The 122,947-nt window shown below is 40.8% G+C and overlaps 3 protein-coding genes across 5 annotated transcripts; 1 reads left to right on the forward strand and 2 right to left on the reverse strand.

Annotated features, from left to right (window-relative positions):
- Positions 1-3,842: 3,842 nt before the first annotated feature.
- cnksr2a (connector enhancer of kinase suppressor of Ras 2a) lies at positions 3,843-111,485 on the forward strand (the record flags this gene model as incomplete). Of its 3 annotated transcripts, none has more annotated exons than XM_079576564.1 (24): positions 3,843-4,391; positions 26,163-26,326; positions 28,004-28,206; positions 38,512-38,599; positions 42,124-42,165; positions 44,474-44,593; positions 45,137-45,196; positions 48,371-48,439; positions 51,912-52,058; positions 54,590-54,702; positions 55,658-55,800; positions 58,171-58,260; positions 61,568-61,782; positions 63,823-63,883; positions 74,514-74,689; positions 76,477-76,550; positions 76,734-76,805; positions 78,105-78,172; positions 78,405-78,502; positions 80,254-80,463; positions 81,595-81,736; positions 82,114-82,344; positions 85,228-85,415; positions 87,852-88,055. In XM_079576564.1, exons 1-24 carry the CDS (start codon positions 4,328-4,330, stop codon positions 88,053-88,055), a joined length of 3,042 nt encoding a protein of 1,013 aa, XP_079432690.1. In that variant the 5' UTR covers positions 3,843-4,327. The 3 variants fall into 3 exon arrangements, with proteins under 3 accessions (XP_079432690.1, XP_079432692.1, XP_079432691.1); XM_079576565.1 differs by lacking the exon at positions 87,852-88,055 and adding an exon at positions 110,603-111,485 and having other exon boundaries at positions 3,845-4,391; XM_079576566.1 differs by lacking the exons at positions 85,228-85,415; positions 87,852-88,055 and adding an exon at positions 110,603-111,485 and having other exon boundaries at positions 3,844-4,391.
- On the reverse strand, positions 94,251-96,461 carry klhl34 (kelch-like family member 34). The gene has a single exon (XM_079576005.1). The coding sequence runs from the start codon at positions 96,356-96,358 to the stop codon at positions 94,562-94,564; it is 1,797 nt and encodes a 598-aa protein (XP_079432131.1). The 5' UTR covers positions 96,359-96,461; the 3' UTR covers positions 94,251-94,561.
- On the reverse strand, positions 102,206-119,752 carry smpx (small muscle protein X-linked). The gene is made up of 5 exons (XM_079576596.1): positions 119,743-119,752; positions 114,700-114,758; positions 110,562-110,651; positions 109,086-109,247; positions 102,206-102,774 (listed from the first exon to the last, which is right to left on the reverse strand). Exons 2-4 carry the CDS (start codon positions 114,733-114,735, stop codon positions 109,089-109,091), a joined length of 285 nt encoding a protein of 94 aa, XP_079432722.1. The 5' UTR covers positions 114,736-114,758; positions 119,743-119,752; the 3' UTR covers positions 102,206-102,774; positions 109,086-109,088.
- Positions 119,753-122,947: the final 3,195 nt, after the last annotated feature.

Below are 122,947 nucleotides of genomic sequence, written 5' to 3' on the forward strand. Positions count from 1 at the left end.
TAAATACAGAAACCAACCAGACCTTCCACTTTCTATTTCGGACAAAGTGTCAGTTGAAGTCAATGAACCTTTAAATAGTGGTGACCGGAACAGTATCAAAAATACAGCAGTGGGGTTTCCAAGCTAATTACTTTAAAATAACCATCATGCCCCGATGCATATTTCGAATAAAGTTGCTGAAAGTTCCAACAAACCAGATTGTTAATGTAGTTCTCACTTTGGTGCAGCTGGCTTTGTGCGTACACATGGGGCTTTGGGGCATAAAATCTTTCTTTGTTGTTGTTTCCTCTGCTTCGGTTTACTTTATCAACACAAAACATGCGCAGTAATGGCAAAAATGAAGTAAACCTCAACCTTTAACAGCTATAAAGGTTAATGGGCTGCAAAAAAGGCAATGAAGCTGCAAGTCTGTGTAGAATCATGGATGGCACAGACCTATGCTTGCCAGATGTTTTTTGCTCACACTGTACTCTGTTCAATATATAATGCTTTTTCATCAGTAATGCATTTTTCTTTTATATTTTGACTATCAGGATTTATAGACCCACAAAATGTGACTGCACATGTATGAATATGAGAGTTAAAGAAAACACAAAAACCTGAAATTAGCAAGGTCGCAGCATTAGCACTTTGCCTCGTACTAAATGAATACTTACTGTGTGTCTCTTGTGTGGTCTTCATCCAAAAGGTGCCTGTGCCCAAAAAGTGAAGTGCCTGTAGTTGTGCTGCATAGTCACTTATGTTGACTGCTATGAGGAAGTGAAAACACCGGGTATTTTACTGTCTGTGCAAACAGTGTGGCCTTTCCCTTGGGAGATATTTAGGTGGACCGGTTTGTTGTGGTCTTGTGGCATGTGGTGACTAATGCAACTCAAACAAAAGTACATGTTATGCCACGGTGTGAAATAGAGAAATCAATTGGTTATACAAATAGGAGGATCGTGAAAACAGAGGCATTTTGTTATTAATATCACTTTTCCTTTTTTATTTATCAATCAGTACAAAAACACAACAAAATCACCATCATTTTGGGATGCACGACGGTAGAAGCAGGTGCAGTAGGGTTAAGGTGTACTTTATTGTGCATTTCACTCAACATTTCAAATTATTAAGTCCTGACAGTTCCTCTGAAATAACTGCTCAGTTGACACTGCTAAATCCCTTCCGCTTCCCTCTATTGGAATAAGTGGGTAATAAAGGGTTATAATCAGTCATGAACTTCTTCATTGATAATTATTGTGGATGTAACATTGTGCACAGTTTTTTTTTTATTGCATGTGTGATTTGGACTAAGAGGCCAACATCGGTCACCATTATGGGATCTTTTGTGTACTTTGGTGATTTTTGGTAAATGGGCTAAAGTGAAGGGATGACAAACAAAGAGATCATATAAAAATGAATGAATTTGAAACCTTAAAGGCACTGTACATAATTTCTTACCTTTTTAGTTGGAATGCGATGTTTAAATGTGTTTTTACCATCACAACCGTCCTTCGGGGTCAAAATGTGATGAAAAAGGTAAAACCCCCTTGGTCACATTGAATATGTGGTTGACCATAGACAAGATCAACAAATCATAATACAGAATACAAACTTCACGCATCAGGCTTTTTTGCCCACAGGAAGAATTGTTGTAGTTACTCTACAAAAAGAAAGAAGTCAGCAATAGGTTTAATAGTTAAAAAAAGCTACTAAAACTGTAAAACCTTTGCATGAACGGCAGCTTGTGACCACTAGAGGGCTCTGTCACTGCCCATTAACATCAGCCCCATCTCTGTTGAAAAATACAGTGTCATATGGTGACAGTCTGACACTGTGCTGAATTTGATCATGAATACTCAAACCAAATGTTTGCATAGGTAATAGGGATTTTAAAATAGGCCGTGATTATATTTCGATTCACAGCACAATTATTACTGACTGCATTACTATCAGAAGCTTACCAACATTGTAAAGTGCATCACTCTGTTTGTGTATATTACTTTTGTAGGTGATAAAGGTGATGGGATAATTCTGTATATTTTAAGCTAAAGTTCCACTATATCTAATCACTTGGCAGTCTATTTCCAAAAAGTTGTGAGAGAACAAAGCTTTTGTTTGGGTTTTTCCTTCTATTTGTGCTCACTGTTTATTCCCTCCCAAGTGCACAAACCCTATAGGCCAATATGCAGTTTCTATTTCCAAGATAATGGCTCGTCCAGACTGAAGCAGCTCGGGGCCACTTGTCCGTGAAGCTCCAATCCTGCTCCCATCGGGGGAAGTCATTTTCTCCACATCGGCTGCACATGATTCAAGCTGTTTTCTCGCTCATCAAACCATCACTGAACCCTATAGAGCAGTGTGAACAAGGCACTCCAACGTCTCAGGACCGTTTGTCACCTTTACTATGTTTCTGACTGGGAAGATGGCATATTCATTTCAACTTGAAAAATGCCCAAGGAATCCAAATTGTTTTGCATTTTGAAAGCGATGGGGGATGTTATCAAAGCAAGCTTTTAAGATTTAAATGGTCAGCTTTTGACTGAACATTGCATTCATTATGTACAGTATATGTTTGTTTAGTCGGGACAATGCCTGTTAATGAACACATGGGATGTTCACTGCACATGGTTTCTCAGAGGAAACCTGTGCAGACAGACCTTCTAAGCACGAGCGCTATATATACATTAAGCTACCGTGCCGCTCGTGATATAAATGTTGTAGTGTATATTATTAAGCCACCTTAACACTGTGCCTTCCATTACACTTTAAATAAAAGTCTTAAAGAAACAGGCCACTGGTTTTTCATACTGAGATATGCTCTTATCTGAGTTTAGACGAGTTGATGCGCACCTGTCGGGTCTTTACACGTGTGCTCAGTCACGCAAAATGAGCCATGGATCGTGTAACTATACTCACAGAACCATATTTAAATAGGGAAAACGTGGAAGAGCTTTGTCGCTTCTAGTTTCATCCCCATTTGGCCCCATAGAGGCGAGGAGGAGAGGCTAAATACTAACAACATCTTTGGTCTTTTTGCATGACTGAGCACACGCGTAAAGACCATGGTATGTATCAACTCGTCTAGGCTCACGTAAGAACATATCTCAGTATGGAAAGACGGTGGCCTGTTCCTTTAAGCATTTTTTTTTTCTAAATCGAACAGTGTAGTCACAAGACTTAAAGCCACAATGTGCAACATTTCACCCAAGGCAGGCAAACATGAGATTTCAATAAGGTCCTTGCCCAAATCTATCTTTGATTGCCCAAAGAATGGACTGAGGTCTTCCATCGTTGGTCAGATGGAAGACCTCAGTGATTACATCATGCAGTTTCTTTTATGTAAGGTTGTCATCCGAATGGCACACATTGATTAACATCTGCATTTAATTAAAGATACATAGAGCAGTTTCAGTATCATTGATGCTAATACGCCAGCATGACTGGATGGATGCCATAAGCAGTTCATTGGGAGGCGGTTGCTATGGCAAGAAAAAAAAAAAAAATGGAAGAAATTGCAAATTGCACCAAACTCGTTTTTCTGGGTTAATTGTGTCAGTTTTGATGGAGAGGGTGTGCGTCAACTTTGCACCCAACCAATTTAGAAACATCAGGAGCAAATGAAATTGCTTAGAAAAACGATCACTATTGAACTCATTTCGCTTCCAACTCAAGCGCAAAGTGAAAAGGGACCTTTGCGTCTCTCTGTACGTCCCCCGAGGGCTTCACGTATACCGGCCCCTATAATACAAAAAAATAAAAATAAAACACTGCACTCTCATCCCAACAATTAATCATTCAGTGGCGCACACACAGACACACACACTGAGCAGTAGCTGCCTCGGTATCTCCCAGATGCTATCACTCCGAAAGGGACAGCTATTATGCACGCGGGAAGCCACCCACCCAGCGAGCATCGATGATTTAATCACGTTGGGGGAGAGAGAGAGGGAGAGAGAGAGGGAGAGAGAGAGGGAGAGACTCTGCCGGTCCTGCTGCTAAAGCCATACACCTACACACGTACAGTCACACACACGGAGGACTGGCAAGCGAAGCGAAAGATACTGAAAACTCTGAAGAAAAAAAAATGGAATGCACGGAGTCAATCCTACAACAGCAGGAGAAGACGAGGCACACCGGCCGTTTTACGCTGCGTTAAAGCCTCCACGAATAGCTTTAGAAGAGCGAAGTCACCTGGGCGCATTAAGGCATAAGGAGCACCCAGCAGAGCCAAAGGAAAAGAGAGGCACGGGAGGGAGGGGGTGGGGGGGCTAAAGTGAAGAAGTCCCCCGGCGAGGAGGCGTATCTCTTATCGGGGACCAGGGACACTGCGTAAAGTTTTTCCTCGATGGCGTTGGTGATGGAGCCGGTGAGCAAATGGAGTACGAGCCAAGTGGTGGAGTGGATGAAAGGTGAGTGGGACCCGCGCGGTGTAGCAGGGCAGCTTTTCCATGGGCGAACTCTCTGTGGTTGACGGATGGATGTGGAGGGATACGAGACTGGAGATGCGTCGCGGATTGTGTTGCTTAGATACGACTGGAGTGGACACGACACGCTGACTCTATGTTGCGCTATCCGTAATATACTTGTTCTGTACGTAAGTTTCGAAGACTTTTAGAGAATAATGATAATACAAAAGCTTATATTCAACATCTGATATTTGGCATGGGCTTTGTAACTTTTGTCAGTGATATTTTGAAAACTAAAGAACCATACATCGATCTGGATTTTTAGTTACGCATTCTGGTTAGTGTTTTTTTTTCTGGTTTGCATCCAGTTCAGTGATATTTCAGTCCAATTTAGTTTATTTTTTTAGACCCAATTTACTCCTGATTAGTTCTGTTTTATTCCTTGATCCCTCTTCTTGTGGACCTTGAAAGATCTGATAAAGTCCTGGTTTAGCCCCGGCTTGAACCTGCCTTGTCCTCGTCTAATCTGAAAGAGAGAGTTCATTCTTTACAGCAACACACTCAAATTGTTTACGTCTAAGAATATCTTTCGGACCCCCTGTCATAGGCTTTCAAACAAGTATTTTCATATTTAAGAATAATGACTGTCATTACAAGTTGTTGTCATTGTTTGATGATGAAATAGCGCATTCCAGAACACCTGTCTGTTTACTGAAAAGTATAGAGTGTCAGGCCCAATGACACACAGCAGCGGTGTCCACATGCCTGACACAGATATTGAACTGACAACTTTTTAGTCACTGGACACACACATCTTGATTTTACACTACAAGAATGAGGCTTTATCAATTTCATGTCAAACTATTGCTTTTTTGGAGATGTGCCTACATGTAATTGATAGGGGAATAAGTTCAGATCCCTGTAAAAACTTTGAGTCTACAAGAAAGTGCGGTTTCTCCTGGGCTTGCAGAAGGCATTATGTCATTGTCCCAACTTGTACAGAGAGGCTGGACTGTGTGTGTGGCTATGCATCATCCCAGCTCCCGATGATGACCAATGTCCAAGTGACACCGCAATGTGTGAGAGAGGGAACAGCCAAAATCACTCACACAGAGGCTTTGAGACAGGACAAGGAAATTGGGCTCAAATTAAAATAATCTCTTGCGCTGTGTGTGTTTGTGCCGAGACAACACTGGCAGTCCTTTGTTGAATTGCTTTATGTCAAATAATGTTGGTGTAAAAATGTCATATTTTTAATCTCAAGAAGACTTTTAAGCACTCAGTTACTTCTGTCTGTAAATTAAGGAAATAGGAGCAATGGAAATGTCTTGTTTTGCTTTTAGATTATGAGGAAGTAACCTTAGCAAGTAAGCATCTCTGTCTTCTCCAAAACTGCAGCTCCAGTGAAGTGTCCCAATGCAGGCAGCTGGTCAGTAGTAGCCTGTCTATCAGAAGCGCTTTAGTCAAAATCTGCCGTGGTCAGGAACAATCCAAAGGTGGCCCAAGGGGAACAGTTGTGAACTGGCGACGGGTGATGCATATGAGGAAGGAAGGGATGTCCTCTGCGTGGCCCAACATATGAATCAATTCAACTGGACATTTTTACACAAAGCTGCCCGACGTTCCAAAATTCATCCAACTCTCTTCTTCTAAGGGCCCACGGTGCAGTGCAACAGGTGTACAGAAAATGTATCTCTTTTTTGCAATCTACAGTACGTAACACCTAGTGGACTGTTTGTATCTACCCTGATGATTGAGATTATTTTTATACTAAACTCGATCAGACGAGCTTCTGTTGCTCAAATTAGAAAATAGACATATAGAGTTGCATATTAGGCTGACAGTCATAAGTCATATTGTACTTAAAGGGACTATACAGAGTATAAACATGTACAAAATATGTATTTTCCTCCTCCTACATGTTCCAGCCATGTCCTAATGTGTAGAATGAACCCAGACCTGTTCACCACAACAGCCTCTAAAATCCTGCACTGTCACTCAAAAAGGTGTTAATTCGGGTCTGAATTGCCGTCATGCACGAGCTTTATATAGAAGCTGCAGTTACACATAAGACCTGAGGTGCCAGTAGTGAGTATAAAATGGCTAACTTGCATCTTGCCCCTTTAAGTTGCCACCAACACAGCTGAGCAGTTCCTCATGCACCTTGAAACCACAGAGTCCCGCGTTATATGTTCCTTTTTGTGTAGTATTTTAAGAGTTTAAAGGCGCAATGGTCGCTAATCACATACTGTAACTACTGACAGTAGCAGATTATTATTGATGAAAGCAACCATCAAATACTTGAAACTAGAGCTCCATGGTATAACTTTTCAGTTGATGAAGTTTCAAATAATCCTGTTAACATTATGGTCAAAGTAAGGCTTTGAGCTGACAAAGCATTTTGTAGGAAAGCTCAAACTTTTCCATTCAAAAAAGTGTTCAATAAGTTAATAGGGAAATGATTGTAGTGGGTTTTGATGTGCGTGAGCTCAAACTGAGCTCACGGACAAAGGGCAGATAGTTGTGTAATGCCTTATGTTTGCCAGCAATATTTACTGTCATTTAGTTTATTATTTAGCAGATCCCTTTGGCCAAAACAAACCAGTCACATGTGATTTGACTCTGATCAATCACGGAGACTGCAGTGAACAGTGAGGGTACGTGCTTTACCCAGGGACACGTCGGCGATACATGGCGCAGTCTGATCTTCCCGTCCCCGTTGCACTGTCTGCAAATATAATTGTGACTGTGTTTATGATTGTCTTGTTTGCGTGTCTCTCAGTCATAATTCATCGGTATCCGGTGCACCCCGAGTTTTGAGCGAACATTGGCCAAAGTTATTTACACTTCAAAGGGAATTGCCTTTGGCTGATAAAAGTGAGTTTTTTTGGCACCCGCTCTCCGTTATTTTTCTTGATAATGGCCCCGCGTGGACAATGTGACGCAGTATATAATTCTTCCTCTTGAATGTATTGCCGGTTGCTATAAAATGAAAAATTATGTGAAGCACTATTCTCCCAAGCAATATTAATCACATGTTTACAACTATAGTTTCAAGGAGGATAAACTGCTGCTTGCATCTAATTAGGTAAACTGGAAACATCTTTCGACATGTCAGTGGGAGATTCTGCCTTATGAAAGTTTACAAACCCAAAATTATTCTTCGGACCAGCACCAAACCTCGGTAAATTGATATGTTTGGAAGGGCATTAGGCACAAACACATTGCAAAGACATTTTTTTCAGTCATACCAAAAGCATGAGGAGAGTCTTGTCATTCCTTTCAGCAATGGCACAATCTTTTAATATACCACAGTAAAAATGAAATATATTACAGAGAAGATGTTGACCTTTGCACCAGTTTTAATTTTGTGTGTGTAGGCCCAAAACAATGTCAAAATATTTGCAGTAAAAAGTCAAATTCCGCAGTATTTTGGCTAGTCATCCACGTCAGTATTAGGGCTGCTGTATGAATTAGCATGAATGAATGAATGAATTAATTAATTAAACTTTATTGTCCCACTTGGGGAAATTTGTCCAGGGAACATAGTGCAGATGCAGGTGACAAAGAACACAAACACAGAGACAGATACAAACAACAATTAGTGCAAAATTGATTAAAATTGTAGTAAGTGCAGACTTGTAATAAATATTGCGATTACAGAGGAGCAAATGAAAGAGCATGTATTATGTCCGAACAGCCAAGAAAGCCACATGAAAATTATCCATTACAACCATCCTATCAGGGGCGGACTGGCCATATGTCCATTCTGGAAGAGCACAGAAGGGCCACTGGCTCTATAGGGCCACCAGTCCCGCCTCAACTGAGCTTTACCCAAATCTAAAAGCTAAAAAGAAAAGCATCAAAATAGCGAGAAAAAGAGGATGAAAAAACAAAAATGTGCTGGAAAAGCAACAAAAAAGTGGCAAAAAATGTGATGAAAAGGCAACAAAAACATGAGAAAAACACGGACAAAAAAACCTACAAAAACGTGATAAAAACACAACAAAAAATGATAGAAAAAAATAATGAAAAAAACAACAACAAAAATATGACAAAAATGACGTGACAAAAAGTTACCATCACTTTTGTAGGTCTTAGCTTTCAAATGAGGCGTTACATTGTTGCTTTCCGGTCGAGAAGCTTTTAGATTTGGGTAAAGCCCAGTATAAAAAAATATAAATCTAAAAGGAATTCCGTGGAGTATGGTGTACCACAAGGTTCAATTTTGGGACCATTATTATTTATTATTTATATGAATGATTTTGCTTCTGTTTCTATGACCACCTTTCCAGTTCTTTTTGCTGATGATACCAATAAAAATAAAATAAATATTAAAATATGTATTTGTGGAAGTGCACAATTACGCTAATTTGGGCCAGGCTGCTCAGAGTCCAGGGCTGTTTTTCAGTCCCAGTCCGCCCCTGCATCCTATTGTAATTGTTCAAATGTAACAAACACATTTGATTGCATAAGTAAAACCAAAAAAAAAAATCATGCATATCAGTTGCCTTACATGGTTAATATATTTAAATGTGTATGCAGACGTTACATGGTTTCCCCAAATACATTATGAAGACTAGTTCATTTTTCACTTCATAAATGAAGCCTGGAGCATCGGCCAAGTCTCCCTCCGCTGCCAAACACTATAAGTATGAGAGCCATTACTGAGCGTCATACATCATTTTAACTCGGAGTGTGAAGGGCATTCGGAGCAGTCCAAATGATCATGTTTTTCAATGCGTTCCTGGCCTATCTTTATAGATTTCAGATTGAGCACTGCCATCATATGCTTTTAGGGTAAATAGCTGTTTTCCATTTTTGAAGTTTGAGTTTTCAAAATTGAGTCATGGGAATATTTTCTGGCACGATGACAGCGGCAAACACCTGGCACCTTAAATGCTATGTGACTATATGGATCTATCCTGAAGTGAACTCCAATTAGCTTTTCGTCGCCGCACGGTGCTTCAGGCGTATCTCAATAGTGGCGTTTGTCGAATTGGTTTTGAAGCAGGACCATAGTCATAAGCTTAATAGAAGGCGGTCGTAAAAGTGTAGTGGAGTTCAACATTTTGTTTTAATGAATAATCCGCATATTGTATTCCAAATGCAGTGGCTGTATTGGTTTTGCAATATCAACATGCATAATTTACATTCACATGCATAGAGCAGCTCGACATGCAAAAGTTATACTAGCCTTCTATTATTCATAGTCCTATTATTTGTATTAAATGAACTGATTCTTTATTCCTCTCACCATAATTACAGAAATTTAAACCTGATAATCTGAAAGAATGAGTTATATTTTAGTTTTTGCCTTTTGCCTTCTCAGTAAAAACCCCCCATCAACCAAAAACATGCACAATTGTTCAATCCTCCAGAGGGTGATTCTCACCGTTGACCATTAGTCTGGCCCTACATCTGGAGTTGGGTCCCCGGGCGCGGTAGTGCCATCGCCCCACTGCTCCTTACGGGTTGCCCTAGCGACATCGAAGGATGGGTAAAATGCAGAGGACAAATTTCCCTACGGGGACAATATATCTTAACCTTAACCTTAAGGTGTGTTAAAGGAATAGGCCACTGTTTTTCAATACTGAGATTATGTTCTTACCTTAGCGACTTTGCTGTACAGACGTTGAAGTGCTCCTAAGGTGTTTATTTAATATACCTTGCAATATAGTTCCCCTTTTTATCTGCTCAGAAAATCGATATATAATTTTGTGTAACTATACTTGGATCTTGTCACGTAACTGTAGTTAATTAGGGAAACTGTGGAAGAGCTTAATCACTGGTCTTATTGAGGAGAAGAGGAGAAGCTAAATGCTAACAACAGCTTTGGTCTTTTTGCGTGACTGAGCGCACCCGTAAAGACCAGACAGGTACGCATCAACTCGTCTAAAGTAAGAACATACTGTATCTCCGTATTGAAAAACGGTGGCCTATTCTTTTAAGTCTGCACTGGCTGGAGCTGGGTTTGAACCATTGACTGTCCAGTTAGAAAACAACATTTCTATCAATTAAGACACTTGCTCGTATTAATTGGGACAAATTGTTAGACGTAGGCATGTTTTTGGCATCGTTGTATCTTTGTTTATTTCAAGGGATCCTTTTCCAGCTTTAGATTGCAAACAGAACTTATTACATTGCCTCTTGTTGAATAATGCTCCCCTCAGCCTCCCTCTTCGTATCACTCCACTGTTGTGCCAATATAATTAGGAGAGCTGAGAAAAGCCCCGGGGCCTTCTGCAGCAACGAGACGACAGAGGAAAAAAATAAGTAAAAAACATTGTGGTATTTGCTCATGGCGAAAATAATCTGTGTATTTGAGTATGAAAACAAACAGGAAGAAGGAAATTGTCTGTTGCGAGCGTGAGGTGGTTTAGTGCCGTAAAAACTGTCCCCGAAGGGTCTATTAGGAGCTGTGTGCAAACAGTGTGTAGAAGTGCAGAGGCCAGTGGAGGGAGAATAATGCTCCCAAGTTATATCAGGTCAGAGCTGAGAAGTAGCTTTGAACTGAGAACACAATCAAAGCTAGTCGGTCATGAGGTATATTTACTTAAGTGCTATACTTAGGTAGAGCTTTTGAGGATCTGTACTTTACTAAATACAATAATAATGTCTCGTCTGCTACATTTCTTTATAGGCTCCAAAGTAAAAAAGTAAATATGCGTTTTAAAAGAATGCACACTCCAGAACAATAGGTGGCGCTGTGAAGTGTCAGTGCCATATTCTTACGACCAGGAAGAAGGTTTGTCTCCATTGTTTTGCTGTACGGTTTGTGAATGGTGTTTTTGAAACACTTCTTTTAATGGATTTGTACTTTCTTCTTTGAATACTTTGGTATTTTCTACCGCAAGTATACTCCAGTTTTGTTTTATTGGAGTAATACAGTGTAAGATCAGTAATATTATGTACTTTTACACAAGTAATTAACCAGCATACAGCTAAAACAATGTGCAATTTACAATTAAAGGGACTGGTTGCAAGTTGGTAATTTTTATACTCACTACTGCCACCTCAGGTCTTACACATAACTGCAGGTTCTATATTAAGGCACGCCGGACCCGAAGTAACACCTTTTTGAGTGACAGTGCAGGATTTTAGAGGCAGTTGTGGTGAACAGGTCTGAGCTCATTCCACACATTAGGACATGGCTGGAACATGTAGGGGGATGAAAATACTTAGTTTTAAACTCTGCATAGTCCCTTTAAGGCTTCATTCATGAAAGTTCTAGTTTAGAAAAGACACTAAAGTAGATATCTTTGCCTAATGAGTCTCTCGATAAGTATCTTTTGACAAGCCGACTAGTCATAGGGTTACATTGTCTTCGTAAGCAGTAAAATAATAGTTTATGGAATGGATGGTGTTTCGACTCTGGCAGGTAGATAAAGGGATAGTGTGGAGATTTGAAGAGGTCAAGCTCACGTTAAATTGTATAGAGCAATCTTTATTTATTTTCTTTAGATGTTGACCCAATAAAGCAGTTGCACGGTATTCATTATTGGGTGATGCTTGATTGCAAATGAGGGGAGTGTGTGCCTTTCTGTGTGGAGGTTGCCTTTTCTCCCCGTGTGTGTGTGATTGGGTTTCCTCTAGGTACTCCAATATTAAACACAAATCAAACATGAGATGTCAGCCCTCACCTTTTCAATGTGGACCGAGCCCAAACCTCCCCCTTTCATCATTCCGGCTGTGACTGTCCCGTTTGGCAGGTCTCTGTTATGGCAGAGCGTTTTTGTCAAATGTGCTGCCTGCGAATTTTACTGCTCATTTTCGAGTCTGGCGATCAAGTCCATGCAAATGATGAAGCGGGGGTATCGGCCGGTTTGGGAACAGATGAAGCAGAGGTGATAAAAGGAGAAGTGATGAAATACTAAGGTCAAACATGCTGAGATGCGTAAGACCTTATTAGCTTAGGTTAGCCCCTGCTTTGTCCTACATTTTGTTCTTGTTTTTTTTACAGTTTTTTTCCTGGTTTAGTCTTTACTTGGGGGATCACTGAGCCCTCTCTGCTGCTCCTGGTCATGAACAGGAGGTAGACGCAGGAGCAGCGACACAGCATTTGGTGGCTCTCATGTTACTGCCCACCACCCAAAGCCGCGCTGTCGCCAAATCAACAATGGGACAGACCCTTTGGCCCCGAATGTCACGTAATATCCATCTGTCCGTTCAACACATGTGAAGGAGAACAGAGATGGCCTTGGACAGAAGTCTAAGAACAAATTTGGAAACCAGTGCTAAGCAGATAAGCAATGTACTTCTTCACCATACAACCTCACAAATCTATGATGATAATATTTATTCATCTTACACGTGTGCTTGTGAGTGGGGCTGGGTAATATGCTAGTACAAATCAAATCATGATGTAATTCCTGTGACGATACCCCAGTTTACTTAAGAGTGGTTGCGATATCGTGATTCAGGTCATTTCTGTTTAATATCACAGATACTTTTCCCCAGTCTTATCATGCTTTGAGTGAGTGACACTGAATTAGCCAATGAGAGTGTAGTATGAACTTTTGAAGGGACACAAAGTGCAGCATCAACCATGATAAGCATAGACTGTAAAAAGTAATAGACAACTCCTCCTCACTCCTCTCCGTTTGCCACAATGACCACGTTCGAGGGGGAAATCATGGCGGATTTAAGGACTCCTCCCCAGCTCTGACGATGCATGTTCCTAAAAAGGGCATAAGGGCGGGATCTTCACTGTAGTCTCGGCCCTTGCGTGACGTGTAGTTCGGTCATAGCAGCTCCAGTGCTAACCGTTCGGCCCTCATTATTATATGAGATTTCTAAAATAAATGTTGCTAACAAAACCCGCCTGGTTCCTTTAATTGTGCCTATCCCAGCGTTATCACAGGAACAACATCAAGGCACCAGGCTTTACAGTTGTTTAGAACGTGTCTAAAGTCCAATGCAATGCAATGTAAAACTAGCTTGTTCCGCCGCCGCTATATGGAGGTACTACAGCAATGTCGGCCCCGAGCGTCATCGTCGCGAATCTCTGCTACAAGCGGCCACTGCATTTAAGTGATGATTAGGACTGGGTACCATTATACCCTTTAAACAATATTAGTATGGCATCTGGATAAAAGTTTTAGTACTACTGGTGTCAAAACAATAAAAGTATCGAAAGCAGGTACTGATGTATCTTTGTGTTGATGCCTGTTGATCCAGGAACAACATTAAAGGAAGTTACTTTATCTTTAATGGATCAAATTTACATTGTTGTTCTGTTTTCTTGTTCTAAATGATATATATTATAATAATTTTGATATAGTTATCGAAAAAGTATTGTTCAGGTATGGTAAAGTTTAAATCAGTATTTTTATATAGATGTAACCGTACCCATCCCTAATCCTGATTGAGACTCACATACGTTTTTCATATTGCTCATCATGCTGATATTGCTGCTCAGCCCTATACCATGAAGTTATTAAACAAATTGCTTTGATGATGATTCCTGGTTCTCATTTTGAAATGCTATTTTATTTTGAGAGGTGCTTGAATACATCCATCCATCCATTTTCTTCCGCTTTATCTGGGGCCGGGTCGCGTTGGCTTCAATACATAGCATCTAGAGACTGTTATAATGTAACAATTACAAGATGGGATTTATAAGTTTAAGCAGCTGTCTTAGCAGCTGGTGCATCTAGCTTGACAAATTACTTTTTATCACTCTCAATTGTAGTAAAATTTGCCATTGTAATAATCATTGGCTGTCTGCAAAAACAGAAAAGAAATCGCTAAACCGATAAACAAGATTAACACGCATTTCAAAACTTTGTGACCATTATAATAGTGACTAATCCTACTGCACTGTAGAGCTTCCCTGTTTTTGCAGTAACACACGGACACACCCAGTGGAACACCAGACTCGTGAATACCAGAGCGCGAGGCACGCCACGTGTGTTTTTGTTGCCTGAATTCGGGCTATGGTTCGGGTGGAGCATCAGCTGTTTGCTCCAGAAGGCAGGAGACTCAACGCACACCCACTCCGCTTCACTTATAAACACCGCCATATGCACGGGACCAGGCGGGCAACAGCCAAAAACACGCCGCATGTAAATACAAGTCTGTCACGAATCCAGCTGGCATTTCATAGCAAACGTGACTCAGTGCGTTGCAATATGACCCCCCTCCCGCAACAACAAGAGCTATTAATATTGGACAAATGTTAGTCATTTCAATACCATTTGATGGAGAGTGGAGCTGTGGGTGTTTGAGTGCTGTGATGTTGATGTGGCTTTGGTGTCAACCGTGCAGTAATAAAAGAGGGAAACATTTCTGTGCTGAACTGACGCTACAAGTTAAAATACAGATGATACGGTAATATTGATGGTGCAGTATTTGGGATAATGTCCAAATCAATCAATAGTTATGACTCAACTCAACGTAAATAATCATGGAAACATTTCTGCTAATAGTCAAGGAAAAGTATTTTAAGTATTCAGAAATGAAAAATGTTATTTAACTAGTAAGAAGACAGGACAGAAAAGTCGCACCAAGCCCATGATTGAGGGGACCTTCTTGCTGTAAGGCAAAAGTACTCCCTGCGCCACTGAAAATTTGAGTTTTAAAGAAGAACTTAGTAATAAATCCTTTTCGAAGTCCCTCAGGGTAATACAAGTGTTAATGGCATGGGTCTTTAATCTCCCCCTGTCCAGAAAACCAAATTTGCAACTTCGCTGCCTCCGGGTCGAGTCACCAATAAACACTAATGGAATCATGAAGAAGAAGCTAACAGGCTAACGGGCAAAGCTAACTGCAGGCTATTGTCACTTAAACAGTATTTACAGCCAAGTTTCAGTGAACAAAAATTATCTCCGTTGTGTAATTGGATGTACAATCCCCCCTCTCCCTTTGTCTTCTCTGTCAGCGTAGTATTTACTATCACGGACAATAATGAGTAAAAAAACGCAACATGCTACGAAATCTGCAGTGGCGCTTATGGCCTCTAGGGGCATGAGTTACTTAGTACTGCTTTAAAGGAGCTATATCATGCTATTTTAGCCATTCCAAAGTTAAGTATAGGCATTTATATGATATATTGTACCTCTACCATTATGGAGCACTCATTTTTGTGATAAATATAAGTGTTTTCTGGAGGTATTTTTCAAACCCGGAAGACACAACGCTTCGATTCAGTTAACTCCGCCCCCTCTCTCCGCGCATACAACTTTACCGTAATATAAATAAACAACAATAAGTGAAGTTACTTCACGATGCAGTTATATGGAGTTGACATCTGCAACACAGCTTCATAAATGGCTAACACACATGCTAATATGCTAACACACAAGCTAACCCGCGTTTGGATTGACTCACCGCTCTGCTCCATCGCTGTTTACATTATGGGACTCGCGTTGGTTATAAAAGTTAATCCACTTTGGTTCTGGCGAAGGTTCCCCAAACATCCATCAGAGACAGTCACAGAAAAACAATATTTTGGTGATAGTCGCTGAATCCCGGAGAAAAAAACAGCTGAGTGGCCTCTTCCTGAAAAGGGTTGAATATAAACTCCTTGTCCCCGTAGCCAAACGCGCTTCTTTTTCTCCGTCCGTGACATTATCGTTAGTTAAGAATAAAAAACAGGTGTCCAGAGTAGGTAACGAGCTCCATCTTCACAGCTGCAGCGCAAACATGACTGATCTGTTCAGACGCGATGTGTTTGTTTTGGCCACAGCTGACCTGGAAGCACTTCGGGCACATCCTTTTTTTTTTCTTTTTTTTTCTTTTTTTTTTTCTTTTTTTACTCTTTGTTTCTCTCTTACGACAGAAATAATGAAAAAGCTGTTTTACAAATTAAAATCCGGCCGTAAGCAAAGAATTAAGACATTACATTACAGACGTCGAGCACTTCCGTTCCGTTGTTACGACACAACTGAACACTCAGCCGTTCACCAGGAGAGGGAGGAGCAGCTGTTCAGAGAGCAGGATTCAGGAGGATTACTGAGAGCTGCGTGAATGAAGCCACAAACCACTCTGGGGGTGTTTTTGATAAGGAAATAGCATAACAACATGGCTAAAAGCTCCAAAAAGTCGATTTTGCATGATATAGGACCTTTAAGATAGTTTATAGTAAACAACAAGAGGGATGGTCGAAGTGCGAGTTTCCAGTTTTCAGACAGTAAAATGAACAGACCTGAACATTTCCTGAATGAGAGGTGAAATGTCTTCAGTTGTTCAATTCTAAATCAACCATTAACATCCGAATAAATTTAAAATGTCTGTTTTTTGTTACTATTTTATGTAACAACCCATTGCCCGCCGCCCGGTCATAATTGTTACTATATCAAGTTATTATTCAATACATAACAATATATTTTTGGGCTCATTACTATGATGTTAATAACAGATTATCGCAACTTCCTTTTTTTGTTCATTTCCGTGGTGTAAATCGGTCTTTATGGCGACATATTCTTGCCTTAATATATGGAACTTAGCATGTTATCGTGAAACACCTACCTACACATAATCCTATAATTACCACTTAACTATTGCACCAACCCTTCACTCACAGCTGCACAGGAACAGATGACACATACCCACCCGCTGGGGAGGATCCAAATGTTTTATAGGTCTCGTCCTGGGACTCATCTCCAAACCTGCTTTTCTCTGTCTCATTCTCTCTCTGAAGAGGATAGCGAGGTGTTGGTGGAGGTTTACTGAGGAGATTGGCTCAGTGGGCGTCTATGGGTGACTCAGATTTGAATCGTGAACTAACACGAAACCCAAAGCACTGATTTACTGCACAGACAGGGGTAAGTATAGTATATGGTATAGTATAGGGGCAGTCCAGTGGAGCCACGGGGGAAAAAAATAATGTCACTGCAGCACATTCATTTGCTCTGGTGTTGGACTGTTTACAGATACAGTATGAATGGCTGAAAAGCAAGTGAGATGAGAAAGTACAGTACATCTCCGTTGGAAACATTTACTGATTGTTCCATCTTTCTAATCCCTGTAGATATTTCTTGTCATACTCAAAGGGACTATACAGAGTTAAAACATGTTTAAACTATGTATTTTCCTCCCCCTACATGTTCCAACAATGTCCTATGGTGTAGAATGAGCCACAACTGCCTCTAAAATCCTGCACTGTCACTCAAAAAGGTGTTACTTCGGGTCCGAATTGCCGTCATGCACGAGCTTAATATAGAAGATGCAGTACATACATATGCATACATATGAGCTGAGGTGGCAGTAGTGAGTATAAAATGGCAAACTTGCATCTAGCCCCTTTAATTCAAACCTTTAACTTAGTTGGATTCAATGCACAGAACAAGGGATAATTAAGTATTTAACCTATTTCCAAAGACCTTAGAGACTTTTTGTTGTTGAAAAGTAAATTTGTGTTTTACCACAAGCTGAACATGGACTTGAAGCATTTACAATTTGCATGAACATTTCATGCAGGACAGACTGTGTGAGCTAGAAATGAGTTTTGGCCAAACATAAAACGTCACATCAAGTACCCCAGCTTTAAATTTGTGAATTGTAGAAAATTGAGGCTTTGTGGAGTTTCCATGTTGCCCCGAAGCAGGGTTGCCAGGTCCACAGTTAAACCTCGGAATTGGGCGGCTTATGCAGTTTTCAATAACAAAAAGTATAAATATAGAGAGAGGGAGAAAGGGACGGTTTCTCCTCATCTCAGGAGCACATGGCTCTGTAAACTTGTACATAAACAGCTGTGCCGTATGTCAGCGGCTTTTGAACATGTACAATAGGGACACTCTCCTGGGCCAGCATGTGTGTGTTTGAGCGTGTGATTGCAGTATAGGGTTAGGTATATGGCTACAACTGGCATGGTGTATTTATCTGCATTCCAAATAAATGTATTAATAAAAACAAAAGCAAAACCTAAAATTTTGCATTTACTCAAAGTTTTATGAGGCTTAAATAAAAATTTGACTTACGACCAAGCAAGAGACATTCGTTTGCTCAACAGTAGCGTGCAATAAACAGCAGTATAAAAGACAAGTAAAAAGCAAACAATTTAAAAAAATATATTCACTATTTGGAAAATAGAACCCCTTCTGTAACGTGGTGAAGGGGTTTGAGTGTCCAAATGATCCTGGGGTCTCTGTGGTCGGGAGCTTCGTGCCTCTGGTAGGGTCTCCCATGGCAAACAGGTCCTGGGTGACGGGTCAGACAAAGAGCGGTTCAGAAGCCCCTTATGAGAGACCAACAGGCCCGGTTTGAATCGTGAGGCCGTCCTTCTGTGGACCCACCACCTGCAGGAGGAGCCATAAGGGGCTGGTGCAATGTGATTTGGGCAACTCCAACAGCTGCCCCCACGACCCGGCAACGGATGAAGTGGAAGAAGATGGATGGATGGATGGATGGATGGATGGTAAATAGAAACAATAAAAATGGAGGATGAGGAGAAGACTATCTAGCACTAACCTTTAAAAAATTACCAAGTTCATGCAGCACATGAACTACTCTGTCCATGGACTCATGGGTTTGACAATTTGCTGGATGTCTCTCCCTGCCCCTTTCAAAAATAAATGTCAAACGTGCAAAAAAAAACAATAAATCAATAAAGTTCTTGCTTGTCACTCGTCTCTTTCCGCCACTCTGTCCTTTGCTTTTGCCCGTCGTTGCTTGGAAACCGTCTGTACAAGTACACAGCGTTACATAATCCCAGGTGTGAGAGATTATTATGCACCTTTTCAAACACTGTCCATGGATCCCCCCCCTCCCTGTTCAGCCTCCGCCGCGGCCAGCGTAAAAGCGCTTGTTGTCTCGTCCCCGCGCTCCGTGGGCGTCTGCGCTCTCACGTATGTCACATTTGGACTCAGTCGTAACGGAGGCCTTCACGCTATTGCACGGCGTTTGTGATAAATGACGCTGATTATCTGTGAACTCTTGCCACGCAGTTCAGCGCTCCCTTCTGCTCTCCCCGGCTCCGCTCGCTTTCCACGCTCTCTGTGATAGTAACACTTTGCCTGTGTGAGCCGGCTTTGTTTTTAATCAGCTATTAGCAACCCCCCGCTATTAGGGCTCGTTAAAACTCCGATCTGGCTGCTAATGAAGGGAGAAGTGGAGTAAAAATAGGAACAACTCAAATAAAAATGCAATGCTTGGCAAAGTCTAGTGTCTTTGCAAGTCAATGAAGCATAAGATTTGCCGAAGCGACTGTGAGGGGATTTTTCGGACTGCACAAGTATTTAAAAATATGCTGCACTTGATCTTCTGAATGTTCCTTTGCAGAATTATACATTTGCTCTGGTTCCTTTATGGAAACCGTGTAAAATGATCTCTGCTTTTGCGTCCGTGTCTCCTGATGACGCATTGACAGTCGTGGATCACCTGTGGGCAGAGGTGAAGTCATCAGTTACATGAAGGTTTACATCAGCAGCTTTCTGGGCCCGTGGTTCTCAAAGTGTGGTGCGGGTCTCTCTGGGGGTAGGCAGTAGGAAGTGGGCAGACACAGAGGTGTATTTTGCACAAAAACAGTTTCTGAGATACTGCTAGAATGTTCTGTTTTGTAAATGTGGGGAGCACAGCAGTGAACCGGTAAGAGCTGCCTCACAGCAAGATGATAATCACTTCCGATCATTTCTTCCTCCCTGTGTTGCTGCGGATTCTCTGCGGTTGATCTGGCTTTCTTCTATCTAAATGACGCATGTTTCTACTATTAATGACTTACATCCAAAGAAGCTGTCATATTTGCTTACAGATGAAGGAAACTTTATTTTAATTTGATACATCACCTTTTAAATTTAGTGCTTGGTAACAGTGTGTAATAACTTGTACCTATGGGTTGTAATGGAATAATATGTATTAGTAGTTTGGAACTCATAACATAAGTAAGGGATAATGTATAGAACGCTGGTCATTATAGGGAAAATAAGTGCCGACAGGGCGAACCGGTCCTGTTTCGCCCTGAAGACGGGGACAGAGATAGTGCCCGCTACTACGTACGTGCAGAGTGATATGAAAGCACGAACTCCGTTGCCATTGGCAGCGGTCATTATTTTTTTCAGAGGTCCTCTTTCAGAAAATAATGACCGGTAGAACGTTGGAAAATCCCATTCAAATCAATGAAGCGTTCTGCTTACGTTGTGAAGAGCCGTATAATAACAAGTCATAAGACCCCACCTCTAGCCCTAACCTAAGGCCCTATCCCATTATTACGTTATGTACCTCCAGAGAACTAATACACATTGTGTATGTACTAAGTACAAGTTATTACACTTCGTTATGAAGTGGATTTAGGATTACAATGTACTAAATTCAGTTAGGTACAATGTATCATCCATCTATCCATCCATCCATCCATCCATCCACTTGTCCGTTGCCGGGTCGTGGGGGCAGCTGTTGGAGCTGCCCAAATCATATTGCCCTTTATGGCTCCTCCTGCAGGTGGTGGGTCCATGGGAGGACGGCCTCACAATTAAACGGGCCTGTTGGTCTCTCATAACTGGCTTCTGAACCGCTCTTTGTCTGACCCGTCACTTAGACCCTACCAGGGGCATGAACCCCCGACTACAGAGCTCCTAGGATCATTCAGATGCTCAAACCCCTCCACCACGTTAAGGTGGTGGTTCCAGGAGGGGGCAATATATCAAAGTAATCTAAAAGTGTAACCAATCTTACCCTTTGAATCTCAATATGAAATAACAATAGGTTTGTTTTTTTTGCAATGTACAAAATCCACTGCAATAGTGCTTTGCCCAACAGGACAAAATCCTATTAAAGTAGTTGGCACTAGTTCCTTATAGTGGCAGGGCACTCCCTCTGCACAGTAACCCCAGAGGAGCTCTGCGCTGAGCCGCTGCTCCTCCATGATGAGAGTCATCTGATGTGGCTCTGACTTGGGGGTACCCCAGGAACCCCCCAGGAAGAGTAGGACAAAGTCTGCATGGGGAGGAAAGTCTGGGATTCTCGTTTTGAGATGCTGCCTCTGTGACCCAGTCTGGGATTAAGTTCAAGAAAATGGCTGGAAATCTTGTCCCAAATTGGAACGAAAATCTTCACTTCAATCACAGAATAAGACATTTAACAACACAGTGCTAAGATTCACTCATGCAGCGTTTCCATGCGGCTCACGATCCCCTCTGTGCAAAGGGGAATACCACATCACAACCGCAGACATTACCTGAGCTCACCCCCTGCAAATGTCACCACATAAATCTGGCAATAATATCAGCCTTCTCTATTGAATCAAAATGTTTGCAGTCCAGAGGAGAATCCATTTGTGTGTTTGAACTGCAATGGGAGATACTGGCAAAAGACGCACAATATTTATAGAAAGAGATCTGACATTTTTGTTGTTTCTCAAAGTCGTTCTCGCTTCAAAAACTGAGCAGAATTAAGATAAAAAATCTATTGCCCACCCCTGACATTGCGATGTAGCTGTTCCATAACAAAACAGCTGATTTGTTTTAGGAAATTCTCGGAAATCAGAAATGTGTTCATAACCTCGGATGCTACAGAGGTCTTGCTAAATCTCCGGGTTCTTTGAAGAGGAGATTTGGATGATTCTCGAAATGCCGACCGTGTAAGTACAGAAATGTCCAGCTGTGTCGACTTTGTTGGGTTGGACTTGAGAGCGAGAAGCGGGGAAGGAAAGCGCGGTGAAGCGAAACGTACATCATCACGTCAATGTTGAAAGATGAATTGTTGCGGGGTACAGATGTCTTATGTGCAATTTACCAGCTGGCGTGTGGGGACCTTTCCTCCCGCCTCCTCCCTCCTCCTCGTTTCTGCATCTTTGTTAGCTCCGTTATGATAGATGAGTGCGTTATGAGACCGGGACTTGAAGCTTGGTTTAAAATCGATGCTTGCTGCTGGGAGGTGTGTGTGTGCACTATGGAGATTGTGCGGGGGGCCCCGTGTTTGCCAGTTGGCTGTTTGTTAAAGGGTTACGGCGCGTTCTTGGACTCGTTCATTGTTTTGGGATCCGGGGGAAAGGCAGCTCGGGCCCCTTCTCGGTTTTTTTTGACGGGATTTTTTTCCGAAGACTCAGCAAACTCCGGTGACAAAACCACACAGACCGCAAATTAGGGAAGAGGCTGACCGCTGCAGCCTGAGCACAGATGTTTGATCCGTGTACAATGGAGAGTTGGGTAAAAGCCTAATTGGACATCTTGCTAATATTCTGGCTCCAGGGACGTGGGTTAACGCTTACCCATAAAAAACTGCTAAACATGGCCATCTTTCTTCAAGTCGATTTGCAGGAATATTAGCCATTCATTTAATTACTGAATAGATGTGGAGAGACATCTAATACATCAACATCTGGCTTTATAGAGAGATTAACAAGAACACATACATTCAGCTTACTGTAGTGGTTTTGTTAACCTTAATAAAAAAGAAAATACAAGTTGTGTCTAGGGCTGGGTTCTGTTAATATTTTTTCGATACCAGCACTTTAACGATACTTGGTTTCCGATACCGATACCTAAACAACATTTCTTTTTTGATACCTATACTAAAATATTAGTTACATAGAACCATAAAACAGATGAATAATGATTTTTTTTCCATTTCATTTCTTTTGCATGTGTATCATTTGTTTGAGGTGAAACAACCAAGAAACTTCCTTTAACTACAAAAGGACAGAAAAAAACACTTTCCAAGTTTTTCTTCATTTCTTAATTTTGCATTTTTTTTCTTCTATTTTTCTCCCTAAATTTCCCCCAATTTTCTCCCAATTTTTCCTGTGTTTTTTTTTCACAATTTACCTAAAAAATAAAATTTCCCCCAAATATTTTACATTTTTTTCCTCATTTTTTTTCCTTATCTCACCCATTTTTTTTTCAAAATGTTTCGTCAATTTTTTCCAAATTTGCCCCAATTTTTTGATTATTTTTTTTTCACCCTGTGTTTCACTTTTTTTTCTTTTACATTTTGATAACCAACAGCATCAACACTTGAATATAAACATTTCTTATCGGTTCCTGCTTTTAGTTGTGTTACTAGAAGTCACATTTTGAATAATACACTACATGCACAAGCACATTTTAGAGAGTATGGTTGCATTTTTTAGTTTTGTTTATCTATTTGCAGACTTGATTGCTCCCATAGGACATTCATCTTCTGTATTTGACCCATCCTTCTTCAGCCAGTGCCTCAGGGCAAACTGTCAGGAGTGGTAGGTGACCTCAGCGCAGTGCACAGGGACTCATAAAGACAGGATCAGGAGGAGCACATAGCCAGAGGTTACAGTGCATCTTTGGAGGTTTGTTTCATAAAGCAATCAAATAGGATGAATACTTGACTATACTTGTGTTGCACGTCATCAGCCTAATACCATCACTGCCAAAGTCAATCTTTTTTTCATTCTTCTATTCAAATAATGCAGCATCTTAGACACCGCTCGCTCACTGGACGGCGTTTTACAGCCCCAAAAAGCTTTTCTGTCGCCTTTATGATTGTTGAGGCCTTAGTCATGCTTTTACATCCCAACTGCAGTATGTCATTTCACCAGTAGGAGTGCTGTGGTACCATAACACAACACAAAATCTACCTGTAAAATGTGATCCCACCTGCTCCACACCTTGTTTGTTCGCAGCTTAAATCGAAGTCATTTCATAATTTGTTCTTGCTTGTTATATTGCTGTTGATATATATATATATATATATATATATATATATATATATATATATATATTTGTCTTAAAGCCTTTCAATCACGCATTTTCATTTTGAACATGACTAGCCTGCTTTGTTGTTAGCTTAGTTCACTTTCACCCCCACAATTTCTTCAGGTAACATCCTCACGTATAGAAAAGTCTGTTATGTAATGTCTTATGCTGCTTCATTAATGTACAGTCTATAGGTTGAGCTATTCTTGGAGCGTGTTATGATCCCACACAGTGAACGGCTACATGGAGAAAATGTATGGAAATCGTTCAAAATGTATAAAGTCAGAGATTGTGCATATTAATAATTCACATGGGTCTCTAAGGTGCATTGCGGTAGTGCCTTAACGGCCCTTAACCCTGACGCAGCGGAAAGTTAACATATCTGTGCAAAAGTGGAAGCCAGTGCAGTATAGAAACTTCAATTGTTTCCTAAAGAAAGAAAAAGGAGCCGTCCCGGTAGACACTGACAGAGGAGTGAGGAGAGCGTGGCGTGGAAAGCTGATAAGTGCTTCTCTGGACTAAGGGCCAAAAGCTGCGGTTTTAACAAGGGATATTCTGTCATTGATCCTGGATTTAAAGTGTCCGGGCTTGAGAGGGGCAGAAAGACACGCCGGGCTGGCCCTGCATTAAACTCTCCTCTACAGGGGCCAGTAAAAAGGATGCAGGGCTTAGACTTTGTCGTCCACCGTTATGAAAAAAACAGAGGAATTGCAAGTTTCAAAGTAGACTTGGGCACTTAGACGTCTCATGTTAAAGTGTTGAGCCTTTAAACATGTTAAAACATTGTCCCCAGAAGAATCTGTAACGTCAGAGCTTCAAATGAAAATAGTAGTTTGTTCAATGACAAAAACACAAGAAAAATCTAATCTCTAAGCCACCACACTCAATTCCCTCACTGTTTTAAGGTTTACCATTACAAATCCACTTGCATTGCACTTTGGTTTTAGGCTCGATACATTTCAAACTGTTTATTAAATCTGCACATTTTTGATGAGACCAACACGAGACTGTAAGAGATGTTTTAATGAGGCCATAGTTTTGGGGGCAGGAAGGCTATTAGAGACAAGAATAGGAACGCCAAATCATCTTCCTACAATTTCACTGTCAACAGTCGTTCTCCTGTGCCTCTGCACCGCTGCAGATGAACAAAATCAATTTCCTTTTATTGCGGTCATGATCTTATTTCTCTGCCAATTTGCCTCTGCTTCACATCAGCAACATCGGTGACCCATGCGCTGTGTGTTTTTGTGCTTTGCAGATTTGGGCGAGCGTCATCTGGGGCAACCGCATGATTACGATAATATAGTGGTGTGGCAAAAGTTGAAATTTGTTATGAGTTGAACTAGAGGTCGGCAATATATCGTCTACAGGATAATGCGGAATTGCTGTTCGGAACTTATGAAACTTCACAATATCGAATTTATCTCCAAAGTCAAGATATGTGGGAAAAAATATAGTAAAAAAAAGAAAAAGAAACAGGGGAAAATCTGGAAAAATTGGGAAAAAATGTAGAAAAAATAGGAGAAATAGAGTGTTTTTTCTGCCCTTGTGTCTGATTAGGACAATTATCTTTTTGAGCGACATAGCAATGTTGATTTATATGTTTATTTCTGATGCAGAAATATTGCTTCATCATCATTATTGAGTTAGTCCCAAAGGATGTTGAAATATAATATTTTGTCATTATCGCTCAAGCCCTAAGTTGAACATTTATATACAATACATGCTTTGAATGTATTGAATTTGAAGCAAGAAAGAAGCTAACACTTACATTGTGATTGGCTTTATTGTGCTGTGTCAATAGAAATAAGAGATGATGCTTTTATGGGTGTTCAACTTAATAATGCACCTACAAACCTAAGAGTTTTGTATTGAATAGAAGACAAATGTTTAAACAGAAATGAGTACTTAAATGGTATCTTTGTGTTTTCAAACTGAGTCACTACTGGGTGCACGGTGGTACAGTAGCTTGCTGGATGTCAACTTGGTGGGAGTCTCAGTTGGGCTTTCCAGGTGCAATAAAAGTCATGAGGATGCACAAGAAATGTAAATCTGCGCAGCAATACCAAGGTTTAATGAATGTTCGGCTCACTGATATTCCCAGCACAAATGAATTATACTGAAACAGTCGTCCTGATCATTATTATCCTGTTATGGTGTGTGTTTCCAGGTCTGGACGACTGTCTGCAGCAGTACGTGGGGGTGTTTGAGAGGGGAGGGGTGAGCGGAGACAGGCTGCTGCGGATCAGCCACGCCGAGCTGGAGGAACTGGGGGTGTCCCGGATCGGACACCAAGAACTCATCCTGGAGGCCGTGGACCTGCTGTGTGCTCTGGTGAGGAGGAGTCTGTTTAACATTGTAGAGCACACGTTTGCAAAGAGTTCTCGGCTCAATTTGGGCATTTTATTCATGTCTACTCAAACATAAACCATCCTCTGCCTTTGTCTTTATTCAGTTAATGCAAGGTTAGAGTTTTAAAGTGGTAGTAGTTTGGAACAGATTATGCTTACATCTTCCACCTAATGATGGGTGTCTTTTGGCTCTGATGTCTTCAAACTTTGTTGCATTGGGTGCTCAAAAGAAAAAGTAATAAAAGAGTGAAGTTAAAGCAGAACTAAGTAACTCAACATGCTACGCCACTGCAGGTGTCGTGGCATGTTGCATATTTTCTTACTCATTAATTGTCCGTTGAGTAAATACTACACTGACAGAAAAGACAAAGGTAGAGAAGGATGTTGTACATTGTGCCAGAAGTCAATGACACAATGGAGATAATTTTTTTAAAATTCAAACTTGGCTGTAAATACTGCTAAACTGGCGCTAACCCGCAGTTAGCTTTGCCTGTTAGCCTGTTAGCCTCTTCTTCGCAATTCTATCAGTGTGTATTGCGCCTCCGACCCGGAGGCAGGGAAGTTGCAAGGGTGGTTTTCTGGCCAGAGACACCAGGGGGAGATGAAAGACCCCCCAATCATCCCATTAACACTTGTATTACCCCCAGAGGGACTACGGAAAGGAGTTATTAAGTTAAACAAGTTACTTAGTTCTGCTTTAATTTAACTGAAGCACAATACAGTTTTTATAATGTGTTTTTGTAGTATAAGCTTTATTCATGTCTCACTGAACAATTGTTTTGATTTTTCGACTATAAGTCACCTGTAATCTCTTATATTCTGCTGAATTTTGGGCCGTAAATATTCTGCAGGCTTATAGGACAGTCTTCTGCACATAAGTTGGTCTACTTTTACTAAAATCCATGTGACTGTCCCATTCCCATTTGCCTTTAATTGACACTTCAAGTTTTAAAGCAGATAAATCATCTGGTGTAGCATCATGAGGTTATTCTACGGGCTGTGGACTCTGTTCATTGTTACATTGTGGACATTCATTAACCTTGTTTACAGCAATAGGGATGAATTATGCAGCTCAGAACCAAAGACGACAAACATAAATTGCTGCCGTCACTCTCCCTATGCCAACACGACTAATTTATAGAGATAAAAGCTGCTATAAATCCTCGTACACACTCCTGAATGATTAAATATGTGGTGTCTATAGTCATAATTAATGAATCTCTGACTCTTTAAGAAATTACAGCACACACAAGTGGGCTTCTGATTACCAGATTTGTGGCCATGTTGCCTTTGCTCTGCCCAATCCCGTCAGACCTTGGAAGCCAAGCAGGGAAGGGCCTGGCAGGACTTGGATGGGAGAGGGCAGCTGTGGCTACAATAGTAGCTTACCACCACCAAGTATGGAGTGTACGAATAGTGCAATGCAAAGCGTCTTTGAGTGTCCAGAAAAGCACTATATAAAACCAATGCACTATTATTATTATGATTACCAGGATAAATATTTAGCTTTTTGGAAGAATAGGCTTGTTGTCAAAAGCTGTCAAACATATGGAAATACGTGACTGGTTTATAAATGGAAACCGCCAACCGACTTTACACAACCGAGTAATGTAAATGACGAATAAGTTATTAAAGTATAAATTTTGTTATTTTTATGCAGAACTCAGGGTTGGAGACCGAAAGCGTGAGGACTCTGGCTCACAAACTCGGAGCTTCAGCCAAAAACCTGCAGAACTTCATTTCGGGACGGCGCCGCAGCAGCCAATCAGAGAGCAGGACGTCCCGGAGGCTGCCCAATGACCTGCTCACATCTGTGGTGGACCTCATCACCGCCGCCAAGAGTCTCCTCGCCTGGCTCGACCGGTAAGGCTCTCTCACCGCTTAACAAGAAGCTCCTGGACAAAGGCGAGCTTCATTATTGTTTTCAACTCATTGTAACTCTCACGTGGGGCAGTTAAACAGATAAATGCAAGGTGGAGATTATCCTAGGTTTGCATTTCTCTTGGGCATGTGCGGGTTTCCTCTGGGCCTGACGACTTCAACCCAAAACATGGACACTGTGGGTCATTCTCTCGCTAGTTAATCCTGACCATGAGGTGTTTCTGTTGGAGTGGACTCTTTCTATGCAGCAGACAAAACTATTCATTTGCATGGACTTTAAGCAAACCCAAATAACTGATTGCTAGCATAACGCATATAACATTTCTTGAACTATATGTATTTTGTCAAATGGACACCTTTAACTTTTCAACAGTTGGGGCTAGAATTCATGTGCTGCTTCCCACTTGAAGTCCCAAATACTGCGAGAATTCAGCTTGCAGGCAAGGTTATTCCACTTGGCTAGAATCATGAATACATCTGAAATTGTCCCTTTTGTCTTTGATAACAGAAACTACTGTAAAGCCCTTAATAAATCCTCTTTAAGAGGCGCAGCAGCATTTGCATTTTAAACATCCTTTGTGCCTCCTCTGTGTGGTTTCCAATCTTCTTTCCACAAACCTCCCAATCCTCTCATGGTGGAGTCAGTCCCCCCTCTCCCCCCCAGACCAAAAACAACATGCATTTATTTTGGATAAAATAAATTGGTGTGTTTTCTGCACCTGTGCTCCTTTTCCAATCTGTTTGGATGTTTTACTTTTTAATTTGCCCAAGCCTTGTTGTTTATGGCCTGACTCTCTGACCAGACAAAGCTCCTGGGGGGCCCATGCAATCGTATGGTCGTGTCTGGTCATGTCTCATAGCGACTGGACTAACGTTGGAATCGTGTAATCTGGACGGCATAAAGACACGACGAAACCTCAGTCTCACTTTTTTGGGTTCATTTTGTCAGACACTAGGGTTAGAGATGTTGAAAATCTTTTACCTTTATATGTTTCAGCCACCACCTGCAGGCCGTCATCAGAAGTATCACCGGCGTGTGATGACTTGTCACTTATCAGCTGTTTTTTTACTTCCGAGGCGTGACCAGTCTGACGGTCCCAACAGGTCCGACAGACTGGTCACGCCCCCTGCCAGCCGGTGGATTCAGGGCGACAGGGGGCGTAATCACTGGAGGAGGGTGTCCCAGGTGTGGGACAGGAGAAACGCTCCTTCGTCACGATTGATGGTGTCGGTGCTCCGTTTCCTAATTTCTATGGCTTCTTTTATCCAGCGCTTGAATTTGTTGGTTTCAGATCCAATGACCCGAGCCTCGTCCCAGTCCATGATGTGAATGTTTCTTTTGCAGTGGTCCGAAATAGCCGATTTTAAATTCTCCTGTTCTGTCTTTTATTTTTTGTTCGTGTGAGTCGTCCCCTTGTTTCTTTTTCACATTCGGTTTGATGTTCCTTTTTTTCTTATGTGGAAAGGCCGTCCTGTTTCGCCTATGTATGATTTATTGCATGATTTGCATGGAATCTCGTAAAGTGCGTTGCATTTTTCCCCCTGTGGCATTGTAACATGTAAAGGTACAAGATTTTCAACATCTCTAACCCTAGTGTCTGACAAAATGAACCCAAAAAGTGATACTTTAACACAACTACACACAATGAACGAAGTTTAAACCTCAGTCGCCCGATTTTGGACGCACAGGAGAAGCGGAAGTGATTCTCGCGTCCCAAAAGTGGACAGAAGGCAGCGGTCCATGACAAAGCGGAATACACTCAGAAAAACACTGTAGCTCCTCCCTTTTAATCTCTCTGTCATAACAACTCATTTAATGGCCACAGCTATCACACTAGCGAAGAAAGTTGTGTTGTGCCAGTACAATCACCAAAATCCCACATCTGCAAAGGCGGGAGATTGATGCTCCCCTCCCAGCTATCTCTTATATTCAGCGTTGTCATGTTTTGAAGAATGTCTATTCTGAAGCAATAATGTCAGACTTCTTATCTCGCTGTGTTTCATTGTCTTCAACCGCTCTCTCTCGCTCTTCCTCTCCCCTCTCCCTCGCCGTTACCTCACCCCCCTTATTTCTTTCCGACAGTGTCTCTCCATTTATTCGCGACACAATCTTAGCGCACACAACGCCAAGGCCTCTGACATCAGTTCTCGAAATGTCACACACCCACGTCCGCTCCGAGGGCCGCGTAGACGAGGATAAATGCATCGCGACGTGTCAACAAAGCGAGCACAGGACGCGCCATAGGAACTCCCACGCACCGAGGCAGCAGCCGCTCATAGGCACGCATACACACCTGGCCCGACACGGTCTGCACAACTGCACACGATTATGGGCACACAAAGTCGCCCACGCGCTCCGGAGCAACTGTAAATGGCAAAATGACAAAAAGAAAGCCGGAGACGCAGCACAGCACATTTGCTAATACAGAGACACATGTTCAGGCTGCTTGCATTAATGTTTAAATTAAGCATAAGGATGAAATGTATACAGCCAAACAGAATGTACAGTAGTTATTCCGTCACATAATCCAGTTTGTTATTATGTTGTGCAGTTTTTTCTCTTAACTGCACAGAAATATCTTGTCACTACGAAAAAGCTCAGTAATTGTGAGGGACCATGCATTGTACATTGTCTGGATGTTTTTTTTTACTGTTACTGAGAAACAAACAAAGTTTTCTAGCAATTGACAGTCTGCATATAGGATCTTGGACCATGACATAACTTTGGGGTGTCCTAGTTCTATTAAAGTTACCATGCTATTTCTATCCCAATATCATGCTGATAATGGGAAGTGCTGCTATGAGTATTTTGTGGACAGTGCACATATTAAGAACAGGAATGTACACCTCAACGTTTGAAGGATTGGTTGGACAAAGGATGGGCATTAGTTTAACTTTCCTTGAGTAAGACACCCTTCCCACCTTACTCATTTGTGTGAATGTGTTTGTGGTCTGGATGGATACATAGGCACAGAATGACAGCCACAGATGAATTAGGCTCCCTTCAGGGCGACCACAGCTACAGAGGTTGCTCATAACAGCAATGAACGTGTATAACAAGGGCCCAAAGTGCGGCCCTTGGAGCAACTTTTGGTGGCCCACAGACTTCTTGTTGAATTGGCACACATTGCCAGAGATGGTACTTTTTACAACAAGTTTCATAATTCTGTAAATTTGAAACCTCAAAAACTAACATTTTATTGTGGGAAAGAGCTGGCTTTAAGGATCCAAGTCGGGGCGGCACGGTAGCGCAGCAGTTAGCGCTCGTGCTTCACGGCCTTTCTGTGTGGAGTTTGCATGTTCTCCCCGTGTCTGTGTAGGCTTCCTCCAGGTACTCTGTTTTCCCCTACCACTACAAATATGTACAATAGGCCAGGATGAATAAGTGTGTATAAGGGTATGCATGGGGAACAACAGATGGAAAATAACCCAAAGCTTTAATCAATCCAGTGTGGCTTGTTCATTAATAACAGGCACTGTCCCGACCAAATAAACAAACAAACTAAACTAAACTAATGGTGTGGAGAACCAGGTGAAATTTAGACACTCTTGGTCTAAATCATGCTGTACATAGTAATCTTATATTGTCTTCTGTGAGAAGGAGGCTGAAATGTGTAAACACATTCTATTTCGCTTTTCCACCTACATTAGGCACTCAAAGCGTGTTACATCAAGGAACCAGTCACCCATTCACTTTCTCTCATGCATACACCAATTTCAGTCACTGGAGGCAAGGTGGGTGAAGTGTCTTGCCCAAGGACACAACGGCAGTGTGCACGGGATTCGAACCGCCGAACTTCCAGTCACAAGACGACCCGCTCCATCTGCCAAATTTGTGAACAAAAATTGCCTTTGTAGAAAAGTCACCACCTGTAATGGCTTGTTGGGGTATTAAGGCCCAGAATAGCACCTGAGGAACCTTCACGTCTTCAACTCAGAAACCCCAGGACTGATGATTACTTGAGTATCTTTTATACAAGAATTTCTATTGTATAAGATATAGATAGAAGCTTTTACTGTCTTAAGCCCGCCTGTAGTAGCTGGGACATCGTAGGAAGATGAATTAGAGCAGTCAAAAAACTGAGAGTGTTTCGAATTGTTTCCGTCACGATTTCGAACGTCCACAACTGACGACAAGACAGACTGAAATTCAATATATTTTCTCCATCACTCTGGCAGCCTCATCCTTTTATCTCACGTCTCATTAGGATCAAAACGAGACAGTTGCACATTTTATCCCATGATCAAAAACACAATACTGGAGAGAGAAAAGATTCCACAGATGGCGCTAAGGCCTTCACAACGCAATCTTCTTAAAGGATTTGAAACAGCGAAACATTAGCGCAAATCATCTTCCAAAATGAGCTTCCATTTTTCTTTCCTTTTTTGCACTTTTCCCTTTGGATCTTTTGAGGTAGATTAAATGAAATAGTAGCTTGACCTCGTCTGCGTATAATTTTCCACCCAAATGGCATGAGACATTTGTAGCCTTTTCAAGTCGAAAGTAAGAGCAAGGGAGATTAAAGGCCAAGCGCTGACTCCCCCCCCCTGTATTTTAAATATGCATATGCTGCTCTTGTGCAATGATGGAAATGCCCCGGCTCCATTTGTAATTCATTGGACATTTTGCTTCCTCATTATTTGCACATTATAAAGCCACTTTCCCTTGAATTAATACCAACATGAAGAGCGCCGTTTATCTGTCATGTGTTTGGCCAAGAGCTGCTTGGAAACCCGAGGCTATAACTTTGTTTAAACACTTTAGCTGGAGATGGTGCCTTAAAATGCATTTCAAAAAATCCACGGGACTTTGAATTATTCACAAGCCTTGAAGCTGTACGGAGCTGCTTAAAGATCTAAAGTTCATAATGACTAAGCGCTTTGCATAAGAACATGATACGTTTCCAGAACAGCTTTGTAAACACATTCATTAGTCTCCAGTGGAATTCATCGTCCATCACACATTTATTCTTTTCATCCATTTTCTTGTGCTTATTGTCAAAAACACTTGTAGCTGAGGCTTTTATGGCGTCGATTTATCTATGGGATATCTATCAATCTATGTATCTAGAAGAGCAGACACATTGGGCTTTCTTTCCTGTTAATTTGCTTGTGACAGAAATGGCCAGAGAATCCAATCTAGAACCTTCTTGCGATGAAGTGAACGCACAAACCGCTGCTGGATTTATGCCCAAGTCCACCCACTTTTAAATATTATGACTTATTGCTAATCTATCAGCTAGTATTGATCTCATGCTACGCTCATTACCTCTGCCAAAAGTCTGATCAAGGACTGAAATATGTCTCTGTTGCGGGATTTTCAAATGGTTGGTCAAAAATCATGTTCATTAATAGAGATCGAACACAGATTCAGGGGCGGATCTAGAGGGGTGGCACAGCAGCGGCCACCCCTAGTAAAGGTCTTGCCACCCCAGCTGCCACCCCATTGATGTCAGGCAGGTTTTGTCCTTGTCTGGAACTGTCTAAATCCTAGTGTAGTCATCAACCTGGCACTTTATAAATGCCTTGTTTCAAGGACTAGTTGCAATCCAGATCTTCAAAGCCTGATTCATTTAATAGTTTTTTTTGGTCTGTATTAAAGGGACTATACGGAGTTTGAAAATGTTAAAATTAAGTATTTTCCTCCCCCTACATGTTTCAACAATGTCCTAATGTGTAGAATGAGCTGTTCACCACAACTGCCTCTAAAATCCTGCACTGTCACTCAAAAAGGTGTTAATTTGGGTCCGAAGTGCCATCATGCACGAGCTTAATATAGAAGGTGCAGTTACACGTATGACCTGAGGTGGCAGTAGTGAGTATAAAATGGCTAACTTGCATCTAGCCCCTTTAATGTGATGTGATTTTAAAAATGTCTTGCGATCAAGCAAAACTCGCGTACCCCCTTATAAACATTCGACATTGTAAAATGTGTTGCCACCCCAGACATGATCCCTGACCCTGCTTGCCACCCCTTGATGTTTTTTCTAGATCCGCCCCTGCACAGATTTGCAGTTTATTGATGTTGGATCTTGGTTAGCAGTACCTAGCCGAAGCATTAGCCTATTGCCGATATTCCTACGGGTCAAAACATATTGTTGAAAGCCTTTTGAACAATCCGCCAATCACCCAATTTCTGTGCATGATACCCACATCTATAAAACCTTTGTCACGGTGACCTTTTTCCCCACAGCGTTCTCGTCTCCGCGGGTTCAGTGTCAGTGAAGTCAGAGGAAACTAAAGCCTGACTGTGGCAGAGACAGAGATGAGAGAATTCACAATAAAAAGCTGCTCTGAGCTCAGGGTTATGGAGGTGGCGCCGCTCAATGAAAGTAGATTTTCTTCCAGTGGAGAAAGATCACACGTTTTTTGCAGACTCACTCCTTCAATGTATTCAGCCTATAGCCCCATACTGTACACGACAACAATAACATTATGGCATAAAACTCTAGAGGCACAATACATGCACATCCAGTTTATCTCAATGTGTCAGTAGAATTGGAAAATGGATGTTGACGGTTTGATTCCCCGGATGGCGCCTTTCTGTGCTGTTTGTCTGTGTAGGTTTTCCTTCAGGTGCTCTAGTTTACACGATCACCGCAAATAGATACAGACCCTTCTGGGAGTTGAGCACCTGTGACAGATTGTTTGAACAAAGTGCATTTGTTAACTGACCTCAGAGCTCTGTTCCTTTTCCACCTAAAATTTTACTTTGGGTTAGTATTCTCTCTTTAAAACTTACACCTAGAAGCAAAAAAAGTCAATCTTGACATGGTCTTTTATTATTGTACTGATAAAATGATTCCCCATGAATTTGTCTGCAAAATTGTAACTTCCACTTGTTATACAATGAATATGGAGCAGGAGGAAGATGAAAAATGTTTCCCAATCTATAAAGCAAAATTATCATCTGGTCAATGATCTTTTCATCTTTTCACATTTTCGACATGTACAGAAGGCGTGGATTGCTCGCTGTTGAACCTTTCTCTCTGAGTTGTCTGTGGACAGGAAGGATCTGAATGATCGGCTCTCAGACTGTGTTGCTGCAGGTTGTATTAAATATAGCGCACAGCCTCGATACTCCGACCCAAATCACACAGAAATATCCCACACCGGAGGCTGGGCCCGATTCAGATCTGGGTCTGTGGTACAGGAGAGAGGAGTGACGTCTGCTCATGAGTCAATGTAATTCAATGGGGAACTTTGCAAGGTAAAAACTTTGGTTTGATGCAAGGATTCTTAAATCGACCTTTTTCAGCTTATACTGTAATGTTGTTCCCTTGTCAGAAACATACCCGGAGTAGTATATGGTTCAAAACTATTAACTTTTAACCTCTTAACCCCCGCCTTAACCAAGCACATTTCCTCCAGTTTGCCATTACCCAAATCTAAAAGCTTCTTGAAAAAAGTGTCAAAATAGCGATGAAAACGAGACATGAATGAGGATGAAAATGCAACAAAAAATTATGAAAATGTGACAAAAATGTGTGATGAAAACGCAACAAAAGAGTGTCAAAAATGAGATGAAAAAGTGACAAAAAAGCCACAAAAAAGCAAAAAAAGTAAAAAAGCAATGAAAATGTGGCAAAAATATGATGAAAAAGGCAATGGAATTTTTTTTTTAAATGACCGCAGCATGAGAAAAAGATCAATTTAGCTCAGTTTTGTAGGTCTTAGCTTTCAAATGAGGCATTACACTATAGCTCGGTTAAGCTGGGAGATAGGAGGTTAAAGCCCAAAAACTCGTTCTCAGAGTGTATTCATCATGACGCCATTGATTTACCAGCACGCCGTTAGCCGAGAGAGAAGGCTTGTTTCATGTAATTCTCAAAACTGACTGCAGAGGGAGCTCCGGCCAATTTGAAAACCTGTGTTGCCATTTTGATGACTTTTGACTATCCCGGAGATACACTTCCTTTACTTTATTCATTGCTATGGAAACGGTTCTCGTCTCACATCAGCTCAACCATGCTTGTAATGCGTAAATAAGGTCTTATAGATACAAACACTTTCACATTTAGTCTTCCTCTATGCAATCATTAGCGCCACATTAGCTGCGGCATGTTCCTTATCAGCAGCACCTTGTTCACTGCTGAATAGTCTATTATCCCACGCGACGCCAGGGCTCTCATTTATAAACATTACTCCTCTGAAACAGGCTTACAGAGAGCGCTCGCGCTGGGAGAATGGGTTTTTAAGGGCTCATTGACAGCTGAATGTCCTCACTGTCTGCAGCAGAATCCATCGCGCTTAAAGATCGCAGATCGGTGGTGATTCGGTGGTGGCAAATTGAATGTTAAAAAATGTAAAAGACAAGCCAATATGTCTTTCTAAACAACATGGTGAGATTTCCTACTGAGGTGTTGGGATTTTTAAATAAGTGTTAGATCAGTGCAGTCCAAAAATGGTCTCCTGTATAGGTGCTTGCTTCACCAGTATGTGTCTTCCTAAGAAAATCACACATATTCATCCACAATTGTACATGCCTAATTTAAAGTTTGCTTGCTTATCAAAAATCCAACACAAGCCCCCTCTCGCTGCCTGCTCCCAAACCCAGGCTGTCCCACTTCCCTGGTCCAGTTTGCAGCTCCTCCTCCTCCTTCGGGACAGTGATCCAGCTCTACAAAGCCTCACTTAAATAAAACAGACGTCAAACTCTGCCCCAGTGGCCCGTTAACTGCCCTCAACCTTCAAGTGTGCGGAAATGTGCTCAATATGTCATTTTATTAGAGACAAATCTCCAACATTGAATGAAGGAGGATCATCAAGTGCAGTTTGTCTCTAATGTGGATTTGGTTGGAAATGAAAGTGGTCTATATAATATGCAATCAATATCAAGATTTAGAGCCTGTTTTACTTGATTGTGACTTACTGATTTGTGCCATTGTGATTTAATGGCTGTCTATAGCTCCACTGCAATCTAAGTGGTGATATTTTAAGTTCATAGCTAGAGTCCAATTTAATGCTATTGAGCAGTCACTCTGGACAAATGCATAATACAGCTATGCTACATTACCATGTATTATAGCATGAAGTTAGGACTTGTTCTGGGTTAGACCTGGTTTGGACTGGGTTCAGCCCTATGTTCCCTAGTTGAGACTGATGAGTTACCTACAGTATATTCCTCTGTTCATATACATCGGAGAAACTATAGGGGTAGGCAAGTTTGTGTCACGGAGGGCCGATTTTCATCATTGCCAAAACACCAAGGGCCAAACCTCACCATTGTAGCTTCAAGTTAAGAACCCTTTTCTGCAAATGCCAATGTTTTGCATCAGTCGTTCTAAAGTGGTCCGGCTCCGAGACCCGCCATTACCTTAATGACAAGCTGCGACCCAAATAAAACTGTAATTTGTCAGATAGCGTATAAAATATTGTATTTTCCACTCATGTTTTTAATGAACAAGCCGTAGATTTGCTTTTAAGACTGAAATTATGATCAAAACCCATATTAATTTTAACAAACTCCAGTGTGTTTCCGTGTAGTTTCAGATGGAAAATATTGGAAAAAAAGTTCCCTACTGGCACACGACCCACGTTTGAGTCCCGACCCACCAGTTGAGAATCACTGTTTTACATTATATATGACCAAGTGGGATGTTCTGCTAGGACATTTAAAAAATACACGAGAAGAAGACACTATTTCTCGCATTTGATCCCTTATTTACATAATAATATTTCTCAAAATCATACTGGGGGGCCTGAGGGACCAAAAGTGGGGTCCAAAAGTCTGAAACCCATGGACATACACAGTCATTTCCAACGTATTTTGATCTTTCTCTCCCTGTTGGGTCAAATGTAGAGGACTGATGTTGTTGCACAGTTGTATAATGACAATAAAGTCATATAATCACAGCTCTAAAGTTCTTGGATTTGTCATACAAAGTCGACATTTCTGTGAATAATTGGGCTATAATTAATATGATTTACATGGAAAACTGCTCTGACAGCTTGCGTCACTCTTGGGAACCCTCAATAAGCCATTCAATTTCACTGGAATACCACAGACCTGGCAACCCGATCCAAGTGTCACATAGAAAACACCGAAAAAGCGGGCTTTGTGTGAAACCAAGACAAAAGTACCCTATATAGAGTTTATCTAACGTTCATAGCTTAATGTGCATGGACTGAAACTAAACCAAAATCATGCTGCCGTGCTCTTGATCCCGCCGAGTCTATCTCATGTCTGTTTTTCCAGCTTGTGCCCTGTCCATCTCCTCTTGAGGTTTATCTAATAGCGCAGTATAACAGTCTCACTCGCTCCCTTGTGTTATCTGTCCTCTGCAGGTCTCCGTTCGCCGCTGTGGCCGACTACTCCGTAACTCGAAATAATGTCATTCAGCTCTGCCTCGAGCTCACCACCATTGTACAGCAGGTGAGTGCCGCCTCCTCACTGGGCAAAGGATATTGGATACTTATCTTTTATAGCAATGGCTGCATCAAAAACACAGCTCGTATTAAGATTAGGGGACTTCGTGTGGTCGACATAAACATTTCTACTCACGATAAGTGCTCATAAAATCATGGGAAAATAAACTTAAACGGCATTCACTAACTCCTGGTGGTTTGTGGCTCCAACAAGTGCTTAAGGATTTGGATATTTAGATTTAGACATTGCTTAGCCAAGAGGTGCTTCCATTTGATCTATATATTTAATACAAATTCAACCTTTAATGTAGCCCTTCTTATAGTTTTAAAGCCAGTTAGCTTTTATGTCCTGATGTATGGTCCTATTATGCAGTATATGTACATTCACACTAACTGTTACTATGTAAGGGGACTGGGGTCACAACTAGGGCTGGGTATCGTAAACATTTTTTCGATATTGGTGCTTTAATGACATTTGGTTTTCGATACCGATACCTGAACGATACAGGTGAAACAACAAAGAAACTCCCTATAACTACAAAAGGTCAGAAAAACACTTTCCAAGCTTTTCTTATTCCCCCCCTTTTAACCAGTTTTTCAATTTCACCCCAGTCTTTCTACATGTTTTTCCCCCAATTTTTCAATATTTTTTCCCCTTTTTTAGTTTTTCCTTTTGTTTTCATATTTTTTTCCCAAATTTTTCCCCAAATTTTTCCAATTTTTCCCCAAATGTTTCCAGTTTTCCCCCCCAATTTTACTCCTATTTTCCAACTTTTCCCCCCAATTTTTCAACATGTTTTCCCCCCAATTTTCCTGACATCTATCTTTTTCCTCATGATTTTTTCCCATATAAGTTTTCCCAATTTTTCCCCAAATTTTCAAATATTTACCCCCCAATTTTCCTCCTATTTTCCCACTTTCCCCCCCAATTTTTCCAACGCGTTTTTTTCTCCCAATTTTCCTCCAACACTTTTTTTAAACTTTTCTTTTACATTTTGATGACCAACAGCAACACAACTTGAATTTAAAGATTTTATATTTCTTTTCGGTACCCGCTTCTGATATTTGATACCAGTAGTACCGAAACCTTTTTTTTTTCTTATACCAAACTGGTATAATTTAACCACTGGTATCCAGCCCTATAGTCACAACTGCTTGCAATGTTAACAACGTCTTATATTATGAATGGAAAGTCACAATAATCGGCAAAAACAAGAATCAAGCAAGCAAATAGAAAGAGAGAAAGAATGAAACCAATTAATTTAAAGACCCTGGTTTCTTTTGTTTACAAACTTTGAAAGAGGAGGGGCATAAAGTTTACAGCGTTTCTCCCACTGTGAGTTAAACACTGTCCAGTTCCCAAATATATCGATGGTCAGGCTCTAATGGCAAATGGACTCAACTTATATAGCACTTTTCTAACTTTATCAGGCCCAAAGCGCTTTACAGTGAGGAACCAGTCACCCATTCACTCTCTCATTCATACACCAATATAGGCAGACACTGTATGCCAGTATAATGCCAGTATTAAAGAGTGTGGGGCAAAAAAGTGATCAAAACACCAGCATGTTAATTGTGGTCATCCAAACTCATTCCTACCTTTCCTAACACGAGTTTATAAGCCTGTTTCACAACTTACCAGGAGCAACACAGTCACGGTAATGTAAACAACGACACATAGCTGCTGGTCCTTGATCGATAAAAAGGCTTTGTAATTAGAAGAACATTGAACAAAGGTTTTTTTTTGTTTTTTTGTCTGCTTTAACACTATACTCAAGGACAAAACGGAACTGAAAGTGGCTAAATCAATCAGTTGGTCAAGACACTGTTTACAACATGTCAAATAAAAATGGAGCTTAATTAATAACTAATAATGAATAAAGAGTTTTGACAGAGCACAGCCCTGTTGATGCTCGTGAGCCTTGAAGCACTGCAGTGGTTTATAGTATCCCCAGAAGAGCAGCGTGTGTGGGCGAACTGCAGCAGCCGGAGTAGATCCTTCAGCGAGATCCTTGCGCTATTTGCGTGCTTACTGTCTCCTTTATGTGACTGGCATGTGTATAAATAAAACATAAATAAAACATTTATAAAGTGTCTGCTTGAGTGGGCGGTAAAGGAAATAGCTGAAGGTATAGAGCAGCCAGTGCATTTCGATGGTGTGTGATCGCAGTGAATGATATAGTAGGAAGAATTACAAATCTCATTACAATATTTAAAGATGGAAATCCGCATTTATTAAGGTAAACAAGTTACTTAAGGTGAGACGTTGCAGGTGAAAACTGCTTTATAAATAATAAACACTATCAACAAAATAAAACCATCAATTTAAACATGGCTTTAGATTATGTCACAGGGAATTCTGCACTTTTGGCCGTTTTTATGCATAAAGTGCTTTTTTTAATTTTATTTTTAAACATAAAATGACATTAAGCTTCAATGCATAGAGTGTGCCTCTAGAATATCTGAAATTCTGAAATGCGTGGAGCTTTTTCGGACTGTCTCTCACATGTTAACACATTGAGGCCGCGCCGTTTTTGGGATGTAGCTGTTGAGTGCCAACAATCCAGACCGTTTTTCATGATATTTGTAGCACCACAGCATATTCTATGTTATAGCTCTGGACACATGCTATGGCTCGTTTGAAAGCTGAGACTCTAAGCTAGGTGAGTAGGTGAACAGTTTAATTCTACGTGCTGATTTATCGGTTCCTGAGAAATCCTAAGCTAAACAGAGGTTAGTTTTGATCAAAATCACTTATTATTTTCTATATTCGAAGATAACGGGGGTTTTATGCAACACTCTCCTTTCTGATTAACTCCTCTCTCCTCCTCTCTCCTCCTCTCTCCTCCTCTCTCCTCCTCTCTCCTCCTCTCTCCTCCTCTCTCCTCCTCTCTCCTCTCTGGACTGACATTCACGTAATGGGAAGAGGCAAATGCCTAAATATATTCATTTCAAGTCAATTTTCAACGACAACATGTCGACACACTTTGAAACACTGCGTGTAGATAGACTCGATAGGCTTAACCCGGATGTTTCTCAGCCGTCCTTGGACCGATTTTGACCCTTTAAAAACTCAGAGAAACGTTAAAATCTCAACTGTTTCGATCTGCACATGGGAAGCCGCCCTACTTTGTCAAAGGCACTCCAGAGAGCGAGAGAGAAGTGTCGGCTTTACAGCTGTTCGCTACGCAACACCACGCCCCCTAATATATAAAATGTCCAGATCGTGACTTTTCACAAGTTTTTAATCATCATTTATTTCACTTCTGTTCATCACAGAGCTACCAAAATCACACATAAAGTGTATTAGAGTGTATTGTTCCGTAATTAATTTATCTGTTTTTGGCACTCAATGTGTTAATTGTCCTAGATGTGTTTTAAATGCACACTGACAATTTAATCTGGATTTTTAAGACCAGGAATCTACAATGTTATGCAAATCATATGAGTCAAATTAGTTTTGTTATGTGCGAAGACACATGAGGATGCTCTGACGGTGCTTCATTATTTAAATGTTTGCTTCTCCCACAGGACTGTACAGTGTTCGAGACCGAAAACAAGATCCTTCATGTGGTGAGTGCAGCTTCCTCTGCCAGCTGTTGATACTCATGCAGGATACTTATTTCTATGAACAAGGCTGACAAGTTTATTATAGTTAAGACAACCTCGGAACATCAAGGGCTTTCATGCAACAAGGTGGCGGTAATGAGCCTAACTTCCTCTTGGACTTAGTCAAAACGGCCAAAGGAAGGTATTTAAAAGTGGCCATATTAAGTGTACAACTAATGACTATAATAAGACTTGTAGAGTTGGTGTCGACATGGTCCCCAAACCAATCAGGTTACAAGGTGCTTTGATGAACCCGACCGAGCGGCGACAGATGGGACTAATGCGTTTATCAAAGGCCTGTGTGAAAATGACTGTATCCGTAGTAACACCAAGGCGTGACGTATGACTGATGTGACATGATGAACCATTATGTGTGAACGATACGGGGATAGAGACATACTGTATGAACAACAGCGAGGCGTTGCATTGGAATACATTAGATCCACATCACTGAAGGGAGGTATGAGGCGGTAAATGCAGGAAAATTAGGTTTTGACAATAGCTTTTATTGCTGTAATAACTGTTAAGATTTGAAAGGTGCTCCAGGACAGTGACAGTGGTTCCCAAAGTGGGGGTCAGGGTCACGGGACACTGAAGTGGGGCTCGCAAGATGATTTTGAGACAGTATTTCTTTCCTTTTTTTTTAACATGGAGTTTGATGTATTTTTGATTGAAAACAGCATATTTTAGTGATCTTAAAGGGGCTAGATGCAAGTTGGCCATTTTATACTCACTACTGCCACCTCAGGTCATACGTGTAACTGCAGTCTCTATATTAAGCTCGTGCATGACGGCACTTCTGACCCGAATGAACACCTTTTTGAGAGACAGTGCAGGATTATAAAGGCAGTTGTGGTGAACTGATCTGAGCTTATTCTACACATTAGGACATTTTTAAACTCCGTATCATCCCTTTAAGTGAAATTAAGCCAAATATGAAAATACAGTTTCCAAAATAACGTTAAAGGGACTAGATTCATGACTTGTGGGAAGATGGTGCCAGTGTGTTTGGTTCGCCGTCTGTCACATCGCACTCTGTTTTTGTTTGTGGCAATCCTGTCATTTGCTGCTGTAAAAGTCAATTCTCTGCTGGTCTGTGATCGCCATACGCTACGGGACCCGTATGTTCTCTTTGGCATTTAGCTAGTTTGGAAGTTGACTTTTACTGTTCAAATTGTCCTCTTATGCCATGATTGTCTTTTTTGAACGGCACCATGGTCAACTTTATACTCTTACGCGGAACTCCAGTTTCTATATTAAGTTCATGCATGAAGGAACTTTGGTCCCGAAGTAACACCTTTTGAGTGACAGTGCAGGATTTGAGAGGCAGTTGTGGTAAATAGGTCTTGGCTCATTCTACACATTAGGGTGTAGAAAATACATTATCCTCCGTCTAGTCCAGGTGTGTCAAACTCATTTTGGATCGCAGGCCGCAAATAATAGAGAACATTTTTCCAATAAATTAATAATAATAAGCTGTGAATTGGTCAAAGGCCCCACTTGACTGTAGCTTCAATAATAACAATGGCTTACACTTGTATTGCACTTTACAAGCCTGTGTCACAAGTTCCATAAAGTACTACATAGTAGTCATTAGTCATTGACTCTCGATGGTGGTAACCTGTTATTGAAGCCACAGCCGCCCTGGAGCAGACTGTCCATTTACCACGTGGCTATATAATGTGTTGTTCATATCCTGAGCTCTTATTATGTCAGTGCCCTCTGCTGCTAGAATGAGCATTCTGGTTATTCTTTAAAAAAATCATAACTCCGCACAGGAATGGCCGAAAGACTTATTTTTTTGGACATGCTCTAGAATTTATACTCTAGATGGCAGGGGCCGGATTAAATCATCTCGGGATGTATGCTTGACACCCCCTGGTCTAGTCCCATTAGAGCAGATTTTAAATGTTCTGTAACTTAAATAATTATAAATGCTCATTACATTTTACAGAGGCGGGGTCCCGAGTTGTAGGTTGAGTGATTTTGGGGGCCGTGGCCTGAAAAGTTTGGGAACCCCTGCTCTAGGCGACTGTAACATTCAGGTTCATATGAAAATAACAATGGTAATGATTAAAATGGACGTCATTTTCAGATTCTGCGTTACAAAAATGTTAGACTCCTTACAAAAAGTATATCTTTGTAACCCAGTGTTACAAAATATTGCCTTGCATTAGAATTCAGATTATATAGCTAGAGCTTTTAAGTACTTTATATAGTATATCTATTGTGTAGAGTTTACTTTGGACTAACGTTCTCTTTCTTTCTCCAGTGCAAAACCCTGTCGGAGGTGTGCGAGCATATCGTGTGCGTGTCTTCAGACCCTGTGGTTTCTCAGTCGGCCCACCTGGAGCTGGTCCACCTCACCAGCATCAAACCCTCGGAAGGCCTGGTAACTGTTCTTATATCTCTGAACCAATAAGTTGTCCTGGATTCTCTGTATGTCCTACTGGGACCGGTCATAAAGTGCAGATTGTTGCAAGTTGAAATGACTTCAAGATAAAAATCGCAACTTTGTGGCTCCAAAAGATTCAACATGAGCTACCCTTTGCTTTGAATGTGCCCCTGCCCTCCATCTGAAATTATGACATCAATTTGTAGAGTGTTGTGGACCAGCCTATTCTTCCTCCCTCTGTGATGATTATCTACTTTCTTTCAGCGCACACGTCTTTGTCTTTTATCAAAGCATCATTTCCATAGAAATTTCTCAAAGCAAATTGCATTCTGGCCACATAGTCAGCCCTCAAATACTGTGCTCTCCCGTCCAGAAATTAATTCAATGGACTCAATCGCTGCGCTGTTTTTTCCCCCCCGTGCATTTATATAGGCCATTAAAATGGACAGGGACAAAACGAAGGGTAAACAAGAGCTTTGAAATTTGCATGAGAAAAGATGTAATGGCCCTGAACTTTCGCTTTGTGCTTTTCGGTTTCAGGGAATGTACATCAAGTCGACATACGATGGTTTGCATGTGATCACCGGGACCACAGAAGGGGTAAGGAGCCTTTACAGTCCTATTATGCATTATTTAGGAATTTATGATGCATTTGTACCCCAGCAGCAGTAATTTTTATGTTTCACAACTTAAAGCCATACTGCAGAACGTTCATCAGAGGACGCTGGAGGAATTGACCAAAACAGAGGGAAAACATCAACGACAGAAACAAATATGGCAGCATCTACAATTTCTGAAAAGTACCGTATTTTCCGGACTATAAGTCGCACTTTTGTTCATAGTTTGGCTTGGGGTGCGACTTGTTGTCAGGTGCGACTTAAATATCAAAATACACAATGTTTGTTTGGTATCACTTTATACTACCTTGATTCATTGAACCTAACTAAATTTAGTATAATGTACTGTGCTCTGTAACAATCTGTAATAGCTTGTACCTGTAGTACGTACATAATGGAATAACTTGTATTAGAACTTTGTAAGTGCATAATGTAAGAGGTTAGAGCTAGAATTATGTCTGCAAATACATATTATCCCATTGTGTATCTAACCCATAGGTACAAGTTATTACACATTGTTACAGAGCCCATTACACTGTACTAAATTTAGTTAGGTACAGTGTAGGGCTGCATGATATTGAAGTGACTTGCGATATGCGATACTGCTGTGCAATATCGGGATAACGGTATTATTGCGATATTTCACTAAACACGATATGTTCCATTTTTCCAGCAAATTGTGTCAAAAGAAGACTTAAAAAACACCCCATCAGGACCAAAACAAGGGTAGAATTTAACAAGGCTAGTAAATGTTACACTAAAACTGAACTTTTACACATGACTTGCAAAAAAAATGGGTCAATCTCAGTCAGATGAAGGCTATGGTGATGTTGCGATATATTGTGGCTTCTGGCGATACGGATATTGCATCAGCTAATATCGCGATACGATTTTTTTCGCGATATATTGTGCAGCCCTAGTACAGTGTTTCAAGGGTAAAATAAAGTGTTGCCCTGAAGATTCTTTTAACCCCTGCCTGAACCAAGCAGGTCGGCGTTACCCAAATCTAAAAGCTCCCAGAAGAAAAAACGCGTCAAAATAGCAACGAAAACAAGGATTAAATCGCAATGAAAAAGTGACCAAAAAAAGTGATGCAAATGTGACACAAACAAAACAAAAACGCTAAAAAAATGTGATGAAAACACGGTGACTAAGCGACAAAAAGGTTGTGTAGGCCTTAGCTTTCAAATGAGGTGTTTACACTGTTGCTCTCCAGTCGAGAAGCTTTTAGATGTGGGTTAAACTGGAGAAAATGCACTCAGTGAAAGTGGGGGGTAAGAAAACGGTACTCGAGCTGCAGAAAGAAAGTTTGGAGTGAGCGAGAAACTTGCAATGAGGAAAACAAAAAAAGCTAAAGGCTAAAAGCTAAGATGGGCACAGCAAGAGGAACGAGTTCGCAAATGAGTGCTTGAAAAACCTGCTGCCGGGAGAGGCTTGTCAACGGTGCAGTTACGCCTCCATGAACAGGTAGTTGCCACGGCGACATATAGTCCGGAAAATACGGTAGTCAGAAAAGAAAAGTGAGAGCAGTGATGGTGTGTCTGCTGCTTGCTCTTACCACTTTTTACAAGTTTGGCCATTTGCAAATTTAATCCTATGTAGGTTTCATGTTAAGCAAGAAAAGTAACACGCTCACATTTTGCTAGTCCTTTCAAAGATCCAGAAGTAAACAAAAACACCCTCTATCACAGTTGGACAGAGATCCACATAAACCCGCTTAATCCTTTATCACAATCCTCACAAAAGTGTGGATGACTCATCAGATGCAGCATATAAGGCCTTTAAGACCGCTGCTTATGACCAAATGGAATGGGTGCCAACATTACTTTACTTTGTTTTTTTTTAGAGCAATGGTGTTATATTTCAATAACATGAATAAACATAACATTAATATTCATGTAGCACAGTTTAGTTATATTCTGTTTAATTTATTCGTTTACTGTGGAAGTGCTCTGATATACAGTATATTCTCTGGATTTTATTGCATCATAGATAGATAGATTCCTAGAAAGAAAGAAAGATAGAAAGAAGGAAAGAAGGAAAGTCCCGAGCCAATAATAATACTGTATAATATAGCCTAAACTAACTGAGAAAGTCCCAAAAGCAATTAACCTCTTTGCGACTGGAGCTTGCAGCCAATAGACCAGAGTAATGCCTTATTTGAAAGCTAAAGCCTACAAAACTGTCACATCTTTGTTGATTATTCATCAATTTTCATTCATCAGCGTTTTTGTCCCTTTTTTTGGTCAAGTTATTGTTGTTTATTTTTATGCGTTTTTATGCTTTTTTGTTGTGTTTTTGTTGCATATTCACCACTTTTTAGTGATTTTTTCATTGCTTTTTCGTCCCTTTTTCTCGTGTTTTGGTCGTATGTTTTTTTAATTTTTTTTTACCTGTTTTCATTTGTCATGTTTTTGTTTCCAGCCTCATTTGAAAGCTAAGACCTTATAGTTTCTGAAATGATGTGCATGATCTGTGTGATTAAAACATGTCACAAGCCGGGTGTTAAAGGAACAGGCCACTGTGTTTCCATACTGAGATATGTTCTTACCTGAGCTTAGACGAGTTGATGCGTACCTGTCTGGTCTTTGTGCGTGCCCTCAGTCACGGAAATAGACCAAAGATGTTGTTAGCATTTGGCCTCTCTCAATGTATTCCTATGGCCCCAAACGGGGTGAAGATAGAAGTGACCAAGCTCTTCCACGGGCACAAAGACCAGACAGGTTTGTATCAATTCATCTAAGCTCAGGTAAGAACATATCTCAGTTTGGAAAAACGGTGGCCTGTGCCTTTAAGAGTTTAATAGGATAGTACATGTTGCCAAAAGTATCTAAACTGCTGTCCATTTTACAAGCGGGAACCTTCCAGCTATGCATAAATGTTTAACACTACTGACAGCAGGTATTTCCCCCCAACCTTCTGTTCAAGTGTATTTGCCGAGATGTGACGCAGTTTCGATTTATTTGGTCAATACTCGCCGCACCAGCTACAGCCTATGTGTCCATAAAAGCATATTAAATTCCATAGGGGGAGGCTACCACTGCTGCTGAGGCCGTGTTGTTAAACTTCCACACTGCTGCGCGTTTGGATCGATAAATTCAGATTGATTTCCCTGTGTCTGACTTCTGTGCCTGTCTCTGCTGTTTTGTGTCTCCAGTCGCCGGCGGATCGCTGTAAGAAGATCCACGCGGGAGATGAAGTCATTCAGGTCAATCACCAAACTGTGGTGGGTGTTTTCATATGACGCTTGTACTTCGAGTATAGATGGCTACTCTCCTGCTCTAATGTGTCAAAAAAGCTCACGGTACTTAAGTGTTTTACATGTGAACAATCGAGGAGCGTCTGTGTTCACTTAGGAGGATGTTAGAGTGACATTTAATCAGCATTTTTAGATAAAGTTCATTCATTAAAAGAAGGACTGTTACATGGATGTGATTATTGACTGCTGCACATATGGGTGGCCAATGTCACACATGTCCTGTTGCATGCATATAACCAAAGAACATTCATAATACATAACCATTTATTCAATGCTTACATAATACTCGATGATTACCATTTGCCTTTGTAAATAATTGAAGAGATGTATACTTGTCGAATGCTAATAACACAATTAATTGGCTGACGATTGAAAAGCATGCTGCGTTTTACACTCATCCAATATTTATTTAAATAAGGATTTCAGTGATAAACCAAAGCATAACAGTAAAATGTGAACACTGGCTTGCTGCTATAATCAATGCATCACATATGAAAACACAGCAGGAGCGGCCACATGCAGCTGATCTGCATTCTGGACCGACGATCTGAAACGTGGCTGTGCCAGGCAAAGGGAAAATGGCTTTGAAGTAAGGCCCTGTCCACACGAAGTCAAGCTGAGGACCAAACGCAAATATCTTTTATCAATCCAGTGTATCGTCCATACGAGCCCGGTGTTTTGGGGGTCTGTAAACGAACATTTTGTAAACTAGGTCCCAGAGTGGAAAGATCTCAAAACGACGTTTACGTGGCGCCGTTGTCACAACGTCTCCACAACCTTTACTAAAACGATGACATCACAGCTCCAGAGTGGTGTCTGTGATCCATAATCTACGTACTGACCTTATAATGAGTTTTACTCATGGATCTATGATGGTTTTACTCCACTCCCCTTTGCTCCACTGCAGTCCACAAGCCACAGGTGACAATAGCACAACTCAGTCTGTGTTTTTGGACTGACAGTAAAAGTCACTGACAGGTTTTTCTGCTTTAGTCCCGTTACGTCTGAAGAATAAACTCACCTCCTCGTCTCTTCTGTAGATCATAAATCCTTGAATCAGTTTCATTTTCACTGTTTACATTCCACAAAAGTTTACTGCACATGCGCCCTCTACATCTTGTTCTATTATCTGTGTTAGCGTCACAGCGCCTCACAGGCCTGGAAGATGAATTGTTTCACAGACCTGAGTCGACCCAAGTGGACGCACACATTTACTAAGCTGGCTTTGTGCTTACAAAGTTTCTGAAAATATAAGCGTTTTGTCTTTGTGTGGATATAGCCTAAATCTAAATAATCTTTTGGTCCACCAATCACATTTGAGATACTTTTGATTTTGTAGAAAATATGCTTTCCAGGTAGCACCACATCCAAGACAGGTCAAAACTTGAGCTGAACTAGGTCTAAAACACATCACAAATTAAACTATGCCCAAGCTACTTCTAAAACAAGTATAACCCTAAAAATTAGGACTCTGCAATCAGTCAAATATCAAAATTACAATCTCAACTTTGGGTTGGGTTTATTCTGTCCCTTTTATGTTTTTATGTTGTATAAATAAAATGTATGCAGCCTACAATGTGATTCCCTAGATTGTGAGAGCAAAATACACATGTTTTATTCAGCAGCTATCTGCCGCCATGCTAACTCTCCTTTTGTTTTCACCCAGAGGTGGCAGAGACTAGACTAGACCTATTGCAGAAAAAAATGGGAGGCTGGAGTGCTACTTGGATGTAAAAAAGTTGTATAAACTTGGTCTTTTGGGTGCTCTTCAGTGCAGGGATCCGTTTCAGCAAAAAATCAAACAAACTGAGTCACTCCAAAAGTAGAGATAATATAAAGCCTTTATTTAAACATGGCCAGATAAGATAACATTGCCATAGACTAGACCTATGTTTTGTTTTGTTTTGTTTTTATACGGTAGCCAATTCAGTAACAAAAGGACAATTATTATGTTTGTTAATTTTAAAAGTTGTTTCTTGTCTATGTTCAGGAGCCAATATTAGCCATTAAATAGCTTTTACGAATATAACTATAGCTTTTACTCGTTTTCTTTTTTCATTTGCAATATCGATGAAGAAAAAGAACTTAAGATTCTGCGTACACTTGTGTATGCATGTGTGAATCGATGATTACTTATAAGAATATACTATTAGTGCACTATAGAGCTGTACTGCTGTTTGCACTCACCTCTGTTTACAACAATGTGAAAGTCCATGCGCCACATCTCACAAAGTTGTAGAAAAGTTCAACAGAAATACCTTTCAATCCTTGACACATTTTCCCTTTGTTTGTTTACAGTTTAGTTTAGCTTGGCCTCATTGTTCTGCGTCTAAATATACGAGATGGAGATGAGATGCGCTTGTTTTTAAACTGGGGGAAGGTTACATCACATTAAAGGCTATAGATAGTCTTTCCACCACCTCCGCTCCCACTCGCGCTGCACAGAAGGCTCAAACCAGCTCAGTCCAATCACGACGTGGACCGACTTCAAAAGGCCGCCTGCAAACAACTCCCTCCTCTTTAACTACTTTACCACTGCAGCGATGATGGAGCGAGATAATGGTGTTTTCAAGCACACAATGTCAAATCTGTTATGCCTGTGGGGACCATTATCCAGCCTTCTGCTTCTCTGCGTATGCATTTTAGTCGCTGATATGTCTCATCTTAAAAGTTTGTTGTTTAAGACAGTGGAGCCTGGGCACCCACCTTTAAAGTATCGTGACAAACCGCAACCCGAAAAGAAACATAGTGTGTTATCAGGAAACCATTGTATACATCCTTTATATCAGGGGTAGGCAACGTCAGGCCCAGGGGCCAAATCCAGCCCTCCAGCACAGAACCTCTGGCCCCCAGTACGATCTTTTAGAGATATTATTATGCAAATAAGAGATCAAATACCCATTACCATTGTAAAAATGCGAGAAATAGTGTCTTTTTATAGTGTATTTTTTAAATGTCCTTGCAGAACATCCCACTTGGTCATATATAGTGATTCTCAACTGGTGGGTCGGGACTCAAAAGTGGGTTGCGTGCCTATAGGGAACTTTTTTTTTTCAATATTTGACTGAAAACTACACAGAAACACACTGGAGTTTGTTAAAATAAATATTATTGGGTTGTTTTGATCATAATTTCAGTCTTTAAAGCTAATGTATGGCTTGTTCAATAAAAACATGAGTGGTAAATACAATATTTTATACGATATGACAAATTACAGTTTTATTTGGGTCGCAGCTTGTCATTAAGGTAATGGCGGGTCTCGGAGCGGGACCACTTTAGAGCCATTGATGTAAAAACATAGTACAATGGCTACAATGGTGAGATTCGGCCCTTGATGTTTTAGCAATGATGAAAATCGTCCCTCCGTGATGCAAACTTGCCTACCCCTGCTTTATGTTCTCGACATTTAAGAATCCATCCATCCCTCTTCTCTTGGCAGGTGGGCTGGCAGCTGCGTAACCTGGTGGGATCGCTCAGAGCGGACAAAGGCGTGGTGTCCCTGACCCTGAAGAAGCGCCCACAGAGCACGCTCAGCTCCGCCCCTGCGCTCCTCAAGAACATGCGCTGGAAACCCCTCGCGCTCCAGGTACGGTTAATGAGTGTCACATGACCTCACAGCGCTCTATTGTCCTTTTGTGTTGATTTGCAGATTCTGAAGTGAATCTTAAGTTACCCCCCCAATCCAACCACAAAAAGTATACACATATATAGCACTGTGGACCACCCAAATGGTGATGGCAGACGGCATACCCTACCCCATTTTCCCCAGGCTTCCTACTGTCCACCGTGCGTTTGGAATGAGGCACAGAAAGCATTGTGTGTGGACAACCTTATTACCATTGAACAGTTTAAGACTATCCTGCCTTGTGAATGCTCTGGCTTTTAAGTATTTAAAGTTTTAAGTGTAGTATTAATGCTGTTGTAATTGTTTTGAATTTTTGTGCTGTTCCCGTTTAGGGCCAGGACTACCCTGGGAATTAGATTCTTGATCTCAGTGGGACTTTCCTAGTTAAAGGGGCTAGATGCAAGTTAGCCATTTTATACTCACTACTGCCACCTCAGGTCATACGTGTAACTGCACCTTCTATATTAAGCTCGTGCATGACGGCGCTTCGGACCCAAAATAACAACTTTCAGAGTGACAGTGCAGGATTTTAGAGGCAGTTGTGGTGAACAGGTCTGAGCTCGTCCTACACATTAGGACATTGTTGGAACATGTAGGGGGAGGAAATTAGAAAATGTTACAATTTTTGAACTGTGTATAGTCCCTTTAAATAAAGGATGAAATAGCATAAGTTAAGTTATACTTAAAGGGACTATGGAAGTTGTCATTTTTTTACACACTACTGCCACCTCAGGTCTTATGCATAACTGCAGTCTCTATGTTAAGGACGATGGAAATAGTTGGTATTTCGGCCCAAAACAAACTTCTTGAGTGACAGTGCAGGCTTTTAGCAGCAGTTGTGGTGAATAGGTTTGGGCTCATTCTTCACATTAGGACACTGTAGGAGTATGTAGGGGGTGGAAAATAAATAATATTAACATTTTTAAATTCCATCTAGTCCCTTTAAGTTGTACTTGTGGATTTTAGTAATCCCTTTTCAGGCGACAGAATTGTCATTTTGTCATATGTTTTTACCCCATGGCACTGCGGAGGGAAATTAGCTCTGAACTAAATTGGGCATATTTATAGTAGGGCCGGGACTTTTTCCGATTAATTATGATCAATTAATTACATAAGACAGACACTTGGGGACGAGCACCGTGTAAAGCCTAAAACAATTTTACTGTCAAACTTGTTCACACGGTAAAGCCGACATAAACTTATTTAAAAAGATCATTCTCCAAAATAAATCAAATGCTCTTGTCTTTGAAGCCTCACATGTCCACTTAAAAAAATATATCAATTGTAGGAAAATACTAAGAAGCATCTAACATATACCTCTACAAATACAACCCCTTAAAAATGATATGAACTTTAATCGAGTCCCACCACTAATTTATAGAGTTATTTGTTCATTGAAATGCATTGTTCCATGCAAATAAATGAATAGATGAAAATGAAATTGTATTATTATTCCTCATCATGTTCTCTACCTGTGCACTACTCAATCCCTTTTACTGTAGAAATCCTGAGAAACTATGGCCGAATGTGCCGTCAATCTGCCTGCATAGAAAATCCACAGTGCCATATTTGATCCCTTTGTAAAGTAGCGTATGGCTATGTATTATTATGGGTTACCATAACACCGCTTCTAATCAAGATATTACTAAGTGCAGGCTATGCTACCAAGAAACCTTGAGACATACCAAGGAGTAGGCAGTTGGTTTGACAGAGGAAGATGCACCACAGATGGATGAAGCAATGACAAGACAGAAAACAAAACTAGTTCCCACTTTTTCCTATTTTTGAGATCATTTCTGTGACCCAATTGGGGGATGACACATGGATATATGACTAACACTTCATGCAGTGATACAGAATGAGCACGAAAAAACCCTCACGCCTTTTCCATTATTATTGTCAGCGTTTTGGTAACAATTTTACTTTCAATTTCTCACCGAGGCGCCACACTAGTTTGTTTTCCTAAACTGTAATGTGTAATTTGTTTGGCTATTCCACTTCATTAGTCATTGCCCAAGCATTGTTTCAGATTGAATTGCCGTCTAAATAGTTTTCCCTCATTTCATTCAGTGCAATGATGCAGGCCTAAATCACATTTGGCATAAAATACAAAGGCATTTCATGTAGAAAATTGTGCGTTCTGTTGTTTTTGTGTTGTTTTGTTTACTGGTGTGTGCAAGAAGAAACCCGAATGAACAATGGACTATTAAGTAAACTTTCGACTTTTGAAATCCTCTTCTTCTAAGTCAAGCAATTCCTTTCTTATAATAATGGCCTTATAAAAAAGTTATTATGCTTTAACCCCCTTGGCCAAGACACACACATTGCCTCCTTTAGTGATGCAGTTTGGCTGCGAGCATCTGGCACGAAAAGCTGCAAAAATCACATGGTTCAGTGGCAACCCACGAAGCAAAAAAAAAAAAAAAAGGAGCAAGCTGGAGTAAACATTGCTCATCTTAAGTGAATTTGCTCGTGTACTTTCTTGTTCACAGCCCACCAGGAGTCCAGGCAGCAGTTCAGGGACGCCCTCTGGGACGCCCACCAAGAGCTCTGCCCTCCAGGACCTGTTCATCCCCCCACCCCCCAACGAACCATACCAGCCCAGGTACAAAGTCTATACTGTTCTGTGCAGTGTTTCACTGATTTAGGGGTACTCCGGGGGGGGGTACTTTGGCACATAGCAGGGGGTACTTGGAATTATTTCAGATTAAAAAGAGTATTTCAGCTATATTTTGAACACAACACTCTACTGAATACTGAATAATCTTTGTTTAGTTGGACACTAGTTGGCAGGATCCTCTGTATGGGGTACTTGGAGTATAAAGAAACAAGTAAAGGGGTACGCGGGACTAAAAGTCTTGGGAACCACTGCTGTTGAGTGTAAAATGATGTATATCAGTCCCTCAATTTCCTGTTGAAACAGTGATAGCACCAATGAACCGTATTTAGAACCTATTATTCTAATTAGTATGTCAAAATATATGAATTACCTCAAAATAATCAGTGAAAGTAGGGTATGTTAGATTGTTTTGCAAATATATAATAAACATGACGTAATGTTGATTTATTTACAGTTACAAAAAGTGGTTCTCTATGAGCAGAATGAGACCCACACTTGCTGTTGCCTGATATGGCTTAAACCAGTTTGGAAATGAACATAAAGGGACTCAATCTTACTTCCACAAGCCCAGCACAGTCTCAAATTCAGTTCTTATTAGTGCTGGTACAGACCTCCAGTAGTTAAAACTCTGGAGGTTCTTGGCTTTCAAATGAGGATTTGCATCTCCAACACAGTGAAACGTGTGCTTGCTTACATGCAGGGTAAAGCAAACCAAGTCCAGCTGTAGTGCCTTTTTTTAGTGCCGCTAAGAGTGCTTCTTGCAAACATTACCTTTACCAAATATTAATGTTCAGCCAAGAATGATCAAAACACAGTCTGTTCTATTCACCAGTGTCTTGTCGACTAGTTTTTAGACTTAACTCTCGCCTGTAAATGGGAACCGCGGATGAAAGTGATTTCCAGATGGTGTGTCTTTGATGTGCATCTGCTGTTGCCATAGAGATGAGTCCGGAGACGAGTCCTCCCGTAACCATGGCACCCTCAGTGTTGCTAAGCGCTCGGACTCTCCGAACTCCTTCCTGGACCAGGAGTCTCGGCGGCGAGAGGACGACGAGCCGGTCTACTGCACCACGCCCACTTATGGTAGGACCAGAGCTGCAAACTCACATTGTCATCCAGTTTGGTGAAGAGGTCCGGACTATAAACAAAACGCAAATGAATGTTTTTGAGACTGTACCTAATGTTATAATGCTACATCCTCATTAAAAAACGTACCTGGAGTTTTTTCTGTGTTTTGTTTCATTCGGGCATGTTTCTGTAATCCAACATGTTTAGTCCATCTCCCTCATTGAATGTATTACGCTCTTACACTCTTGTATTGTGCTATACAAGTCTGAGTGACAAGTTACTGTTGTAGCCACATTGACCCCTCTGACCACCACCAACTACTCGCTCATACACTACATTAAGAAACAGGCAGGGCTGAAGTGTCTTGCCCAAGGACACAATAGTCTGCACCTGGATTCAAACTGCAACCTCTCGGTTATTGGTCTTCCTGCTTTGCCATTAGAGTCATTGCTGCACACTTTTTTGCAGTAAAAGAATCCAGCTGTCACTTCGATAAACGTCATCTGGCACCAGGGGCGGATCTAGAGGGGTGGCAGCTGCCCCCCCCCGGCAGGTGCCAACTCCTGTGGCTCCAAAGATGATGATTTATTGATGATGATTCATTTTAGTTTTTATAACAAAAGTTCCAATTTTACTGAACAATGCTACTATTTGTGTTTAATTTGGAGGAGGCTCAGCCTGCATCTAAACGGACAAATTGCCTTGCGATCAAGCAAAAGTAGCATTCGTCATTGTAAAATGTGTTGCCTCCCCAGAAATTATCCCTGACCCTGCTTGCCACCCCGTTATTTTTTTTCTAGATCCGCCCCTGTCTGGCACAATCCACGAAGCTTCTTGTAATTTTGTAGCTAAGACGCCTTCACCAGGGTGTGGTTTGAATGTATTAAACAAGTGTTTCCTTCTCAATTCACTGCTAAATGTAGCGCCGTTGTAATGTGCGAGCTAAGAGAAGACGGCTGTTTCAGCAGGTCATTAGTGAGACGGCTGAAGTTGCAGCTCTGAGGCATTTGGAGTTTCTCTGCCTCTGCTCAGCTGTTGTCAATGTCCTCAAAGTTTACAGCTGCCCATCACAGACCTGAGACATGTCTGTCTTCTCTGCAGAAATGCACGGAGCTGTGTTTCCACAGATGCTCTTGTGCTCTCCCACTGACAATGACAATCTCTGTATCACATTGATTCCAAAGAAAATAGAGACGCCTGGAATTGGACCAGACAAAAGTGGGGCAAAGCAATGTTTTGGTCCACCAGGAATGTTTAAAATCGGGACTGCCTTGGGTAAATTGGGACATCTGTTCACCCTGGGGGATATTGTGATTTAGCAATGTTCTCAAACATGCGTGAAACAAACCACAACTCCAGGCCTGCTTGTTCTGGGGGAAGAACATTATAACATGACTAAAAACTGACAGACGTTGGTGTTAACGATGGTTATAAAGACTCATTAAGATCTAAATAATTACAATTTTTGATGGCACATGAGAATTGCAGATTATGCCATAAATAAAGGGTACTAATGTTTGTAAACATGACTTTATAAGAGTATCAAATCATCCTGGTAAATCAACATAAATAGCTTGCTGTTCTTTTGTTTCGGGCATTTACTGAAATAATTGTTGAGACACTGTGTCTCAAAACAGTAACTGATGAATATTAATGAATAAACCAAAGATAATCAGATCTCTAAATGTCATCTTGCTTTTTCCTGATCAACACGTCAGCTGTGTAGGAGGCTCCAGTTCACGCCAGGACATACTGCCACCACTGAGGCTGCCACGCTGCCAACTGGACCAGGCCAAGTGCAGTGATAGCACAGAAAACATGATCAAATTGCAAGATTTAACTAGTATATTTATCACTCCAGGTCTCAGCATTTGGACCAGGAATCAGGCAAAATACATTACCATCCTTTTTTAAAAACATTTTATTGGACCATATGCTTCTGCAGGCTGTTAGATATTAGGGCTGGGCAAGAAGTATACATAAATAAATAATATTTTCCCCTCCAAACTCCAAACCAGGTCCTGTTATTTCGGACCTGCAGATTTAAAAAGCTCCAATGCAATAATTGATATTGACCATTTGATCGCAATTCTATTAACATTTAAAACATGGCACGGCCCCATCAGCTCAAATAAAACATGCCGTCTTAAGAAGCCTATTATCCCCGTATAGAAAGATGGGTTGACCGAGTTCAGCGCAATTTCGCTCACTTCAAAAGCTATTACTCACTCGACGGTACAAACCAGGCCGTCACCGTTTGAATTGGACCACGCGGAAACACAATGCTTTGGAGATGATTGAATAACCCCACACACTGCAGCCTTACATTTGACTCCTTCTCTTCTCTTTTGTGACTACGGCGTTGCGTGCTCTGTGCTTTTACAGGCAGGCTGCGGCCCATCTCCATGCCCGTGGAGTGTAACTGGGTGGGCGACTACGAGGACCCGACCAAACTCAACAGGGACGGCCGAAGAGGTGAGCGCCGTACCCTTCAATAAGACGGGACTTTATTGATGAAATTTACTTAGCTATAGAGTTCGGGAATGTGATGTCATATCGCTAAGTGTCATGGGATTAGCAGCAATTGTAAACTAATGGAGATTTTAAAAGTTAAAATACTGGAGTTATTGTTCACATTAAAACGCTTGGACACCACAGTGTGATAGATGTATTTACCAGCAGTAACTCAGCAGTTGTTCCACGGCTATTTTCTCCACCTTTTATACTGTTTTTAGCTAATGTTAGTCAATGGAAATGTATGCTAACAGCTGCAAAGATGGGGGATCTCCATGGTGACTGTGGAATTTCCCGAACTCTATTGGGAACACTCAGGGGGCGTAAACAGTATAAAAAATGTGAAATCAAAACAAGAACTGGATGTGCAAATAAGTAGGGATCCGATGCTGGTATGGGATATCGGAGGCGATTCTGGAAAAAATGCGATATCGGGTATCGGCTACAAATATCCGATACTGAACCAATACAAGTTTTGGCTCTCACCGCCTGAAAAACAACTTTTATCACCTAAATCTAAGTCAATATGGGCACCTGGAGAATTCAATCGTTGATTTAGTTGTCACACCCGCAAATGTATTTTGATCGCCGCGCTAGCAATAGCATGCTAAAGCTAGCGGGTGTGTGCTAATGCTAACGAAAACGAATCAAGGTTGGGTCAGAAACTATGATAGAAATACCTAAAGAAGCTTAATACAATAAAATAACCACTGCTGAAGCCAAGTGTTTGTTTTTTATTTTAAGAAATAACTGATTTAACATATTTGTAATGATCAGTTGTTTCTTAATGTAATGTACCCAAGGATAATTAGTGTAGAAAAGTCCAGTGATCCTTGTTTAATTCATTAGTTTATCAATAGATGACATGACAAATATGACTTTATTGATCTTAAAATGGAAAAAAGCTGGATCGGTGCATCTCTACAAATAAGTAATAGTAAATAGAAGTATCTCATGAACAAGGAGTAAAAAAAAAATATGAAAAAGGACGAAATAAGTTCAATTTTAAAGGCTATGAATTATATTATGGTTGGTAGAATAAGTGTTTGAGGGTTATTTATATTCTTTATGCCTTAAACTTGGCTTCTATATCGTCTGGTGCTGCTACATACAGATAGGATTTCCAGGATTTCAGAACTAGACATTGTAACAAGCATCAGATAAACCAAAACGTTCGAAATGGTGGACGCATTGGATCGTTTACTATCACTGCGCTGCTCTATAGTGTTTCTTCAAATATGAGACACTTTGTTGCCGTGGCTACTTGTAATTTGGAAATATTCTACTGATATCTTCTTTTTGTATATATTTCAAGATTTATTTTATTCGTCCCGAAGGAAAGTTGTCTTGGACACACAGGCTGCAACATAAAAAGACAAATAAGAGATAAGCCTTTATTGATCCCACAGTGGAGAAATTCACTTGTTCCAGCAGCTCTCAATACAATGACAAGGACTTACCGTTCAATACAGAACATTACAAAACATTCCAACACAATCACCGCTCTGCACTTAACCATTAATGCAGCGATGAAAAGCCAATCTGTGAAGTGACAGTAAAAGGATGACAATTAAGCAAGAAAATGAAAAAATAAATAAAATAAAAACAACATTCATCCCTCCTGACCTGCACCTGAATCACTCACGCAGTTGCCATGACGATGCTCTCCTCCACCGCTACGTAGCAACCTCCTAGCAACCAGGGGACCGCCGTTGACGACAAGATGGCCGCCACAGTCAGGCGCTGAGGGTTGTTGAGTTGAGTCCTTTCGAGCAGAGAGAGAAAGAGCAAAAGTTTAAAAGTGTGCAGCTTAAGTACAGGAAGTATGTTTATTAAAATACCAGTCATACAGAAATTCAATGTGTTATGCACACAGATATTGGCTTAATAACTTTTGGCCATCATAAGGAAAGATCGATGGAGGTTTTGCAGAAAGTCCACACTGCAATTAATCCTCGGTCTTTTAGTAAATAGCTTAACGGCAGCTTTTTGGCAGCTCAGTGTCACAACAGAATATGCTACAGGCTCCAAGTTTTCATCAAGGGCAACATCCTGAACAATATGTCACCATCGCACAAGATTAAGTTCACTCTGGCAGCTGCCTTTGCTTTATAGGTACATTTTTGCTTTCAATATTTCAGTAATTGTCTGCAACACATCCAAATGTTTGTTACTGGGGTTATATTCTTCTTATCAAACTGTGAGCTTGGTTAATTTAGCAAGAAGCCAACTCCAATTTATCACCTCCACCGTACAGGCATAGTTTGGTACTTGAGAATTACAACATGGTAATACCACAATGGGGAATTAAGACAATTAATTATGAATGAATCCCAGTGATCTTTGTTCATGTTTTTCTCGCAGCTGCTTGTGATCCAAAAAGCATACTTTACTATTTACTAGAGGGGCTAGTCCAGCTCGTACCTCACTAGGATCCTGGCTCAAGATCCGATAAAGACTGTCCAGACGCTTCTCAGCAGCCGCCTTTTTCTCCTGCCTGCAATGGAAGAATGTGTCAAATGCAGAAAATTAATTTCCTCATGACAGCACCAAGTGTACCTCACGTCATGGACTGTCTCAATTATTGTTAAGGCGAGACTCTGCGAGAGATCATTTTAAAAACTTTTTCTTTAGATTACATACAATTTGAGTTGAAGGTTGTCCCTAGAAATGGCTGCTTGAAGTTATAATTCCCATATAAATCTATGGAAAATGATCAATTCCAGTATTTCTTTGTTTGTTTCCAGGTGAAAGCACAGTTTGATGCCAGTCTAGCCCAAAATCTGAAAAAGAAGAGTTTGAATTGACCTCCATTAGCGCTCTTTAAAATCGTAGTGTCTTCAACGGAAGCCGGTTAATAAAGCCAGTGGATAATCCCAGTTCCAATAATACCACCCATTAGCTCATCAGTGGATTTTCCTAACACCTCTCTCAGTTGATTTGTCCTGGCTGTGATTAGTTAAAGGTCGATATCGGCTCGTCTAAACTGCACTTGTCCGATGGAGTCACGCATCTGAGCGCGCCGACCTTTCGCGTTTTACTAATGTGGCTTTAATTAACCTGCACAAGATCAAGAGCAGCTCGGAAATTAACTTGTCCCGGTTTTGGGGATGTCACGATGTTAAGATGGAGTGTGACGATAAATCAAAGAAGAATATGATTTGTAAACTGACGAATGTGATAAGTGTTTATACTATTTTCCATTAAATCTGAGGTTCACCAACTTAGGGAACAATAAATAATCTTTATTCCAACTTTGTCCGAACAGAGGCGTCGTTGATGCGCTACGGAGGCCTTTCTGGGGTGGACGACCGGACCGGCTCAGACGATTACTCCTCTCACACGGCGCGACCGGGGAAACGAGCCAATGACACGGCCAAACGGGCCAAGAGGCGGAGCCACCACAGCCAAAGCCCCTCCCACTACGTCCTACAGTCAACTCAGAGGGATTCCCCACCGCGAGACCCGGCCTCTCTCTATCATGTACGTGCTTTTACGCTGTGATTTTACACCAGACCAAGAGCACATGAGTACGATCCATGTTTTTATTACCACGTTTTTTGGTGTTTGCTTATTTTTCTTTCTTTTGCCTCCACAAGAGAGTGATTTAAAAGCTGCAATTGTATTCCCCACAGTGTGCGGACTCTCTTTCATAAAAGTCTGTCTTGTTTGGTAATCATTAAGAGTGAAAAATAACAAATACAGAAGTTTAACCAGAAAAAGGACAGAAAAATAGAAAACTGGGTGTCTGCAGAGCTGCTAAGTCTGTATTACTTTTAGTTTCCATTCTTTTCTCAGTGGTCTCTTTTTGATGTGCAGTTGGTGAACTGCATTTGTGGCTTCTGTGTTCCACATTGTTTTCCGGGATACTTCTGTACATCTTTGCTGTGAATTTCAGTGTTTTTTTTGTTTTTTTTTAACTGCTGGGAGTCCATACTAGCCATGAAGGACCCTGTTTTTTAAGTGATCAAACAGCTCTGAGCTCAAGATATTTGAGACCTACAGATTTCTTCTTCTGAAACACTGAAGGGGCACCAAGAGCCCCCCACACCTGCAGCACAGTGGAGGCGTTAAAAAAGCCACTACAGGAAACAAAAAAGGGACAAACAAGGAGGTATCCAGGCAAGATCCACAGCTAAGCCACACAAATCCTCCATCCCGCCTATTGTTCTGGCTAATATACGTTCACTGGAGAATAAGTCAGATTACATTCCTCATTGTGGTGAAAGACTGTTGTGGAAGTAGGAAGCGGAGGGAGTTGCGTAGGAGAAAGAGGAGGGAGGAGGTGGAAGAGCGGACCAGTGCAGGACACCACGCTTTGAAACAGGAGGTGCTGCACCGTTTCAGAGGAGACCTGAAGATAGCCAGCCTGGTTTCCTCCAGGTGGTCAGGTCCACAAAGGCATCTCACTCGGTCACAGAGGCTCAGGACTAACCCAACATTTACTTCTGTGCTCATGTACTTTTACCTAATTACTGAATATACTGTCAGTACTTCTTCCACCACTGCATTAAATCAGTCATTTGATTTTACGTTACAAATCTAGTGGTGGCAAGCTTTCTTCGAGTAAATTCCATGTCGTCTTTGCCTGCGTGAGATGCCCATCATGTCACAGGGCGCTAGTGTCCTCGCCTCTGATCGTGTTGCCCCTTGTCTCTCTTAAACCCTGAGCTTTTGAGGGTTTGTGCAGCGCTTGCGTGCTGAGGGGGCAGATGGCCGTCAGTGTGAGTTTCCAGGACCACGTTGAGCTCTGGGCCTGTGATGGCACGGCTCCAGATCTGTCATATGTGAGACACTGTGACTCAGGAACTGCTGACCGACCCGTACGACCCGCTCAGAGAGGTCAGGCTTTCAGTCTGGGGCCGAAATGCAACTCTGTAAATGCACAGCTTACTTCCCCTGGTCTGCCTGGGTTTTGACCTTTTTGTATCTAATAAGGTGTATCTCCAACTAACCTAATTCAAAACTGCTGCCACGTCTTGACATTGTTTCATTAAGCTTCTGAAATGTCAAAAGATCAAGAGTTTCATTCATTTTTCACCAAGGTCTTGCATTGATGATGGGAGAGTGTGACCACAGCGCAAAGCCTCCAGCACATCCCAAAGGTTCTCAGTGGGTTTAAGATCTGGCCAATCAAACTAGTTCATGACCTTAATGATTTATTTTTCCTTTATATTGCTGAAGTTTTACTGAAATCCCCTGAGCTCTTCTATCTGTTGTATCACCTACATGTCCTATTGCCCCGCCCTCTCCCCATAGTCCATGTTCTGAGGTGTAACAGCAGCTAAACCCCTGTGAGCCGGTCGCTTTCCCCCTCTGTCTGTCTGCTAACTGTGTGCGGGAACGAGGTAATGAGAATCGCTGTGCTTTCCTTTGTGCCCGTGCGTCTCCTCCCTGTCTCCTCGCTGCAGGGCTCCCTAAGATCTGTCATCTTTTATATCCCGTGATCCTTTGCAGCGAACGAAGGGCACTGATTCACACTGACAGCACACTTTCTTCTTCTACTCTCTCTTTTTCTTTTAGACGTATCAACAGTCCTCTTCCTCATCCTCCTCGCTGTCAAAAAGCAGGAAGAAAAATAAAGGTAAGCGAAAGCCACCAGTTCAGAGTCACCAAAAAACGCTATTCCTGCATTACGTAAAATGGCTGTAGTTCAGAATATGTAACTTGTTTGAAAGGTTTTGATTTAGTTTAAGGTCTAGATCCTGGTTTAGACCTTGTTTACAAAGTTTGTCACACTTTAGGGTTCAGGCGTTTGCAACTTTAAGAAGAAACACCTGATTAAATAAAACAATGTGTATCCTGTTGACCCCCGTTTTAAAGGAACAGGCCACCATTTTTACATACTGAGATATGTTCTTACCTGAGCTTAGACAAGTTGATGCGTAACTGTCTGGTCTTTATGCGTGCTCTCAGTCACGCAAAAAGACTGAAGATGTTTTTAGCATTTAGCCTCTCCTCCTCTCCTCTATGGGGCCAAACGGTGTGAAGTTAGAAGCGACCAACCTCCTTAGGTGTTATTACGCCTTACAATATATTTATCCAGTGAGAAAATCGACTTGTTTAATTTTGTGTAACTATACTTGGATCGTGTAACTCATTACGTAAGCGTATTTAAATAGGGAAAATGTGGAAGAGCTTGGTCGCTTCTATCTTCACCCCGTTTGGCCCCATAAAGGAGAAGAGGAGAGGCTATATGCTAACAAATCTTTAGTGTTAAGCATTTATGTATAGCTGGAAGGTTCCCGTTTGCAAAATGGACAGCAGTTAGCAGTTTAGATACGAAAGGCCACTTTTTTGTTATGCCAAATGGGAGAAAATGTTCTTGGTTCATGCGGGTGTTAAAAGGTTTTCTCTCTATCATTTGGTTGCTTGGAAGTAGAACAAAAAAGTATATATCAGCAAATTAAAACATGTACAAACTAGCCATAGCAATATGTAGATCAAGCTTGCAAAGTTAAAACTCATTGCAAGACAAAACACTCATCATTTATCACCATTTTAACTGTGAAATCATCTTTACTTTACAGAGCGGTCACTCACTCTTTCACTCCTTCAATCTTTCTCTGCAAAAGCACATTGGGCAAATGAGCAGCGTGTGAAAATGTTTGTGTCAACAGCTGCTGCATTAGCGGAGACACTTTTTCTGCTCAGCTCATTAACAACTTAATTTTCCTGATATCTTTTTTTCGAGATGGGAAGTAATAATACGCTCGATGGGATGTGTCATTGGATTATTGGACAAACGATGCCCCCAAAATATCCTTCACACAATAAAGGTTTGCAACTGCCATATTACTGCTTGACTTGCACCCTGAATGTGTCAAAACAAATAATAGTAGCCTGATGTAGCTGCACTTGACACTCTATAGGCTCCTGCTGCCGTGCGTTTGCTATGCTGCGACATCACTTGCATTCCCCTCTGAGTCGGTATGGAGGGACTGAATACGTTGGGGACACACCGGCGATGCTCCTCTTTGTGTCATAGGTGCTATTTTAAGCCTAAAACTTTCCTGGAGATGCAGCACACCTGAATCCCCACAGAGGTTTATGCTGGTACTTACTTTGATGGACACGTCGCTTGTTCCCATGGCAACGGGGCTCTGGCTTCGCCTCAAGGCAGTAACTGGAAAAAGAGGAAAGATTTACTCTGGAATTAGATAATAAATCCTAATGTGAGCGCTTAAGTCCCATTTGATATCTGTTTTAACCCTGGTGGTGCTTTTGGTGTGAAGGCTTTGAGAATTAGTCATGAGTGAGCTCTGCAATGTTAAACAAACTTTTTGTGCAGAGGTGGCCGGTAGCAGAGTAAATGTACTACAGTGCTGTACTTACTGTCGCGTTCATGTGGTTCTCGGTAAGTGGGGAAACGCTTCTCACTGTTGGAAAATACACACATGCTATTACTGGGGAAACAACTGGGGGTCAAAACCAGCTTCCCGACTTCCGCACCTGACTGCACAAATAAGCTGATTTGTTAATTTTTCGTGCCCAAAGTGTGGCCCGCAAATTTGGTTATTACCAACACTTCCCCATTCATTCTCAATGGTAAATGTGGTTGCAGTGCACTTTTTGACCACCAGCATCAAATTGGGGGCTCCTTTCGCAAAGTTAAGGAAACACATGAGGCCCGATCTTTTGTCTCAGACACAGATGATAGTGTGACATTTTGTGCTTAGTAGGAGCACACTTTGTGATCTTGCCACTCCAGACTTGGCACATTTAAGTGGGTGGAGATACACATTTTCCTCCGCCACTTGGAAAATAGCCTGCACCCATTCGTGCCCACCACAAGATCTGGCCCATGAAGTGTCTTGGTATTTATCAATCACAGAGCGTTGTAGCATCAACTTTCCAATTTTTCCAACTTTTATTGCAATGGTTGATGACAAAGGTACATGTTAGAAATTGACTGATAAAAGAATGTACACTTTCAAAATTATCTAATGTGCCATTTTCTTGGTTAAGAAATGAATGAGGTAAAGTCACTGTAGGGACTCTACAGGTGTTGTTGTTGTTTACATTTAGCACTATATTGCTGCAATAGTTGATTTTGTTTTACTAAAACTAGACTTTTGCCTTAGTTAACATTTGTTGTAGCATGTTATGTGCGTAGATAAAAATGTATACCAAAAAATAAAATAAACTATTATTATTTGCAGTTATGTGTTTCACGCTTGATATTGCCGTGTTTGGCCCACAAGCACCTTTTCATTTTGGCCCTCGGAGACAAAAAGTTTCTTGACTGAAGTGTGAGCTGCTGTTGTCCTCAGAGTAACATAATTGCGAGAGTTACGCCCGACATTAATGCTAGCAAAAAAACAAACAAACAAACGTTAATGATATTTTGTAAAGTTAATTAACCAAAGAGGAAAACAACATATTGAAATAGTCTGCTCAGTTAAACACTAATCAGTGGTAAAAGGCAGTTCGTATTTGGTGTAATCAAAATACTCTACATAAAAAGCACATGAACACAAACCAACTGGGGACAATGATGTCACATCTCGGGAAAACAAGCCCCCCAGTTCACTTCGCTTTACTTGAGTAGTGTTTACATTGGCAATTTTCTCCTTATACCCCACTACATTTAAAAGATCAATACTAGGTAGGTGGCGCTGTGTAGATGTACTGTCAAATGCCTCTGACTCACAATGAGGGAGAGGTTTTGTCCCTGCCGTGTTGCCGTACAGGAGATATTTTTTTGTGTTTTAAAAGCTTATTGAACTCTTATTTAAACTGATTTGTACTGTCTGGTGTGGAAAAGTAGTCTCAACAGCAAATATTTCAGTACTTCAGCAAGAATTTGGCAGCGCAACATTTACTTTCATTGGAGGAATATGTGGGTATGCTGCTAAGGAATAAAAATGCCATGTTTTCTGGTCAACATAATTCCACTGTACCTTATTATTACTATTCACAGTATTCACAGTATTTACTACCTGATATTTCTCACAAGTTGCCACCATATATTTGTCTTTTGCCACTAAAAGCACCATTTCTTATTTTATCCTTTTAATGTTGACGACAGCTGTTTCTCATGACACTGCCTGTTTCTATGGTAACGACAGTCGGGGCAAAGGGACATTTTCTCTGCTCATTTGTGTCTCAAACATATTTTCTCTCCGTGAATTGTTGGTTCAATCTTTCAAGCTTTCCTTCCACAGTTAATTCACAGTTTTTGATTTATGTGTTTCATTTCAAATCATTCTTATGGTTATGGTATTGAACGTTACCATGTAGCGTAGCACCTTATGCTGATTTGTAGCCACTTGTTGAGATGGTGATACAGGCGGTGCAGATATTCGCTAAATTCTCAAATTCTCTTACTTGAAAGAAAAAGAAAAAAGAAAAGGAGCACTTAAGAATACAGCCCGGTAAGTTCATGGTGCCTACAGTGGTAATTACTAGTAATTATGTGGTACAGCTTAAGTAATATTAGTGGTATTTTTAGGTACATACAGTGGTAACTAATAGATAAAAAGGCCAGTAAGTCTGTAGTACTTACAGTGATAATTACCAGTAATTATGTGGTACATCTTAAGTAATTACAGTGGTACTACATCTAGGTAAATACGGTGGTAACTACTAGATAAAAAGGCCTGTAAATCCATGGTACTTACAGTGGTAATTACTAGTAATTATGTGGTACATCTATGGTACTTATTGTGGTAATTCAAGGATACTACAGCAGCAATTACTAGGTAGTAAATGTGGTACTTCTGATACATTCAGAGGTAATTTCCAGAAATGTATGGTTTAGTTTAACAAATTTCAAGCACAAGGAAAACACTGTAATCAAAATAAAGAAACTCATGAGTTATAAAAAACGTTTTTTTTAATGTATTTATTAATTCATCATAATCATAAGCAACAATCATATCGGTGCCAGCTACAATAACCCACTTTTATGCCATTTCTTACTGTATATCACTGAGTGTCTAGGACTTAATTTTAGTAGTAATTCCTAGACACTCAGTGATATACAGTAAGAAATGGCATAAAAGTGGGTTATTGTAGCTGGTACCCATTACTTACCAGTAGTACTTACATTGTTATTGCATAGAAACTACCACATAAAGTATTTAGGAATTACTACTGAAGTTCACTATGAAGTACCACTGAAATTACCTAAACATACCACTGTAAGTATCTGGTAATTACCTCTGTAAGTACCAGGGATGTCCCACAGTAACAACCTAGGAGCTACAGTATTATTAAGTGTTACCGAATCGTTGTAACTTCAGAATACTAATTTGGTGGTAAACTTCTAGAATCTATAAATCCTCCTTGTCCCTTAACGGCTTCATTTGTTTTGTGTGACATTCTGACTAATCAAATTCACTATAACGTGGCTAATTAGTGTCATCTATCCATCACGGTCTGACAGAGAGACGGCTGACTCATTTTCTGTCACGCCGCCGTAGCACACATTTTTCATTATGGCCAAAGTACGGCAGGTGCTCGTCCAGTTGTTACACACGACTTTATGATTTAGAGAAAGAGGGATTTGTCAAAAAGATTGTTCTGTTTTTGCATGAAAACGAACATATTAGCATTTAGAACACCTGGCTCGCTTCCCAAATTCACATGGTTATAGACCAAAGCGGGGAGGTGGAAATTTGCCGAGATAAACTACGTGTGAAATCTACTCTCATTTGCATTTTGTTTCCTTTGGAGCGGCTGAATTCACAATGAATGGAAGATTTTCACAATTGGGTTTTAGTGGCTCAGATTGGCAGCCTCGCTTTACTCACCAGGGCAGCTGTGGCTACGACCACAGACAACGGAGTGAATGAGTAAAGACCACAATGTGAAGGTCTTTGAGAGTCAAGCCCCTGAATAACAATACAGATGCAGGACATTGTTGTTTTCACCATTGCTGCAAGTTGCAACGCAAAAGAACAACATTATCAATCAATCAACATTATAAAGCCCTTTACAACACTCAAGGCGACCAAAGTGCTTTACAGGAAAATAAAAATAAAACATTGAGTAAAAACAATTAAGTAAACAATGTATCAACAATAAAATAAGATTGAATCAAATGAAATAAAATGTAAAAACTAGTCTGAATACATAGGGTTTAAAGGCTTGAGTCTGGGCTCAGCGACCTATGTGGAAAAAAGTACTGCTCAATAATAAGATATTTAAAAACATAATTCAAAAGAATAACAAACACATCAGAATATTGCCTTGTGAGGGATTTTTTAGAATGCCAAGATATGTGAAAGTACAGACACTGTGAGGAAATACTGGCGCAATATGTTCATGAGGGCTCTCATTCATCCAGGGAGTATCCATCGTAGAAAAAGATTAGATCATCGACTGGACTGGGTTTGGTAAAGCTGACGACGTTTCGCTTCTAGTCACAGAAGCTTCTTCATAGTTCTTCAGGTCATAAAAGACACTATTACCCAAACTCGAGGGGACTAAAAATACCCAGGCTCCTCCCAGGAGGAGGGAACCAGACTGCCAGAAATTCCTGTTCAAGTTGTTTACAGCATCACTGAACTAGCAGGTCTTTGATTTGGGACGACCCATTCGCCTTAACAAAAGAGGGCGGTTCACCTGCTCTCAATAGGCCGTTATAGATGGGGGACAAGGCAGGCCTTAATCAGAGCCAATGGCCGCGGGCTGCTCTGCTTTTTGGCCACAACACCAGGGGCCGCCATTGCTGTAGTACCTCCATATTGCCACTAGTCGCCCATTGAAAAGCTTTAAAAACAACTTTAACTGGTTTCTAATGTTTTAATGCTTTCTACGGCTAGATATTCCTCCTGTGATAACACTGGGTTAGTCACAATGAAAGAATCCTGGCTGGTTTTCGTAAAAACAGAGCAGGGGAGGGGGAGTCTGTACACCTGCCATGATTTCCCCCTCGATCGTAGTCATTGTGGCAAACAGGGAGGAGTGAGCAGGAGACGTCTATTCTTTTAAACGCTCTATGGTCAGAGCTATGCAGAAGCTTCTGTGACTAGAAGCGAAACGTCCTCACCTCTACCAAACCCAGTCCAGTCGATGATTTAACCTTTTTCCATGTCAGAGGAGCAAGGAGAAAGTTCTGCTGAAACTGTGCTATCTTCACAATGGTTGAGAAGACACAAAACTTATTAACAAAATCTTATACAGTCAGTCTCATTCACTCAGTCAAACCAGGCCATGAACACTGACCAATAGGTTAATTTTGAAATTCAGCTCCGATGCCTCATAAAATAACAACTAAATCTTCTTTCTCTACCACCACTAGTACTGCTACTACTACTGACACATGAAATGAAATAACACCTTTCTACCTCCATTGTGCACTAAAGGTACTTTACACGAAGGAACGATTCACACTCATGGTCATACACACAAGTGTCTTCCCGAAGGACACATTGAAAGCAAGCACTGAGCTGGCAGGAGCAATCCACAACCTTTATATCAGTAAGTGAACGCTTTACTTACTACTGCAGGCAGCACACCAATACACAAACCCATTTACTTCTGAATATATACTCCTATTAATACCCGGTTCAAGACAGATTTGCTGTTGAAAAAGCATTTTTAATCCCAGAATTGCACAAATCACATAACAAACCTTTATCTCCGCGAAAGCTTTCGTTAAAACTCCATTGCAGATGAGTTCTTTCATCATACGCACAGTCTTCTTGTTGCCTCTCAGATATCCCCAGTCTCGTTCTAACTTTCTGTGGCTCTTTGACCAAACTTTTTTTTTTTCCTTTTCTCCACACTGACGCGGATAAACATGTTGGAAGCCGTGTTCACCATCTGCCTCTGTGTGAAACTCTCAAAGCCCTGGCCCCATCTGCAACATTGGATCGCGCCATTGTTTGTTTACAGCTAATTACCACCGAGTCTGAAAAATCAAAGAGATACAGCGACGTTGGAGTGAATTAATTGTACTATGTAACGTGTACATCAAACAGGTGCTTACAAGGTGCAGTGCTTTTTCTTGTTCGGGTGAAATAGTAAAAATGGTGATGGCTTGGTGCACATTTTGTCGAGAAAAAATTTATCAGTTGTAACTCAGTCCTCAGGAGGAGATGGATATATATAAAAATTATTTGAATACAGACAGCTGGTGTTTTCCTCATGTTGCCGAAGTACCATTTTTGTCAAGCATCTTGTGCTGGAGGTTGGACTGAATCCCAAGTCCCTTGACATATCAGTATTTCCTGTCTGCCTTCCTTACAGATTCTACTTTTAATTCATCAACAAGGCAAAGTTCAATCAGTTTGCCTTTTTGCCATCATACAGTTTTGGCTACAAGAAATAAAGATAGATATGATAGCATTAAAAACCCACTTTCCACAAGAAAGAAAGATACACTAAGAACACTAAAGGCTCATGAAGACTGTTTCAAATTGTATTCCCAATGATAACAACTACTCTCTAATGTTACTCAAGTTTTAGCTCATGCAAAATTTACATTTCAGAGCTTTTTACCATGATGTTACAAAGTTGTTTTCTCATTAAAACAGAGCTGGAGCTGTGTTTTGGGCCACTAGCGCATTTTTCTATAATCTTTGGATCTTCTCCAGTGCAGGAACAGGACAGCTCCCAAAAAGCTCTTCCATGCTTTCCTCACTTCTCGATCTCTTGCTGAGCTTCATCCTCGCTTCACAAAGTAAAAACACTAGCCATAGCTTCCCTACAACTGCACAAGCTGCAATGGTCTTTTTTTCCTGATCTTTATTGAAACAGCTGCATAGTCATGGATAGCATGAGGAGGGGCTCATGGTGAGATCATGTTTTTTTTTTTTTTTTAGATCAGTACAGCATCTTCTAACCAACAAAGTATAAGATGATGATGATGTGCTTGAGATTATTACCAAACACCTGCAAAAACTTTATTTTTGTCCTGAAGGAAATTATAATACGACAGGTGTCCACACATGATACCGTAAAACAACAATGGTATGTAAGCAAAAATCAAGTCACAGTCAGCATACAAACAGACCATGGACTAAGGTGCATAAGAGCATTTGTCTTAACAACAGCCTCTGGAATAAAAGAAGCGCTGGCCCGATCCCGTCAAGAACATTCTCAGCCTGCGTCCGGAGGGGAGTAAGTTAAACTCCTTAAAGAGCGGATGGTCCGGACACTCCATTATCTGTTAAGCTTTCCGTACAACCCTTCGGCTGTAAAGGTCATGCTGAGTCTGCTGTGCACCAATGATTTTAGCTGCCACTTTGACCAACTTTCCCAGATGATTTTTGGTTGGTCACAGAGCAGCAAACTAAGACACAAAACAAATGTTAAAACTGACTCAATAAAACAATGGTCATGAGAACAGTACAAATGCTAAATGAATTCATTTGTCTTAAAAAGAAGAGTCTTTACTGCACCTTTTTGAAGATAACATCAGTGTTGGACTCAAAGCGCAAGTCCTTGTCAAAAATAGTCCCTAGGTCAGGGGTCTCCAACAGGTGGCCCGCGGGCCAAATTCGGCCGCGATATGATTCAATCCAGCCCCTGACTTGTAGAGCACAAATTCCTGAGTAGGTCAAAAAGAGAGACTTGTGACATAGGCTTGTTAAGTGCAGGTTACAGTCCTGTCAAGCTTCATTTATTGAAAAAAGTAGATATAATAATAGTATATTCCCAATCAAAACATATTTTGCTGGAGCTTTTGTTTATGGACTCAGGTAATACACTCCTGATATACAGTATTTTGGCCCCCAGCGAAATTTACTTGGAGACCCCTGCCCTTGGTTTGTATTCGGAGACTGTTTTAAACTAATTTCCCCTGGGTTTACAGGGTTAGTGCCACTTGGCGACTTGTGGTGATCTGTCAACATGTCCTTGGTCTTGGATGGGACGATAATGAAATTTGGGGTCACGATTATCTTGGCCAAAATAATTGCGATTAACGATATTATCATGATATTTGCGTATGGTTTAAAAAATCACTGAAACTGCTGAATGATGGGGATTGGGCAATTATTAAATATTTCTCTTCATTGTCTGCTTTAAATGTCATATTGTGTGAGGCATGAAGTATTTAAAGGCTCACTGTGCAACATTTTGGACTATACTGTTGTCATCAATACAAAACATGCAGCTAGTGAGCAGCTCGACACAGAAAATACTATTTCTGCAGTGGGTAATCAAAGAGCTGCTCACTAGCTGCATGTTTTGTATTGATGACAACAGTATAGTCCAAAATGTTGCACAGTGAGCCTTTAAATACTTCATGCCTCACACAATATGACATTTAAAGCAGCTAGTGAGCAGCTCGACACAGAAAATACTATTTCTGCAGTGGGTAATCAAAGAGTGGGTTTGGATGATAACCTACTGAAATCTTATATACTGCTGACTTTAGTCACATCTCCATTTAGTCACATCTTATTCTTTATCGTCCCATCCCTAGTCTTGGACACATTGATGGACGAATCAAACTGTTCACACTAATCAAAATCGTCAATGACAGGTCCATGGGTGCTCTCATTGTTCGTTAAGATGCCTGTTCCCGTAGGCACTTCTGCAGTCATTGGTGTATAAAATAAAAAGCAAGGACGATAAGACGCAACCTTGGGGAGCTCCAGTGGAAGAGAGGATTTTGAAGGACACAACATCATTCACTCTTACACACTGTGATCTGAATAACAGGAAGTTTACAATCCTGCCGACAAGATTATAATCCAAATTACAAAGAGAGATCAATATTTCTGCCAATAGGTCGGGCTGGATTGTATTGAAGGCCGAGGAGGACTGGCAAAATCCCTCTTTTTAAATGAATTCTTGCAACATTGTTAAAATTCTGGATTTGCTTTTGTCTTGCTCTTCTTCAGCTCTGAGCCAAGCCGAGTGTGTGATCCGTAATGAGGGGCTTGTCAGTGAAAAATGGCACCGGTCTTTTAGTGCAGATCGAAAAGGCCATTAGTATTTAACACGTCTCACCTACTGCAGTAGCACCGCTTTGTCCAACCCAAGGACTTGAACTCCTGCCAAGATTTATTGATGTGTTCTTCCTATAGTCTTTATTGTGGTTCTTAAAGTTATACGGCCAGAAAGTTTTATTCCAAGCTTTGCAATGTGCTTGTATTCACATTCCACAGACACAACTAATTCCCAAAGTGCTGCACATAGAATTATTCAAGCAAAAGCAACGATAGTGTGATTTTTGCATTGGAATATAAACAGACGCTCTCTTAGTCTGGCCATTTAGTGCCTCATATTCTGATCTTGTATTGTTCCTCCAGGCCGTGGTTTGGCGTCCCTGAGTCGGCGGCGTGTGTCGTGTAAAGCCCTGGGCCGCGGCGACTGCGAGGGCTGGCTCTGGAGGAAGAGGGACGCCAAAGGATACTTCTCTCACAAATGGAAGAAATACTGGTTTGTGCTGAAGGACAACTGCCTCTACTGGTACATCAACGAGGAGGTGGGTCCAGTTTTGTTATTGTTTACTTCTCAGTTTAATGGTGGTGAGGGTCAGGCAGACTTGTGTTGGTATGTCAAATGTCCTGTATTTCATCAATTTCCATCCAAATTTTCACTTCTAAAACCAATAAATGAAGGAAATCACCCAGTAGTAAATGAGTCAACTGGTATGAGTTTTCTTATTGGACATGAATAATGTGCCATATAGTTTATGCAAATGTGAATACTGGCTTGAATGAATCAACTGATGCTTATTTTGAATTGTTTTATGACAATCTATGGCCATACCGCCTTCGCTCTGCCCAATCCTGTCAGATCTTGGAAGCTAAGCAGGGCAGGGCCTGGTCGGTACTTGGATGGGAGACACATGTTTGGAAACAGTTAGTTGTTGGTGGTGGTCAAAGGGGCCGATGGCGCAGACTGGTTGCCTCGCTTCTGTCAGTCTACCTCAGGGCAACTATGGCTACAACAGTAGCTTACCACCACCGAGTATGGAGTGAATGAACAATGACTACACGCTTTGAGAAACTTGGTAATACAGGCTTGTAAAGCACAATACAAGTGTAAGGCAGTATTATTATTATTATCTACATATGAGATTGCTAATAGAACTAGCATTATTTATTGCTTAACTTAAAATATGGCTAAACACACAAAATTAGACCAAAAAGTCAAAAGCTGGAAACATATTCTTCATCTATTGGCAATAAGAAAACAGCAGTCCAAATCTGCTCAAAATCAGAAATATATCAAGACCTTTCAAGCACTTGATAGAATTGATTGTTTTATTGGATGTCATTTTTTTTCAATAAAACAATCAATCTGACATCTTTGTTTCTATAATGTAAAAAAAAAAAAGTCTAATTATGTCTAGGCATTACCCAAATCTAAGAGTTTCTTGACTGCAGAGCTATAGACCAGTATAACGTCTCATTTGAAAGCTAAGACCAACACAATTGATCTAAACTGATCTTTTTAGTTGACGCGTTGTTGTCACTTTTTAAACTTTTTTTTAGCGCTTTTTTGTAAAAAAATGTTTTGCATTTTGCCACTTTTTGTCATTTTTTTTAAACGCTTTTTTCAAGGAGGTTTTAGATTTGGGTAATGCCAAACTGGAGAAAATGTACACGAATCTGGTGGGTTAATACAATTTACTTTAAATCAGGAGTCTCCAATCTTTTTTACCCGGTGAGCATTTTTACACATCAAAAATGTCGGTGAGCTACTTATGCTTCAAAGACACTTGTGTAAAATGCAACTTATGTGTGGTTCACCCAGGATAATTAATTGCCAAGATCATATGTAAAAGAAAATGACCTGAAGTTTGTCTTTATATTGGCCCTGTGTTTGCAGATTGCGTTCAGCATGTTCAGAACAAAATGAGAATGTGAGTCATCATCAAGCATAATGTGGAAATGTACAAAGTGTTTGGTGAGCTACCTCCAAAGGGCTGCTGGTCGGAGATCCCTGGTTTAAATGCAGTATTATCCATTGTGAAAACTTAAATAAATGTTCTCAAATGCTGCTATTAAGTGTCACACATCAGTTTTACGAAGGCGGATTTCCTTTTTGTCGGCTCATTGTAAAACTTGTGAAAGAACAAAGAGTGCTAATCCAGTTGTTGCATAAGCAGCCTATAATTTTGTGACTCAAGATGTTAATCCAACAAATTTATTTTGGGACTGACATCTTCCACAATCCACAGTATCGTGCTCTGAAGTGTTATCAGTGCAAAAGCTGGAGGATTTGTTGAGGAATTGAAGGCATGTTTGTATTTTTCTCTTTCAGGACGAGAAGGCAGAGGGCTTTGTCAGCCTCCCAGAGTTCAAGATCGACCGGGCCAGTGAATGTCGCAAGAAATAGTACGTATTCCTTTATGATGCTGTATTAAAAAAAGCCACGACTGCAAAGCTTATCTTTAAAGCCGTAGCACCTTTTAAATCCTTTCCAAACGTGCAGGGCTAATGAAAAGACATGCATAACACATGGCGTTATAAATGAATCGTTGTTATGCAATGGTTTTCTCTCTCCATCTCTCCCACTAGTGCGTTCAAAGCGTGTCACCCCAAGGTCAAAAGCTTCTACTTTGCGGCAGATGGCGTTGATGATATGAACAGGTAAAAGCAGCTTCATACTCGACTGCATCTCGAGGGTAAACATTTTACTCAGTCCATGTTTATAAAGCATGTTGCACCAGATGTTCATAAAGGTCTGTTCTGTGCCGTTTTCTCATTTGCATAAAGCGATGCACATAGTCAACAGTTCTTCAGACATTGGCAAACATTCCTTCAGTGCATACGGCGTGTTGATGGAGCAGCTTGCACAATAAACACTGGCAGTTATTGTTATTAGAATAAAGAGGGAATTACAAAATAAAGATGTTTGTCAGAGCTTTATCTTTAACCTCTTAATAGTTTAGTTTTACCCAAATCTAAAAGCTTCTTGAGTGGAGCTGAACAGATAGGCCAGAGTAATGCCTCATTTGAAAGCTAAGACCTACAAAACTCATCTAGAAAGATCTTTTTCCTGGCGTCACTTTTTTGACATTTTTCTTTTCGTAACACCTTTTTGTAATTTTTTTTCACTTTTTCCATCACTTTTTTGTCATTTTCTTGGTCCAATTTTTGTCATTTTTCATAAATTATTTGTCATTTTTTTTCCATCTATTTCTGACAGTATTCATCACATTTTTGTCTTTTTTTCATCACTTTTTTGTCACGTTTTTGTGAAATGTTTTGTCATTTTTCGTCACATTTTTTTTTCATTTTTTGTCAGATTTTGTGTCATTTTTTCCATAATTTTTTGCCATTTTTCATCACTTTTTGTCATTTTTTTCCATCTATTTTCCATCACTTTTTTTCATCACAGTTTTGTCACATTTTTGTCACATTTTTGACACTTTTCTGTTGCTACTTTTGTGGCTTTTATTTTGTTGATTTTTTTTCCATCTATTTTTGTCATCATTAATAACAATTTTCATCACTTTTTCATCACATTTTTGTCATTTTTTTCCATCTATTTTTGTTAATTTTCCTGACATTTTTGTCATTTTTTGGTCACATTTATTGTCATTTTTTCCATCTATTTTTGTCAATTTTCATCAATCTTTTTCAGCACTTTTTTTAAATCACATTTTTTGTCATTTTTTATTACTTTTTTGTAATTTTTGCATCACCTTTTCCTTACATTTTTGCTGCTTTTCTTTTGTGGCTTTTTTGTTGCTATTTTGACACTTTTTTCAAGAAGCTTTTCGATTTGGTTAAAGTCGAACTGGAAAAAAATATGCTCGGTTCAGGTGGGGGTTTAAGAGGTTAATTCATCTTTTAAACCAACGTGAAGTTATGGCTGATGGAAAACTACAGTACGAACCGCTGTTTGGTCTGAAATGTTCATGTTTCTGATGATAATTCTCGCAGGTGGCTGAGCAGACTGAACATGGCGGCTGTTGGTTACGCAGAGCGAGAGCGGATGCGCCAGGATCAAGGTAAGTCCAAACATCCGTCATTTTCAACCCAAGTCACCTTGTAAAACATGTATTACACAGATGTCAACAAGTTCAGCCCTAATTATTGCTTGTTCAAAGTCACAAAGGCTTTTCATAAATACTTATTCAGCTGTTCATCTATACAATTTACTTTACTTTTTGTTCCATAATTTATTTGTTTTTTGGACTATCCTTACTTTGCCTGCTGTTCCTGTGTGTGTGTTTGCCGCAGATTACTGGAGTGAGAGCGATCACGAAGATGAAACCACGTCCAGCCCGAAACAGGACAGCCCCCCTCCTCCGTACGACACCTACCCACGTCCCCCTTCGGTGAGTAATGAGCGCACCTATATAGGCCACATACATGTACATAACATACGGCTGGCATGAGTAAGAGGCTCCTACACCGTTTCTGCTATTGCCAATCAGGCCCCGAGGGACCCACACACAGAAAAGTGTGATAATTGAGCTTATAATTGTGCTTATGAGTAGTTCACTTCACAATAATAGCTTCTCTGTAGCCTTAAGATGCAGAGATAATTGCTGCCTAATTTTGTTTTTAGGTGAATTAAATAATTAAGGCCAAGAGTGTGAGAGATTATAATGATGTTTTTAATATGATGATGTACCTGCGCAAATATGGGATTTTTAGGATATAGTTTTAGTCTCTGCAGTGTTTTGCTAAATTATTCTTAATAATGCTATGCTCTGTATTATCCTCTTGCTACCCGCTGAGTGCATTTTCTCCAGTTTGGCTTTACCCAAAATTTAAAAGCTTGTTGACAGAAGAGCTTACAGCTTATAATTAGGCCGGTATAACGCCTCATTTGAAAGCTAAGCCCTACAAAACTCATCGTAACATTGTTTGTCACTGCTTTTGTGTCACATTTCTGTTGTTTTCGTCTCTTTTCTTTTTGACTCTTTCATGTTGTGGATTTATAGTTTTTTTCATTGTGTTTTTGTTGCTTTTTCATAGGTTTTTTTTCCCCTTGCTCTTTAACACTTTTTTGTCATGTTTTTGCCACTTTTTTGTCGTCCTTTTAATGCTTTTTTGTTTTTTAGCTGCTTATTTTATTGTGAATTTGTTGCTTTTCTGGCGTGCTTTTGTGGCTCATTTGTTGCTTTTTTGTTGTATTATTGTCATTTTTTTTTCACTCTATTGTGTGTTTTTTGTGGCTTTTTCATCACTTTTTTGTTGTGTTTTTGCTGCTTCTTTTATTGTGAATTTGTTGCTTTTCTAGCGCGTTTTTGTTGCTTTTTTCTCAATTTTTTGTCAAATTTTTGTCGCCCTTTTGTGTGTTTTTTGTGGCTTTTCCATCACTTTTTTGTTGTGTGTTTGTTGCATATTTTATTGTGTTATTGTTGCTTTTATGGCACGTCCTTTGTCGCTCTCTTGTGGCTTTTCCACAATCATCCCACAGTCGTCCTGCTTTTGTTGCTCTTTTGTTGCGTTTTCATCCTCATTTTCATCACAATTCTTACTCTTTTTTTTCAAGAGGCTTTCAGATTTGGGCAAAGGCAAACTGGAAAACAATAAGCTTGGTTCGCGTGGGGGTTAAGAAGTTAAGAAAGACAAAGTTGTGATTGCAGTCCTGTTTTGTAAAGCAGAACGAGCACATGCAACATTCACACTGCCTTTAAACTAGGCGTAGTTGCAGTGTTAAAACCCCTTTTGACCCATTTCTCGGTTCTGACTAAAAAACAAAAAAAGTGTTGCACAATTCTCTCGGTCTGGCTTGGTCCCTTGTGAGGTTGAAAAGTAGATTTCTTTTTATTCTTAGAGTTTGTTCTGTTTCTAGAGCTCCTCAAATGTCATCATGTCTGATCAAAGGCTTAAGCCCTCCCCGCTCCTGTGTGCACTCATTGCTCAGTGATCGGCTGTTTCTTAAAATTTGTTTTGCCACGAGCCTGTCTTTCTCGTATGATTTATTGCCATTAATGCGGCTAACACTTGACTTTGTATTACAATAATTAATTGCTCGAGCAGAACACCGCATTTCTGTTTCCTAAAATTGCCTTGTCATGTTGCAGTTTCACCGAGCTCATCCCCCCGTCTGTCTTTCTTTCCGTCTTCCTACCAGATGAGCGCGTACATAGACGGACGGGCGCGCCTGTCGTCCACCGAAACGTCCCGTTCCCGCTCGTCTCAGGAGGACTTTCTCTGCGGGGAGCCCCCGTCCGCCGAGCCGCAGTACCACCCGGGGCCTTTAGGGGGAAGCACCACACACAGCGGCAGGAAGGCGGGGGGCAGCAACAGCAGCGACGCACCGTACAGATGTGACACAGTAGAGGTGGATTTACATGTCTATATTTTTAGTTATTTTGATATACTTAAAGGGACTATGCAGAGTTTAAAAATATTAAAGTTATGTATTTTCCTCCCCCTACATGAATGACCTCAGACCTGTTCACCACAACTGCCTCCAAAATCCTGCACTGTCACTTAAAAAGTTGTTACCTCGGGTCTGATGTGCCGTCCAGCACGAGCTTAATATAGAAAGTGCAGTTACACGTATGACCTGAGGTGGCAGTGTGTATTGCATCTAGCCCCTTTAAGGTGTTATTGCTATAGTTTGACCAGCTAAAATCGTTTATGGTGTGAATGGTGAATACATAACTGCAAGAATGACAGTGGTGAGACCATTAATGTTGGTTAAAGCAGTACTAAGTAACTTGTTTACCTTAATAAATCGTTTTTGTAGTCCCTCTGGGGGTAATTGGGGGTCTTTCATCTCCCTCTGGTGTCTGTGGCCAGAATACCACACTTGCAGCTTTCCCAGCACCGGGTCGGAGGCTCCAATACACACTAATAGAATCACGAAAAAGAAGCTAACAGGCTAACGGGCAACGCTAACTGTGGGCTAGCACAACTTAAACAGTATTTACAGCCAAGTTTGAGGGAAAAAAAAGATCTCCATTGTGTAATTGGATGTACAATATCCCTCTCTCCCTTTGTCTTTTCTGTAGTATTTACTCCCACAGACAATTAATGAGTAAAAACCAAGGTGCACCGTACACCCAAGTATGTGTGGAAGCCTCCGCGCCAAACCATCCCCACTTGCACCAAAACCCACGCATTTTAGGGAGACCCACAGAATGACAGTTTTCCTCCATTGTTTCCTTCAACAGCACACTTTGATTTTAAACAGGCTGGGAAAAAAAGTGTGTTTCGGCGCAAAACTAATCTCAAGTGGAATCTTTGACAAAATACAAGTACATGTTCCTTCAGAATGGATTGGGAGGAAGGAAGGAATGTATTGCAATGTTTTCTGGAGTGTTATATAACTATACACTGTATTGTAAGAAAAAGAGATTCTGTGCCAATTGATACGGTGTAGAAGATCCCCAACTTCATAGAATGGAATTGTTTCTGCTGAACAAGATTTAATGAAAGGTTTTGATTCCTCTGCGCTTGTGTGTAGTACCGTTCGAGTCCGGCAGGGGGCAGCAGTGACACAGGCTCCCCGGGGCGTTCTTCTTCTTCACAAAGACGCTCGTGGCAGGACCTCATTGAGACGCCACTGACTGAATCTGGACTCCACTATCTGCAAACAGGACCATTAGGTAAAAGGAAACAAAGCACATATTTATCATCTTCATCTTTACACTGTGAGGGGGCGAAATGGATTTCACTGTGTAAAAAACAGGTAAATCCCCTTTAATAACTTGAATACGTTTTGTTTCTCTCTCTCAGACCTCTATTAAAGTCACATTAACAACGTAGAATGACAGCTACTGCGGGCACTTTGCAGCGTTGCCCAGTTTTTAACGGCCTTCTGCGTTTCTTAAAATGAGTTTTCCAATTAACTTTTCTTTCTCCTTTGATTTATTACCCTTTTGTTGTTCTTAAAATACCTCTTGAGACTGCATTAATTGAACACTCGGGCTGTGCATCACATGAATGCGTCTCCTAAATTGCCCTGTCACGTCTGTTTCTTCAGAGGATGCGGTTTTCGCGGAGCCGGGTCCTGGCGGCGGGTCCATGTTGATGCTGTCCGGGGGGGTCTACACGCTGCCCGCGCAGAGGAATGTCCCGTTGCCCATGACGATGCACCGGCTCGTTCCCATGGCGACGCAGGGAGGGAAACCCCGCAGCTTCACCCTGCCCCGAGACAGCAACCTGCACTCGCTGCTCGCCCCGCCCCAGAGAGAGGAGCACCACGCCCACAACGGTGAGAGAGGCATTTTTACACCTTAAACACACGACACTAGTTCTGTTTGAATTGTTGATTGTGGTCCTTTGTTACTTCTCTAATACATGCCTCTCTTTCTTTCATTGGGGTGGGTCGATTGTTGCGTGTTTGACACAGAGGGCAGAGTGGCACGGTTATGTACAACAACTACCTTCAACCTGGGGAATTGTTTAGTTGTTTTTTAGCACCATTGCTACTTCCATGTTCATGATTGCTAAGAACATGGTGCTCTCCACAGGTAGCTGTCTCCTTTTTTCCCCACAAATATCTACGATACTAAGAAAAGATAAGATAATCCTTTATTGATCTCACAATGGAGAAATTGACTACAATGGGAAACAAGAATATTTCAGTCTGCAAATAAATATTTTTGGTCCAGGCTTCGTCCTGAAAGTATTCATCGACAAGACTGAGTTTGGCCGAGTTGAGGACGTTCAAGCTTCTGTGTAAAGAGGTGAAACGTCATTCATTCATTCACAACCCCACCAAACTCAGTTCAGTTGACGAGTAATCTTTAGTACCACGAATAAAAAAATGTTTTGTAATTGTGAAAAATTGTGTATAGCACCTTTAGGTAATCATGACCTTCTATAAATAAAAATGGTGTACTATTGGGATCAGGCACTGTGCGGCAAAAGAAGTTTCTGATACGGACACTCCAAAAGCTTAAGGAAACAGGCCACCGTTTTTCCATACTGAGACATGTTCTTGCCTGAGCTTAGACGAGTTGATGCCCTCAGTCATGCAAAAAGACCAAAGATGTTGTTAGCGTTTAGCCTCTCCTCCTCTCCTCCTCTCCTCTATGGGGCCAAACGGGTCTACACGATCCAAGTATAGTTAAACAGGTCAATTTTCTAAGCGGATAAAAGGGGAACTATATTTTAAGGCATAATAATACCTTAGGAGCACTTTGACTTTACAGTGCGGATGTTGAAGTGCTCCTAAGGTATTATTACGGCCCTTTTATCCGCTTAGAAAATCGACATATTAAATTTTCTGTAACTATACATGGCTCATGTAAACGTTCACTTAACCGTTTTTTAAATAGAGGAAATATGGAAGAGTTTGGTCGCTTTTAACTTCACCCCGGTTTGGGTCCATGCGGAGAGGAGGGGAGGGTGAACGCTTACAACATGTTCGGTCTTTTTGCGTGACTGAGCGCACGTGTAAAGACCAGACAGGTACGCATCAACTCGTCTAAGCTCAGGTAAGAACATATCTCAGTATGGAAAAGTGGAGGCCTGTTCCTTTAAAACAGCTGCAACCATGAACGGGTGAAGTGTCTTAATGTGTCAACTCACTCTGAACTGCTGACCTTGGGATCTATGGATGCTCTCACTACTGAGCCACAGTCCACCTCACGAGTAACACAATTACTGTTACTTATTACTGAATACCTGGACCCTCTGGTTTTGATCATGGCTGCATTCAAACATTCATAAAAGGATAAGAGGTTAGAGAGGTTGTTTTACTTCAGTTAAGGGAAGGTGGTTTCAGTACTGGAGCCATTATTGAAAGTATCCATCGGAGCAACACAAAAATCACTGATAATGTATATTTGCATACATGTTGCCTAAGTAAAAGTACCTTGTGTACCTTCCTGCTCTGCTACTTGGATTCCTTGGTGTTCCGTGTGTAGGCGCACTAGACAAACACAGCGATAAGTGCGTAGTAGGACATTATGTTGCATATTGAGTGACGCGAGACACTGGGGAATACAAGGTTCCCTGAGGTGAGGATGCTGACGTCAGTACACGGGCCAGAAATAAAAACATGAAATAAGAAGAAGCTCTCGGGCCGCATTCACTTCAATTCAAATCCTCGTTAGCGAGCGGCTAGGTGACTGCCGCGGCATTCATACGTGTGCTAATGAGCTAATCAGAGCGAGGTGCTGCTAAGAAAAGGCCAGCGAGGAAATAAAGGTTTATGCAAAATAGAAAAACAAGCCGCAATAATGAAGGAGCATTAGGGGCATTAGAGGAAGTAGGTGTAGTAAACTTTTAATTTGATTTGATGCAATACCAGCGAGTCTCACGTGGGTTTGTATTATTAGGCTAAAGCATTCATAAGGAGACATTAAAGCATTTCCTAAGAGGGGAAAAAAGATCTAATGGGTAATTAGTATGTCGTGATCACACAGCGGGGCAAGAAAAGTTGAATACTCTTTTTTCTCAACATGCATTGCAATTTGTTGTACCTGAGCCTTTAATAATGATGTCTCAAAGATTTCTTTTAGGTGCAGCCACATATGAGTGTTTTCCTTTCAATTTAGCTCTTTCCAAAAATCTCATTATACCACTCTGAGACTGTCTGAGGTTTGTTCATAATCCAGTATTGTTTAATATCCATTTCATAGCCAGTAATTTAGTAGCTTAGGATAAGAGTCCTTCCTTTTGGCTGGTGGTCTTGATTAAAACTGCATCGATTCCGTGAAGAATATCTGAAAGTGTTCAAAATGTAGGGATTCTCCGCTGCCTGTGGAAAGTATATATCTTAATCTGTTACTCACAAATGCAGAGTGAATATAGTCTAAAGTAATGAGACCAAGACAAATAAGCTTTCTTGAAGTCATTTGCATAATTGTTCATTTGGAGCTTCTCTGTCCCCCAGTGGCTGCTGTGGGAAACAGACACTGAAAGTTGTTGACCTCCTTTTCTGCTAAACACAAGTCATTTAGGACACAAAATCTCATGGGATTCCCCAAAAGCCCCCGATTGTTTTGCCCTGATGCTTCACGAGCTGAGAAAGTGAGGAAAAGCTGTATTATTGTTGCTACTATATCAAAACACCCATTTCAAGTCTTGCTCAGTAATCCATTTTGAACAGTCTTAGAGGGAACATTGTTGTTGTCTTGTGCTGCAGGCGGCAGTGAGGGCGCGTCCCTGGGCGACCTGTTCCGGGCGTGCGAACAGGGCGGGGTGTGTCCTCTGGGTCGGGGGGCGGAGGGCAGAGGGCAGTCGGAGTTCAGGCAGTCGTTTCTGAGACGAGCGGCCGATCCACAGCTCAATGAGCGCCTGCACCGCCTCCGAATACTCACCTCCACGCTCAAGGCAAGTCACGGGCGCTAAGTCACTGAACAAGAGAAAATGACAGCAGTGCGAGACTGTGTGTGTTTGTGTGTGCACGACTGACAGGACGATCAAGCACTGACATAACAGTTATTTATTTTGGATGTTCTTCTCATAATGTGATACCAGCTGCTTGTGCTCATTACAGAGGTCAAAGCATTTCAAATCTGCTTCATTGGTATTGATTTGAATTGTCTATTTTGTTATTAGATCTGCTTTACTTACTGTATACTGTTTTAAATTACAAAATACATAATACATATTAGTTATTTTTGAAAATTATATCTTGCCACCCTCCGAGGAGCCCCAACTATTGTATCTGTGTGTGAAACTGTACGCAACATAGTCTTACGAAGGCGTAATAACACCAATAAATACTGTTTTCAAAATACATATACCTAAAATATATCAAATATAATTACGTTTCTAAATTATTCATAATCTCTGGATATTGGGGTCAATTTCTGTATAAAGTGGTCAACCTGAAAGTTGTTTTGCATTGGTTTGTGCGATACATTGACGAATTTAAAAGGCATATATCTTCAGATTCGTCAAACTTAAAGGGATATTTCAGGATTTTTGACATAGCGCCTCATTTCCTAGTTATCCAGAGTGTTGTTGTTTTCTGGAGATCTATATATATATTTTTTTAATTCATGCAGTCTTTATATTTAAAGAGTTTAGTGGTGCTAGGCTAGTGCTAGCGCTAGCACATGTCTATGGTAACTAGTAGCCTGCATTAAAAACCTCTTCAAAATCATGGAGTCGTCCTCCAAACGTTGCCATATCAGATTTGTAGAAAGCTCCTTTGTGAATTCCACGTGTAGTAATGTCGGCTGCAGGTAAACAAACTACTGTAGATCCGGTAACCGAGCAGATCACTCCGCCGCTGCGTTGCTTACAACCAGGAAGCTGATGCTGCTCAATTATGAGTTCTTTTAAATGCAAAATGGTTATATTTAAAGCATTATTCTATCGACACAGACATTTTATGGGTAGTCTGGTGTTATAAGTGATTTGCCTCAGGCGTACTGTGCTTGGGTCAGACTGTTTTTAATGCAGGCTACTAGTTACCATAGACATGCACTAGCCTAGCACTAGCCTAGCGCCACTAAACTCTTCAAATATAAGGACTGCATGAATTTAAATATACATATATACATCTCCAGAAATCAACAACACTCTGGATAACAAAGAAATGAGGACCTATGTCAGAATTCCCGAACTATCCCTTTAATCGTCCACATTGTTCACTGCTCAGCTGCTCGCTCATGTTCAGGACTAACCAACATCCTTTTCTCGTTAATTTTGGTCATTTATCTTCATGCGGTTTTCGCCCTGGTGCAGTGCTGTCCTATTGTCCCCATATTTCTATGTTGCTTCGTGCTTGTCCGTTTCCAGACAGTTTGTTGTAAATGGAAGAGTTGTTACTTGTAGCCGTTTTTGTGGCTTTGTTTATTGAAGCCAGTAAATTTTATATGTGGTCCTTGTCTTACAAAGGAATACACTAAGTTTTGGGCTGAATCCATCTGTAACGTTGTAAGCAAAAATGGCATAAACGCTTACCTGCATTCAGCATTAGATTTACAATATTCCAAAATATATAAAAAAAAATATTAATATTTCTGTCTGATGATTGGCAGAGCATCATTTTTAAACTGTGAACATGTTGCATAATATTTCAAAGTCTAAAATGTCAGCTCCCAAGTATCAGCAAATTAAAGCTGCTGAACTTTCCAGATACTGTTGCACTGATGGATGATGATTTTGCAGTCGTTTCTCACGGCGCCATTATTGGTTTCTTCCTCATTTGCTGCAGAGCTGCTGCATTTTGGCGAGGGAAAGCTGAATATGAATGTATTATCCAGAAATAGAGGCTCGAGTGTGACAGGGAAATGCATTGCACCAATGTTCCCCAGGTAGATTGGAGCAATTTGTATAAAATCACTTTTTAATGCACCAATTTTGAAAGGCAATAGAAGTAACAGACTATCGCCAAGCAGAGTGTGGAAGTAAGTAGATACTTTATTAAGGTATACAGCAAAAAGTAATCCGAATGTTATACAGCCAGGTGATGTCAGCATAGTTATACTAGTACTTGCAACTTGTAATTTATGCATGAGTACAATGTCACTTTGTTAATATAACTTAGATTATATCAATTTAGCGTTGTAATTATTGGATATTAGTTGCATGAATGTATTGACTACAGTTCTAGATAGAAAGTACTTTACTGTTTTCACACAGCCCTGAATGATTTTGAACTCAGGTCGTCAGCGGCAGTAAACCCGGTCTCCCAAACTTAGTGCATTCTTTTACCCGTGTGTCTCGTTTTTTTGTCCGTTTGTGTAACGAAGCTTAAACATGTCCCAGCCAGTGCTCCGGCTGACCCTGTCCGTCTCTTGCATTCCCCTTCAGGACAGGGAGGGGGAGCTAACGCTCATCGACCGGCTGCTGTCCCGCCCGCAGCTGTCTTCCACCGAGTTCAAGGATTGGAAACAGGCCTATGAAGAGCTGTTCACTCAGGACGGTCCCGAACAGAGCGACCCATCGGACCCCGGACCCCCGCCCCTTACCCCCTCCCTCGCTCACACGCACTCGTTCATTGAGACCCACGTGTGAGCTACAGACTTACACCACATCCGCTGGAGGGTTTTTTTTTTTCCCAATCAAGATGAGGTTCTGCGTTGGACCATTTCATATGCTGAAACGGGACACTTTGCTTTGAATGAGATGACAGCTTTTGCGAGGAGACGAGCTTCTTCTTCTTCTTCTTCTGGGGAGATCTGTGCCCCTTGTGTCAAACCGGTCTGCGATTTGATTGGTTGAGCCGCTGTTTCCGTGGGTGACCATAGAGAGACTTATTGACAGATTTAATACTCGCCGCTCGTGTGCTTCAAATGCCTAACGCTGCAGTTACAGTTTGTGCGACACATTTGTGAGACTATGTGCAATATATTTGGACAGTAGATCGTTTTGGCATTTACCCAGCTCAACAAATTATGACTTTTTGCTTTTTAGGAACATTTCCAGATATGTGGAATAATAATGTGTTTTTTTTCTAGATAAATTAGAGGCTCGTACTGTAGGATTTGAATTTGGAAAACTGCCTTTAGAAACCTATTGTAAAAGTGTCCTTGCATATGAGCATACATTATTGTTGTTACTACATGTTACTACAGGCAAACAGTACTTATTAATAGGTCACAAGGTACATATTTTACACATACATAATCTAGTTTATGCTGTTGACACAAAGTCCAATGTTATTCACACGACCTTAGGCTCAAAAAGGTCTTGAAATAATTGTAATTTCTGCACATACTACAAGGATAGTCCCAGGCAAGGCGGGTGACCCCTGTTTTACATCTTCTAATGATTGGGGAAAACATACGCAAGGCACAGGTAAAATATGCTACACATACACAGACCGCCCCAATCCCCTCTGGACTGGGAATCAAACCTGTGACCTTCTTGCTGTAATCTAATTGCACTAACCCCTTTGTGAAACAGTCCTTGAAATTGGTTTCTCAGACTCTCTTTTCCCCCCCAACTTGAAATGAATGTTCGCATGAAACATCTTAAAAAATCGTGAAAAATTGTACCCAAAACGTAGAAACCGTTTTATTCCACATTACAAAAAAAGAAAAAACTGTAGAAACGTCCTTTGTTTTTTTTTGATGCAGCTTGTTTTTCACAGTGGTCTATTCCTGAGCTGCCACTCATCTGTATTTATACTGGCGTGACTCATCGGCGTCTGATTGCTCTGAGTGACACGTACGGACTGTGTTCTTCTCCCGAGCCTTATACTCAGTGTCTGCCATGATATTTACTGTACCGTGATAGTAATTAACCGCAGAGTATTACAGAGGACAGCACAGGTGATTTATAGATGAAGTAGTCATGAATTTTATCTAGTTTTAGAGACATCTGTTTGTGCTGATTTGTAGATAACAAACTATATAAGATTGGGCTTGACCTGAGGCATGCAAACAGGGAGAAGATCACCCTAAAAACTTCAATAACTTCTACATTGTATACGTTTCTACCATGTATTTTTTTGGGCCTGCCCTGTGATTAACTGAATGTATCCCACCTAAGGCCCATAATTATAATTTCCAGATGTGACTTTTAAGATGAGTGAATGTTCTCAACATTTTTAGAGATTATTTCCTGCTAGAAGGACCAGTCTACTCAAAACCAACGCTATTGACCTTTTGCAAAACCCCGCCCCAAAGCGGTCATAGTCCAATCATAATTCATGGCAACCCTGGATATCCTTCCATAGAAGCTAATGGAGGGGTTTTTCCCCTTTCAAAGCAGAAAGACGAGCTGGAAACTACAGCCTGCTAACTTTTGAGCCAAGATAAGACTTGTTTACCATCTATGTTGTCATTTGCTGGACATCGCCACCAAAAAACTGTTTGTGCCACTGGAATATCTGGCACGTTTACTTTACTTTTTAAGTGCTTTAAAGGAATAGGCCACTGTTGCATACTGAGATATGTTTTTGCCTGAGCTTAGATGAGTTGAAGCGTACCTGTCTGGCCTTTACGCGTGCACTCAGTCACACAAAAACACTGAAGATGTTGTTAGCATTTAGCCTCTCCTCCTCTCCTCTATGGGGCCAAACGGGGGTGAAGTTAGAAGCCTAGAGTGCCTTCTCTGCACAGTCCAGTCAGGACCAAGCTGCAGGCACTGAGCGCACAGGCCAGGGGCGAATCAGGGGAGGGGGCTCAGTGGGCAGGGCCCCACACACAAACATACTCCAGCAAGTCTAATTCTGTCCCAGTCAGAACAGAACAAAATGTCAGTTTATTTAATATATATATTTATTTCAATCTTGGTTAGGAGTAAAACCATTACATCTAATACAATTATTAAAATAAATAAATAAAGGCCAGGCATAAAGTTATAGTTTATTGTGATTAAATATAACGCCTATTCCTTTAAGGCCGCATTATGAGGCCGTGTTCTCGGGCGTCTGTCAGCAGCTGCTTGCACATTTCAAGTTAAATCTGCGACTTATGCCAACCCCAGACTGGCCGTAAAATTATACTTGGGTGTCGGGCACAGAGGGCTTAAGTCGTAACTTTCCGATTCAAGTCCGAAGTGCCTCTGCTTAGGTTTTGCAAGCTGGCCAATCTAACAATAACGCTCATATTTTATCAATACTAGACAAACAAAAGCAGAGAACTTACCCAGGAGTAAGTTGTGTGCGGACTATCAAGAGAATGACTAACACTGCAGTGCTGCTGGTTGCATTTCACATAGCTCCAGGGATGTTTTTCAATTTCCTACCACACTGGTGCTTTAGTCTCAGTATTTGTAGTGTCCCCTTCGTTGCATATTTTGAATATTTTCCTCCACTGCACAACCTATTTTGACTGGATCTGGAGGATATCGTGCTCCTGTTGCACCAAAAAGAGCCACTAACACGCACTTCTCCCCAGTAATGACATAATGCTAAACTCTGCTTCTTCACGGAGCTAGCTAACATTTCTTAAGGGGGCGGGGCTTTGGAAAAAGGTCAATTGTTTGGACATAGGAAGTGGGTAGTGAGCTTTTGCCACTTCATATTACCGATGATGAATATTTTTTGTAGTTCTGATCAGTGATTGAATCTTTGTTTTGATATTACATACCAAAATATGATCAAGCTGAAAATTCTTGAAGTGAAATTAACATTTTTATTTGGGCCGCAGCTTGTCATGGGAGATTGAAGGTTTTCATTTGATAAATATTGCAAGAAACGTTATTGCGTAAAGGCTCGCTATCCACAGTTAAATGTTTTGCTTCCCAGTTTCAGTTCCATCTTTTAAATTGATAGTAAACTAACACTCAAATGTACAATTTTTCTTTCATAAATTCAACTCAGTAGTCTACGTATGAACGCCATTGTGGGTGGTTTTCTCCTCTGAGTTAACACATGCACGATAGACATATACAGAGTACTTATTTGCATAGAAATTGAGGTGTTATAATTATATAGAGGTAATATAGATTTTTAATATTTGTATACGCTGCTGCCAAACGACTTTATACCGAAACTGCACAAACCTACTGTATATGAAAGCAATCAACAGTGAAGCAAGCACACACTCACAAGCTCTAGTCCCATGGCTCCATACGCTACTGCTGTGGTCGTAGTAGCATGTCCATGTTGTAGATACATAAATATCTTGTGTTTTCTCTATATTGGCTCTTTTTAGACTGTCTTGGATCTGTTGCAATCTCAATACGACTATCAGGTATTTTGGACAGACAATTGTTGATTGTTGACTATCTATAAATTATGGTAAAAAGAAGTATTTATGTAAGTGAGAAGTCAAATATGAGGGAGGAGGATCAATAAAGTTTGATCAGTAATGAAGGTGTTGTTGTCTTTTTTGGGCTATTTGTCTAATAAAAAAAACACTTGATATGCATTCTTTTTGTCTTACCCAGGGATACCTACAACTTGTTTAGGCAGGATAGATACAGAGCAGCAACACTGCATACCGGGGGCGTGGCCTAGCGAGGTGGGAAGGAAGTGTGTTATGGAAATCATAATTTTTCACTCGTTTCAGACATTTTCTGGCAGACTATAAGCATATTTTATACACGCCAATAAAGTGAAGTCTGAATCGGATCCTTGCTACTGTTTTAATGTTCAAATTGACAGAAGATTGTCCAATATAAGAGAAAAAAGAAACGGCACTTGAAGTTAGACGTTATCCTGTTGCATGCTATCGATAGCTTTTACTGTTGTATGTACAAATTTGGGTTGTAAAACCACCTTGCTCCTCTCCATGTCTTTGTATCTTTATTTGGTAGGAAATACACCCATTCGGCATGTTTTGGTGGAGTATCAAAAAATGAAAAGAGTAGATTGTTTGTCGTGTAACAACCCTCTGGTTGTCAGGGAAACGCTACACCACTGCCGAAACCAAATTGTGCACAGTAGCCTCGTAATTTATTTATTTATTTTGTTTTGACCTGGGTAATGGTAAGGTTATATATATATATCTTGCAATGGAGAAATGATTCCAATAACTTAAGTGAAGTCTCCAAAATAGAGGAAAAAAGAAATCTAAAATCTATGAAAATAGGGTACTATGTGGTAGCGCTTTTGAGGTAATACTCAGAGACTCTGTATGACTACATTTGACAATATCTTAAGTCATTGGGGTATTTTCATCACATAATGTTTTATTATTACGTTAGATTACAACAAAGACAAAGTATTTGATGTCAAAGCCTGAATAGGACCTTAACATTTATATCCAGCTAATACCTTTTTATTATTATTTCTCTCACTACTGCAAGAACTTAATCTGTATTTCGTACTTTTACATATCCTTCTCTCTCCTCGCTGTGGTGGGCCTAATGATCAGTTGGTAGCAGCTGTTGTGGTCTCTCTGTCAGCACAATAACAAGGGGGTGTTGGAGATAGATCACCTCTGTCCAAACACTTGTAATGAGGGCAGTCTCCTCACACGGCTGGTGTATACTTTTACACTGCGTTTGATGTGGGGCAACATGCCTGTAAGGTATGACTGGACGTGTAACCCGATGACCAATCAACACTGACTGACCCCCAATGATTTTAATGAAGAGAAGAGCAGAGACGTTCAAATTCATGCACAACATAGAGCAAGTTATTGACCACAAATTCTAGAGGCAATTTCAGGTCTAAGGATTTTACATGCAACACATTCGAAGATTGTGCAGAGTATATGAGTCAGCAACACAGACCATGAAAGCAACAATATATATTACTCTTTAATTCTTACAAATTGACAACAAAAAGCACACTCTCAGTTAAAGTGGGGCAAGAAAGAAACATATTGGATAGACCTAATAGTGAAAAAAAAAACATTGCTTTGCCTAATAGTATTTTTGCAAATGCACATGAAAACAAACATACTTAATGTATATGCATCCAAAAGAAAGACAGTCCTAACCTGTTAATGAACTCCACTGTATTTTCCAATTGCTGGCATTAAAAATAACAATGAAATCTATTGAGTAGATAATGAAAAGGTCAGCCTCGTACGTAGAGTATCATTAAGGGGAAATGACATTTAGATGGAATGTTTGATTTAGCTTCACACTGGGACGATTCAATACATTAGTCAATAGTTTAGTCAATAATTCAAACAACACACAACAGTTATATGTCTTTGTACAATCTGTATATCTTAAATAATAGATGTGTATGTGTAAATGTGTAAAGTTTTACAAAACATTTTTGAAGCACACCTACTAGTGTGATACTACCTGTTCCTGTCTTATATTATGTCCACATAAGGAGAAGCACAAATCTTAAACTCTGGTAATAAACAGGAATGTGGTTTACAATTTTCTACATACAATATTTAGCCTCTCTCGCTGTCCTCTTCCTCTATTTCTCCTCTCCAAGTCTCCTCTGCTAGAACTCATCTGTTCAGGAATTACCTTTTGTGCACTAAATCAAATCATGTCCGCTCCACTCAGTTTCAGCAATCACTTTTATCCTCCGTACGCCGCGGTTTCATTTCTCCTTCAGTGCCGGATCACTCTCAGATAAAAGATATATTGAGGTGAAAATGCCAATATATCCTGTCCCTTGTTCGTGTTCAACCATATCCATCCCACCGAAATGGGTTTCATACATTAAGAGAGAAATAGATTTTTCTACAGATATGGCTTGGTTTGCTTTGAATATTAGAGTCAGTGAAAGTGGAGATTTCTTTAACAAAAAGAAAATAGAAAAGAAAAACTAGGGACTAAAAAGTAACCCTTTTTCAGACTAAGCTTATCACACACATTTACAAAAACAGATGGTGTCTAGTGTCTTGCTAATTGAGAAAAATATGACCTTTGAGTATCTACTTTGTGCAAAAACAAGCTTTATTTGAGTTTAGTCTGCATTTTTAAATGACCTCAAATCTCGACTACTCTAACACTCCAGGTCAAATCACAAGGTCTTTAACACAGACGTCTAGGAAGTGTTTTCTATCCAAGTGCAAACAAGTCTCATGTTGTGATATTGTTTCTAAACTTGCCCCGCTAAACCCCCTGCGCCTACTCCAGCCTGGGATACATTTGCACCGGTCCATTTAATCTGTCCCCTTGTCTAATACGGGCCACAGCATGTCTCTGCTTCAGTCTGGTATGGCCAACAGTGCGCATTCAGTCCCTGTTATGCCTTTTGGGAGCTGGCACACCTCTCGCCAGTGGTCTTTCTTAGTATCATATTCCAATACTGTTTTCACTATCACCTCTTGCCCGTCGGTCCACCTTCTGCCTCCGAAAACAAGCAAATTCCCAGAGGGCATTGCAACCATTCCATAGTTAAACGACCCATTGAGAAAAGGCCTAAGTCTTGTCCAGGTGTTTGCATTTGGATCGTATCTTTCGATGTCGCAAAAAGGCTCGTACATCCCCAGCAAAGCATAGATGTATCCGTTCGCATTGGCCATACGGTGTCCAAACCTCGCAATGGACATGGATGCTTTCTTTTCCCATTGTTTGCTTGCAACGTCCAGGCATAGGACATCTTTGCTTGTTTCCCTGTGGTGGTCTGGGCTGTAGCTAGAGTTGCTACCCAAGATCCTGGCCTGGTTGCCATGGACTCCACCTGATAGATAGATGTCATTGTCCAGCGTACATGTAGCATGACCGAAAACGGGGTTGGGCAGCGGTGCGCCCCTTCTCCAGGATCTTATGGTCATGTCAAAATACTCCACCGATCCTAAAGATATGCTTGCGTGTTGTTGAGTTTGTCTCCCGCCAATAGCATAAATAATGTCCTCGACAACGCAGCATGTGAATTGCGATCGCCTTTCCAACATGGGCTCCGTCTGTTCCCATTGGGCGAAGCGTGGATCGTAAAGCCACACTTTGTTACTCGTCAACATTGCAACGGAACTTTTTCCATCTTGGAGCCAATCTGTTACTTCTTCTCCGCCAATTACAAAGAGAAACCCGCCAATCGAGCAGATGCTGTGATGTTTCAATCGCATTGGTAGCTCTGATTGTAGCGATGAAAGCTTCCTGGTTCTTGGATGGAAAGTCATCATCTGCTGCTCTGGCCAATCCGGATTTGACCCGCCTCCGACAAGAATCACTCGATTGGGCGATGACCTCACTGCCGTTTGCTTGCTTTGCCTGAGTGGCCTCCCAATGCCCAATCCGTGATACTCCGAGGCTCGAGTTAGCTGGCTCCTTATGAGAGGGGTGTTCATCGCTTTGTGGCCATAATTTGCAAGATCGGACATCGCAACTAGTCCAAATCGTAATCGGCTTAACAGAAGATTTGATTTCAAAAGTGGGATGGGCCCGTTTGCATCTAGCCAGTCCAAAGCTAGTCTTATAAGATCACCCTCTTTTGTGCTGGGAATCTCTTCAGCGTCCAAAACAGCCATCATTGTTTCAACATTCAACTCAAGAAGATTGTCTCTGCTTTCTTGTAGCAAAAGGTTCATCTCCATAGCAATAGTGTGATTGGCGGCTTCCAGTGCATCCGAAAGGGCATGGCGTTCAGCTAAGTTAGCGTATGCACAGCAGTTTTTTTCATTCAAGCTTTCAATCATGAAGCGCTCGCAAATAGCAACGGCTGTGTCCACTTGCAAGTACCTGGCTGCCTCCAAAACAAGAGGAAGAGTCTGTTGTGAAATGCTAAGCCAGCCAGAATACAAAAAATCCAAAATGGCGTCCAGTCCTTCTGGCATTAGCGCAGGGAGGCTAACGGAGGCCGCTTCTCTTTCCGTTGTGGTTTCTCCAAATAACGCCCAAAAATACTCACTGGAGCTGGCCAAAAGGGCGCGATGACAAGGAAAGTCTATCCCGCCAGCACTTAGGACAACATCGCACATCTTGCGCTCTGTGCGCAAACGCTGGAAGCTGGCAAGTAGCCTGGTTCGGTGAGCTGAGCTGTATAAGACTGAGTAGCTATCCATTAAAAAAAACTCAAGATGGAGCAAGGAAGGAGAGAGATTAGGGGATAGAAGTCACAATTGTTTTGAAAAAGCAAGTATCTACAATTGCAGCAGCACATTTGGATGCTAGATTTCATAAAGTTAGTTTATAATGCATATGTTGGTCTGAGGTTATTGGTTATTGATCAATGGTATTAGTAAGCACAAAAGCAAATGCTGCTAATTGTGAATTGAGTAGTAGTAGGAATGAGTAGAAGCAGTTGCAGTAGTTGCAAGTGGAATGGGCTTGGAAGCAAGAAATAAGCAAGGAAAAAAAGAGATGGTGTCCTAATTCCAGCTCCTTCCATCTGTGTTTTGGTCCTGCTTTGTGCCCAGCCAGACATGTGACTCCATGATTCGCTGGACAGCCCTCTGCTCTCTCCTATCTTTGTATCCGCCCCATAATCTGCGCCCACCCACATGGCTTAACCACTGCATCCCAAAGTCGGCACATGCTAAAACTTTGTCTGCGATGTGTTCCGTACTCGTGTTTTGCCCTTTAGTCTGCGTCCAGGAGGGAGTATCACCCAAATACATGGCTCTAATACAGACTCATGCATATCCACCAGAGAGAACATCCAGGTTTTACTGTCAATCCCTGTGGATGGACTCATATGGGTAAATATAATACTGCTGCGATTCGGAATTGGGACTTCTAACACTCAGTTCTGAACGTCAAGGGGTTCTGTAGAGCAGTGGTTCTCAACCTGGGGTGGGGAGTGCGAGAAAATGTTGGCGGACATCAGATCATATCCACATACTGTCTGTGTAGTTTAATAGAAAATGTGCAACTAAAAAAGGTTGAGAACCATTGCTGCACTGAGTAAGAATAGGGCACAATCTCTTAACATTTGAGCAGAAATGTCCAAAAATGAGAATCCATACATTATAACAAAAATCCCAGCATCAACAACAGTAATTTTGCCTGACCGACCCTGAACCTTTATTCTTGGCATTTTCTCAATGAGCTTCATAAGGTCGTCCCTGAAATGGATTAACAGTCTGTGAAGTGAAAACCATTCTGGTGACTACACCTGGTGGAGCTCACTGAGAAAATGCCAAAAGCTGCTTGAAGCTTTGCACATTGCGTCTTTGAGTGTCCAGAAAAGCGCTATATAAAACTGATGCATCATTATTATTATTATTATTATTATTTTGAAGAATCTATTAACAAAACATAAAATCAATTTTACCAAACTTTTGACCTGTATTGTAAATTACTTTTAAACATAACTAAGTGCATAGAACTTTGTATTGTCCTCTGAAATCCAGCAATAGAACAACAACCTAGTGCAGAATCTAAACTTTGGATTCTGGAATGGGACCAGGTTTCTAGAATAAGAGCCGGATTCCAGAAGTAGAACACATGCTTGCCACAGTGCCTATCAGCGCCCTCATTGTCATAGTCAAAGTGACAGGAATAGAACAGACGCAGCGACATAGTGAGAGGAGGAAGTCAGGTCACATCAGACTGGACAGACAGAGGTACAGGTCAAATCGGAAGAAAGTGAGAATATGAAAGAGATGAATGATTTTACTTAAAATAAATGTGCACCATGGTATGTAGCTTATCGTGCACAGTTGCTATTCATAGGACACTGGTTCAGATCTGGAATGAATAACCTTCACGGATATTTGGACGACTATTGCAGTAGCATTAATTCATTATTATTAGGTCTCTATGCAGCCTACTGTGCATGTTTTGGGTTGAGACATTTCTGGTTAAAAAAAAAGTAATAAATAAATGACTACATACAAATAAGGGGAAGAAAAAAGTCGTAGTTTAACTGTTGCACTATCTTCTGCATAGTTGGGTAATTATGTCATTGAGCTGACAGTACTTTCACTATAAGTACTTCTGTCACCCTTGTCTCTCTCAAACCGCTGTGAAGTTTTTGTCAAGCCGTCAAACATTTTACAAGTGTCGGGGCATTAGCATCAGCTGTGCCCTTTGGAGACGGTTTAACCTTCGCCGTGCCCCGCTCGGTGCTGAAATCGCTCACGCCGCAGTCATGTTTTTATTCTTGGGCAGAAGTGGGCGGGGCTTGTGGGAGCAGCAGCACAGCAAACAGGGACGAATATTCACAAGGAGAGAGCTGTCCAAATGTTTACTGCTGCGTCTGACTAATGCCCGAGCTACTGTGGGCTGCGGGATTTGCAAAACAGAAATACATGTTCGTAATTTATAACTCAACATTGGCACCCAAAAAAATAGGTCATGATGATAATAATAAAAGCAACACTTATTGTGCTGCCAAAGCTGAGTAGTATGTTTCTGGATACTCCACACACTACAGAAGCAAGTCCATCCATTGCAAAAGTATTGGAAGTCTTGGTATCATTACAATTTCTTTCAATGTTCTTATTATTTGTGAACGAGGACTCTGCCCTGGGGTAGACTGACGGAAGTGAGGCAACCAGTCTGCGGCATCTGCCACCCCCGACCACCACCAACCACTCAATCACTCACTACATTTGCTAGGCTTCCTGATGTTACCAAATGGTCTCCCATCCAAGTACCGACCAGGCCCTTCCCTGCTTAGCGTCTGAGATCTGACGGGATCAGGCATATGCTAAGGTGGTATGGCCACAAAGTTCGACCCAAGGTGCGCTGTGTACAGAGGTGTACAATGATTTGAACAACATTATTTTCTCCACCGGAAAAAGGTGCTTCCCCTCCTCAGGTCGGTGGGGAGTCCTTGTGTCAAGTGGAGGAGTTGAAGTATCTTGGGGTCTTCACGCGTGAGAGACGGATCGGTGCGGCGTCAGCAGTGACACAGTCGCTGTATTGGACTGTTGTGGTTAAGAGGGAACTGAGTCGGGGGCAGGGCTCTCGATTTACCAATCGATCTACGTTCCTCACCTATGGTCAGGAAGGGTTGAGATTTGGGTAATGACTGAAATGACAAGATCCTGCAAGTTGATACAAGCGGCCGAAAGGAGCTTCCTTCGCAGGGTGGCTGGACGCATCCTTCGTGATCAGGTGAGGAGCTCAGTTACCCGGGAGGAGCTCGGAGTAGAGTCGCTGCTCCTTCATGTCGAAAGGAGCCAGCTGAGGTGGCTCGGGCATCTATTTCAGATGCCTCCTGGTCGCCAGGTATGTCCTAGTGGGAAGAGGCCTCGTGGAAGGCCCAGGGCACGCTGGTGGGACTATGTCTCCGAGCTGGCCTGGTGTCGCCTCGGGGTCTTGCTTTACCTCGTGGAGGTGTGTGTGGATCGGGAAGTCTGGGTATCTCTGCTGAGACTGCTGCCCTCGCGACCCAGCCTCGGATAAAGCGGAAGAAAATGGATGGATGGATGGATTATTTTCACTCCGTCAGTATAAAATCCAAATTTACGTGACAGCTGTTGGTGAAATCTTCTGGGAAGAGCGTATTCAGTGTTCAGTGAACATACATTAGCCATAACAGTAGAGAAGGCTTGTGTGGCTTAGTTGTGAGTCTTGTTTGCCCCTTTTTTGTGTTTCCTGTTGCACCTCTTGTGATGTCTCCACTTGGCTGCAGGTGTGGGGGACTCTTGTTGCCTCTTCAGTGTTTCAGAAGAAGTTGTGTTTGAGACCAGTAAGATAAATCACAGTTATGCACATCGTGGACGTTATTCTTATAAAACACACTATTCCTTGGCTTTCATCATTTCCATAAAACCTGACAAACTCCCACCACTTTCCCTTCTGATGCCCGTGTATATGTGTGATATAGTTAACGCTCGGGTTCAGAATCCGCCACAGAGGCCATTCTCACGACGAGCACGGATGTCTCGCACCTTTTCTAAATGCTAAGTGTTTTTAATGCCTGCCTCCTACATGAGTTCAGACGCTGTGTCAGATAGCTGCGAGAGTGTTTCTCTGGCTATTGGCTGCATTTTCCAGCCTGACCCATCTCGCGGCTAAACTTAGCTACAGCTGTTGCTTTGTTATTCCACAAAGTCTTGTGATGTGCCGATGGACATGTCCAGATTGTGAAGCGTAGGTCACGGCGTCTGTTGGGAATGGTCATGTATGCCGTGCCCTGTAGCGTCCCGTCGATGAGAGACAGGGATTTGAAAGGTTTACATCAGATTACGTTGACTCCATACGTAGATCAAGCCTGTATAACCTGCTTAACAATGAACAATGGGCGCAGCGTGCATGCAATACTGGGGTGGAGCTGCTTTTCACAGATCAAATGCTTTTCTGCATTGACTTTCCATTGTTTGTTTAGCAGGGGGTGGTTTTATACATAACCAATACGTAGGGTCGGGAGGCAGACAAATACAATTAGTCAAATGTTTTCCCTCATATTGGTTTTATTTAAAATTCTTATCTAAATGTGAAAATAGTGTGGCATAACATCATTTGAATGGCTTTACTTATTGTCCCCTTAGGGAAATTAGGTGAAACCATCTGCAGCTCATGAGCCAGGTTCATTGACAGAAGAATCAAAAGCAGCAGGATTAGCCTATTGTGCATATTTTTCGGTTGGGGAAACCGGTGCTCCTGATGGATGCTCTGCCAGAGACAGAGAGAACATTAAAGCACAAAAAGGTCCACATGAAGAATCAGTCAGTACAACCTTCGTCTTACCCTCTTAACCCCCGCATGTACTGAGCACATGGTCTCAGTTTGGCATTACCCAAATCTAAAAGCAAAAGAGCGACAAAAACATGCCGGAAAAGCAACGATAACACGATAAAAAAAAGCGAACATACAAGTAATGGAAATGGAAATGGAAACAGTGGTAAAAACGTGACAAAAAAAGCGATGAAAAAGCAACACAAAACGACAAATCGTGACAAAAAGGCGATTTAAGGGAAGATGAGAACACAACAAAAACACTTCCAAAATGTGACGAGAACACAGCAAAAGAATGACAAAAACGAGCTGGAAAAGCAACAGTAACACAACAACAAAAAAAACAACCAAAGCACGACTAAAGAGGGATGAAAACGCAACAAAAACATCAACAAGAAAGCCACGAAAGAGTGCGATGAAAAAGTGATCAAGACACGGCAAAAAAAAAACGGCCAAAACACGACAGAAACACTTAAAACATGTGGCAAAAAATGTGGCAAAAACGGTGACAACGCGACACAAAACAGTTGCAATCCGTTGTGTAGGTCTTACCTTTCAAATGAGGCGTCACAGTGGTCTATAGGCTGTAATCTCCAGTCGAGAAGCTTTTTGATTTGGGTGAAGCTGAACTGGAGAAAATTATGAATGGTTTCCACTCGACAATTTCTCATTTTAATCTATTGCAATTCCATTGAAAGTGTGTAAAATTGGCACAATCCTAACTCAGTGTATTACTCTGATGTAATGCACTGTTCTAATGTAGTGCCACTGATAGGTAAAACTGCTGTGGCAAAGTCATTTGATAATATACAGTAAATTGTATTAGATAATCTTTCATATGGCTGGCTGTCACATTTCCTTTAAGTTAGACATAATTTACTGCTTGTCCGGCTGCGCTCCAACCTTGCACTGTTTCTCATGAACATGTGTGGTACTAATGTCTTGCATAGTGAATCTGCAGAGCTCAACCTAAATCCTTTCACGACACAGTGATGCGCTGAAATGTTTGTGTTGCAAATGCTGTCAGAAACATGCAAAGTTACCCATCAGGCTCTGACTCTTCTTCAGGCTTCAGCTCTTAATTAGATTTGACTTTTGGCTTTTCCCCTTTGAGATCACGGTCAAATCACCATCCACAGGAGCCATTTGCGTAATCAGTTTGCATACTGTTTTGGATAGCCTTCTTCCTAGACAACTTAAGTGTCTCAGCGTTCCTTCATCTTCACCGTCTCCTCAAATCCAGATAAATAAATAGGCCACGCTTTATTTTAAAACCCATAATAATTTATAGCATTTATTTCAACTCCAAAAAAAAAAAAATATATCACAAAAATATCTTGTACTCATCCCTAAAAAGTTGACCTATGTTTTCAATACCAGCAGCATTTAGAGTTCCATTTATTTTACAATAGTATAGTCAGTATTGATTGTTTTCAGACCATCTCTCAAACAGGCAAAAAGAAAAAAAAGGTAAAAGTAGAATATGAATCAAAGACAAAATCCAATATCCTCTCAACAAAATGTATGTGTATGTATTTAGTGTTTTGATTTCCTCTACAATAGACATTTAGCACTACTTTGATTAACTTTGATGACATGACGTCTGAAAACAACCAATAGACAAATGAAAAATTGTGTAAAATTCCGAAATAGAAGCACGGTTTGCTGAAATGGTGAGATAATTCTGGCTGCAGTTTGCCGTAGTGTTCCTGCAGATCGTAGAAGTGTGCGTCGTTGGGTCCATGCAGAGGTTGGCTTCACAGAATAAAGTTGCAGCATTTTTTCTTCAGCGCCAGTGACCGAGTCTGTTCCTGTGAAGATTATGTTCCCTCTCTCTCCTCTGTGAGAGCTGTAAAGAAAGCAGAGATAAAAAAATTTACTCATTTTTTTAGTTGTCTGCGTTTTATGCAAATCAATGCTGGGGAGCTTAAAGCAGACATGTGTTTTAGGAGATGCCAAATGTATTTTAGGTTTTGCCAAATTGCACAGGTGTGAGATACTTATCCAACTGTTGTTATCAAACTGTTTTACTTCATCTAAACTCTGTCAGGCACGTTCCCACTCGCCTGGCCAGACAAACTACATGCTTTTTTTGATAACTTTTAAAAGATATGTAGTGCGGGAGCGTGCGGGATCTCAGCGATTTCCTGGTGGGCGGGATTAACAGACGGCATCAACCAATGAGAAACGCTGGATATGAAGCAGGAATGGATGGCATGTCTGCAAGTACAACACTGTTTCTTATCTAAAACTGACGAAAGAGCAAAAGAAAACTGTGTATTAGTTGCTGTGCCGCCATCTTTAATGTTTTGAAAGAATGCCGTTACCACCATATATAAAGGCTAGATGTCTTAAGGCAGAGTCACTTCCGGCATAACGGGCGGCCATCTTGCCACAGGGAAGCTTTCTAGCGAGCTCAAGTAAGTGAGTGATTAGCACGAACACAAATCCTCATATTTCGCTGAAATCTTCATGGATTTACAAATGGTTTGGTTTCTTACAAACGTTATTAACATGGCTATATCTCTGAATGCTGGAACATGTTGAAATAAAGGTTTTCTTTTTTTATTCATATGCAGTGTCATACCTACATCTCTGAGTTTCATAACAAACCAAACCGTTTGAAAATCGGTAGAAAATTGAGCAAGTTATGGTTATTTAAAAGTACATGCACCATAAAACACAATGTTATGAGTGAGCTCCCTGTGCCAAGATGGCCGCCGTGTGCAGTTGTCGACCTCCATTGGCCAGCAGCGCGTATGAGACATCTAGCCTTTATATATATCTATGGTCACCACTCCTGCCTCTCGGTTCGTGAGTGGACCAATAGAGTTTCCACAGTTACCATGGAGATCCGCCATCTTTGCAGCTGTTAGCATACCTTTCCATCGACTAACATTAGCTCAAAACAGTATAAAAAGTGGGGGGGAAAGCCGTGGAACAATTCCATTAGCCGCTGAGTTACTGCTGGTAAATACATCTAACACACTGCGGTGTCCAAGTGTTTTAATGTGAACAATAATAATCCTGTATTTTAACTTTTAAAATCTCCATTAGTTTACAATTGCTGCTAATCCCATAATGCTCAGCGATATGCCATCACATTCCCAAACTCTATAGTGGTAAAATTGGCGTCTGGTTGGTCAGGCAAGGTTACGGCTTTGCTGCCAGGACTTTGTTTTGCCTGAGTCTCATCATAGCTTTGACTGTAAACAAAGTGCCTCATTTAGGGCTCAGTGGGTGGTCAGCGTTGTGAACAGGGGTGACAGTGGTGCAGGTGGTAGTGCAAGACATTTCACCCACTTTGCCTCCAGTGTCCTTGTACATCAGTGTATGAATATTAGCATGAATGAATGACTGGTTCCTTCATTGTAAAGCGTTTTGAGCCTAATGAAAGTCGAAAATCACTATCGAAGTTGAGACCATTTAGTGAAGGGTCCTGTGCTTCACTGAACTAGATAGACAAGATGCCCTTTTGGTTTATAAAAACACACATTTATTCAGAAACCTAAAACAATGATATGGTGTTGAAAAGGACACAGCCTGAGAAGAAGAACCTATGACCAAAATTGCAGCTGGGTCTGTTTTGACTCCACTTGGTATAATGGGGTATCAGGGTTAACTTGTTTTATATATATATATATATATATATATATATATATATATATATATATATACAGCCTGGCAGTGTCAGCATTTCATCACAGGAACAAGCAGCAAATAGGCATTGTTACTCCTTGATTTGACACACAAGTTAAGGTTCTCTTTCAATTTTAGATTTCAAATGTGCAGCCTCTATAGGATAAACTGAATCAATTCAAAGCACGGCACTGTTTTTGCTTTGGTCGGACAATTGGTTGTGGATTTAAAGCATGCATAAGCTGTTTTTGTGACTAAATTACAGTAATACAATATAACCTATTCGAATGGAACACAGAGAGGTAGCATTATGAAAAACAAACTAATCCTACACACCCTTTCCCATTGGAGTTTTATTTTTTTTGTCTGCCTATGACAATTGAGTCCTGGTGACAGCTCCAGCGGGAGACGACTTTCTATCAGCGCTGTATCACATTTGACATTTCCCTCCCGCTACATTTTTGCTCCTTATCTCTGTTTCGCACCTTCGAGTCCACTCCAGACTCCTACAAACTACAAAATACTAAAGTTTTAGGGTCGTCTCAGTCTATCCCACGTCCCACTGTTCACTTTCGTAAAAGTAAACTATCGCAGACGGGAAAGGGTATTACGGCAAAATCACCGAGGTGGAAGAGAGTGTTTCTTTCAATAACGAACGAATTAGGGAGAAAATCTAAAATATTCACAGACTAACAACTGCTCACCCGCTGTAAAAAGCAATTTATCTGTTTGTTCATATTTTTACGAAGTTACATATTTGCACTTTTAGTTTTTCTCAATACAATTAGAAGCATCTCTTAAAATGAAAAAAAAGAGAAGAAAAACATACACATTTTTGATAAACTGGCTGGATCCAAAGGTCAGCCATTTGAATGCCAGCTCTAAAAAAAAAGTCATTTTCTCCAATTCATCTTTACCCAAATCTAAAAGTTTACAGCCTATAGGCCAGTGTAACGCCTCATTTGAAAGCTAAGACCTACAAAACTCATCTAAATGGATCTTTTTTCCCTCACGTTGTTGCTGTGTTGTGACTTTTTTGACATTTCTTATCATTGCTTTTTGGTCACTTTTTTCCCCACATTTTTCATCACTTTCTTGTTGATCTTTTGCGGCGTTTTTATTGCTCTTCGGTCAAACATTGTTGTCACTTTTTCATCACTTTTCTGTTATTCTTTAGTTACTTTTTTGTCACTTTTTGTCAATTTTTTGTCACTTTTCGATTTGGGTAAAGCCAACCTGGAGAAATATGCTCAGTTCAGGAGGGGTTTAATAAGTTAAAGGTCCTATACCTCCTTCAGTGTTTTTGTAAACTATGTGTTAATTGTGGAAAAAGTACTGTGCCTTTAATTATAAAGTATTTGTATCAGTTTCATGAGTGTGTTTGGCTAGTTTGTTAGCATTTCTGTCACAGTGACCCTAAAAAGTGCTTATAAACTCATCCCTGGTAAGAATTAGGATAACAACTGACCACTTAATTTACTTGCCCTCGCTTCCATTGTTTGTAACCCCCACAAAAAAATCATGTATTGTTCCTTTAATACAGGCCTGTGGATCTACGGATCTCAAACCGATTTAATCAGCACATTTTAGCCCATCGTCTCCTCTTTCCCCAGACATCTTAGTTTTTAGGACAGGGAGCGATGCAAAGTTTGCTCGGCTGTGTTTTTGTGTGTGCCCCACTGAGGAGAGGAACTCATAATCGCACACATTCATCACGGCGGGCCCCGCTCCCGTAGGGCCACAGGGGAGCACAGAGGTATAAATAGAGGCTGACTCAAGGTGCCCACACACAAAACACGGTCTGAGCACAGTCTGAACACTGGGTGGAACGGCGGCCCACACTGACCCCATGTGGACGGACAGGGAAATGCGTTTAGCACAAGAGTTCTTCCTAAACCCCCACCTTAACCAAGTAGATTTTCACCAGCTTTACCCAAATCTCAAAGCTTTTTGACACCGTAAAGCCTCATTTGAAAGACTGACAGAACTCATCTAAGCTTCCTCCTGGTTTTTGTCATCACGTTTTACTCGTTATTGTTGCGTTTTTATCATCTTTTCAATGTTTTTTTGTAGCATTTTTCCCCCAACTTTTAGTCATATTTTTATCATGTTTGTAATGCTTTTCTGTCTGGGTTTTTCCACATTATTGTCACATTTTTGACATGTTTTTTATAATGTTTTAATGCTTTCTTGACTATTTTGTCACATTTTTGTCATGTTTTTTCATGTTTTAAGGGCTTTTTTGTCTGGGTTTTTCCACATTATTGTCACATTTTGTCATGTTTTTAATGTTTTTTTTCCGATTTTTCCCCCAAAATTTTGTCCCATTTTTGTCACGTTTTTATCATGTTTTTTGTCATGTTTTTAAGGCTTTTTTGTCTGGGGTTTTTCCACATTATTGACACATTTTTGTCATGTTTATTTGTAGCATTTTATCCATATTTTTTCCACATTTTTTCCATATTTTTGTAACAATTTTGTCACATTTTTTTTCATGTTTTATTGCTTTTTTGACGTTTTTTTCCCCACATGTTTGTCAGGTTTTTTTATGTTTATTTATTTATTTTTTTTAAGCGTTTTGTCCCCCCACCCCCAAGCACATTTTCTCCTGTTTGGCTTTACCCAAATCTAAGATCTTCTTGGTCAAAAGAGCAACACAAATGAGGTTAAACCACTCCTACTGAATTGGTAAAATATTCATCCTGCTGCCAAATAAAGCTCAACAGTTGCCGACGAAGCTTCTTGGATGAGAGATTACCAAATAATCATAATTCTACATACAAGCACATTGACTCAATCGTACTCGCCTTTATACCTGAGTGAGCGCAGTCGGGCACACAATAAAGACCTGTAAACACATGAAATATCACAGAGTGCAGTGAGCCTTCGAAGGTCATCAAAGAGCATGTTTGTGTGGGCGACAGCGTTATGTAAGCCCTGTGCTTTGGTGGCATTTATGTCTAGACCCTTCAAGTCACTTTAGTCGCTTGCTTTGCCTTTGAACCCTCTCTGTGCAAAACAACTTTACATTTACCTGCATCAAATCTCGTTTATCTTCATGGCAATGGTTTGAATAATTACCGCGCTGGTTTCCTGCACGCTCGCTTTTTCCCCCACTGGCGCCCATAAACAACCTGAAGCGTTATGTTTCGAAGGTGCTACTCTGGATTGTTTACCTCTCCTCCATGATTTATCACTGTAACATTTTAAGGTGCTCTTCGGAGGCCCATTATCCCTCTCGTAGATCAATTTGCGCCCGGTTTTAGCTCCCTGTGTGATCCACGCTTTCAAAATAACCTTCCTGCTCTCCCAGCCGTGCTATCAGTGTTAGGGAGCGCAGCCGCAACTGTCCTCTTGCCCAAACACAGGTTACTTTACTGAAATATTTCATGTATGTTGATGTATGGACCGGTTTGAGCCAGTTGCTTCCTTGATAGCCTCAGGGGAACTGTATTTTGCATTGGCTCATCAAAACAAAGGCTGTTTGTAAAGATCGTCTGTGTTTTTGTCTGTTTTGGTTGTCATTTGCATCTGTCTCTGCCACAGCAAGCTTAGAAGGAAATCAGACACACAAAATTTGCTGTTTTGATGTTATAGCCTTCATTTAACAGTGGGAGTAAAAAGTGAGTACACCCAATTTCTTACATTTCTGCTTATATTGGTATTATAATGTGGTCTGATCTTTATTAAAATCACAAGGAAACATTGAGTAAACAGTGTCTGCTTGAACTAATCCCACCCAACATTTACATTTTATCATATTTGTGTTGGCCTTAACATGTAAACATTCACAGGACAAAGAAGAATAAGTAAGTACACCCCCTGAATCTGGCTGAACTGCAGCATTTTATATTATAAATATTATTTTATATACCATACGTTGAAAAATGGACTTGAAACTGAGATATTTAGGGATAACACTAGTGTTCGTCCAGAGAGGAGAGAGTTGGAGAGAGGAGTTAATCAGAAAGGAGAGTGTTTCATAAACCCCCGTTATCTCCGTTTGTAAAAAAAAATCTGTGATAAACTGTTTTCACTTACAGAGAGCTTAGAGTCTCACCTTTCAAACGAGCCATAGCCTGTGTCCATAGCTATAACATAGAATATGCTGTGGTGCTACAAATGTGTTAAATACTGTAGCTGGTTTCTTTTGTAGCAATAACTTCTTTTCTGTAGTTTGCAGATTAGACAACGATCAGGATGAAGCTTGGACCATTCCTCTTTACAAAACTGCTGCAGTTCAGCGAGATTCAGGGGGTGTACTTACTTATTCTACACTCTCCTGTGAATGTTTACATGTTATGGTCAATAAAAATATGATAAAATGTAAATGTTTTGGTGGTATTAATTAATAAATACCATATTAAGCAGACACTGTTTACTCATTCTTGTGACTTTAATAAAGATCAGACCACATTTTATGACCAATTTAGGCAGAAATGTGAACGGTGAACAAACTTTTTCCTCCCTCTACATATTTTTTCAAGTCTTTTCATTCTAAACATAAACGAGAGCACTGACTTGTTAATCCTTGGTGACGTATCGCAGCTCGCTCTTGACGTTCTGGAGCTCTGACAGGTTGACGGCGGGACCCGGGAGCTTGACTGCACCCGGTAATGCCTTCTTCTCCTCGGGCTCTCCTTGGGCTGGGGCCGGGGGCTCTTCTGGAGTCGGGGACGGAGGCTGAAGAACGCACATTATAATGATAAAGCATACCGAGCGAAAGGAGAGAATAATGAGCTATTTATCATTCAACTCTTTAGACTAAGCATGTCTTTACAAACATCTTCTGAAATGTAATGTGATTCCTGTAGGTTCAGTGTTTTACATTTCAGGCTTTTCTCAAATGTTAATGCTGCTGCGGGCAAATGTGCACAAAGAACTGAATACTGATTAACCATTTTCCACCTGCCTGAACCAAGCGCATTTTCTCCAGTTTTACACAAATCTAAAAGCTTCTCAACTGGAGAGTTTACAGACTATAATGTCACGCCTCATTTGAAAGCGTTTTCATCCTTGTTTACATCTTGTTTTTGTCTCCATTTTGACGCTTTTCAAGTAGCTTTTAAATTTGGGTAATGCCGGAGAACTGTAGGAAATGTGCTCAGTTAATGCGGGTTTAAGAGATTAAAGGAACAGGCCTCAGTTTTTCCATACTGAGATAATGTTCTTACCTGAGCTTAGACGAGTTGATGCGTAACCGTCTGGTCTTTACGCGTGCGCTCAGTTACGCAAAAAGACCAAAGATGTTGTTAGCATTTAGCCTCGCCTCCTGTCCTCTATGGGGCCAAACGGGGGTGAAGATAGAGCGACCAAGCTTCGACGTCCGCACAGTAATAACTTGCGCAGACGTCGAAGTGCTCCTTAGATGTTATTACGCCCTACAAAATAGTGCCCCTTTTTACTCACGTAACCATATTTAAATGGAAGACATGGAAGAGCTTGGTCGCTTTTAACTTCACCCCCGTTTGGCCCCATAGAGGAGAGGAGTAAAGGCTAAATGCTAACAACATTTTTGGTCTTTTTGTGTGACTGAGGGCACGCAGAAAGACCAGACAGGTACACATCAACTCGTCTAAGCTCAGGCAAGAACATATCTCAGTATGGAAAAACAGTGGCCTGTTCCTTTAATAATTTTTTCCGAAATTGTTCACCCCTACTGTCTAAAAGGTTAACAGGTTTGGGACTGGCACAAAGCACACTAGTTAACAAAAGAGTGTAAAGGCCTTGTATTTGATGTTTTTGGTTTTAACAATGAAAAAAGGGGAGTGAGGAAAGTTTTGTTTGTTTTGTGGTCTAAACTAATTTCTAACTTTCCTCTGTTTCTGACCCATTTTTCACAAATATCTGCATTCACAATAAACAAAACAAGTCTCTGTGCATTTCACTTCTGAAATGTAAGAACATAACCTTTAACATGTGCATGTAGGTTTCAAAAACAAGTAAGAAATGGCTTCTCAGAACATGTGTGCTTCGTTGTAGTCATTCTTGTCTCACCTCTTCTGGCATGTCGGCTGACTCCTCTCTCCTCCGCACAGGATGTCCCGCCCCCGGACGCAGCGCCCCCATCGGGATGTTCAAATTAGCCTGAGGGACAGCCACAGCAGCCAATGAGATTCCGCCATCCACCACACCGCTTACAAGTTACAACTACTGCTACTACAAGTACTACTAATAGCTCTACTGCTGAGTCTCCTCTACTGTAAATGAGTGGCCTATGTTTATCCTCCAATCCTTTTGTTTTGTTTATGGCCACTACTTCCTGGTTTGTGCTGTAAAACTTTATGGAAATACCCTGGACACACTGACCACAGAAAGCCGCCTGCTATTTCCATGTGCTGCTGCCTGTCTCTGAACTTCATGTTTTGTATGGAATTGTTTTGTATAAGGCTCTTAATGTACAGCTGTATAGAGAAAGAGAAAGAGGCAGCATATCCTATTAAATTAATCAAATTATATAGAGGAAAGAGAGCTATATAACTTTATTCAGAGCATGTTTTGGCGTTGCTTTGGCATGAGGTGGTGACTGTACGTTGCTTCGCGTGTTCATCTTTGGACATTCCACTGTTGCAGCCAAAGAGTCTGTTGTTGTTGTTGTTGTTGTTAAAGCCACACTGCGGAATATTCCTGGTTTTATGAATAACAAGGACGACAACTTAACTGGGGCATAAATGCTCACACATAAAGATAAGCCAGACGTGTAAAGCATTTGGAAGAGGAACCCTTTAAGCCTCACATTTGGCTGCCTGTAGTAAAAGCAGCAGCATCTCCATGGAGACGAGCCGGTGATGTCCCGCCCCCCAGCAAAGTCAAAGCGCCAGGTCTGAGGAGAGGCGTGCCAACTCACAGGTAGTCAAATTTCTAATCCGGGGTGATATGAATGCTTAACCCCTTCACCCCCACCATAAGTGAGCACATTGTGTCCAGAGCACATTGTGTCCGGCTTTACCCAAATCTTAAAGCTTCTTCACATGAGAGTTTACAGCCTATAGGCCAATGTAACAGATCATCAGAACTGTACCTAAGCTTCTTCCTTGTTTTAGTCATTTTTGCAACATTTTTGTATAACTAAATCATAAATATAACAAAAATATGACAAAAATGTGACAAAAATGTAACAAAAATGTAACAAAAATGTAGCAAAAATGTGACGAAAATTCAACAAAAAATTAACAAAAAATTGACAAAGAATTTACAAAAAATGTGACAACAATTTAACAAAAAATTAACAAAAATGTGACAAAAATGTAAAAAAAAATTAACAAAAATGTGACAAAAATCGACAAAAATTTGACGAAAAATTTGACGAAAAATTAACAAAAATGTGACGAAAAAGCAACGAGCACTTGGTGAAAACAACGAACATGTGACAAAAGAAAAAAAGGCTGTAAGCTTTTAGATTTGGGTAAACCCGAACTGTGCTCGGTTACAGTGGGGGTTAAGAGGTTAAATTGTCATCTATTTATCAGGCAGGTTGTGTTTTATGCAGTGTGGCTTTAAAAATGCACAAAAGATGTTTTAAAGATGGACAGAGTGACAAGAGTAACTAACGGCCATAATGATTTACAATTACAGCACGTCTCGATATGAACCAGGTTGCGTTTGAATGCAGACTCTATCAACCCTTGTAAACGCTGATACTTTACAGAAATCAATGTGGTGTCCATGAGAAAGCTTTAGTTATTAGCATACGTTTGTTTACAAAGCCATCTCGGTCACCACTCTGGAGGAAAGTGCTTTTATAATGGATACTGTCAGCGTTCTGTTACTGTATTTATTCTCTACTGGAGCTTCAGCGGCAAATCACCTTGAGCTCAGTAAATTACACATCGATTTGTTTTTACACTAAAATCTAGCTCTACATCCTCAACGCCTGCAGAGGTGGTCAGTTACTCCACCTTTAACAAGGATCTGGGGGCATATCACTTTGAAAAACACTTTGCCACTTTGTCCATCTTTAACCTGTCTAGTTGACCAATAAAAGCCAACATATTTGTATTTTTTATGTATTTTGATGAACAGGCCATGGTTAAACTCATGAGAGGCTAATATAGATGGAAATATGTCTTATTTTGTTATTGTTGCCTTGTTCTCTATGTTGTGATTGACAGCCAGGTGGTTCATTTGGGCATTTTTTTGGGCATTCTTGTTACGAGCCATGGATGAAACTGAATATATTTGTAAAAGCTCCAGATATACACTATCTTATATATAATTTATATGAATGAATTTACCTTGAGGGCCTTGTTGTTGTAAAAAAGTGAGGCCTTATATGTTGACTAAATTATTTAAATGAAGCTTTATGTCATTCATCGTTGCTGCTCCTGTTTGTTGACGTTATAAGCTTGTGTTGAACTGTGTACTGCTACTTCAGCCCAAGGACTCAACGCTTCTCATGGTTAGACCCGACAAGAGCACAAAGGGGGACAATGGAAGAAGCCTTTCTCTGACTTGGATCAACTCAAAAAGCCATTATTAAACACATTATACAACATGATACTATATCGACATTGTAAAACAGCTGCTTCCTCTGCTTCTGCACTAATGCCTTGAACCTCTATATGCACAGTCTGAACTTGCCTTTACCAATAAACTCTTCAATGTGGGTCATTTTGTGTCTTGTGGTGATTTGTGCATTCACAGTCTTTCAAACCAGCCAGACCAAACCTGGATTTGACTTAATGTTCTGATCTGGGGTTGCTGTAAATGGTCAGGTCTATGGATTTCTTTTTTCCTGATGGCACAGGCACCTTCAAAGATGACATTGCCAGGACTCATGGGGCTCATATTGTGAAAGAGTGGTTCAGGGAGCGTGATGCATCATTTTCACACATGGATTGGCCGCTACAGAGTCCAGATCTTAACCCTATTGAGAATCTTTGGGATGTGCTGGAGAAGACTTTTCACAGTGGTCACACTCTCCCATCATCAATACAAGATATTGGCTTGATCTTTTGACATTGCAGAAACTGATTGAGACAATAGATACAGATGGCATCTCGTCGCTCTGTGTGCCTTTTTTAATTGCCCCTTGGGGTTAAATAAAGGAGGGGGGAAATAGAATCTTTTGGGAAACCCCACTATTTTTAGCCATTTTCTGGCGAATTATAAACGTTTCTATCACATACAAATAAAGTCAAGTCTAAATCGGGTCCATATGGATTTTCATTGACAGCAGATTGTTCAGTAGAAGTGAAAAAAGGGCAGTCGTAGCTAGCACTAGCTAGCGTTAGCATTAACATGATGCTAACATAAAGCACCATGTTAGCATTCTCCGTTATGTATATAATTATGGGCTGTTGAACCACTTTTCTCCTCTCCATGTCTTTGTATCTTTATTTAGTAGAAAACTATATTCATAATTCAGCATTTGTTAAAATCTTTGAATAATTAACTGTTTTAAAAAATGACTATATGAGCGATTCCAGAGATACCGTCTGCATCTATGCCACAGCAAATTTGTTCTGTAATAGGTAAAGGCGGTCCGTTTAAAAAAAAAAAAAAGTCAGGCAGTGTATTCAGCTTATTACGCCCACTTTTGCCTCTTTTTGCCTTGTCTCTGCACTTCCGTTGTATTGACACTTCTGGTGGAGCACAAATCTACACATTTGTGTAAAATGTCCAATGTTCATTTGCACCAACAAGTCAAAACTGCACCATCTCTGCGCGGCCTAAAATTGGCTTTGTTTTCTTGTAGTAACTGATTTTATCTTGGCTTCTCAACTGATTTGAGAAAAGCAGCGGGCACAATTCATGGCTGCGCCCATTCGAACTTTCGGAATAAGCAGAATACAGTATTTGTACAAAAGTTGGAATTTCAACAGTTCGTACTCCGAATAAAGCCAAATAAGCCCCTTCAATTCAGTATGTACAAAAAATAAAAATGTAACTATTTTAGGAAAATCATGACTATGACCCCCCAAAAGTAGCAATAGTTGTGTTAGTGCCCACAACCAGTAGTAGATAGTGTTAGATGCAGCCGTACTTCTAAAAGGAAAGGACTTTATTGGTATAGCTCCTTTCACAGACATAGTCACACAGCGCTTTACATGGGACACTTGAGTAATTTTGTGAATCGCCTCGTGTTGGCGCTTGCTACAGCCTCTATTTTGCACGTTTGCCTTTTTGAACTCACCTGTAGGGCCTTGACGTTTGACGACGGCTTGGACATGGCCTCCCTCTCAGAGCTCAGACCTATAACAGCAGCGGCAGACACACAGTTAGACTTTCGTCACGAGAGTACGGGAGATCGCCAGGGGTTTTCAGAGGCCGGCGTTACATTTCAGTTGCCTGGAGACTCGCACAGAGAAAAGCAGGTAGAGGAACTGTTGCGTGAATCATTCATGAGAGGGACACAACACAGGGCAGTGAGAGCGGTGCGTCACCTGTAATTCTGCCGATTGGGGATATAATAGTGGCATTTGAGGATAATCTGCAGGTGCTTTAAACAAGTGTGAGTGTGCAGAGGTGGAGGCATCCAATATCTGCAGGGAAAAAAAATTAAAGCCCGATGACAGCGACTAGCTCCTACTTTTGCTCTGTAAAGGAGGGCAATAACGTTTTTCTCAGAATTAAAACATCAGGTTCAATCTCTCCCTGGGGGTATAGGTCGACCGCAGTGCAGTGCAGAATATGCTTTTACAATTGTATCTTAATCGTGACACAAAAGGCCATATATGCTACACTTGGAAAGTGATTATAACAACAATTGTAACACTAATCAAATCAACAATTGTAGCAGTAATCAAATCAACAATTGTAACAGTAATCAACACTTGTCACAGTAATCAAATCAACAATTGTAGCAGTAATCAAATCAACAATTGTAGCAGTAATCAAATCAACAATTGTAGCAGTAATCAAATCAACAATTGTAGCAGTAATCAACAATTGTCACAGTAATCAAATCAACAATTGTAGCAGTAATCAAATCAACAATTGTAACAGTAATCAACACTTGTCACAGTAATCAACAATTGTAACACTAATCAAATCAACAATTGTAACACTAATCAAATCAACAATTGTCACTGTAATCAACACGACGCACACAACAAGGCCACATGTGCTGCATTTTGGGGAGGTATTATGATAATCCCTTTTGAGATGACACAAACTTCTCACTGGGTCATTACTCTTCGTTAAATCCATTACCTATAATCTTAATCTCAAACATGTTTTACTGTGAAAAAAGAAGAGAAAATCCAAGAATAAAATACCTCCAATCAGGGCCATTGACAGACTTGCAGGGGTTTTCACATGGGGCTCTCTAATTGTCATGAAATAAGTGACACATAATAACAAATGGGCTCCTTCATGGGTCACAATCCCGTCAATTGTCACTGAAGTCACATCTTAAAGCAGTACTAAGTAACTCTTGCCCCTAGAGGCCATGAGCGCAACTGCAGGTCTTATTAATTGTCTTGGAGAGTAAATACTACGCTGACAGGAAAGGCGAAGGGAGAGAGGGCTATTGTACATCCAATTATACAATGGAAATATTTTTTTTCACTCAAACATGGCTGTAAATACTGTTTAAAGTAAAAAAGCAAGTTAAAGCAAACATGGTTTTCTGGCCAGAGACACCAGGGGGAGATGAAAGACCCTCCAATCATCCCATAAACACCTGTATTACCCCCACAGGGACTACGAAAAGGATTTATTAAGGTAAACACGTTACTTAGTACTGCTTTAAATATGATAATCCCTTTCCAGGTGCAACAGATTGTTAATCTGTGTGAACTCTAAGACTTCAGTTTTTTTTTGCCTCACTCAAAGCCTCTTTCCACTTGCAGTCGCTGCTCACTGACCCTTGAAGTGTTGGGCAGGAGTTTCCATGTCCTCCCGCTCCTGTTATCTACACTTCCCAAAGCTGCAGCAGCATGCGGCGTGTGTTACAATACTGAGCGACTGCGGAGTGGTCTCCCTGGAGCTGTTTGGTCACAACACAGAGAGCGGGGAGATTTGGTGACCTTGGCTTTGGACCAGAGCCACCCCTGAGACACTGTAACAAGCCCTGGATAGATCCACTAATGCATAAACGTGATGGTATGTCTGTAACAGCTGACCATTACTGCATGCATTAGATTAGAACAAAGGACTATCCAAATTTCAGATGATGTAACGTCTCTGGAATGATGTTTCTATAACGGTTTGCTGTAGTATTTTAATCACAAACCTGGAGTAATGGATCAAGTTGCTGTAATTGATACTATGAATTGTGTTTACGATAGATGCCTTTGAGGATGTGTCGATGAAAAAAAGCCAGGTAATTTTGTGAAGTGGTACTTAGTATGAAAAGAGAACCACTGTTATTTGAGGCAATATCTTCATTCAGTGTTTATAGTGCATCTTTAGCTTGGTCAGAGAGTGCATATAATATACAAGCAAGGTTAATGGAAATGGTATTGAAATGCATCCTTTGCATTTGACCTGTCAGAGCAGGAGAATTTTGCATCCGTGGTATGTTGTAGGTCTATGGGTGACCAATGAAGACACAAATTAGGCCATGGATGATATAAACCAATCCCATCGTTTTATCAATGTTTATAAACTCATCCTTGTGGAGGTTTTGGGATGGTATACTGCTCTAGTTTGGACCACTAACCACTTAAATTGTCCTCATAAATTGATGGAAAACAGAAAGTGCAGCAGTGCAGTTTGGAACAGGTCCTTCCAACTGGTTCACTTTTTATTGTCCATTGTTATGTCCTGCTGAGCTTGGGTGAAGAGCAGGGGTAAAAGAGTCACTTCTCAAACCAAAATGAAGTTATAGTACCTGGACAATGGCCCGACTGTGTGTTTTTCTTTGATTGTTTTGCATTGCAGGAACTAAACAGGTGGGCAGGTGTCAGCTAAAGGTTTGTGCATTTGAACAGGGTTTGAGGAAGTGCTTTTGCATTACAATAAATTCAAACACCGATGTACTTTTCAGCAGCAGGGAAGAGCTTGTTCTTAACTAGCATGAACTGACAGGCTTCTCAAAGTGCGACGCTGGTGTTGGAAGGTAGGCAGCCAATCTGTGCCGTAAATCCCACCAACCACTCACTCACCCGCCACATTCATGCATGCATTGGGTGACGTGTCAGTCTGCACCAGTCAGAGCCGGGATCTGAGCCTCCAACCTTTGGACCTGTCAACTGAGCCACTATTGTCTACGAGTGGGAACCTCTGGGTACCTCACGATTCAATAAGATACGCGATACATGGCTAACGATGACGATTATCTCACGATACACCGATACTGCGATAATCGATGTATTGCACAAAAATAACCTACGATAAAAAAAAAAAACATGCTACTTCTAGCCTTTATTTTAAAGGGGCTAGATGCAAGTTTGCCATTTTATACTCACTGCTGCCACCTCAGGTCATACATGTAACTGCAGCTTCTATATTAAGCAAATTAACACCTTTTTGAGTGACAGTGCAGGATTTTAGAGGCAGTTGTGGTGACCAGGTCTGGGCTCATTCTACACATTAAGACATGGCTGGAACATGTATGGGGAGGAAAATACATTATTTTAACATTTTTAAACTCTGTATAGTCCCTTTAACATACTACATATTATTCATCATTTACATTTCTTTTCATGTGCTTTGTACCACTTTTATAAATGATCCCGGACTTACACACTGAAAATGGGTCTATAAGTGACTTCACTAACATTTAAGTAAACTAGAAACCACAGTCCTATTTAAAAAGTAATAGATCAACCGCAAATTAATCTTCTTTATAATTATAAAAACTATCATTAAAAGTAATTTATTTGGGTGACAGTGTTTGGCCCAAGTGCTTAAAACTATAGTGCTGCCCCCTGCTGTCCTGACTGAATTCTTGATCATTATTGGCCTCTATACGTTTGTTAAGTGGTGACGTCACAGCTCTACTTCCGGGTCCGCAGATGTGCGAGAAACTACAAAAAACTCTTTAATACCACAATCAATATTTCTGAAACTCAACAGAGAGTTACTGAACATACTTATCTACCAGGCCCATTAGCCAAAAATGCTGTAACTACTGCTATAAAAGTAACCAAAATCGATTAGCGGAGATAAATGCTAACGGCGCAGCAGCTATGCTAACCCCGGAAGTAGTGACTTTAGTGAATGATGCTTTTTTTAGCAGTAGATGCAACATTTTTGGCTAATGAGTCTGAAAAATAAGTAGGTTAAGTAACTCCCCGTTGAGTTTTAGATATATTGATGCTTGTTTTTTTTTATCATATTGTCGTATCGGTTCAGTGTTACACATTATAATGTAATTGAATTGACCTGTTCTTATTTTTAGAGCCGAGTAGTAGTAGTAGTAGTAGTTGCAGTAACTTTTTCCTCCCCATCCTCTCTCTCTCCGTAAGTGGCTTGGAGGATTCCTGTCATTTCTGGGATTTGTTCTCTCTATAAATAGCCGTTGATACACAGAGGGGACCTGCTTCACGTCTACACACAGGCTCCTGTACTCTGACACGGACACTGGGGGTGAGTAATGGTAATGGAATACAGCGTACATCCAAAACAGTGGTTTCCCCGTGCAACGCCTGAAGGAAACGCAACTCCGAATCTTGTTTTAAGGCTGCTAATGTTTCAGCGCACAATAAGGGGACAGTCCCGTTATGGCCTTTCTGTTGTATAGAACTACACGCATACAGGGTTGGGAGGATTCACTAATATGTTGTATTACTTTTACAGCAGACATAATAGAAACAGTGACAGCAGTTGTACTAGTGAAGACAATCCTAATATAGCACAGAATTAGTTTAGTGTTAGCAAAGTTTTGAGAAGGAAACCCATCTTTATAATATTGGTACTATAATATCAACTAACAGTCTTATGTATATAACTTTTCCCAAAATGTACTTTTTACCTCTGGATAATGCAGACCAATGTATTATTATGTAAACCTATGAATAGACAGACCAATAGAGACAGATTGATAGATAACAAGTTTAAAAACAAATACTATAACTTATTCAGAAACCTTTCCCAGGGATTATGCTGCAAGTGCTTCTTCATCTCTCTCCAACCAAGTCCTAAAATGACTGTGAGTTAAAAATGGCACTGGCCTATATCCACACCTTCTATTAAAGCCGTATGTCAATATTCAAGCTTTAGTCCGGCATTCGGATACAAGCATTCATCATATCTGTTGAGTGTTAAACAACCATAAAGTTCCTCTTACCTTTGCAGCGCTGCTCTGCCCTGCCGGCTGCCTCTCAGGTCCTGCTCCTGACCTGCTTCCCTGCCTCCTGATTGGCCACAAACTCCCTCTGTCCCACCCCCAAGACACGACTACTATAGGACATTGAATTAAAGAAGCTGCATCTGTCATACGCTTTTTCCGACTCTTCCGCGTTATCCGTGGTAGTAAAATGAGGCTTCCACCTATTGAAGTATGCAAATATAATCCCAGCATGGACTTGGCAACAACAGTCCAGACTTCTGCAGTAGGAAGTGGAATGGGTGGAGAGCAGTGTTTCCCAACCTGGGGGTGCTTAAGCACTTAGCAGGGGGTACTTGGAATTATTTCAGGTTATATAAAACTCGGTATATCTATTTTTTTCAAAGAGAAGTTAACTTTAATGAAGTTTCTCGGTACGGCAAGATCCTTGAGTTACTCGGAGTTTAAAGTGCATATGACAGGTTTTAAAGCTTTTGAAAATATGACGTATTTAGATGGACAACATCAGTTGCATAATTATCATTTTATTTCAGTGAAGCAGCAAATTTAATGAAGGAATGTTGAACAGAAAAGTTGTTTTTATTAGATTTTTTAAGCTGCTGACAGGAAGTGACATAGATAAAGGTAAAGTTCCAGAGCAGTATTACTCACTCACTTCACACAGCATCTCTGGGATTGCCCATACATGGTCATGTTTGAAAACAGTCAAGGGGGAAAAAAATTTGGAGAAAAATCCAAACTTTTTAAATAACTAACAAACTACTAACAAATGGAGAAGTGTTGATATACTTTTCTACCCAAAAAAGATACAAAGACATGGAGAGGGGCAAAGTGGTTCAACAGCCCAGAAACATAAATAACAGAGAATGCTCACATTATGCTTCATGTTAGCAACGTGCTATTGCTAACGCTAGCTACAACTGCCGTTTTTTATTGCTTCTACTGAACAATCTGTTGTGAAAAAATATCCATATGGACCCGATTTAGACTTCACTTTATTTATGTGTGATAAATAAGTTTATATTCCACCATAAAATGGCTATAAGTGGAAAATTGTGTTTCCCAAAAGATTCTGTTTTCCCCCTTGGTGAAACCACGCCCCCTTCTATGACCTCATGCCGTCTGTATTGACTTAACATGGTCAACATGGCAACAGTTTAAAATGTGTTTTCCTTCATCTATGTCACTTCCTGTTGGTGACCAATAAGGAAGTGAAACTGTAAACATCATGGCCAAATTGACTCAAATCAAAACAACGCTGCCCAAAAAGTGACTTCCTGTTTCGATCCAACAGACCAAAATAAAAGCATCTTATTCATATGCCTAACAATTAACTGATAAAACACTTAAAATGTGTGTATTTAATTATAATCTTGTAATGTTGCAATTACCTGCTGCACTAATCAATGAGACGAGCTGTGTGCTTTTATTTTGGCGTGCTGGATCGAAACAGGAAGTCTCTTCTTGGGCGGCGTGGTATGTACTTTAAATGAACAATTTAGGGCGTACGGGAGACAGAAAGGTTTGGAACCACTGCGATATACTAAACACATATCTCTGCAAAGCTGCTCCTCAAATGAAAGTTAGCATATATTTCATAGCGTGAATCCACTGCACGGACATATCTACGTTATGCGTTTCCCGAAGTATATTTAGCAGCACGTTAAACTCATGAATGTAACACAAGTCTCTATATGAAGTCTCCATTAAAACTGCATGAGTGTGTAGAGTTGTGGGCAGTCAGTGAGAACAGGAGGTAATGTGACGATGGATGGACTGTGACCAGCTGCACTAATCCTCCCACAACAATGAGCTGCAATTAGTGTTGACAAAATGGCACTGTATTTCAACATATTTTGCCATTTTTTTTATTGATTGAAGAATAACATTAGACATTTTAAATAAACTTCAGCCATTGAAAACAAAAAAAGTTAGCATTTTCTTCCTCCAAATAAAGGGAAAATTGGGAAAATTATCCCAACAACTTACTCTCCTGGTAGCCCAAACATATTGACAGAGATGATTAAACTAAGTCCGAGCTGGAGCAGAGGGTGTTTGATATTGAGTTTTATTTTGGCCGGTCCCTTTTATGGGATAATGAGTCACTGCGGGACCCTGTGACTAAGACTTCTACATTTATCAAGCACACTTTAATACTCTGACCTTTTACTAAAAAGAAATGCAATCTCTATAAACTCATGCGGGGGAGGGTTTACTGCAGTAACTTGAGCAAAGATCTTTAAATCTTATGGGACAATTATGTGCTGCCTGTCACAGTTATTTCAAAATGTGGATCTCATATAGAAAGGCCGAGGCTACATGTTAGTTATTACTTTCTATCTGAGGTCTTGTAGCCTAGCCTGGGTATATAGCAGCATCTAGCGGTAAAAGAAGGAATTGCAACTCACTTTCAAAAGGTCCCCCTTATTTCCACATTTATTCCCTTCCACAAAATGTGCAGATATTTTGACAGGAAGTGATGATGAGTTAAGTTTTTTTTTTCCCTGACCTGATCATAATGATTTTATTGTTGATTGTACGTTCAGCAGCAGGCCTATGACTATAGGTAGTATTTCAAATCAAAAATCATAATACATTACTTATTACAAACCCAGTGTACTTTTAAGAATGTAATCAAGTAGAAAGTAGTTCGAAAGGTATATAAAAAAGTATGGCTTACATTTATAAAATATACTTAGTAACTGAGGACTTACAAAGACTCATTATACAAAAGATGTTTACCTACAGGTGAGAGTAGCTGTTTACCTCTTACCTTACTCTTCGTAGGGCCTTTTTTTGTTTTTTTTTGTTTGTTTTGTTGGTTTCTTCATTGCTTTTTTCCCTTATTCCTTTTTGATGCTTTTTTGTCGCTTTTTACGTCACTTTTTCACTGTGTAATTTGTTGCTCTTCTGTTTTTTCATTGGGGTTTTATTTTCATCCTCCTTTTCTTTGCTGTTTTGACACTTATTTCAAGAAGCTTTTTTAGATTTGGGTAAAGCCAAAACTGCAGAAAAAGTGTTCGGTTCAGGTGGGGGTTCAGAGGCTAATAGAGGGGAGGGACTGAGCCAAGCGAAACTCCTCCCGGGGGGTCTTTTTCCGGGCTGCGGGCTGAGCTGGAGCTTTAGTGTCGCCGACGAAGCCTTTCGGATGAGAGGCGAAAGAAGAAGATGACTGCAAGAACCTTCATTGAAGATGGAAAAGGAA

Source organism: Gobius niger (assembly GCF_951799975.1).
Source record: "Gobius niger genome assembly, chromosome: 18".
Classification (NCBI taxonomy): Eukaryota; Metazoa; Chordata; class Actinopteri; order Gobiiformes; family Gobiidae; genus Gobius; species Gobius niger.

Excerpts from the sequence above, each read along its gene's own strand:
- klhl34 (XM_079576005.1), bottom strand. The coding sequence starts at position 96,358 with ATGGATAGCTACTCAGTCTTATACAGCTCAGCTCACCGAACCAGGCTA.
- smpx (XM_079576596.1), bottom strand. The coding sequence starts at position 114,735 with ATGTCCAAGCCGTCGTCAAACGTCAAGGCCCTACAG. Across the intron at positions 110,652-114,699 it reads CAAACGTCAAGGCCCTACAG|GCTAATTTGAACATCCCGAT; the intron begins GTGAGTTCAAAA and ends GCTGTCCCTCAG. Across the intron at positions 109,248-110,561 it reads CAGCCGACATGCCAGAAGAG|CCTCCGTCCCCGACTCCAGA; the intron begins GTGAGACAAGAA and ends TGCGTTCTTCAG.